Source organism: Talpa europaea, assembly GCF_964194135.1.
Source record: "Talpa europaea genome assembly, chromosome: 4".
Taxonomy (NCBI): domain Eukaryota; kingdom Metazoa; phylum Chordata; class Mammalia; order Eulipotyphla; family Talpidae; genus Talpa; species Talpa europaea.
In genome coordinates, this window is record NC_140070.1 from 1,569,125 (window position 1) to 1,708,362 (window position 139,238).

Consider the following 139,238-nt stretch of genomic DNA (forward strand, 5'->3'; position numbering starts at 1 on the left):
TGCGCGCGCAGCAAGAAAATACAAGCCAAACCGTCATGAACTTTCCCGATTTTCTCCTGTTTGGATCCGGCGCCTCCGGAACATTTTTTGCCGCAGAGACGTCCGCGTCCAGGTCCGTCCCCCCAAACCCCGCGGCACCCGCGGCGACGCGGCGCCCCCCGGGGGGGTCGGGCCCCGGAGCCGGCGCCCTGGACCCGGCCCGACCCGCAGCCGCGGGGGACGTCGGCTGCGGGCGCCGCAGGCTCCGGGCCCTGCCCCCCGCCCCCCGGGGACCCCCGCCCCCCGGGGCGCCCCCCTCCCCCGCCCGCACGCGGAGCTGCAGCCAGCGCCGGCCCCACGGGGGACCGGGCCTCGGGACCCGCTAGCGGCGGACTCGGGGGGGGGGGGGGGGGGCGGGGGCGGGCGGGGGCGGCCCGGCCCCCTGCAGCCCGCGAGCTCCGGGCAGCGCGCGGAGGGGTCCGGGAGGCGAGTGTCGACGCCATCGCCGCATCGCTTTACTCTCGGGCCGAGCGGGGGCCGCGGGCCGTGGGTCTACACCGCGGGCCGTGGGTCTACACCGCGGGCCGTGCTCTCCCGCCGCGCCTCGCGCTTCCTTGGCTCCCGCGTGTGCTTCCAGGCGCAGGGCACGCGCGCCCGTGCGCAGGCGTGTGCACGCGTCTCGGGCGCGCCGGCAGCGTGTGCGCGTGCACAGTCGCGCGTGTCTGCGGCAGCCCACGGGACACGCGCCGGGGCGCGGCCGTGCACGGTTGCTCACCCGTGCACGCGCGTGCACAAAGGGGAGCCCGCGCGCACAGAGGCTGCGGGTCGACACGTGTCTTGTGAGGCGCTTCCCACGACGCCCCGGCTGTCGCTGTCGCGCGCGCAGGGCCGTCGGGGAGCGTCGAGGGCGGCAGAGCCGGAGGCGCGGGGCGGGCGCGGCTCCCTCCTGCCCGCTGTCCCCGCGGCGGGCGCGCGGCGGAGCAGCGCCACCTGGTGGCCGCGCCGGGACGGCGGGCGCGCGGCGGAGCAGCGCCACCTGGCGGCCGCCCCGGGACGGCGGGCGCGCGGCGGAGCAGCGCCACCTGGTGGCCGCGCCGGGACGGCGGGCGCGCGGCGGAGCAGCGCCACCTGGCGGCCGCCCCGGGACGGCGGGCGCGCGGCGGAGCAGCGCCACCTGGTGGCCGCTCCGGGACGGCGGGCGCGCGGCGGAGCAGCGCCACCTGGCGGCCGCGCCGGGACTGCGCGCGGAGCATCCTGCAGGAGGGTGTTTCCCCGCCGCAGGGCCCCGCGGCCATCACGGGAGTGCGCGCTACGGAGCTGTCCCGAAGAGCGGCTGCACCTGTCGGTATCTCCTAATGTCCATGACGACTTTTCAAATCTTTCTTCAAATGATTGGACTGTGCTGGCAAAACCAGACAGGTTTTACCTGCAAGTGCACACGCCTTAGTGCGGAGGGGCTGCTGCTTTTATAGAGCGGTGCTGCAGCCTAACTCTTCTCCATGGTCTCCCATCCGTATTCATTAAATCAATCCCAAGTTATTGATGCTATTACCGCTTAGTGAATGTTTGCAAATTCTCTGGGTCTGCTCTGAGGAGACTCTTACATAATCCTATACTGAGACAGAGGCCTCTGGCAGCACAGTAAGTGACTTTCCGGGGCGTTTGCAAGCTCCTCTTTGGGTGCCGAGGCCTGGCTGTGGGCTGCCATACTTGCCGGGGATGCTGGCTGTGTTTGCTTGTCAGTTTCCTGGAGGTGATGAGCCACGAGCTTTACTCTTTGTTATTTCCCCGTGTTGTTGGCTGAGGCCAGCAGCTACAGTGTCATGGCATCACCAGGTACTGCTTACCCAAGGTCCACTGGTTGCCCACCCCATGTCCGGAGCATGAGGGTGCCATGGACGAGCCGATAGGGGCTGCCCCCAGCTCACTCACTGCAGCGGGCTCCAGTTATCCTGCCCTCTGGGCTCATTGGCTCCAGGTCTAGAGGTCACCAGACTGAGGGCAGGGTGAAGAAAAATCATTCAAGGGCCTCCCTGGGGGGCACAGGGGTTAAGTCAGTGCTGTCAGCTATTGCCAGCCACTGCGGCCTAAGTTCAATCCCCAGCCAGGGAGCTACCCACATGGCACAGCAGACCTCTCCTGTCTCTCCACTTCTCCCCTCAGCAGTGTGTTTCAGTGGATCCACCTGTTCAGCTTCTCACTCTGTCTCTGGTGAATCCTCTCACACAAACACCCCCACACTTCTAGCTTACTCCCCAGTTCTTGTATGCATAAATAAATAAATCTTTAAAAAAAAAAACTGGACTCCAAGGCAAGGGTGAGTGTCCACCCTTCACTCTCATGCAGGTGCAACGCCTATGGAGCTGTTTTAACTGTTTCCTGTTGATTAAGACCCCAGACCTGGTGAAAATACACGCTAGTATAAAGGTGTTTTTTTTTTCTCATAGAGATGAGAATGAATAATTTCTGTCACGTGGCGTTGATCGCCCCCAAGGCCAGGCTGTGGCCCTGCAGGACCAGTGCTCCTGCCCAGCAGCCCTCCACGCAGTGGCCTGTAAACACGCAACCCACCCCCCATGGCCTCTGGACTTGATTGGTCTTATCTTACTGATTTTCTTATGAATCAATAACTTAAATAAACTGTCCAGCGTGTATTCAAGGTTTATAGCCACACTCACCTTTTGAAAACTGCCCCAGCACTTTGGGCTCCCCCTGCTGCTCTCGGCCCTGGCCTGATACTGCAGGGGACACGTGACACCACTAGGTACCTGGCGCACGCCAAGGGAGCGCCCGTGCCCGCCCGCCCATCAGCACAGGTGCTGAGTGTGTGTCAGGACTTCACACCACTGTGGGGGCTTGCTCCGGGAGCCAGGGTTCCAAAGTCTACTTTATGTCTATTCTTTCCCTGTTTCTACTGTCACCAGTGATCACAAATGTAGTGGTTTTGAAAAACCCAGATGTATTCTCTCACCGCTCCGGGGCAGACATCTGAAATCAAGGCATCGGGAAGACGGGTTCCCTTTGGAGGCCCAGGTGAGAAGCTGCCCCTGCCTTGTCCAGCTCCTGTCTGCACCCCTCAGCTCACCATCCCTTCACTCCGGCCTCTGCCCCACCCCACATCTGCAGCTCTGATGGGGACCATCCTGCCCCCTCTTATAAGGGTCCCTGTGATCACCCCGGCCCCACCTGGGTGACTGTCTCAGCATCCTTAGCTTAACTGCGCCCGCAAGGCCCTTCAGTCAGGTAAGGTAGCGCGTTCCCAAGTTCCAGTCGTGAGAAAGTGGGTCTCTTTGGGAGCAACCACCATTCTACCTGTCGCAGTTCCTCTCCAAATATACTAAAAGATTCATGCAGGCAAAGTTCAGGGGAGACTAAGAGTGAGGTGCCCTGCCTATTGCCAGGCCTACCGTCCTTGAAAATTGCAAAACGGCCTCGTTCACAACGCGCTGGATGACTTAGCAAGAGGTGTTCAGTGGCGAACACTGGCCTGGCCCCTTGGCAACACCACACATTTCTCCATACAACCCACATAACAGCTTGCAGGAAGACAGGATAAGATTAAGGCCCGGAGGCCCTGGAGGCCAGGAGACATTGCGATGATATTCTCAAAGTCCCAAAGGAAAAGATTGACAACCACACTGTGCTTTAAAAACAGAGGGGAATTAGCAACACATTTGCTGGGAGCTGAAGGCTGATTTCACACGGAATACAGTACGTGCAAACTTGGGGGAGAAACTTCGCAAAACACAAGTCTGCTCTAATATGGACTGAACCTACCCGCTGTTTTGATAGCAGACAAAGACATCGCCGTGCTCGCTTCAGGGCTGTTCTTAGGAAAAGCATGATTTGCACATCAGTTATCTCAAGTCATAGGGGAAGAAACTGAAAAGTTCACGTACCAAGGACTTGCATAAAAGTTCCAGGCAGGGGAGAGAATCACGCCAACACGCAGCTGCCTCGAGTCAGAAGCAGAATGTGTTGTTGTGTTTCGCTGCTATGGTTCCGTCCAAGGGCCTTTTGTGAACTTTAAATACGGATACAACTCTGGGCGTCCCTCACGAGTCACACAGGAGTGTGGACTGGTCTCTATTTCCGCATAAAGCACTCACACCTTGTCCCTGCCCCAGGTGGCTTTTCTGTCACGTTCTACCTGACAGGCAGGCAATGGAGTTGACAGCAACTTGACTTGATTATCGTGTAGCTGAGAAGCTTTTTTAAAACGCCCGCCTCCAACCTCTTGGCTTAGTCAGGAACATTCTCACCGGGCAGGCACTTGAGGGGCAGACGCTGAGCTCGCGTCTCTCAGTGGTCCCCACGGAAGGAGCATCTTGGGCCACCTCTGAGGCTGCCGGGATCTCCAGCTCCCCACGGCCCAGACGGCGGAACCTTGTTGGGGCGCAGAGGTGAGGAGCCAGCTGAGACCTTGCACAGTAAGTGGGGCGCCGATGGCTGAAGCTACATCCCGAGCCAGTGCTCTGCCCACCTCCTGAGCCCCTCGGGGGTGACGCGGCTGCAAGGCGGTGAGTGGGGGAGAAAAGAAGAAAGTGGGAATGTGGTGCTGGTGTCCGTGCATTGGAATGTCTGCATGTGTACAGGGCAAATGAAATTGTCAGGCTTTTCCGCCCTCCCGCCATTAGCATTGATGATGGATCCCCGCAGTCCCACGTGCATGCCTGATGGTGGGCACCTGGAGTAGAGTATGGGCATGCATAGGTGGGTGCACCTGGCCTGAGAGACTAGGTTTATAAGAGACGCCAGCAGAGTAGCAGAAAGAAGAACCACGGAAGCAGTGGTAGAAGCAGCGGGAGTAGCAGGAAACGCTGCAGAGCCCAGAAAGCGTGAGGGAGGACCAGGGACACTGGCAGCCAGGAGGGGCACCCTGGAGGGAGAAAGGGCTTGGCCAGATGCCTGAGCTGGGAGGAGCAGGGAGAAGCTTCTTGTGTGCCTGACCCTCCGCCACCTTCTCCCTGGGGTTCCGAAGAGTTGGCAGCAAAGACAGGTTGCATTTGGGTCCCGAGTGTATTTTTCTTGCTGCATATCGTAGGGTGTAAGGGCAGGAGGGCACGGAGCAGGTGCTCTGACCCAAGCAGATGGGCAAAGGAGAGTCCTGGAGCCCTCGGTGGCTTTTGCAGGTGTAGGATAAGGAAAAATGTCAGGCTTTTCTGCCCTCCCGCCATCAGGATAGATGATGGATCCCTGAGGTCCTGAATGCATGCCTGATGGCGGCACCTGGAGTAGGGTGCGGGCAGATGTAGATGGGATTCACCTGGGCTAAGACTGGGCTTTTAAGGGTGGTGTCACGGGGACGCCAGCAGCAGCAGAAGCCAAAAGAGAAGCTGAGAGAGAAGCCCAGAAGCAGCAGAACGAACGCCAGAGAGCCCAGATAGAGTGAAGACTTGCTGGGGGCTGGGAGGCCTGCCTGCCTCCCAGCCCCCCAGCCAGCACCCCTTCCTGCCATATGCCTGGTGAACCCTAATAAAAACCTGCAAAACCACTGAGGACTCTGGCTCCTCCTTTACCCGGTGTGCATGGGATCAGGAAACCTGCACTGTGGTCAGTCCTGCCCTTACAGCAGGTTTTATTGGATTTACCAGGTACATGGCAGGTAGGGGTGCTGGGGGACTGGCAGGCCTCCCAGCCCCCAGCAAGGCTTCACTCTTTCTGGGCTCTCCGGCCTTCTCTGGTGGTCACTGCTTCTCTTTCGCTCTGCTCATGGTTCTCCTGGCATCCCCATGACACCACCCTTATAAGCCCAGCCTTAGCCCAGGTGCACCCACTTACGCATGCCACACCCCACTCCAGGTGCCGCCATCAGGCGTGCGTTCAGGACCACAGGGATCCATCACCAATCCCAATGGCAGGAGGGCAGAAAAGCCTGAAAATCACTTATCCTGCATAGGGCTTAGCCTGGGTCCTACGTGACTCCTCCATCCGTGTCTTTCCACCCGTCCTTTCTGATGGAACGAAATACCTGGATGTGGCTCTGAGCAAAAGCGAAACTCCTGGATAGTTACAGGCTGGACCATCACCACCTCCTTAGTTACTTGCTGTCTCTGAACAATTAGCAGTTAATATAACTTATTCTGTGACCAGTGCATACGGGGTACTCGGGGTCCAGGCCTCCCCCTATTGGAAATAGACTGAAGCAAAACAGAGAGGAAGGTGCAGAGCTTTCCTCTCTTCCTCCGGCCCCTCCCAGTCTCATCTCCACGCCCTGGGGAGCACCTGTCACACCTGTGCTGCCAGCTTATAGGTTACGGCGTCACCCAGAGGGTCCCCCGGGTGGCGCTCAAGGGTTAATGGCATGTACCCCCATCGCAGCATCACAAAGAGCAGTTCCCCGCCCCAGAAGTCCTCTGTGCTCTGTGGATTCAAGACCCTGCTCCCCCCACAACTCCCACCAGCCTCAGGACGTTAGAAAAAGACAAGTCTCTGCATACAGCCAAGGACAAGACGGCTAGCATGCAAAAAAAAGAAAAAAACAAAAACACGTCAACAAAAGCACGGAGCGCTTGCAGTAGCAGGAACAATTTTCACTGGCTCCAGACGCAGGAGGCGGCAGAGCAGGGCCCCGGCTGGGACTCGCATCTTCCTGGGGGAACAGAGACCACGGGCTCCGTGTTTCTTAGCACGTCGGAAAAGTGACCCGTCAAGGTGAAAATTTCCCTCGGAAGGTAGCCTTCCTCTGGCCAGCCTCATATTGGAACTCACTGGAATAAGAACAGACATGTAATGCAGTAACGTCCCAGGGAGAATATGACTTTGCAGGGAGCTATCAAGCTTCCCTCTCCAGAGCTGCGGGGCAGCACCAAAATACCAACGGAGCGAAGTCGTGAAACAAGGTCGTGCGAGGCCCCTGCAGGAGATGGATCCTCACTAAAATGGTTCGTGTTTGCTGTTTCACCACTTCAGGTCCTTCGGTTTCCCGGCTTTTTCCCCCGTTCCAGGGACTCTCATCTCAGCTTGTGTGTTCCTGTGTTCCCGGCGCTTCGTGTCTTTCATGTTTGTCCACCCTAGCATGCTATTCTAGATCACCGAAGAATCCTCATTAGGAAGCACATAAGAAAACCTTTCTTCCAAAAAATGTAAGTTTTGCTATGACCAGCCATCGTCACTTCCAATATTGGCAACTGGAGAGCTCTGTTTCCAGAAGCAACGCTTCCTGTTTGATTTGATACTCGCTAGTCCGCGTCGCCTCCACGGCCTTTTATTCTGTCTTGTATTTTGGTTTCGTAGAAACACCACCAGGCCACGTGTAAGCCCGTGATCTGCACCCGCCTTTGAAATCCATGAGCTCCAGGGGAACCCAGCTCCACTTCTGCCCTAAAAGTTTGCACCGGGCTCTTGAGGATGGAAGTTTCCAGAGGGAACGTCAGACTCGGGCCCTGGGGTTTTCCTTCTGAAGCCCGGGCCTTTGATCTGACCTGCTTGCGGGGCGTCTCCAGACGCTGGCTCCTGGCGGAGCTCTGGCAGCTTCTCTGGAGTGGCGGCCAAGCCACCCGCCGAGCCCAGCGCGCCCCACAAAGTTGATATTTGCAGCTTCTCCTTGGCCCTGCCTGTGTATTAAAGGGCTTTCTAGTCTGTTTCCCTTTCTTGCGAGTAAGTCCTGCTAGAGAGACACGCCTTTCATGTTTGCCCCTTCTGTGGAGAGGGAAAATGAAGCCGACACCCGCTTCTGGATACGGCACCCCCGCCTCTCCCGGGCACGCCAGGCCTCCCAGAGCCCGCCCGGAATTGCCAGTGCGGGAGAGAAAGGCGGCTGGGGCCACGGCCACGTCCCTGGGAGCTCATGAATTTCCACAGACTTTGCTCTCAGTCATGAAATGTCAGTCTTAAGGCAGGTTCTCCTGATAAGGAGCTACTGAGGCAGGTGAGCAGAGGCTCCTTCCCCCTTATCTAAAGACTAACCTGCTCCTGCCCCCGGGGACGTGCTGGGGAAACTCCTATCTTGAGAATTGTTAAATGAAAAGAAAATTACTTTTTAAAAAGCGAGCAAGCCGTGATCAACAGCAACAGGCCGGCGTTTTAGGATGATGCCAACTTACCGGGCCCCGCGACTTGGAGGCCTTCGCTGTAATCCCCTCGTCTGTGCAGCAGACATGTGGGGTCAAGCGGGGTATTTTCTGGTGTCGGGATGCGTCTTCTTCAATGTGCTGTGGCTCGAGTGAGCATTTTTATTTTGGCGAGAGCTCTGTACTCACCCTCAGAGCCGCACTGAATCAAACCCCTTATGCCAGAGACGGCTGTGGACACAGTGAACATCGCTCATTTCCTGGTTTCTATGAGGAATAGTTTCTCCTCACGTAGGATTTTACCTCGGCGCTTCCCTGGATGCCAACCGCCCTCCACGAAGATGGCTGGAAAGTGCAGGAGGAACTGCTTTTCCATGTAGGGAGGGACGTGCTAGCAGTTCCGCTGATCTCTGGCCTCCTTCACGCGCGCTGAGTTGTCCACCTGGCTGCGCTGCCCTGGGGAGCTCGAGGCCACGGCTGCCCAGCGCCAGGCCGCCTCGAGGTGAGAGACGGGACCCGGGCGAAGAGCAGTCCAGCCCTCGCAGCTACTTTCCTGCCATCTTTTTTTTTTTTTTTTTTAACGTTTCTATTTGGAAAGAATTTCAGGCATATAGAAAAATACAAAAATAGTACCCAGAATTCCCACCGGTTGTTTACCCAGATTCCCCAGATGTTAATATTTACCACATTGGTTTTAATCATTTTCCCTCTTGACATATTTCAGTGTATTTGTGTGTGCATTACCCTTTTTCCCGGAAATATTTGAGGAAGTTGTGAACATGAATTTACAAAAAAGGATTTTCCTAAAGTAAGACATTTTCCTAAACACAGCACAATGATCACACCCAGGGACTGAACACTTACATGATACTCGTAGCTAATCTAGGGCCCTTTTCCAAATTGCACCCGTTGTCCCCCCAATATTCTTCAAAAAAAAAATTTAAGAATTTTTCTGGTTTGTGATTCAATTCAGAACCACACACTGCATAGCTGAAAGGTCAGCTCCATCCCATCCGCCCCCCCCCTTGTAGATGTGCAGAGTCCACACAACCCCAATCAAAACCCCATCTGCTTCATCTTATTTTTTGGTAGAAAATGGCAGGCTGAGTTTAAGGTGCGTATGGAAATAAGAAGGATCAAGAATATATACACCCTTGAAAAAGTACCATCGTAAAACCCACACTACCTGATTTACAACTTATTTATATCGCTATAGTCAGGGAATCAGCTTGGTGTTGGCATAAAAACAGGCAAATTGCTCAATGACACAGAGTCGGAAGCCCCAAAACTAAACCCACACGTAAGGAACAGCTGATTGACCAAGGAGCAGAGGCCGTGGGTGCAGGGGGGGAGTTTTCAATAAACCGTGCTTTGGTCCCTGTCTTGTACCTTACACAAAAATTAACTCGAAATAGTTCCTAAATCTGAATGTAGAACCTAAACCTGTAATATCCCTGCAAGAAGTCATGGGAGACAACATTTGTGACCATGAAGCTCAAGAACCTCAAATAATGAACCCTATGCACCACCTTGATCAAAGGCGATCCCCTTGAGTCCTTCTTCCTCGCCAGTGAATTCTGCACCTCCTTGAGCTGCGTCTCTCAGGGAGCAAAACCCTCCCTGGCCACCCTCAGCTCGCCGCCCAGGCAAGCGCTGCCCTCTTGAGTGTCGAGCTTCCGAGCTTCCCAGGCAGTCATTTGTGGTAGTGCCGCACGTACTGACCCGAGGCGAGCCCACCGCGCGGGCTGGGCCGCACATACCCAAGGGGGTTCTTCAGGGCGCGCAGGGGCCACTAAGCACAGCTGAGGGGTTGGGGTTGGGGTTAGGCCGAAGGGCTGTTGCAGCAGCTGCTGCTGGTGCGCGCACCCGCCTCTGGGTTCAGCGGAAACACCTAAGCCCCTGGGTTCCCGCTCCAGTGCTGGCTCGTGACCAGGGGGCACCCGGAGACCAGAGCCCAAGGGGGCGGCGCCCTCTGGAGCAGGGCCCGCCATCCCCACCGGCCACAGAGGATGGGACGTTTAGTGGGAGGCGCCCCGCCAGTTGGTGGCCTTGGGGGGGGGGGCAGCTCCCAGGAAAGTTTCCCAGCGAAACACCCAAATGACCCGACCCCTTGTGGGGAGTGTCTACTCCGCGGGGTGCACCCACAGGGGGCTGCTGGCGCCTGAGCACTTGCCACACGTCTAAGGCAACGGCCGTGGGCGTCAGGCACCCCCTAAGTCCCCCGCCGGCTCCCTCCAAGCCACAGGCCTCCCCGCGCTCAGCCCCGCCCCGAGTCCCAGCTCGAGGAGGCTGCGTGTAAGGGGGGCAGGAACGCGGTACCCCAACACACGCTGGCCGCCCAGGGAGGAGGGCAGGATCGGCGGGTGCCGGCGCTGCCGCGGGGCTGCGGGGAGGGCGGGCAGCAAACACGCGGAAGCTGATAACGCGGCCCCCGCGGGGCCTGGGGGAAGGGAGGCCCCCGCCCCCCCGCCCCCCTCCTCCCGGTGCCGACAATGAAGTCCCCCAAATAGCAGGATCCTGTGAGACTCAGGCGGCAGGTGCTCTCGGAGTTTTCACGAGAACGCGCACCTCAGGGGAGGCCACTTGGCAGGTGACTCCCCTCTGCGGACAGACCGAACCCCGGAAGGCCGGGGGGGGGGGGGGGGTGGGGGGGGACCCCGCCCCGACCGGCCCGGCCGGAGCCCGCGGGGTCAGGGGCTCGTGGGCCCAGGGCGCTCGCGCGACAGACACGCGTCCCCCGCCAGGTCCGCTCGGCGCCCCAGGTGTCCGCCGGCCTCGGGGGCGGGCCCGGCTCGGGGGGGCCGCGCGGGCGGGAGGGCCGGGGGACGGCGCTTGCGCTCCCCGGAGACAACCCCCGACCCGCGAGCCGCTCTTCAGCTCCGGAGCCGCGCCCCCGATTCCGGACGTCGCGCGGGGGCTCAGCAGAGCGCCGGCCCCGCCCCCGCCCCCCAGGACCGGCGGGGCCTGGCCCCGCGGGACCCCCGAGAGCCGGGGGCGGGGCCGGGGCGAGCCGGGGGCGGGGCCGGGGCGAGCCGGGGGCGGGGCCGGGGCGGGGCTCGGGTGGCGGGAGGTTTGAAGCCGGAGGCGGAGCGGCCGGGCCGCGGGGCTGCCTGGGCCGCCGGCTCGCCGCTCCGGCCTGTGCGATCCGCTCCGGGATTTCCGGCCTGCACGGCCTTCCGGGCACTCGCTGCAGGGGCATTGGTGGGATGTGAGCCTGGGGTCAGGGGGACCCGCCCCGCGGGCCCCGAAACCGCGTGTCCCCCCAGAGGGACCTTAGGTCAGAGGCCTCCCTGGGGATAGGAGGTCTGGGGTGTCGCCACAGGTTGGAGGTCTGGGGCTCCCCGAGGTATCTGATGTCTGGGATCCCGGTGGGTCTGAGCGCCGGGGTCCCTCCCATGTGAACTCCGGGGTCCCCCATGTGAGCGCCGGGCTCCCCGGGGGGTCGGGATCCGGAGGCGACGTGGTCGTGCGTGCCAGGTGAAGGGCGCGGCGCGGCGAAGACAGGGAGAGCCAGGCTGCAGTCCTCAAAGGGAGGGAGAGTTCACGGCCCCGGGCGGACCTCGCGCCCAGGGGGGCCGCGCGCTGTCGGGGTGTCGGGGGAAGCGGGGTTCACAGGGCGAGGAGGGCTCAGGTGGGTAGTTGGGCTCGCAGGGCGGGAAAAGTTCGTAGGGCAGGTAGAGGTTCTTTGTCTGAGACGAGACTCGTGGGGGGAGGGGGAGGCTCACTGTCTGAGTCCCCCGGCAGGTGTCCGCACTCCTGCCCCCCAGGTGGGCTTCCGGGTTGGCTCCTGCTTTCCGGCCCCCCGCATGGACCTTTCACCAGGGTCTCCGAGCGCACTCACCCGGGGAGTCGCGCGCTCGCAGGTGCGTGCGGGTGCGTGCGGGTGCGTGCGGGTGCGTGCAGGTGCGTGCAGGTGCGTGCAGGTGAGGCGCGGCAGGCGAGAGCGCGGTGGGCGGGGATTTGACCGGCGCCGGCCTGGTTCCCCGCGTTCCGCGGGGGCGGGGTCAAGGCGGGTTTCTTCCCCCGGGCTGCCTGGAAAACCCGGACCGGGCCACGCCGGGTGGGAGCGGCGCTTCCGTGTGCGCATGCCCAGTGCGCTCCAGCGCGGCCCCGGGACTGGGCGCCTCATGGCGGCCCCGGCAGCTCCCGGGGCCCCGGTCCTGCCGGGTGAGGAGCCGGTGCCCTCCGCTGGGGGGGGGGGGGGCGGGCGCGGGGACCTCGAGCCGGGCTCCTGGGGCGCTGGAAGTCGGGGCGACGCCGCGCCCGCGCCCGGGGCGCTCCGCGGGGTGACGGCGGGAAACCGAGGCGGGGCTGTGGGGTGGCCCCGAGGACCCCGGGCGAGGTCGGCCCCCGGGCCGGGCCAGGGCGGGGGCCGGGCGGGCGGCGTGGACACCGAGGCGGGGAAGGGCCGCGGCTCCGCCACTGCCCTCAGGTGCGCCCCCGCGCGCCCCCCAACCCTCCGGGCCCCCGCGGGGCCGCCCCCCCCCACCCCCGCTTTGCCCCAGAGATGCTCGGGGCGAGCCCCTCGGGGGTCACCCGCAGACCCCGCTGGCCCCGCGGCGCCCGCGAGCCGGGGATGACTGGGGGGGCTTTCACTTTTTCAAGTGGGGGGCGGACGGGGGCCGGGAGAGCCCGGGGCACAGCGGCGCCCTCCTGGCCGGGCTGGGGCCGGGCAGCCTGGCGGTCGCGGCCAGTGTGGGCTCCTCGCGGGCGCCTCGGGGGGCTGGGGGGGGGGCCCGGAGCAGCGGGTCCCGGAGATCTTGGGGGCCCCGTCGCGCCGCCGCCGCCCGCGAGGCCTCTAGTAGAAGGATCCCCACACTTGGGGAGCCAACCCCGCAGGAGGACACCTGCCCTCCTGCGCGGGCGCGGCCCCCTCATGCCAGCCCTGCCCGCAGGTGTGGTGGCCTACGTGGAGGTGTGGTCGGCCACCGGCGCGGAGAACTACTCCAAGACGTTTGCAGACCAGCTCGTGGACATGGGGGCGAAGGTAAGGGGGCGCGCCAGGCCGCCGTGGGGGGCGAGGGCACTGTCGGGGCGCCCCCGGGGTGAGGCAGAGGGCAGGTGGCAGGGCCGGAAGACCCAGGTGTGGCGCCCTCGGTGAGTCGCCATCAGGGAACAGTGGGTCTTCGGTGGTGGGCGAGGAGCGCCCCGTGGCAAGACAGGATCTGCCCGCGGCTTCTTGGCTTCTCTCCGGCGTGTTAGCCCCAGCGAGGACAGGTTTTTACGAGGAAGGTGGCGCGTTTGGGTGTATAAAAAATGCCCGAGACGTGCGGGGTACGTATTCGGAAGCAGAGGTGGTCAGTCTGGAGACAGTGTCCTGCGAGGCCCGGGTGCCCACGGGTGTGGACCGTGACCCGGGGGGTTGGAAAGAAACAGGTTCAGGGAAGGTGAAGGCAGCGGGCCAGGGCCGGACAGAGGCCAGGACAACAAGCCAGAGGGCGGGTGGGCGTTTAAAACCCCGCAGGGGGCCTCCCCGTGAGGTGACCCAGCGGGGTGAGCGCAGCGCTGTGACGCCGCCCGCACCTCTGCGGTACAGGGTCGAACCCGGCCAGCCTGGGAGAAACCCGCATGGCCCGGCAGACCGCTCCTGTCGCGCCCGCTGCTCCCCTCAGCAGTGGATTTCGTCAGTCTGCCTGTTCTGCTCCCCGCTCTGTCTCTGGTGAATCCTCTGGTGAGAGGATCTCTGGCCTGTACCCCAATTCTTGTATAAAAATAAATCTTTAAAAACTAAAAATAAAAAATGGCTATTGTAGATATTGTGGCACAAGTACATTATCTCCTGAAGATAGCAGATGAATGTTAATTTTTACCTTCCAAAGGCACCACGTAAGTATTTTCATTTTAATTATGGGCGCGTCCTCTTCGCGGTTTGCCCGCGAGTTCTGTCGTGTGTGTCTTTGGCGGGGAAAGCTTTGCTTGAAGTCTCAGTCACGGGGCTCCCTCCCCTGTCCCTGTCCCTTTGCGGGCCCCCGCCAGGGCAGTGAGCACAGAGAGAATGTGTGTGATGCGTTTTGTAGTTTCTTTTTCTTCGTGGTGAGGGACTGTTGGTTTACAAAGTGGTAGGATTCAGGGGTGCAGGCCCTTGAAGGGTGTCCCTGACCGCCGGAGCACTGAGTGATGGGGGAGGGGTTGGGCACTTTCATTTTGAATGGACAGTCCCCTTTTTCACCAGCCGTGCCTGCGAAACTGTGCAGCTAGTAATAATTTACTTTTCTTCCTCTGCATTTTGTCTACAGGTTTCAAAAACTCTGAACAAACACGTCACTCACGTTGTGTTCAAGGACGGGTACCCCAGCACCTGGGAGCGGGCGCGGAGGACGGGCGCGAAGCTGGTCTCGGTGCTCTGGGTCGAGAAGTAAGTCCCCCCGCTGTCCAGTGCTGCTGAAGCGTCGGAGGCCTGCCTGGCTCAGGGGCGGGGGTTTGTGCACCCCCTCTGCGCTGCTCTCCCAGGGCGGGGCCTGGCACACGCTCAGGCCCCTCTCTGCAGCGGGAATGGGTCAGAACATCATTCTCACCCACCCACAGGGCAGTGACCACACTGCGGCCTGCCGAGGGGTTGCTGGGGCTGTGCTGGGGAGGCCTAGCGAGGAGGGTGCTGCGCTTCCGTCCCGGCTGCCACAGCAAGTAACCAGGGCCGGGACGGGGGCGCGTGGCAGGGGAGGGGTGATGCAGGCTGGGAGTTTGCTGAGATGGGAAGGGTTCAGAAGGACCAGATTTGGGGACAAAGCCCTGCGGGGGGGGGGTCATCTCTTGGACGCGCTGAGTCTGGGGCGTGCTTTTGGCACACGGGTGAGAGGTCAAGCTGTGGGGTCTGTGCGTGTGGGGTTCGGGAGAGCTGGGCTGTGAGGCGCAGTCGGCAGGTGATTGTCAGCCCCGCTCTGGAGTGATGAGAGGGTAGTGTGGGATGGGGGCGGCGAGAGGCGGCCTCCAGGGGCGGGTGGGAGCTTTCAGGCGGGCGGGGCCCCTCCAGCAGTCGGTGGCGGAAAGGCAGGTGGGGGACATGAGCCCTGGACGCAGGGTCTGGAAGAGCGGTCAGGTGGACGAGTGGACGCTGCTAAGTCTGGTGGTAGCTGTAGAGGCCTTTGGTCCAGGTGAGAAATTTCCTTCCACCCCTAGTTTGTTTGTTTGTTGTCTTTTGTCGGTGGTTAATTGGTTTTATCACCAAATGGTGCTGGATTCGGCGGAGGCTGCTTCTGCGTCTGTCGAGATGCTCGTGTGGCCTTGTCTTTCATTCTCCTAGCGGGGTGGTCAGGCCCACATCCTGTGGCGAGCAGCCTCGAGCTCGGTGGGGCCGTGCGCTGCTGCTGCTTCACCCCGGCTGGCTCCTGTGGCGTCCGTGTGCTCGTGAGGCGCGTTGGTCTGCAGTTTGGTTGTGATGACTTTCTCTCATTTTGATACCAAGGCAGTGCCGGCATCACAGAGTAAGTTAGGTGTGTGCGTCTGTGTTCTGAGGTTTGTAAGAAATGGTGTTAATTCCTCTTTTAGCATTTGGTGGAACTAACTAGTGAAGTCACGTCAGACTATCTTTGTGGAAAGATTTTTTTGATCAATGATCTTGTTATAGGTCTGTCACAGATTTTTTATTTTCTTCAGTAAATTTAAGTGGTTTGTGCCTTTCTAGAAGTATCTGTCCCATTTCATCTGGGTTATCAATTTGTTGACATAACTTTATCCGTAGTAATTCATTACCCTGTTTATTTCCATACACCACCGCAGTCATTCCTGATTTTAATAATTTTTTTTTTTTTTTTTTGGTCTGGATCAGTCTAGCTAAAGGCTTATCAATTTCATTGATCTTTTGAAAGAACCAATTTTTGGTTTCATTGGCTTTTCTTTCCTATTTATTTGCATTTTAATCTTCATTGTTTTCTTCCTTTGCTTACTTTGGGTTCAGTTTGCTCTTTAATTCTTCAGGTAGATAAGATTATTGATTTGAAGTCTTTATTAAAAACCCAAATCCACAAATTTTGGGATTAACTGGTTCGTGAGCTGGGTGGCATCCGTTGTAGTCAAGGGCTTAGCCAAAGTGGAGTATATTTTTAGACAAAAAGTGTGGGGCAGGGTTATTGATAAAAGAAAAGGTGGTTTCAGGTCAAGCTACCTTCTGCTGGTCAGGAGACCCCGGACTGATTGGTCTCGGGGCACTTTGGAGAGGCTGACCCTGTGCTAGGTGTCCAGTCTGGTGGAGCCCCAGCGTGAAGAGCTCCTTCTTGGGCCTCTTTTTGTAAGAGAGGACATCAGTATTAATGATGCATGAACCTTACATTATCCAGACCTCAGTGCCCACTGCTAATGCTTCACTGGACACAGCCCCACACACACGCTCGACCAGCACACGCCTCATACACACGCCTGCACCAGCACACACCGTATGCACACGCCTGTGTACACACCACGCCCGCACCAGCACATGCCCATGCACACACTTAGCCGCATACCCTGCCCCCCCACAGGCCCGCACCAGCACACGCCTGCGCCCACACACACGCCCGCACCAGCACACGCCTGCACACACGCTCCCGCCAAGCCTGACGCTGCTGCGTGGTCCATGTCCGTCTGTCCAGCCCGTCTGTCTCCCTTCTTTCACCTCCTGGGCTCTGGCCTGGCCGCGCTCGGCTGGCTGGTGTTCTGGGGCCAAGCCTCCAGCCCTCTGCCCCACCTGACCCCGCCCGCCTCCTGCCCGGCCCTTCACTCCGTGGCCAGCACATGCAGGGGTCACTGCCAGGCGGGCTCTCTGCCCTTAGGGACGTCTCTCGGCCCCAGGTCCTTTTGTGCCGTGCGAACTCGATTCATTTGTTCCACTCACCTGTCCACCCGTCCATCCGCCCCGCTGCCTGCCTTCCCACTCGAGCATTCGCGGCTCTCCCGCTACCACTCCCACGTTTGACTGGTTTTATGTTGTGTTTCCACTCTGGGGCTAACATGTCCCTGCCTCTCAGTGGGTGCCCATAATGTCTGTCCTGACAGCCCTGCCCCGGGAGGTTTCGCAGAAGCCTGGAGAGCCAGCCTAGAGAAGGCAGAGGAGACTCCCGCAGCGGCTGGCGCTCCCAGCAGAGGTGGGAGGGGCGTGGAGGGGAGGCTGCTGACGAACGGCCCTGCTAGGCCTGGGGATGTGTGGGCAGCAGTGGGCAGCTGTGGGCGCCTGAGTGCCCGCGGGGCCTGGGCGGGCCCTGGGGGAGTCTCGCTCTAGCCTGCTCCCGGGAGCCCGGCTGCTCGCGCTCATCTGCTGGGCTGTCCCCTTCTCTGTCCCGCCCCCCCAACTCAGCCCCTGCTTCTCAAGGAGCCCACGCCACTTCCAGTGTTGGTGACTCTGACCAAAGGTGGCCTCCGGAGGTCCTGTTCCGGTGACCTGAAGCACATCTGTAGCACACGGCCTTGCTCGTAGTTGCTGGTTGTAACGCAGCGAGGTTTTAATTACACACAGGCAGTCAGGCTGTTTTAGTTTTTTTAGTTTTCCCTTTGCTGTTTTGAAAACATCAGCCTTCTTTTGCGTTCAGTGTGTTTCTGTTTAAACGTGTGTGTATTCTCAAAGTGAAAAGCCCGGCCCTGACCCACCTCCAGCTTGTCTTCCACCACCCCCACCCCCCCCACCCCCGAGCTGGGGGACCTACCACTGAGCGTTTGGAGCGTGGATCTTCACCTTTTCCCTACGCGTGTGGAAGTGTGGAAGTGTGGGCCCCGCTCTGTCAGGACTGAGGCCCGTGTCCCCTCCTCCCTAGGGAGCCTGCTGGGGGCCTTCAGGACGGGGTCCAGGACATGGCCCCGAGCAGGCTCCAGTGGTGCCTGAGCTGTGTTTCTTCGCAGGCTTCCTCTGGACAGCGCCCCTGGGCGGCCCCTGCACCCCGAGGGAAGTGGGCCTCGCCCCTGGGCTCTGCCTTTCAGCCTGGCTGGAAACACTTTCCTTTCCCGCCACTAGGTGGGGCGATGATGCCGCAGGTCACATTTCTGGAGAAGCGGCTGCAGCCGGCCTCCCTGGCCGCCTGTAGATCCCTGAGCCCCTGGCCCCATGGCCCCGGGAGGTGGCTGCATTGGGGGTTGCGGCAGGAGGGTTCCCGGGTCCCCCCTGCAGACCCAGGCCGCACCCTGGCAGGTCAGGCCCTGGGGGTGGGTGGCAGCTGCCCTCTCAGCCCTGCAGAGCAGCTGCCCCACGCCTGCCCCCGGGCACAGAGGTGCCTCCGAGGCTTGTGGCGTGGAGGTGAGCGCTTGGCCGGCACCTGCTCTGCTGGCGGGGACAGCGATGAGGACCCAGGGTGCAGGTGCCACTCGCTACCCTGCAGGGCCCTGCGTGCCGGGCTCCTCCCCGCCCGGCTGGCTGCTGGGGCCAGGGGTTGACAGAGAGGAGGGGTGGGTGGGGAGAGGGCGGGCCTGGGGCGACTGTGAGGGAGAGGGGCAGGGGCCCCGGGTTACCTGGGGACGGACAGAAGCACACAAGGAGGTTCGCATTCAGTTCGATTGGGAGGGAAGATGGCTCTCCAGCCTCCATTGCCCCCGGGCCGTCCTAGCTCCAGTTTATTTGCTTTAACGAGTTTACCCCTAACGGTGCACGTGACCCCTTTGTGCCCCGACTCTGACACTGGCAAGTTGCAGGTTGTCACGGAAACGTTATTTCCCGCCAGCTGAGCGTGCTCCTGCCACCACATAGAGCGACTTGGGACAGGCGACATCACGCAGACTTGGGATTTAGACGTAAACCACTTGTTGAAGAGGCTCGTCTGTTCAGAGGCCTGTGTGGGTTCCGGCACATGTGCAGACTGAATGTGTGTCTTTTACACACACACACACACACACACACACACATGCTCACCATCCCCTCCCCCATGCAGGTGCCGCACTGAGGGTGCCCACGTGGACGAGGCGCTGTTCCCCGCCGCCGACACCAGCAAGCACCTGCCTGGCCTGGTCAGGAGGAAGGTGAGTGCCTTTGGGCGCGGACGGCACGAGGTGAGCCTGAGCCTTTCAAACGCTCGGAAAGGAAACTCCTAGAAAGACGCTCAGGAGCTATCTCGGTTTTGCTGCCGGCCATGTCAAGGTCCTCGCCTGATGCCTTTGAGCTTGCCGGAGCCCGGCCAGCATCCAGGCTCCCTGTGACCGCACAGCCCACAGCTGTGGCCGTAGGAAAGGCCTCTGTTCTGTTAGCCGGGAGATTGCAAAAGTCAGGGTGAAGAGAAAGAGCCAAGTGTGGGAGTCACCTGCCCAGACACCAAGGCCCTTCCCTGGAGGGCCAGGCCTACCCACACCCCTCAGGCCAGGACTCTAGGGGGCGCCTTTCCTTCTGCTGGCCCTCGGCCTTGTTCCCACTGTGGCCCCAGACGGAGCCCCCACTGGTGAGGAACAGGTAGGTGTGCTTGGGGCGCCCGCACAGCGGCTCTGTCCCAGCATGGTGCTGCCTGTGGACCCCCGCCCCAGGCACTGCCCACACGGCTGTCTGTGGGTGCTGTCGTGCCCCGGGAGCGTCCCGAGTCAGCCGCGTGCTGACAGGGCCTCCTGTGGGAAGTCAGGCTCTGGCACCTAGGAACATCCTGCTGATAAGGAGTGAGGGAGAAGCACATTGGATCGGAGCCCCGCTTAGGCCTGCTACATACGGGCTCTCTGAGACAGAGAAGAGGTCGGGGTTGAACGTAGTAGGGTTGGCAGCTTCCCCCCAAAACCTGGAGAGGCCCAGACAGAAGACACCCCTCTCGCCCCTGTGAAGCGCCCAGGCTGGCAGCTGGCGGCGGCTCAGTGTGCAGGTGGCTGGAGGGGCGGCCACAGGTGTGCACCAGAGGCCTGTTTCCCTCCCGACCGGGGCCCGCGCTAGTTTGAAGTTCCCCTATTTTGTGTTGTTGCAGTTTTTGGTCTTTAGCTGGCTGCATGGACTGACTGGCTTAAGGCAAGGCGAAATACCCTGGTGGTTATAAAAACTGCGTTTGTGTCTTATTACACAGCGTGAGTTGGGGGCACAGGGAGGGAACGTAAGAGCAGCTGGACGCTGGGGTGAGAGACGTGTTGCTCACAGACCTGCGTGGGGTCTGAGAACACTGGGATCCCGAAAGGCCTCAGGAAATGTGGGGACCTGGGGCCTTTTCTTCAGTGTTTATTCTGCCCGTGTATTTTCACAACTGCACGAGGAGAAATGACCCCCACCAGGTACACGCGGGCCGGCAGCCCCTGTGCGAGCAGCAGGGTATCCGGGCGCAGCTGTCAGACCTGAGGGAGGGCCCTTCCAGGCGGGCCTGCTCACTCTCTCCGTCCTTCCCGCACAGCGGAAATGCATGCAGCCCAAAGACTTTATCCCGAAAACTCCCGAAAATGACAAAAGACTGCAAAAGAAATTTGAGAAGATGGCTAAAGAGCTGCGGAGACAGAAAACGAGTCTAGGTAAGCTAAACGCCCGCGGCCCTGCTCGCCTCTGGATGTCCTGCTGACCCCTGGGGACCTGGGCAGGCCCGCTGCGCCCCAGCCTCCAGCCTCCCTCGTGTGGTGTAGCTTTTCTCCCAGGAATGGTGTGGAAAGAGGGGGTTTGCTGATCAGCGCTGTTGGCATAGAGCCCTGTTTCTTCCTCACGTTCTCGGTGACAGTGCCTTTGTGCCAGACACTGTCTTGTTCGGGTGCCCACAGCAGGCAAACGGTAGGGGACATAGATGTGTGTATTTTTATTGGTTTGGGGAGATGCCCCAGAACACGGGGACCTGGGGCCTTCGGTTCTCAGTGTTTCCAGTGGGTGTGAGCCGGCCCACCCTCCTCCCACGCGCACCCTCTGGTCTGTGAGCTGCTCCCACCACGTGGCGCCTCCTGACACCTTCTGCCCGACACGGAGCCCACCAGGACCCTGCCCCGCCCTCATCACTGCCCTGTGCGCTCTGCTGCAACCAGCATCGGCCTGAGGGGACCCCGCTGCACCCCTTGGTGACCCCACAACCACGGTCCCACATCTTCCCAGCTATGCGGGGAATGTGCACCCAGGGTGGAAGGACAGCCCCGCCCCCGGCACAGGCAGGCTGGAACCCATGTCCAGGCTGACCTGGCCCCCAGCCTGAGCCACACAGCCAGACCACACGCTTCATCCTTCCTGGACGGCTCTTCCTGCGCCGGTGACGGAGCGTTTGAGCAGGTCTGGCGGGATCAGACCGGAGGCTTTCTTTCTATGCCGACTTTGTTAGTAGAAACTGCCTTTTAAAAACTAGTTGTTAAAGATTCAGCTGAAGGGCGTCTCCGTGTTGTGAGCAGTGCCGCATGAGAGTATCACCCTACCCGTGGCCAAGGAGCGTAGCCCAAGTGGTCCCTGATCTGCGCTGGGCTGGGGCAGGGCCCTGAGGGTCTCATGCACAGGCACAAGGTCTGGGCTCCAGGACGGCGCACCGCGTGTGCCACACAGGACTCAGTCCACAGTCCTCCTCCACCCCCACCCCGAGTTCAGGTGCGTCTGCTAGGGCAGAGCAGGGTTAGAAGTTTCTGGAACCCTCATAACCCCCCAGCAGAGACAAACCCCTCCCCACCCCCCAGGCACTCTCAGTACGTTCAAACAAGCTTTCATGACACGGAGCCTCCACGAGGAAATAAAGATCCACGTGAAGGGCAGAACCCCAGCAGGAGGTTGAACGAGGAGAGGCCGTTAGAGAAAAGTGACTAAAATATACAGGGACCCGAGGGACAGGAGTAAATTAGCGGAGCCGGGCGGCTCCTCTCCCTCTGCAGGATTGGACTCCTTGCTGCCTGGCCCACCTCCAGCAGAGGAGGGAAGCCAGGGAGCAGGGCGGCCTGTGCTGGACCCTCCAGGGGGTGCCAGCTCCTGCTCTGCCTCCACCTGCTGGCACGTTTGTGACCCAGGCAAGGGTCACTTGACCTGTGTGTCTCGGTCTCGTCCTCCAATGGAGATGCTGAGCCCTTGGGTGCGGAGGGCTTGGGTGGGGGCTGGCTGAATGGGCAGATGTGTGTTCAGTGCCGTGTCTGCGGTGGCCGTCCCCAGCTGGCTGTGCCGGGTTGCTGCGGGGAGGGCCGTGCCGGGCCACGGCGGGGGAGGGGGCTCTCACGGGATCATGTGGGAGTAGACGGGCATTTGGGGGGCTTCAACTCAACTATTTCCTTTCAGATGAGGTTCTTTTATTTGAATCTAATGGCTCCTTGATGTACAGCCCCTCGGGGGCTGCGGGCGGCGGCCACCACCTTGTGATGGAGAAGCGGCTGCAGGAGATGAAGGACAGGCGGGAAAACCTCTCCCCTACCTGTAAGTGCTCCCGGCCAGGGGCAGGAGGCGCTGGGAGGCCTCATCGGCGCCTGGAGACGCGGCCCGCCGCCTGTTCCTGCACAGGCTGCTTCACGGCGGGCGTGGTGTCCTCGCCAGAAACCTCAGCTTCATTAGGGGTTCACAGCCTGTCTTGGTGTGTGGTGTTCTCCCATCTTGAGATTTTAAAATTGCTGAAGTAACCACATTCCCTGGTAATCGGCCTTGATTGTCTGTTTCTTGACAACTCAGTCAGGGTTCACTGCTGCCTCTCCTTGTCCAGCTCTTGCCCTGTCCTGTCCGCACCGTCCTCTCAGGCCCTGGGTCCTGCCGGGTCAGCTGCGGGGCCATCTCTTGTCCCTCTGGCTGCATTTGTTTGCGCACCGTCCGCTCTTGCTGTGTCCAGCTAAAGGCTCGTGGACGTGGTTTGTTTTTTCAAAGAACCTGGTCTTAACTAGTTGATGTTTTTTTCCTTCATCTTTTCTATTGTCTCTTTAGTCTCATTTCACTTATTTCTGTCTGATCTTTATCGCTTCTGGCCTTCTATTATCGTTGGGTAACGTTTGTTCTTTTTATAGCTCCTCGAGGTGCAAAGTTAAGTTCTTTGAGATTTTTCTTGTTTGTGAGGGAGGCTTATCGCGGGGGCCGCATCCTCCTGGAAGCACGGACTCCCCAGCATCGTGGCTTTTCGCAAGCTGCCTTTTCTTTGTTGTGTCTCAGGGTCTTTTTGTTTTTTCTCTTGATTTCTCCTTCCACCTCAGGCGTGTTCAGCACAGTCACGTGGGTGCCGGTGGACAGCTTGCTTTATACTTCACTCCAGGCCGGTGTTCTGCCAGTTACCTGCACCGGCACAGCGTCAGATCCAGCAATGGCAAATTATGCCTCTTGGTTTATTCTCTTGGTTTATTCTCATTTTGTAATTGTTTGCTTACGTTTTCTCAGGAGACAGCCCTTTTAAATCTCCTTAAAAAACACCTGTGCATGTGAGACCTGCTCTTCTTTCTTGTGTGTCGCGTGCTCTGCCTTGAAGGTAGCGCTCAGGGCCTCGTGGCCTGTGCCATCCCCGATGTCCCAGGAGTTTTCTGAGGAACCCCTAGGGTTTCGCTGCTTCGGCACACTGACACAGGCCCGAGAGGCCTTGGCCGAGGGCTGGCCTGGGCCTGGCGCTGTCTCCAGGCGTGCAGGCCTCGACCCGCTCTGCACTAGCAGCTGCTCATGCGCACACCTTCACCTGTGCCGGCAGCCTTCTGCAGCCCCCTGCAGAGCCTCTCCGGCTCCGGCTGCCCACACTCGGGAGCCTCCCCGAAGGAAAAGCACAGCCCAGACAGCGGCTGCTCGTGCCCTTCCCAGCTCCCGCACAGGCAACGCCAGTCGCCCAGGCCCCTCGACTGGGGTCTTGATGCCTCATGACAGACACTGTGTCAAGATTCTCCTCGCTGGGAGAGGCGTGAGCCCCACTCAGGGTCTGTGCTGGTGCTTGCATTAGCTCTGGGGTGGGACGCACGGGGACACATTGGCGTGTGTGGCTTGTGAGCGGACGGCTCGTCTGGGCAGGAACAGCAGGGCGGCGTAGCTGATGACAGGTGTCCATTCTGTCCTCAGCTTCCCAAGTGACCGAGATGTCCCGTGACGGCCAGGCCAGCTCTCCGTGCGGAGCATCTGTGAACACCTCACACGATGATTTGTGTTCAGGTAAAATGACTTTTCCGTAATATATTTAAGCTTCAAGAATATTATGATTTTCTTATTTGGAGCTTCTCATGAGAACAGCTAGTTAAAAACTGGAATTCTTAATTAAAGCTTGAAATTAGGTGTTGTAATTTAAAAAATGGGTGTTGTAATAAAATGAAAGCTTGAGAAACTGCGTGAGTTAAGCCTCCTCCTTGGTTCCTGTGGGTTTTCTCCCAGGGCTTTGCTTTCTTGGCACAGAATCCATCACTTGTTTTCTTTAAATCCTCGTTCCCTTCTGCGTGCTAATTGACACGCGTCTCCGAGCGCGCACAGTGAGAGGAGCAAGGAAGAGCGGCGCACGCGGCGCACCCTGAGCTGTGGGAGCCGCGGCCGTGCGCGCCGGTTACCTAATGAGTACGGTGAGTGGGCAAGCGTTAAATCCGAGTTCAGTGTGTGTCTCCCGAGGTGGGAGCCGTTATTCCAGCCCCGGTGTGTGGGCCGAGCCCCCTCTGGTCAGGGCCCCCCTCCTGACTTGCTCCTCAACGCTGCCTCGTGTCGGCATGACGGCCACGGCGGTGACGTGTCTCGGGTGACATAGGGAGCCTGGACTGAGCCTCCTTTTCACACATTGTGGGTTCTTGTCATCTTTCTGGTGTGCATCGAAAGGATTTACTCACTCACCTAAATCTCCATTCTGAGTGACGGCTGATGCACTTATTTCCTGCGTGACGGACGGGGGACTCGCCCGGCGCCACCTCACGGGTGAGCTCCGCCTGTGGGCTCCAGACACAGTGTCGGGGAACCCCACTCCGGCCCAGTGACTCGGGTGCTGGAGTCGGCCCGGTCCCTCTGCTGAGAGAGCCAGCTGGTGCCAGGTCACTGCTGGAGGGGGGTGCGCCTGGACCTTGGGTCCACCTTCAGAATTTGCTCTTAATGACACATGCCCTTCTTGCCAGCTCTCTGCAGTGTCTCAGCTTGTTTAGCTGCTGACCTGTGTCCTGTGTGTCCATAGAGACGCCAGCTGCCCGGTGGTGCGGTCCCCTCCGGGCAGAGTTCTGAGTGCTTAGCCACAAACTCCTGTCACCCCGGAGCTGTGTGAGGCCCGCACCGTCCACTCGGCCAAGCCCGCCCCACCGGGCACCAGTGCCGGGGCCTCCACTGCACAGGGTCCTGTGTCCGGCCGCGAGAGGCGCGGTGGGAACAGCTGTGTGACCACAGTCACCACTGAGTGGAGCTTTCAGGGCCCAGCGGTGGGCTCCGCAGGGGCCGGGCCAGGCCGGGAGGAAAGAGGCTGCAGCTTCGCTGCCTCTCCAGAGCCACACCCAGTGGGGCCCAGGGCAGTGAGTGTAGGTAAGGGTGAGGCCTCCAGTGGGGGCTCTGGGGCGCCCCCACCCCCAGCCTGAGAGCAGCTGCCGGCGCCTTTCCCAACGTGGGGTCCCGAGCGCAAGGCCGCGAGCATCTCCTCGGCGTGTGCCATGCGGACCCCATCCCGGCCAGCCCCGGAGCGCGGCCGGGCGCCCCTCGAAGCGAGGGGGTGCGCACCCCGAGCTGTGCCGCGGGTGTGACTTGCTGGGCACGGAGTCGCCGTGTGACAACCGTCTGCTCAGGGATCCCTTATTCATCTTTTCCAGATGACTCCTTCACCGGGGACCTGCACGCGTCTTTTGAGGAGCTTTGTGGAACCTCGCGAGGAGGCCGGGAAGGGGAGCCCCGGGGAGCAGCCAGGGCCACGGGCCGGGCCGCGAGTGCGCCGGGCGCCCCCGGGGTCCCCACCCTGGTGTCCCCGCGCCCCCACCGGCCGCCCGCGCCGCGGGGGTCCCCACGTGACCAAGGCCGGGCGCGAGGACGCCGGCGGGGCGGCCCCAGCACCCCGTGCCGCCCCCGGGCCCGGCGGCCCCCCGAGGAGTCGCGGCTGCTCCCCGCGGACAGCGGCGCGGACGCGGCCTTCGACGACTACTTCTCGCCCGCCAACCTGCGCGAGCGCCGCGCCGCGCCCCCGCCGCCCCCCGCGCCCCCCGCGCCCGGGCTCTCCCCGCTTGAGCGCGCGCTGGTGCTGGGGCGCAGCGACCTCTCGCGCATCGGCAGGGCCCGCGCGGGGAGCCCCTTGCCCCCCGGCCCCGCAGAAGCCACCGGCCCGGCGCCGCCGCCGCCCCGGGAGGGCCCCGCCCCGCAGGGGAGCCCCGAGGACGCGGGAGCAGCCATCGCCCCGCGGGGAGCCCCGCCCGCCCAGGAGCCGCAGGAGCAGCCGGAGAGCCCGCCCGGAGGCGCCCCTGGAAGTACGTGAACCCCTTTCCGAGGACCCGGTGAGAGGAGGGTCGGCGCGTCCGCCCTGCCCGCCTGGCCGGCCCTTCGTGATCACCTGCCTCCCGCCTCCAACCGCGGGGCGCCCGGTGTCCCCCGGGGCGGGGTGCGGGAGACCGGCCGGCCCGGGGGGCGCGGGGGGCGGGGGGCGCCTCTCCAGCCGGGGCTGCTGCGCCGCCGGGGCCCCGTCCGGGGGGCTGGCCAGGGGGGGCTCACGCCCCAGGGCGCCCGGGGGCACACGGGGAAATGGTTCTGGGTATTTATTCATGAAGCCGCGTTGGACAATTTCAGTTACAAAATAAACCCTTTTTTAGAAGCGGCCTTGTCAGGGGAGACGCGCGTGATGCCGGCCTCGCGGCCCCTGCCCGGTGCCCTGAGCCTGCCCGGGCCCAGCGCTGACCCCCGGCCGGAGCCGGAGCCGCGCCGTGGCCGGTGGCCGGTGGCCCGGCCAGGGCCGCCGCAGGGGTGGGCCTGGGCTGCCCGCGAACCGCTGGGCTCAGCGCCCGCGGTGGAGACACTGAATTTTAACCAGCTTTACCTGAAGAGCAGGTTCAATTCCCGCATGATCAGGTTTTCCTTTTCCATTCCAAACGGGTGAAACGCGGCTTCGTTGTCTGACTTGTCCTTCGGTGTGAGCCCCCAGAAACTGTCTCACAGGGAGAATTGCGTGTGTTTTAAATTACTTTTCACATCTTCGCTCTCAGAAATTTGTAAAATTCAACAAGAGACTGTATTGCACGTTCCAGCTGGCGTATATATGTTTCAAAAATATTTATTTTAAAATCATATTGACTTTAAAGTTAATATAAAACAGTAGATGGATGAAGTTGTTTTGGAAATTTATAGCCTGCTTTTTCAAGCTTACTTTCTCACTCTCCTCAGATTCTGGGTCACGCACACATGGCTCCGGTTTGAGCAGCGGGTGTAGGCCGGGCTGCCCGGTCACCTGGCGTCTGGGGCTGGAGGTGTGCGGCCTTCCCACAGGCGTCATGGTCTCGGGGGTGGGCACCCTGTCCGACCGGCGCTGTCCGGATGCAGGGGTGCCTTCCAGACCCGGGTCACCCTGTGCCATTCCAGAGGGCGTTTAGAAAGTGCGGAGACGTGTTGTTAGTGAAGTGACATGCTGTCCCGCCTGCAACCAGCCTTCTTATATAAATCCCAGACCTGTGTTTTAACTGTTGTAATTATCAGCTTGCAAGCTGAAGGGGCACCCCAGGAACCCCCAAACATGCACGCTCTAAATAGGTGCTTGCATTTTTGTCATCCTCCCCATGGGTCTCACCCACATCTCATTCAAGTGTCTCCACGTCCCCCAGTCCCTGGTCCAGCCCAAGGCCCAGAAGGACGTGTCTCCGCGCTCCGCGTGCCTCCTCCTGGTCCTCTGGCTGGGGTCCTTCTTACCTTCCTCTGGGGCGTGAGCCCCACCTTTCACTGGGTGGGCCAGGGAACATGGAACCTCCCCTTTTTTTGACTGACACTGCTAAAATTGATGCCCTTTCATTTTCCCCCATATCTACCTGGACAGTCTTTTCCAGGCTCCACTGTGTTCAGGAGAAACAATAATCAATCACCGGGCATTGTTCATGGAGGTCCAGGGTGGCAAAGTCTTCCAGGGGAGGCACTAGCCAAACAAATAGCAAACAGACTACTAGAAAATCCCGGCAAGAAACATCTTATAACTGGCTCAGCATGTTTAAAATCAGTTTCTCTCCACCTTAATTCCAATCCTATCTAGTGAGCAGAATACGTTTGCAAACTAAATCTATTTCCAATCAACTTCACCAATTTTTTTATAAACTCACAGGGTAAAATAACCAAGCAACAATCCATGGTAGTTGGCTTTGTTGGAATACCCCGTATGGGACTACAGGACGCTCTCAGCAGCCAGTCTGTGCAGGCTTCGGGGTCAAGGCCACAGTCTTACCAGACTCCACAGCTGGGGTTTCCGCTTCTCAAGGTCCCCAGGGCTTTCTCTCTGGGGCATCCTCACCCTGCCAGTGGAGGCGAGTGCCCCACCTTCATTGGAGGGTCTGTGGAACCTATAGCAAAGCAGCAGGTTCTCCTCTTGGCTCAGTTTGCATTCAGCTTCTGGAAGAATTTCCATCAAAGCCATATAATAAAACATTCCCGGTTCTTTTGTGTAAAGAGATAAAATTCTCTATTGATATTATGCAAAAATAGACCCATTGCTATGCATAATAAAAATTAATGCCACTTTTTCATATCATGTTGTTGTCAGGGAGAGAGAAAATGCAAACGCAAGTTCTGTTTACAGAAATGAATCATTGCCGCACACCCTGGACAGCCAAAATAAAATTTTCTTTGAGTCTAAACAAAATACAAAAAATCTGTATCAAAAATCATGTTGGTCTCCAACAATACGTTCAGTCCTTTGTAGGAAATTCTCTCAGAAGTTCCATCAATTGGAATGAGCTGAGGTCTCTCCTTTTTATTTCTTCAGAAACAGTTTTTGAAGATGTCCAAGCATCGAAATAACCAACAATATTGCAGGACAACAGTCAGAGTTGACAGTTTGCATGGCAGGCATTAAAGGTTTATATACCCATTTTAGACCACCAGTATTAGTATTAGTAGACTGCTGGTATTTATTATATATCCAAGTTAAACATTTTTCCCAAGAGGCAATGCTTCCCTTCCAGTTTCAGTTTACTAGGTAAAACCCAAATAGGCAAAATTCTCTTCATGTCTTTCCTTTGAGCAAAGGGAGAAACTTGATGGAGTATCTCAGGAGCTCTACCGAGGTTCCACAAAATTTGCTCAAATCAAATGAAAAACAACCAAATTTTCCTTTCAGTTTAGATTTCTGGGAAGTTTTGCTGTAAATATTACCCCAAAAAGTACATATAACTGCATACATGTTTCAAAGCAACCCATTGAATTTCAAATTAGTTCCCCTTAACCAAAAATTATCCCAGATTATACTTCCTGGAAATACTTACACCGGTTCCCATTACATTTTTGCTCAGAATTTTTATGGGTACCATGTATACCAATTTTATGTCCTCTAGAGGCCAATACAATTAAATACGAGAGGGAGGACACATTATATGACACGGCTCCTTTTTCATTAGCCCGCTGGGAACACCTTATACAACTGTGATTTTATTCATGGCTCAGGAAAAAAATCAAGATTACGTTCTTTCCATGGAATAAAATCAAACTAAAAACTGGAGTGTTGCCGGCAGAAAGTTGTCCTCTTACGTGCCTAAGACTTTGGAAACAGGAAGGGAAAGTTCAGCCAGAGCAATCACAGATGAGGCCGGTGGCCGTTTATCACGTCAGGGCTTTCCGTGTTCAAGCCTTCGCTTTAGAAGTCAGTCCTGAGGTATCCTGTACAGAGCTGAAAGAGCAAAATAAAATTAATTCAAAAGGAGTCATCTCCTCTGTTAACCCCCAAAGCATGCAGTCCTGGGGTTTCCTTTAACGAAGCTGAAACAGCAAAATCAGAATCAAAGTATAAATCAAGTCCCCCAAACTAGAGAGGGACACTGTGGGTATCAAAACCTGGTAGTTACCCACGCAGAACCACCACAAGGCTGCCCACCAACCGGGAGGTTCTGCGCGGCCTTCTCTGGCACCCAGAGGGCTTTTAATCAAGCGAGTGCTTTCTAAAACACTAGGGTGCTTCCTCAGTAGGAAGAAGAGTCTTAAAATCTTGTCTTTCACCAGCATTCAAACAAATCCAAGAATGCATATGGCAAATATGCCCCAAAACAGTGTAGACACAAAATTCTCAGTAGCAAACCCCTTCAAATTTAATCCAGATAGAAGCAGTCTAATAATTCTTATCAGAAACCCACGTATCTCCAAGAATCCTTTAAGGCTACCAGAAATTAAAGTCTTTCACCTTAGCCCCCACGCATAAATTTGCTAATCCAAGCCATCCTTGCTCCAAGGTAAGCTTGCAGAATCCCCTGAGGCCCATATCGGGAATAGTCACGGTCAAAAGCCCAGAGTCACTACAGAACCCCACGCTACCTTCGGAATCGCTTGTTAAACCTCTAAGCCAGCGGAATCCCGAACAAAAGGTCATAGTCACAGAACTGAACTTGTGCTAACAGAGGATGCTATCTAACAAACAAAAGCATAACCTTAATAGGAGACCAACGCTAAAGGAAAAAATCATCAAAAAAACTTGTGAGCTTCAAGGCAGTGGCCGTGCGGACCCAAGCCCCATCTTGGAAGCAGGCCTTAGAGGCAGGCGCCGTATGTGGTCTGGCCACGTGGTTTCAACTAACTGCCATCTTTAGAGCAAAACTGCTGCCTGCCGCACAGACCAGTTTCCACAAAATTGGTCTGAAGTCATGACTAGAAGCAGACTGCACAGATTCACGGTTCCCACCAGGCCCAGGCCGGTTTCTCTAGTCAAGGGCAGGAACAAATCTTCACATATCTGAACAAACGCTGGGAAAACAAAGACCACGTTTGCGCTTACAGCAGCCGGGGCCACGGACGAGCCGCCTTTCCCCACGGGGCTGAGGAGGTCATGGCCTACGCCCCTTCATGGTTGCAGACTGCGGTCACCCCAGGACCCCAAATAGCACATGCTCTAAATAGGTTCTGCCATCCGCCCCTCGAGACTGAGCTCTTAGTACACAAGACCCGCAGTCGGGAGAGGAGCAGCGGGCAGCCGAGTGAGGAGAAGGCTGCGGCTTCCCAGTGAAACACCCAGTCACCCGTCCCTCGTGGGTCAACCACCAGACTGGGGCGGCCCGAAGCAGGGCCACTGGGGCCTAAAAGCTGCCACACGTCTAAGGCGCCTCCTGGGGGGATTCGCAGGAAGGGGCAGAGGGGCCAGGCGAGTCTGGGAGGAAAGAAGCAAAATCAAAACAAAGGCTGCCCTGGTCAGCCTCCCCACGGGTCTCACCTCGTCTCTTCCAAGTGTCTCCTTCCCGCCCCCGAGTCCTGGGCGCAGGCCCGAGGCTGAGAAGCCAGCGCAGCTTCTTTGCCTGTCTCTGTCTCCTCTTTGTGTTTCCTTTTAGCTTCCTCTGGGCCCTCAGCCCCACCCTTCGCTGGTGGGCAGCGGCTCCGGTGGCGCTGTCTCGGGGGGCTGGCTCTCCCCTGGGAACCCGCCACCAGCCAGGCAGAGCCCGCGGCTGGGGCTCCCGGGCCGGACGCAGCCTGTGCCCCGCTGCATGCCCGGCTGCAGCCTCGGTCGAGATAAACGTCCCGGCTGCTGGTCTCCGTTCACGTCCCCGTGCCGTGCTCCCGCCGCGCAGGCCGCTGTGCCATGACGGCCCGGAGCGGCTCGGGCGCTTAGATGACATGCGTCCGCAGAGCAGCACCAGCAGCAGCTCTGGAAATCGTTGTCCAGTAATGTTTTCTTCAAAACTCTAGTCCTCTGTCTGTGCGCAAGTGCACAGGCACGTCACGGAAGTCACCCCGAGAGAAGCTGCCCGCGCTCAGCTACGGTGCAGGGGGACAGCGTGGGCGGCACAGCGGGGAGTGGGCCAGGGGCCCCCGGGAGGCAGTAGAGGTGGGCGAGCCTCTTGGAGGCCCCACACGTCACTGCGGGTTACCTGGGTCTCCACACAGGGCGTGTTCCTCCTGGGCTTTGCGGGGAGGCGCTGGTCCAAGGGGAGGCTTGTGGGGGCTGTTATCTACCATGAAGCTTTGCCCTGAAGCAGGTTCCTAGAGAAACTCAGGCCCCGGAGCCCAGATCGCTCCTTCGTCTGCTATGGAGCTTGTCCCCTGCCCTGGCCTCTGGTTCTGGTCACTGCGCGCCTGGGCACTGCCATTGGAACAGTGCGGGGCAGGGAATTGGTGCCAGGCGGGGCTGTCCACCCTCGTCATGCAAGCTGCTGCCGCCCTGGAAGGGGGCACTGCTTGGGGTGTCGAGGGAGGAAGGAAAGCGGCACAGAGACAGGGCAGGAGCATATGCGATTCGCCTGGAGGCGCGGTGCACAGGGGTTCTGGTGCGGCTCGCTGCTGGCCTCCAGCCCTGGGGTCTGACTGCTCTGCTCTCCCCTTGGTCTCAGGTGCTCCGGGCCGACCCAGGAGCCAGGACGCGCCGGGCAGCTGGCGGGAAGGTGCGCAGGACGGCGTCTGGCCTCTCGAGGAGCCGCGGGGCATAGGGCGAGGCCCCAAGGTGGGTATGTCAGCGCTGGGCCGTGGGAGCGGCCCGCTGCGCGCCTTTTCTTTAATGTGGCTGAATGTGGGGAGAGTCTAGTGATGGGCACGCTCGGCTGCGCTCCGGACGGGGCCGCCTCCCACTCTAAGCGCCATCTGGAGGGCACCAGCAGCCCCTCCCCGGGCACGGGGCACAGCCCTGATTTGTTTCCTGACCCCTGAGCCCACCCCAGGGCATCTTCCAGGTGGTCACCCCTGTTGTCCGCTCGGTAAATATTGTGGAGGGACCTTGAAAACACCACACACACACACCCGCGCGCACACACACCCCCCACACACACATCCCTGTCTCAGCACAGATGGAGGCTGAGCTCCCCGCTGCGGACGTGGGGACTTCAGACATGTGACCTTAACACCCCCGGCCTTTACCTGGCGTGCGGGGTCTGCAGAAGGGCTGGGCTCAGACAGGCAGCCGGGGGCTGGGGACTGGCCATTCTCCAAGCAGCCCCCTCCGGGCAGGTGGGGGAGGACAGCGCCTCTCTGTCCCAGCCCCGCTCCCACGCAGACACCTCGGCCCCATGAGGCAGGCTGGGCGGCCACGCCGTGGTGTTGACACCACGGGAAGCGGCCAAAGAGGGAAGCAGAAGACACGCCAGCGGGTCACGCCTGCCTCCCCCTGCCTTTGCTGATGGCTGGGAGCATAGTCGTTCTGTTATAGGACAGGGAGAGGGGCAGCCCAAGCCCCGCAAACCTGCCTATTCTACATGGGTTCTGCCATCCGCCGCATCAACACAAAACATAGGAGACTTTAATGGGAAGGAACTTTAATACAATTTGGAAACAATACAGGTAAGGCAAAGAGTCTAGTTTCTAAATGAAGCACCCAAAGTGACCCGTCCCCTCGTGGGTAAAACTCCATCCAAATTGGATTGGCCCAGAGCAAGGCCCCAAGGCCTGCCACAAGTCTAAAGCATCTTCCAGTGGGGACCCACAGCAAAGGGTCAGAAACAACCAGACAAGCCCGGAAGGAAAAGAGCAAAATCAACATCAAGATAAAAGCTGCCATGGTCACCTCCCCACGGGTCTCACCCACATCTGTGTCACCCAGTCCACGACCAAAAGACAAGCGCAGTTTCTTTACGTGTCTCTAGGCTCCATGCACCTCCTCCAGGTCTCCTTCTGGCTCCATCCTGCTTCCTTCCTCCGTCTCTTCTGCTGCTTCTCCTCTTCCTGCTCAGCTCCACCCTCCCTTGGGTGGGGCAGGGAACCTCCCCCTTTCCTGGGGACCACCCTGTTGCAATCCCCCCTTTTAATTTTTATTCCACCATATCTATGGTGGCACAGATCTCATGGTGTAATCTTAGGAGACAGTCTTTTTTCAGGGTTACAATGTGTGTAAGAGAAGCAACAATTAGTCAGCAGCATTGTCCATGAATGTCCAGTATGAGTTTCATTACTTAAAAATAGTCCATTATCCAAGCCAAAAGAAAAAATTTGGAGCATTGGCTAAAACAAGATAGCAAATATATCAAAATCACAGGGAAAGAATGTTAAAATGGTTCAACTTATGCAAAAATGAATTCTCTCAACCTTGATCCCAAACTTTAACAGCATAGCAAAAGTTTGCAAACTAAATCTACTTTTAAACCATTTTTCCTATTTTTGCATAAAATCACAGGGCAGAAATAACTAACAGCAATTTTTAGCTGGCTTTGTTGAAATACTCCATACAGGATCAGAGTGAACCGGTGGCATCCAGTCGATGTAGGCTTCAGGTATAAAGTTGGTCTCATCAGACTCCACCTGGGCTTTCCTCTTCTCGAGGGTACCAGGGCATTTTCGTTGGCCGGGTTGTCCAGTCCTGCCAATGGAGGCAAGCTTCCTCACCTTCTTTGGAGGTCTCTGGAACCCTACAAACAAGGCAAACAGGTTCTCCTCTTCTTGGTTCAGCTCTTTTTCAACTTTTTGGAAGAACTCCACACAAAGCCACACAATCAAACTCACGTCCAATTTTTTGTTAAAACAGACAAAATCCCTATGTAAGTTATGCAAAAACAGACTCTAAGATAAGTAGCAAAATTACCACCACTATTTGTATGCCGTGTTGGTATCAAGGGGAGAGAAAATGTGACAAGTTAGCTTTGCTGGAAAAAAAATTGCAACCTTGCTGCAGATCCTGGTTACTCAAAACAAAACAAAACAAAACTTTGTGGATTCAAGACAAAATGCATAAAAAATCACCAGTATTATGTCAAAGAACACTTAGTAAATGTCAGGTGTATTTCCAGGTCTATTCAGTCCTTTGTAGGAAAGTTTTTACTCTCAACAGTTCCATCAATAGGAATCTGTTGAGACCTTTTCTCCCTATATTTCCAGAAACAATTTCTGTAGCTATGAAACAATTAAATTATACAATATTACAAGGTGACAATCACCAATGGCAATTTACATACATAACAGATACCGAGAGGTTTTTTTTTATACACATTTTAGAAAACCACTGTTAACATTTTGTACATACCCAAGTTTTACCATTTTCCCAAGTGACAATGCTTCCCTTTCAGTTTTACTTCATTAGGTAAAAGCCAAATAGAACAAATTCATCTAATGCCTTCCCAGGAGGAAAGGGAGAAACTTTGTGGAGTGTCCCAGGAGCTCTGCTGATGTTCCACAAAATTTCCTTGCATCAGTCAAATGACAGGCTACCAAATTTGTACTTGAATTTAGATTTCTGGGAAGCTTTGCCATAAATATCAGAAAATTAACAGAAACAACAATATTCAGTCTCTATGAAGGCACCGGCTTAGTTCAGTAGCACAATGTTGACAATCAAACCATAACTTTTTGTTTTTCTCATAACTGGAGACTCTTTTTTTGTTCAACGTCTATGGGCACCACGTATACCAATTTTTCAACCTCTCTAGGCCAAGACAGACACAAGGACATACAGACATACAACATATAGACAAAGACAGTTTTTTTAGTTATGCCACGTAGAATATGTTATGTAACTGCAGTTTTACTCCATAGGCTCAGAAAAAAAATGTCAAAGTCCAAAAAAAATGTGGAGTGTTGCTGGCAGAAAAATTTCCAGTTGTCATCCTACAAACCTAAGACTTTGGAAATAGGAAGGAAAAGTTTTATCAATCACAAGAGTTACATGACCTTGTTTATCACCTTAGGGTTTTCAGTGTTGAAGACTTTTTATTAGAAGTCAATCCTGGGGTATTCTGTACAGCAACTGAAAGAATAAAAGTAACAGTTAACTTTTAAGCAAAAGGAATCATCTCTTGTTAGCCACCAAGCAGGCACAGGTTTCCTGGAATAGAACCTGAAAAAGCAAAATCAAATTATCAGTAATTAACTTTCAATTAAAAGGAGTCATCTCCTTACTTCTGTTAGCCACTCTGGGACAGAAGCTGAAAGAGCAGATTCAACATCTAAGCACAGATTACACCTCCCGCACACTGTAACAGGGTGGTCCCCAGGAAAGGGGGAGGTTCCCTGCCCCACCCAAGGGAGGGTGGAGCTGAGCAGGAAGAGAAGAAGCTGCAGAAGAGACTGAGGAGGGAAGCAGGATGGAGCCAGGAGACCTGGAGGAGGCGCATGGAGCCTAGAGACACGTGAAGAAACTGCGCTTGTCTTTTGGTCGTGGACTGGGTGACACAGATGTGGGTGAGACCCGTGGGGGAGGTGACCATGGCAGCTTTTATCTGGATGTTGATTTTGCTCTTTTCCTTCCGGGCTTGTCTGGTTATTTCTGACCCTTTGCTGTGGGTCCCCACTGGAAGATGCTTTAGACTTGTGGCAGGCCTTGGGGCCTTGCTCTGGGCCAATCCCATATGGATGGACTTTTACCCACGTGGGGACGGGTAACTTTGGGTGTTTCATTTAGAAACTAGACTGTTTGCCTTTCCTGTATTGTTTCCTAGTTTTATTAAAGTTCCTTCCCATTAAAGTCTCCTATGTTTTGTGTGGATGCGGCGGATGGCAGAACCCATTTAGAATAGGCAGGTTTGCGGGGTTTTGGGCTGCCCCTCTCCCTGTCCTATAACAACACTAGGGAGGGACAACAACAACACAGGTATGAAAACCTGGTACAGTTACATGATGCACCCTAAAGAGTGCTTTCCATAACAGACCTTCCTTAGTAGGAAGCAGAAACTTAGAATCTTGTCTTACACTAGCAAGTGAACAAATCCAGGATTCAAAATGGCAAACATGCCCAAAACAAATTGTGTAGACAAAATTCACAGTAGCAAATCCTTTCAGACTCAAACAAAATCTTGTTAATTTTTCTGATCCGGACTTTGCAAAAATTCAAGTTATCTCCATCAAGGATACCAGCGATTACCAGTTACTGCTTAAGGCTACTCTTTCCTTAACACCCAGGCATACATTTGCTAATTTAAACACCACTGCTCCACAATTGGCTGGCAAAATCCATCAGGCAGAGGTCAGGAAGTAGCCAAAGACAAAGCAACATACCACAGAAGAACCATTATTGCCTTTAGAAATGCTAATGAGACAGCAGAGATTACAAAAAGAAAGAAAAAAAAGTTCCAAAGTCCTAGCAACAAGAACCTCTGAATTTTACAAGAACCCACCAAGTGGCCTCAGACGCCATCTTTGATTGGCCACATGGTCCAATGTACTGCCTAATCTTTTGAGTAAAACTGGCTCAGAACAATTTCCACAAATTAAAATCTCTTAGCAAGTCACTACAAACAAATTACACACAAACACACAGAATCTTCACAAAACCCAAGCCAGTTTTTCAACAGCAAATCGACATATGAAACAAACACACTGGAGAAACCAAAAATCACATTTGCGCTTATGGTAGCCCGATTTCCCCATGGGGCTGACTAACCACGGATGGCTCTGTCCTAAATCTTCGTGGTCGACAAATCCGTTATAGGACAGGAAGAGCGGTAGCCCAAGCCCCGCAAACCTGCCTATTCTAAATGGGTTGTGCCAGTTCGACACTTACCTGGGGAACTTCTCAAATGTGTTTGGCTGTTGTGAGGCTTCTAGTGGCGGCCGTGGTGAGGCAGTTCTGCTGATGAGCTTTGACAAGCGTTTCCCCCTGCCCTTCGACCATGGTTTGTCCCCTCTGGAGAAGTGTCTCAAGACCTTCTGTCCATTTCTAAATGGGTTACGGGAGGTTTTGGCGAGGCGTGACATCTTTGTGGCCTGGGTGCTCACCCCTGGCCCGCCGTGCGAGGTGCAGTGGCCTCTTGCCGTTGTCCACTGTGCTCTGTGGTGGCGATGTTTTCCTCCACTCTGCAGAAGCCTTTTCATCCCATGTCGCCCGGTTGCTTTTGCTTTCTTTTTAAACATGCAGGCGCCCTGTCCTGAGAACCTCTAGAGTCAGCCTCTCCTGGGCCGTGTAAGGCTGTGTAAGGCCCAGGCAGCCGGCTGACAGCAGAGGGAGGCGCCTCTGGGCCATCCTCGCGCCTGTCCTGGCGACCAAGAGCGGGTCGAGCCCGAAGGCACGGCGGCACCTGTCTCCCGAGACTCGGGCACCCTCCCGAGGCTCAACCCCGGTGCCCGCCTGGTGCTCTCAGACACTCCTGACATTGTTGTAATGGGAAACAGGGTTTGGAAACCACTTTTGTGCCTTAGGGAGTGCCTTTTTGAGTGTAGTTTGCCCAAACTACCCAGAGAGAACTTTTATTTCTAAACACATGCGCCTGGTGTAAACCAGTTCCATCGTTTCAATGCTCTTAAAACAGAAAAAAGCTTAAAACCCTGACTTTGTGCTTAGGTGTTGTTCCCGGACGTGCGCCTGTAGGTGGCGCTGTGGAGAGAGGGACGGCCTCCGCGGGCCGCCCACGGCTTGGCAGGAATGGCAGAACTTTCTTAAAAATGCAATTTCAGATCTCAGAGATACAGCTTCCCAGCAGATCCCGTCTCCCGTGGGGGCTGTGGAGAGGCGTTTCCTTCGCTGAGGCCTTCTGTTGGAAAGCTCAGCGAGAGCTCTCTCTGGCCTCCTCCCCCGGGTGTTAAAGTCGGCCGTGCAGTAACCGGGATGCCCCGTTGGTGACCGAGTGGTGGCAGCTGCGGGGACCAGGGGCTCTGGCCTCAGGCCAGTGTGTCTGGCGGAAGCATCTTATCTCGTGGGCTGTTTTCACTTGCAAGTTGCAATAGCAGTGACTCCCGAGGGACAGGTGATGTTTATTTGTCTCCTGAAATTCAGCAGCAGCGTGGTCAGCACTGGGGGCAGCTGCTTCCTGGAGGACATGCCATGGGAGTTTATGTGGCCCGCCCTGCGCTCGGCCACCCCCAGAGAGTGGGCCTGCACCCGAGGGTGCCGTGAGGGCGCCGTGCTCGACAGTTGGCTGAGGGAGGCACAGGCGCCCGCCATGTCTCTCCCGCACGGGGCTGCAGGAGCCCTGGGCTCGGACTCACTCCTGGCAGAGCGTCCAGTGTGTCTCCGCGGCCCGGCCCGGCCCCTGCTCCCAGCTCCACTGCTCATGTTATTTTTACTTGTATGTATGAGAAAAATTGTTCACATAAAACCACTAAAAAAGGATGTTCACCTTCCCTTTACTGGCTCTCTGTGCTGGAGACACAGTGACTGGCACTGCCCATGTCCAGGGCAGTCTCTGGCACAGGCCCCCGGAGGGACCTCCCGCCTGCGGGGCGTGGGCACCGGCCACTCCCTGCTCAGCCCAGGGCCGCACTGACCCTGTCTCTTCTCGTGTGGTGTTTGGTTTGGGACATGACTCACTTCTGCCCCTATGATGTGGAGGGAAGTGTTCCTGGGAGGTGTCTGGAAAAGTATTCTCTCCTCCAGATCTCCCTGGGAGGAAAGGCTCCCCCGCTCCTCAGGGCTTTGTCAGGCTGGACACATCTTCTGGAGCCGCCACCACACGGGGGAGGCCGGAGGGGCAGGAGGAGGGGCAGGGCCGCAGCATTAGGGCTTCTTCCCCCAGAGGTGCGGGTCAGGGCGGGTCCCTCCTCCTGTGTCCCTGAGACCCGCACAGGTGCTGAGAGGCCCCGAGGTGCCTCCTCCCCACGCCGTCGAGGGTCAGGTGAGCCTCACGCCTTGGGGAGCCTCACAGGACACAGCTGTCCTGCCCCCCCCCCCCTCGCCAGCTCTTTCTTTGTTTTAAAGTTACTGCTTTCCACATAATATTGAGGAGTATAAATTACTGGTTGCCAGTCCAGGGTGATTTAGTAGACTTTAAAAAAAAAATAAAAGCATGATTTAGAAGGAAGGGATTAACTAGAAGAGTGACGGCTTGAATCACAAGGCCGCGTTCCGGACTGTCAGAAAATGACAGGGCACTTCAGCCGGCTTCTGGCATGAGCCTCGCTGGCTTTGGGTGTGAGTTACGATTCGGTTCCCATGTGATGGCGAGTCTGCGAGGCCGGGAGCGGTGGCAGTGCGCCCCTGGGGCGCGGCCGTCTGGCTTCACTGTCCGTTCAGGTTCTTTGTCATTTCTTAAGTGGATTCTGTGCCTTTTTGTTGAGTTGTGAATTCCGTACGTATTTGGATAGTAAGCCTTACCAGGTAGAGGGAGGCAGATACTTCTCCCTGTTCTGGAGGCAGAACAGGGAGAACACTCTTACAGTGTTCTTTGATGACTGAAAGGTTTTAACTCCTACCCCGCCCCGCTTTAAAAATAATTTCACCAAACCTTTGTTGTTCAACACGATGGGGAAGCCTTGGCTACATAGAGCCGTGGCCAGGACAGCTCTGTGCAGGCAGAGCGGCATCCCCGAGGGGTGCAGGCCACAGGCAGTCAGGGCAGAAAGTGGGACAGGTGGGGCGGGCAGGTCTTTGTGTCCATAATAAGACCCACGAGGCCACCCGGCGGGCAGGCGGGTGACACGTGAGCTGCTGTGCACCCGCCAGCCCCACCTGCGGCACTCCTGTGGGCTGAGCAAGCTCTCGGCGACGGGAAACCCTTCGGGGTGGTGAGCCAGAAACACCGTGGGCTGTGACGGGCTCTTCCATCTGATGACCTCCCTCAGCATCACCTCTTGCGGTTCCGAGAAGGATTCTGCGAGCGCCCGTTACTCTTCTGTGAAGCGGTTACGGGCGCGTCTGTTTAAGGTCAGGGACCAGCTAGGGCGTGTCCTCACGAAGCCTTCGGGCTTGAGTTTTGTCAAGTCCAGCTTACGTTTTCTAGTCTGTGCTCCTGGTGCCAAAGCAGCCCCTGCCAAACCAAGTGTCCCGAAGCTGCCCCCTGCGTTTCTTCTAGGAGGTGTTTATAGCTGTGGCTTTTAAATTGAGGCCTTTGATCTGTTGTGGAGTCAACTTCCGATTGTGTGGCCTAGGAGCAAAGGTCAGCTCCTCCCGCGGTGGACGCATTTCAACCTTTTGTTGAAGAGGCTGTTCTTCATCCTCCCGGAGTCTCCGCCCACTTGCCAGACCCCCGGCCCCCAGCGTGAGGGCTCTCGGCCCCCGGCGCCTGTCTTACTGCCAGGCCCCTAGCGTCGTAATCACTGGAGCTTTGAGGGAAGAGCGAGGTCGGAGGAGGCAAGAGCTCCAACTTCACCGTTGTTTTAAAGATGGTTTTGACTTTTGGGGGTCCCTGGGATTCCATATGAATTTTGGGGTGGATTTTCCCATTTATTCAAAACAACTGCCGTTGGGACTGGAGGGGGGGGCCTTGACTGCTGGTTTGGGGAGGCCTGTTAATGCCCACAGGACACCGTCCCGCTCACGCTGCTCTTCAGCTCTCGGCGGTGTTTCTGGACCTTCAGTGCAGCAGCCTCGTCTCCACGAGTGACTGTTCCCAAGGACCCTGCCCTTCCAGATGCTGTCATAGATGGGGCTGTTTCTTACTGTCCTTTTCTGGCTGTTCAGCACTAATGCACAGAAATGCTGTTGCTCTCTGTGTGTGCATTTGCAGGATTTGGAATTCACGCTTTAGTTCTCATGTTCTCTTTGGGTTTCTGCATGTAACATCGTCCAGGGGACGTCGCCCTTTCTGTTTGGGTGTTTTCTGTTTCTTTGAGACGCTTCAAATCTGAGCTCCACTCCCAGTGGAGTGGCAAGAGGCAGCAGGGCATTTGCATCTGGATGTGAGGGGGTGGGCCTGTGCTCAAGCATGACCTCGGGGTTGTCAGTGTGTGGCCAATGACAAAGTCACAGGCTGTGCAGGAGACGGTAGAGTTAGTGAGGAAGAGGAGCCCACACTGCAGCGCTCAAGAATCTCCTCTCCCGTCATCCCTCATCCACGGTCCTAGAGGTGGGGCCTTCCCACAGGTGGAGCCCTGTGGGCTGCTTGCGCTGGCCCCCAGTAGAACTTCAGTGCCACAGAGTAGCCTCCTCTCAGCCGTCACTGGGCGACGTTGTGCAGCCAGTGGATTCCCCACTCCAGGGGCCATGAGGAGCAGGGCCCAGTGAGAGTGAGTCTGTCTCGGAGATTAGAGACTCCCACGTACAGGCCGTGTCCCCAGGCCTGGCCGGGGCACTGTGTCACCTTGCTCCATAAGTGTCTGAGGCAGATGAGCGCTAACAACAAATAGAACATTCTGAAAGGATGACCTCCTTCCTTAGGTCCTCCGTCCCTTGCCCAGGTTCCTCTCTTGAATATCTTCTTGACCCCTACCATCTCTTCTCCTTCCTCCACCTTCCCGCAGTGCCCTTCAGGTCCATGGGGGGCATCTGTGGGGCATCACTGACCCACAGGACCATCCAGGCCATGCAGGCCAGTGTGTGGTCACACCGGGCAGCAGTCAGTTCCACCCACAGCATATCACATGAGTACAGTCGTGTGTGAATAAAATGAGTCCACTTTCATTTTTTAAATAATTAGACACCCCCCCCCCCCCCCCCCCGCTCGCCTAGAGAGAAGACGGGCCTGATGAGGTACCACATTGCTCCGCAGTGGTTATTTCTGGCTGGTGGACTCGCAGGGGAGTGTAGATTGCTAATGATATATTTCCAAAGCCTGAACTTCTTGGCTGTCGGTGTGCTTTTCTTATGTAAGTAAAAAAGTATCTACAATTTTTTATTTAAAGAAGGAAAAACTTGACAGTTCTGATCGCCCGTGCCAGCACGTGACGGAGCAGCCCCGTGGCCTCCGCCTCCGTGGGGGACGAGGGCGCCCACCGCCGGGCTGTTGAGAGGGGACGTGGCTGCCTGAAGCCGTGGGGAGCAGGACTGCCCCCCCCCCCCGTAGAAACATGCCCCTCCCCGCCCTCTGCGGGCAGGACGGTGCTTGGAGGCCCCTCGCTGGCAGCGGAGAGACAGGGAGACCTTTATTTGCGGCTCCGCCTGCTAACTTGGGCTGATCGGGACCCGCTAGCGGAGTCTGAGTCTGTGGGGCGGCGCGTTTCCCGGGAATATAAAGTTTTTTCCTCCGTGATACATGCTGAAATGTTGATTTTTCGAGTGATGTGACTTTTCACAAACCGTATCAAAGTTTGTTTCTGTCTGAACAACTAACTTTTACCTTTTTAACTGTTGTTCCTTCTCTTTTCACTCTCCAGCCCACGAGAACCCTGGTCATGACCAGCATGCCGTCCGAGTAAGTGCTCGCCGACCCGCCTCGTGTTTCACTGGCTTCCAGAAGGCGCCAGGAGAGGGCGGGAGAAGCAGTGTCGGCACGTCAGGCCTTAGCCAGGTGACGGGTGGAGAAGGGAGAGCGGACGGGTCCCGGGTAGGCACGTCCAGCAGGAAGGAGGCTTAAGTGTAAAAGACACGGAAGGCGCTCGTGGGGTGACAGCCCGGACGAGCAGTGAGGTGGGCTGAAGATTCGAGAGCAGTTCCGATCGGCCTAAGAGTTGAGTCGATGGAATAAGAAGGGCCTTTCCCCCCATTTAGTTAGAAAACTGTGCCTGACACTTAGTAAAGGTCACGTTTTCGCCATGACACAGGCCGGTGGGGAGTCGGGTCGTCGCTCACACAGTTGAAGCAGTCAGTCTAAGGCGGGGCGGCTAGGGGATGACCACGGTGCTGGGGCTTGGCCCTGCCCTCCGTGCGGCTGCCCCGCCCAGCCCAGCCCTGCCCCAGCCACGGGCATGCCCCGCGTTTTCTCAGCCATTAAATTGACAGCTGGACGTGAGACTGCAGGTTCTCACCTCCCGCGTCAGCTGTCCTCGACAGCAGGGAAATGAAGACCCGACCGCCATAGCCGGGTCCGTGTGGGATTTTAACTCCCGGTTTTCGGCTGTTTTGTTTTTTTTTATTTAATCCGCCGTGTTCAACTTGCTGCTCCTGGGCAGGGCAGGTCTTCGCCTGTTGACTTCTCTCTCTTTCTCCACAGAAAGCAGAACGTCGTCATCCAGGTGGTGAACAGCCTGCAGGGCTTCGCGCTGGCCCGGGAAGTGTGTGACACCACCACCCACGTGCTGGCCGGGGCGCCCGGGCGCACCCTAAACGTGCTGCTGGGCATCGCCCGTGGCTGCTGGGTGCTCGCCTACGAGTGGGTAAGCCGCCCTGGCCGCGCCCTGCCCACACACCCTTGGGCCCTGAGCCTTCCCCTGCACGTCCCGCCCCTGTGCAGGGCCCTGATCCCTGGGGGGGAGCTGGAAGCAGGGACAGGAGGAGCCCCCAGATACAGGCCTCTCAGCCTGCAGCAGGGCGGGTTAGAGCCGGCCCGGAAAGAGAACACAGAGCGGGTGTCCCTGCCCAGGAACACGTCCTCCACGGTTGACCAAGAAAGTTGGGGCCTGTGTTAGTGATGGGTTAAAAAGCCAACAGAATTCAGTGGTTGTTCTCTCAGAGGGCTTTACTTAGGGTGACACACGTCCCGGAGCCCCTGGGTGTCTGCATCTCTGTCTGTCCTTCTTTCTGTGTGTCGAGACTCTTGCAAAGATCGGTGTTTTCATAATTCATAAAAATCGAAAGTGTCTGTTGCACTTTCTCTTTTTACTTCTCTCGCAACCTGTGGCCACTTCCCGAGGGGACTGTCCCCTGTTACTCTCACTGTTTGCTCCAGCTGAGGGTCCTCTTCCGAGGGTGTGTGCGTGCTGCGTGCAGGCGGTGCTAAGTGTCAGCAGGAGGCCAGACATGCAGGCGGCTGCGGGTGTGCTTCGAAGGCGGCCGTTGCCGAACCTTCTATCCCTGCAGCTCCTGCGGAGGGGGCTGAGCGCTGGTGCTGGGGGGGCGGGGGGGGCGGTGGATCTCCCCAGGAACTGCTCTCTCCCGGGGGGCCTCTGGCCCGCCTGCTTGTTTACTCGTCCTCTTGGGCATCCCTGCCGGGTGTCCGTCACCTCAGCCTCCCTGGCGGCAGCTCTGTCCCCCATCTGGAGGAGCTGCTGTGAGCAGCTGCGGTCGGACCCCAGACTGGCCTGGTGCCCTGGCCCTGCCCCTGGGCAGGGTCCAGAAACGCACCACACGAGCATGGCCATGGCTTGTCAGAGCGATGGAGGCAGCCAGAGGAGAAGGAACGACCTTCCAGAAGGGAGGGCAGGGGCCGGGCGTGCCAGGTCTAGTCCGCCGCAGGTTGTGTGAGAGCTGAGCTCACACGGGTCCGGCCCCCAGCAGACCCGTGGAGAGTGAGAGCTTCATTAGCAGCCTCGCAGCGAAGTAACAGCTTACTCGCCCCCCCCCCACCCCCCAGCCTGGGAGAGTCAGTCCCCACCTACTGTCCCCATTTGATATGCAAAGGACATGCTAAGCCTGACTTAGAGACTCTCTCTCGGGTTCAGTGGTCTCGGGCAGTGGTCTCGCTGCCTGGCCGGCCCGAGCTGCCCAGCACAGGCCATCCTTGCCCCGGGCCGCCTTGCTGGCAAAGGGTGGCGTGCACAGCCTGGCAGTGCGCCACGGAGGAGAGGCTGGAGGGAGGTGTGTGGGGTGGCTTGGAAAAGGGCGTCTGCGCCGTCCCGTAGGATGCCCTGTTTTATCTGGAGGTTCCCGTGTCATTCCTCGAGTTCACCTTCTCTGAAGCCAGCGGGCGCTGTCGGGCTTCAGGAACAGAGGCCCGGGGAGCAGTGTCTGAAAATGACCCCAGGCTCATCCCTCACCAGTGAGGCTTCCCCTTCCCACCCTGGGGCTCAGGACTGGCCGTGTTGGGGACGGTGGCTCCTCGGCCGTGCTCTCCTGCTGGCACCAGCAGTTACTGCATCTCGCACCCTCGAAGAAAGGTCTGGAAGCAAACTGCATCTTCTCCCTGCGTGTCTCAGTCTTGCGGAGACAGGAGATTGCCTCTCCCCGCCCAGGTGCCTGTCTCGGACCCCTGTAGGACTCGCTCTCGGCTGCGGCGAGCTTGGCAGAGCCCGGTGCCCCCACCCCATGAAGCCGCTCCGCCTGCTGTCGGCAGGGAAATACAACTTCAGATGCACCTGTCACTTCAGGTGTGACCCTCTGGGCTGCCCTTCCTTTCGGGCCAAGACCTGGAGGGCCCGAGCGTGCTCGAGAGGACCACACTGCCTCTGGAAAAGCGGAGGCTCCCTCTCTGGTCCTCCTGGCCTTGTCCTCAGCACAGTTTGGGGGATTCTTCATATATTCTCTTTGGCTCACAGGGTAGCTGTGCCTCCAAGACAAACATCGCTGGGAATGTTTGTGTTTGGGGCTGGGGTGGAAGTCTCCGGAACTTTCTGCTCCTCAGTGCCCCTGCAGCTCCCCAGAGTTGGGTGGTTGTTCTTGGCCGTGTTCATCACATCCAAAAATCGCAGTGATGTTCTGAGTTCAGCGGGAACTTCCACCCAACACCCTGGGTGTGCTGGTGCGTCTGCGTGTCACAGCGCCCTTGTGAGCGCCGCCGCCACCCAAGAGCCATTGCTGCTTCTCCCGCTTCATGCCTGACTCGTCTGCAGGTGCTCGGAACAGAAGACCCAGTCGGGGCCCCTTGTGTCCCGTTCGTGGGTGGCAGGAAGTGACACAACAGAAGAGGACCTGGCTTGACCGTGCCCCGGGAGCCCCGAGGGTCTTCGCCATGTCGTTCAGACGTGGCCGAGTGCGCGGCTGCCCCGGCCCCGGGGCCCGCTCCGTGGCGGCTGCTCCACTGCATGCCCCGACGGAGCACCGGTGAGGTCGCTGCGCCTGCCAGCCCCCCTGCGGAAGGCTCTGCCCACCGAGGCCCAGCTGAGCAGCCGGGCGCGGCCCAGCCTGCGTCAGTGTGGAGACCTGGCTCCGGCTGGCCCCGATGACGGCCTGATACCGGCCCTTGGGGAAAGAGCTGAAAATGAGGCCCTGGGCTCAGGAGCAGAGTCAGAGCCACACCAGGTTTCGGGCCGCGAGCTATTAACAGAAAAACAGAAAAACACTCACAGCGCCGCAGAGCTGGCTGGTTGTTGTTGGCCACGTTTGTCACATCCAAGAAATCGTGATGATGTTCTGAGTTCGGCGATGTCACCCGAAGAAACGGAGGCCTGAGGCCTGCAAGGCCGTTGTGCTGCCTGCAGCCAGCGGGGCTAGTATTGGGGTGAGCAGGTGGCTCCCCTTCAGGGGCAATGCTGCCCCACCCAAGTCCCCGCTGCTCGCAGAACCGCCATCCCTTGGCCCCCAGGCACATCCTGAGCCCCACGCTCGGTCCGCACCTGAACCTGCAGCCTGGCTTCCCGGCGAGCTCAGAGCGGGCCTCAGACAGTCCCCATGCCTCTGTCCCCTGGGACTTGGCTGCTGCGCATGCTGAGTGGACACTGCCCTGTGCAGGCACTGACACCCACTCAGTGTCCAGCTCACTGGACCACCCGCCCTTGCTGCATCCTCATCCTCTGGAGCGTCTGGATGGGGAGGGGCGCCTGCCTGGCGAGGCTGCCGCGGTCTTCACAAAGGTGCCCCTGGGGCCGAGGCTACACGCACCCTTCTTCACACAGCCGCGGTCAGTTTCTGTCGCAGTGCGGACTCTGCGCGGGAGCACAGGCTCCAGACTCCCCGGCGGTTCCAGGCAGCGCCCAGGCCCTCTCTCTGCTGCCGGGAGGGGACCCTGGCCTCGGACTACAGGTTGTCTGCTCTGGTCCTGCTCTGCCCTCCTGTGCCTTCTTGCGAGCCCCGGGCCGGGCTGCCCCACGGGCGCCATGTTTCCCAGGTCCACAACCTTTGGGTGGAGGACAGAGGTGGGAGAGCCCAGGGCTTCGCGGCTGCCCTCATGAACACCCGGACAAGTGTATGAGCGGGGCGGGGCAGCCCTCCAGGAAGGCCTTCCCCCACGGCCCCCGTCCAGCTGCCTGGGGCTGAGGCCGCGGCTCATGCTGCCAGGACCCAACTTGAGCGAGGCTGTCCCGATGGTAGGGAGGTAGGGGTTCCGGGCATCACCCGGGGACCCCGACCCCTCGGCTGGCACGGGCAGGGGGCTCTGCGCTCGCCGGCCTCAGGGCCCCCCGAGGACCTCTGCTCCCGGCTGGTCTTCCCTGGACGGGCATGCTGAGTGGACAGTGTGCAGTGCAGCCCCAGTGTGGCTGACCCCTGCCACCCACCAGGAGAGGCTCCCTGTCCCTGGGGTCCCTCCCCACAGGCAGATGCCCGCTGGCATCTCCAGAAAATTCACTCCACCCTGTCACCTCCCCTGACGCAGCAGGGACCTCCAGGGGTCTGTAGGGACCGAAGTCTCGCCTGACACTGCTGTGCTGAGCCCATGGCTGCCCCCTCCTGCGGGGTTCCTGCTGTCCTTCATGAGCAGTGCCTTCCCCCAAGACCCATCGCCACGCGCTCCCCAGGGGGCTTCATGTGGTCCTTGCCCGGGGGCGAGAAGTGGGCGCTGGCGTGGTTTGCCCGGGCGCACGGAGAGCTGCTGCTCAGGTCTTCAGCATCGTTGTTCTTCTGAAAGAAGCTCCTGGGCACAGCTGTGAAGGTTCTGCAGCACCTGTGGGTTCTGCAGACTCTGGATTCCCGCTGAATGTCATGGCTGTCATGGCTGCATCCCCTGGAGCCGGTGGGTGCTTCTGGCCTCCCCCGCCTGTCCTGCCCTCGGCTGCACCCCACTCACCTCTGAGAGAGCCCTGGGCGGGGGCGTCACCCCCATGCAATCTGCGCCGCTTCTTCACTGTGACTTTAGGTGGAAGTGGCGCTGCGACGTCACACAGGAATCCTGGAGGGTCTGCACATCCATGGCAGGTTCCCGCTGAACCCCCCACACTATGGTCCCCTCTTTACCGATCCCCCCACCCCTCCTGGCAGCCCCTAATTGGTCTGGTAGTGCAGAAGTTTATTTCTCCTGGCCTGGTAGGTCTGACATTCGATTTCTCCGCATGCCGCGTGTGAGTGACGCCAACCCCGTCCCCGTCCCCCTCACACGTCCCCTCAGCTCCGTCCACGCCGGTCAAAGGGCAGGATTCCCTCTGGCTGTACAGCCGGGCGTCTCGTTGTGCCTCTTCTTGATGCATCCATCAGTCGAGAGGCACCGGGTTATGTATAGTGGGGAGCGTGGGGTGCAGCGGGCCCAGACGCCTTCCTCTCTGGGTGTCTCCAGCATCTGTGCACGCAGGGCACGGAGAAACGTTTCCTTCCATTGTAAAGACTTCGGGTAGTAAGACATGGTGATGCCCCCGCACCCCCAGGCCGAGGGCCCAGAGAGCAAGACAGACAGTGCCCCCAGGACCCAGCAAGCCCTGGTGTAGGGTAAGGAAAAATGTCAGGCTTTTCTGCCCTCCCGCCATCAGGATAGATGGTGGATCCTCGCGGTCCTGAATGCATCCTGATGGCAGCACCTGGAGCGGGGTGTCGGCATGCGTAGATGGGATTCACCTGGCTAAGACTGGGCTTTTAAGGTCGGCATCACGGGGACGCCAGCAGAAGCCAAGAGAGAAGCTGAGAACGAAGGGAAGCCGAGAGAAGAAGAGACGCAGAGAGAACACCAGAGAGCCTTGGTAGAGTGAGGATTTGCTGGGGGCTGGGAGGATGGCCAGCCCCCCAGCCAGCCCCCCTGCCTGCCATATGCCTGGTGAACCCCAATAAAAGACCTGCAAAAGCCACTGAGGACTCTGACTCCTCCTTTACCCGGTCTGCTGGATCAGAAAACCTGCTCTGTGTCCATTCCTGCCGCTACACCTGGTCATCCCAGCCTTCAGGGGCGCCTGGGCTTGCAGGCCAGAGACCACCCCCTGCACTGTGGGGCCCAGGCCAGGCCGAGGCTCACGGCCTCCTTGCTTGATGAGTGAGCGAAGACGGTGACAAAACACACATCTCTGCTTTTCAGGGTCTCGGCATTTCCTCTCGCCTCTGCAGAGCCAGGAGTGTCAGGTTAGAGCCTTGTCCGTGATCATAAATTACAGGCGTCTCTGCGGAGTTCATGTGTTTCCCATTAAAATCGTTGAAAGAAGATGACCTGCTGGTGCTTTAAGAAAAATCACCTTTTCACTCCAACTCGTAGAACAGAAAACCGCGAGCGCGCTCGGCGGCCCTGATACCGGCTCTTGCCAGGACGGGCGCTGGGATGGCGGCTGTTTTCTTAGCGCAAAGTGATGTTCTGCTCTTCAGTTCCATTGGAATGTGTTATATTTATTTCTTTGTTTTCGTTTTGATAAGAAAAGTACGAGTCTGTTATTTATAAAGATGCTTGGCTCTTGCTTTTGGGCTCCGTGGGGACGCGGGGGGCAGCTCAGGCGTGGGACGGAGACGCGGAGCTGGCCAGACCGGCCCGTGCGTTTCTGGAGACGGGTGGCTGGGCAGGACGCAAGCAGCCGAGCTTTTCTGTAAGAAAATTCAAGCAAATATCAGTTCACAGCGCCTCTTCCTCCCCAGAATGGTATCTAGTGTCTGTCAGTTCATCTCTCTCCAAAACGGAGCCGCGTTCATGACCACTTACCGTCGCGCTCTGTCTCCTGCTCCGTCTCGGTGAGCGGGGTCAGCATGGCCTTTCCTGCCGGAGCAGCGCCTTTTCAACCTTAGCAATCCGGGCTCCACCCGAGATGCTCGTTAGGATGCAGGTTATGACTCAGCGGAGCTGGCTCCAGCCTCTTCTCTGCCGCCCTCCCCGCTGGAGCGGCCGGTCCTGGTCCTAGTCTCTCCGAGCAGGAGGCCGGCGGGTGGGCACCTCGGGCACAGTGCTGCTTCCCGGCCCGTGCCCAGGAGGGACCTGCGAGGCCGGGGTGACGCTCAGCACTGGCTGTGCCCTCGGCCCTGCTCGCCGCCGTCTTTGTGGAAACAGGCTCTAGCAGTTGCTCACAGTCATGGAGCTCAAAAGCGGGGAATTTGGGGTTCGGCTGCCTGATTGGCATCTACCTGTGGAGATGACCTGGCGTCGCCCGGATCTCCTTCTACTTAAGCGGACACCTTCATCGCCCGCTCTAGGTGTTTTTAAAAGTGTCGTGTGGTCTCTCTCAGCCTCAGTTTCCTCATCTGTGAGAGGATCCAAGGATGACCTAAAGCATTTAAACAAAGTGCCAGGGAACGCCGAGTAAATGCTAGCAACTTGCTAAGTGCCGGCAGCTGGCGCTCCAGGCCGCCGTCGCCGGCCGTCCCGCAGGGCATCTCCGGACTGAGCCGTGGAAGCTGCTGCCAAGAGGGCCCTGTGGCCGGGCCCTCGGGCGTGGGCCCCGGGACGCGGCTCTGGCGAGGATGGGGACCGGCACCCGCTCCGGGGCTCAGGCGTTCTCTTTCCAGAAAATTTTGTTTGTTTCTATGTTTTCATTTCTGTGGTGACTTAAATGTCTGGAAACCAGACCAGGTGCTGCTGTCACTTTTGATTTTTCCCTCTGCGACCTTTGCTGCTCTGGCTCTGGGGCTGCTCGTCTTTCCCTGCTCCCTCTGATGCTGCCGCGACATCTGGGTGTGTGTGAACACGCCGTGCTCTCTCTCACACACACTCACACACCCCCCCCCCCCCCGCTGGGTGTCACGTGGTGATTCCATTTCGTTGCTGGGACTTTTTCTTCGTTTTTCCTGAGCTGATTATTGGAAGTGACTTGGCGGCTGAGCTTTTTCTGTACTCGTCGCCAGTTCACACGGAGACCTCTGAAAGTGTCCAGTCCCTTCTCTCAAGTCTGTCTCTGCAACGGGTCATCTCCCAATCCGGTTATTTTCCTCGGAGTGCCCTGCCAGGCCCTGGGGGCTGGAGCCTCGACTCCCAGCGCTGCGCAGAGGCCCCACCCCCGCTCCCAGGGTCCCCTCTGTGTGGTTTGTGTGCGTGTTCATGCCAGCAGCTCTTGCTGTGGGTCACCAGCACCTCCATGACGCAGCCCTGGGAAGCCCAGCAGCCCTGTGAGCCCGGGGGCGGGTCTGACGGCGGTACAGGCATATGCTGTGGCTGGCCCGTTCTGTTCTGGGAGGGGCTCTGCCGTGGTGGGGGGGGGTCCGGCCTGGGGGGAAGACTGGGGGGCGGGGCTCAGGCGGTGGGGAGGACTCCATGCTGGGAAGGTGCTGGCTTAGCCTGTTAGCACCGACCTCTGCCCCGCAGCAGCACTTCTGGTTTTATTGCATTGGATCGTGGGCTGGGGTAGGAGACGCTCCTTTCACTCTGTTCTAATTCCCATTTTCAGAGGCATCTCCTGCCCTCACTTTCTGCCTTTCTGGGAATCTGTGCAGTGAACAGTTTGACTTTTCCTTCTCTGGACACGTCTGAACTTTCTCTGGCCTTCTAAGCAAGTTCCCATCGTCCAGCTGCTGAGTAGCTTCGAAAGCACCATGCGTTGTCCTTGAATCCATCGTCTGTGTCGCCCGTGAGGAGGGAAGATGAGCGTGTCGGCACCGGTGACTTCGCGTCTTCCTTATGTCCGATGCTGTTCTTCACACGCGTTTCCGCCCGCGCCGTCTCAGCCTCCTGGAGGGAGGGTTTGCTTCCTCCGAGGCCCCACAGCCACTGGGAGACGGCTGTGGTTTGCCCTCACCCCCTGCCCCAGAGGCCACCTCTGGGGCGGGGTTTGGTTCCCAGGGCCGGCTGTGAGCCCTTAACCGTGATAGGTTCGAGGAAGTGTCCGCAGGTGAGCAGCAGAGAGCAGAGCCAGTTGAATAAATAAATGCACCTGCTACAACAAGACCCAGGCCAGAAGAGAGAGCAGTCACCCATTCAACTCCGTGGCCTGTTCTTCACTTTATTGTCCATAATGCTCATCAAAACAAGACCGTGGTCTCGTGATGGGGAAGCCCTGGCAGTAGGAGGTGATGGGAAGGAAATGTTTGAAACTGGCAGTCCCTGGTGGCTGTGACTGCGGGCGCCGGCGTGGCTTAGACCTCCTCTCCCGGGACTCTGCTCTGCGTGGGACTCCGGGAAGAGGGGGCAGGCACTGGATGTAAGGGGTGAGGTCGCAGGTGAAGGATAGTGTCATCTAAATCCGCTTGATTTAGCTGTAAAATTGTGCTGGTGAGGAAAAATAGATGTTCGGGGAGTTTGGCCTTAGAGGTGGCTGCAGGATCTCAACCATTATTGAATGACAAGGGAAGACATTATTTTGATCATTTCAGAATGGGTGGGTCCAGTGGCCCAAGGATGATCATATTCATGGTAATGAAAGCTGGTTCGTGGCACATGGTCTCCTTCCCACGTCCGGCGGGGATTGTCACGTATGTGATGGAGAAGCTCGCCTGAAACTATCTGCTGCCCACAGGAGCAAGGTCACGTGCCAGGACGGTCGCTTTGGAATTTGGGTCATGGCTAACATCTCCTACTTCGTGTTTCTAATTAATAAACTCCCAGAGTATTTGCTGGGGATTGTCTGTCATGATTCCTTTTCTGGAGATGTGGATTTTAAAATGTTTAGAAATGGGTGGTGTTGACGGAGGCGTTGGCTCCGGGGATATTTTTGGGAACTCCAAGAGCAGGGGAAACAAGAGCAGGAGTAAACAAATGGGACCACATCAAACGAGGAAGCGTCTGCACAGCCAAAGAAACCATCCACCCAAGACACCCCGTGTGCGGGAGAAATAGTCGCCACCGTCTCTCCAGCCAGGGGCTGATTCCAGGATTCTCAGAGAACTCACGTAACTCATGAAAAGAAGGCGATTTAAATACGGGCAGAAGAGCTCAGACGCTCCTTCAAAGAAGAGGTGCAGGCGGCCAAAGGCACGTGACGAAATCTCACCATCGCTTACCGATACCGGGAAACGCAAGTCCCAGCGCGTGAGACGGCCTCACCGGGGAGGAGGCCGTGGCAGAGGGCCGGAGGCCACAGCGCTGGGGGGGTGTGGGAAGGAGCCGTGCGCGGTGGCGGTGCCGGCGGGCCCAGCCCCTGCTCAGCCAGGGTGGAGGCTTCTCCCCACGTTACGCGTGGGTCCGCCACGTGAGCCCGCAGCCCTGCCCGGGGGTCTGTCCGCGAAGGGACACCCGCCCTCCCGGGTTCATTGTCGCGCCGTTCACAACACCACGGACGGGAGCAGCCTGCGCGCCGGGGCTCGGGTGGCTGGGGCCGGGGATGCGGCCTGTGCACACCCGACGCTGCTCGGCTCCCGGAAAATGACAGGTGAAACCCGGCCGTTGGCAACAACGTCGTGGGGCTGGAGGAGATAATCCTAAGGCAGATAACCAGAGAGAGAAATGCCGGGTGATTTCTCTCATACAAGGAGGGCAGAGGAACAAAATAAAGGAGTAGGCTGAAGCAAACCAAGCAAACCCTTGAAATCTGCACGGCTGAGGCACCGGGTTGCCGGGGTGGGGGGCGGGGGGGTGGGCGGGTGGTAAAGGGACCCCCAGTGGGGGCCCTGGTGGCTGGTGCGGCGTGGGACATGCACCTGCAGGCTGTGAACCTGCACCTGAGTCATGTGAGGTGGTGTGAGCCATCGTTGCCTCCCTGAAAACAGCACAGTAGGGAAACGAGAGAAGCGGAACGGGTGGGTGTCGTGTGTGGGCTCCAGCTGACGGCCCAGGTTCCCGCCGTCAGGAGGCACCTTCCTGACCTGCTCTCGCGACCCCGCCCCGTGCCCCGGGGTCCCGAGGCGCAGACCCTGGCCCTGCTGCTCCCTGCGTGCGTCTGCCCCGTGGGCTGGGGGTTACTGGGCTTTCAGTTTGCTTTCATCTCGCGTCTCCTAAGGGGGTCGTGTCCACCGGCGCATCTTCCTGAGCATCTGCTGTGTCCCCGCAGGTGCTGTGGTCGCTGGAGCTGGGCCGCTGGATTCCCGAGGAGCCTTTCGAACTTGCCAGCCACTTCCCCGCAGCTCCTGTGAGTCTGGCCTTTGTTTTCTTTTCTTTTTTTTTTAAGTAGAAAATGCAGTTTGGCATTCTCAGGAAATCATTATTAGGACAGATAAAGAGGAATTATGTCTGTGGTAAACGCCGTCTTTGCGGAGCTGCGTGCTTGTCATCTGTTTACTTGTGAGGACAGAGGTGCGGCCGAGAATGTTCTAACAGTGGGAAGGGCGCCCGTCCCAAGACATTTAACTCCAGAAGTCCCGGGGTTGAGGAAAACACCAGTGAGAGGAGCCAGGATGCCTGAGAATGTGAAGCTGGGGTGGCGAACGGGGGTCCCGGGTGGGCCCGCAGGCATGGGGTGCTGGGCAGTGCCAGCCTCTCAGCGAGTGGCGGTCTGTGTGTTCTGTCGGGAGCGCGTGTGGGCCTCAGGCTTCAGCCACGCCTGACGGCCGCGTCTGTCCTGCTGTCAGCACCTGGCGGCTGCGGGGGGCCCACTGCGCCTCTGGTGGGCCTCACTGCCTGCAGCCTCCATCCCTTTCTCAGGAAATGTTCTATTCCCCATAGCTTTGTAGATGTTTTTCTAAAGGAGAGAAAACTTGCTCTCAGGGGGACCCTGCGAGGCGCCGTGTCTGGGTGACGTGTGACGGGAAGGCCCTGCTACCGCCTGAGACTGGCCTGACGGTCACCCACTGGCCTTCAGGGGCTGTGACACCAGTGCTGTGGCCAGGCCTTCCCGCCCTGTGGTGCGGAGACCCGGACACAGCTGCGGGAGGACAAGGCCTCCTTCTTGGCCAGTGGCTTCTGCTCGGCTGGGTCTACAGCTGTGGGGCTGTGGAGGGCACAGATCCGCCTCTTCCCTAAGGGCCTGGGACACAAGCTGGGAGATAGATGAGGGTGTAGGAGCCAGGGGAGTAGGGGAGATGGTGTGAGACGAGGATGACCGCGGGCCCGCCGGCACAGGTCGGGCTCACAGCCCCGAGCAGCTACCCGAACAGCAAGGGCAGAGACGTGGCCCCTGACACAGGGCCTGGGTGCCCAGGTGTGCAGGTATACAGGCACAGGTGTGCAGTGTTCGTGGTGCCAGCATGCTGCAGGACCCCCCCTCCCCCAAGGAGCTCAGGGCTCAGATTCTAAGGCCTTGTAGCCCTGAACTCCAGCCCACACTCGCTCACTGTAAACATTTAATGTGGGGTTTGCACTGGGTCTGCTGGTGGACGTGCCAATCAGGGCCTACACCACAGGCCGCCGCCTGCAGGCCGGGCACAGCGAGCAGAGCCTGTGAGTGCCGTCATCGAAGGGTCTTCCCGACTGCACGCCGGTTACGCCTTCTCTAAATGCCTCTCTCAAGACTGGGAAAAAAAACCCGGGTTAGAATCATGAGGAGAAGATACTAAGTCTCTTTGTCATGAAATTAAATGTATATTTTTTATCATTAAAAGTAGAACTTTTCCTTGTCATAAGGCACAGTTGGTGGCTTTGCAAACACATTGCAACATTGCAAATATCATCGTAGGAGTTACATGCAGCATCTCACCTAATAAGTTATCTTTAATTACTAAAAATACCTTTATATTTAACAGTCAGACAGAAAAAAAATAGTACAATCTCCCTAGAGACGGAAAGAGCCCTCGCTTCTATTCATGATTCCAGAGACCCTGGAGGATTTCATGGCCTAAACTTGAATTATATATTTGAGCATTAACTTAAAACTAAGCTGTCACCATCTGCAAATATGCTGTTTTCACAAAAAGTCGGCAGCACCTAAGAGGAGCAGAAACACGTTCGCTGTGCTTTTCCTTCTCCAAACAGGGAACCGCTGCGAGTCTTTTGCTCAGAATCCTGACCGCAGGGCGGGCCTCTGTGGCGGGGAGCGTGTTCCTCCCTCGGCCGTGACAGGGCGCATGGGCCTTCGGCGCCCTGCAGGCGGTGCCAGAGGCCTGGGCGAGACGCCGGCCTGCGTGCCCAGGTGTGCGTTCCAGTTGTGCGCGCTGTGGCTGGCTGTGGCGCCCGTCTGCGCTGCCCACCTGCTGCGTCTTCCACACCCTGCCGCGCCCCGGGGCCCCGCCAGGCGCAGCTGCTCCAGCTTGTGCGTTGGGGCGGAGGGGGCAGGGGTCCTGGGCACGGGGCCCGCTGTCCACGGGGTGAGGGGCAGCGCGGCCTCCGTCTGAGGAACGGCGCGTCCAGGGCGCTCAGAAGTCGGCGGGCCGGATCATCATGGCGGTGGCTTTGAGCGAGTAGCCGGACCCCTTCCAGTAGTACCACTTGATGCCGTTGAACTTGTTGGTGTTCTGCCGCTGCGGGTAGTACATGCCGTTCAGGTTGGACGGGCCGCAGGCATCAAACCACCAGCCTGTGAAAGCAAGACAGGCGTTAGGAGCGGGCAGCCGAGCCCAGACACGGCGGCCCCCTCGGCTGGCCCTGCCCACCCCGACCGCAGCGTGCTCTGGGCACAGTGACCGGGCCTCGCCACCGTGCCGTGCCTGCCGCTCACCTGCCCTCCACCGCCCCCGCTGGGCCTGAGGCTCCCAGCCCCGAGGCAGCGAGCACCCGTGGTGGAAAGGGCGGCTGCGTCCCGGCCACACCGGGACTGGGTTCTCCCTGGCTGTGCCTGTCCACTCCCAAACCCTCTTTGGTCTGGAATGCAGCCCTCCGAAGTGCTGGAGACTAAAGGCAAGTGTACAGTGAGCAGCTCTCGCCGAGCTGAGCCGGGACGGGCGCTGGGCGTCTGGGGCGCGGGCCGCCAGCACAGCTCACACTGGGGCACGCGTCAGCTGCGTGAGTGGCCTCGGGTCACCTCGGGGGCAGTCTGGGCCTGCTCCCCAGCGTTCGTCCAGTCTGAGGTCCCTAATGGCGATGGAGGTAATGAGGGGGATCCAGTGGACAGGACACTCGGGGACTGTCAGAGCCCGCCAGCGTCCCAGGGCCTCCAGGCCCCCAGACTGTCACTCTGGAGCCCTTGGTCCAAGTCGAGGCCGGAAGGGAGCGTCCACACAGCCAGCCCGCTGACTGCGCGCCCCACCGTGGGGTCTGCTCCACATTCCCTCCCGCCCTCAGCCCGAGCCTCAGATGGAGCGTGTCTCTCTGGCCATACGTGCCTTCCGCTCCGTGAGTGGCGGGCGGCCAGCCGCCCTCCCCAGCCGGCCTGGGTCCTCGTGGGAATGGAGACAGGGAAAGGGGTCCCTTGTGGCGCCCCCACCTGCCCTCCCCACTTCCATTGTCTTTCAAGGGAATCGTACAGAAGGAAGAGAGGACAGGCAGCTTTTCCAACAGGGACGTACACTTTCCGCTGTGGACATAATCGATTTGAGACAGCCGCGTGCCAGGTAGTCTAAAGCGGCGCGGGCCTGGCTCTCTCCGTGGCGCCCAGCTCCGCGTCACAGGCATGGGAGTCACTGAATTTCAGGTTGTCGTAAATAAAGCCCCCGGGCCGTCAGCTGTTCCTGACGCCTGTGCGGGCTCAGCCGCTTCGGCCCCTCCTGGTCTGAGCAGCGCCGTCCACCGCTCACCCCGGTTTCCCGGTGGGCGGGAGCCGGGCCTGGGCCCCTCGGCCTCCGCGCCCGGCCCTGCTGCTCCCACGCCCGCCCCCAGCCGCGCGGTCGGCAGCTGCTGACGCTGCTGAGTTCCGCCTTCCCTGTTTCTCAGGCGCTAAATTGACAGCATTTGTCAGGCTTTGTCTGGCCTGGGTCGTCACTGACTGGTGCGTGTTACGCGCCTGTAAACTTTTAAGAATCAGAGGAACGAGTTTAACAACCGTTAAACTACAACCGCTTGCTGCCATCCTGGAGTTTCGGGGAGAACAGTTGCTTACGGGCCTCCGTTTCCGGTGCCTTCTTTTTTTTTTTTTTTAGCTCTCTGACACGGGAGGTAGAAACAAGTGAGCAGAAAGGTCCTCTTTAAAGTAGACAATCATTCATCCCTTTTTGAGGCATGAAAACAGCAGGTTGGTTAATCAGTTTCTTTGGGTTTGTCAGTGTTTTGCTACATATTAGTCAAGTCCTCAAAAAAATTGCCAGAAAGTCCTGGTGTGAACAATAAATTATTCACTGGGCGCATTTCTAGAGTCATGAATCTGTTTCAGTTATTTTGACTTTTTAACCATTTCAATAAGGAAAAATGCAGTGAAACCGTCTCTCCTACCTCCGATCCCTAGCGAGCCCAGGCCCAGCACCCCTTGAAGGCTCCCAGGCCTCTGCTTGCTGGGGTGGGGCGGAGAGACACAGGGCTGGCCTGCGGCCTGGCCTTCTCCATGCCTGCTCCTGAGCAGGGAACTCTGTCCCCAACCTATGCAGCGCCTGTCGCTCTGGGAAAACCGCCCTGGCTGGCCCGGGGGCCGCGCACCCACCTCCGGTGAGCATCTGGGAGCACTTGCAGATGCACTTGTCGTTGTCCGCGTCCTTGGTGCTGAAGCCGCTCCCCGGCTGGCTGATGCTGCTTATCTTGCCCGCCGTCCCTGTGAGGCCTTTCAGGTAAATCCTGTAAGAGAGCAAAGAAGAACAGAAGAGCGTGACTGCTTGGGCTGGTGGTTACCTGGTGGAATCTCTCCTCTCGAGGAATTCCATTCTGCAGGCCACGTTCTGGCCAGGGTGACGCACGCGCGCACACGCTGGGGAAATGCTGCCCTGGTGTAAACAGGAACCAACTTATCATCAAATCCTCAGGCGAAGAGGAATGTTTTCATGAAACCTTCGACGCGTATCACTTGCACAAGCATCAGCAGGGGCTTCAGGGCCCTGGAGTTTATGTTCCTGCTGCTTTCAGATAAACAGAAGGGGGCTACGGCTGAGGGGGTCCTCTCCCCAGGCCTCCAGCCTCCGTCCATCTGAAGTAAGAGCCCCTGGGGACTGGACAGCTTCAAACGTCGTCATTCTGGGTGGGCGGTGGGGGTGGGGCAGGCAGCAGGCAGCACGGGGTGGCCCTTGCAGTTGGGGGAGGGAGCCACAGAGCTGCGGGGAAGAAACCCCGGCCACTCGCCCTCGCTCCTGCAGGGGGCGTCAGCCTGCGGAGCCACGGACAGGCCGTGAGAGCCTGCTGGCGCCGTGCTGCAGTGTTCCCGGCGACCCGGCTGCGCCCAGGTGTGTGCCCCCACGAGGGTAGACGTGGCACAGGCCGCCCCAGGCCAGGTGACCGAGCACACAGCGGCCTCTCCAGAGGGGTCTGGCCGTGCAGAATTGGGGGGGGACACAATGCCCGTCCCCAGACCCACGAAAGGGAAACCCACAGGCCCGAGGGAGAGCTGTCCCTGAAGCTCCCGGGCCTGTATGACGCCCACTCACCTTGCTCGCCACCCCCCAGCAGGACTGTCGCCCCCAGAATCCTCGCTGGGACCCGAGGAGAGAGCAGGGGCACAGGGGCTCTCTCGGCTGCCTGCTCCGAGGCCCCACAGCCGCCCACGCGCCACGGAGCAGTAGCGGGAGCACGGCAGGTGCGGCCGTGGGTGGTCCATGCTGCTTCACTCAGGCCCCTCCGCTGCCCTTTGGGTCCTCCTGCCCCCGGTGCCCGCCCTACCGCACATGTGCTGTGAGAAGGCGGCGCTCCCTGAGGCGTCACCCTGTCATTTTGTGTCAACGACATGGATTTCAAAGCTTTATTTTAATATACTGGCCCTAGTAATGCCCTTGTGAGGCCTGGCTGGGTGTCAGGGTTGACCTGTGCTTGAGAGCTGGCCGCCGGGAGCCCGGCCTCTGACCCCTGCTGCAGGGCCAGCACGTCCCAGGACCTCAGAACACGGCCCTTCCCTCCCAGCCCTTCCCATGGACCACGGGGGGCTGGGGGCAGCCGCCTCCCCACTGTATGCCTCAAACGATGTCAGTTCTGGGGGACTCACTAGCCCTCCCTATAGGGAGCACCCCGGGTCCACTGCTGCTCTGCAGTCGCCGCTCACAGAGGCTGCGTGGCCTTGGCTGCTGCTGCGGTGCGGCCTCTTGGTTATTAAGAATAGCCCGTTCATGAAAAGGCTGGACGTTGGGTCAGTGCTTTTATGTACCTAGAAAAGGCCCCGGTCTTCTGCTTCAGGTCTGTGGAGTAAATTAAGCTGAGCTTTAAACTAGTGTGTGTTTCCTTAAATGGCATATCTGAAAATTGATTGCATTTTAAAGGAGCTATCTGTTAAGAACCATCTCAGTTTAAAATACTTCTATAATGTCAGCACACAAGGGCAATGACCCGTTTTGTAAAATCTTCCTGTATAAACAATCTAATCCTTAATTTTTGTCCTTTTTTTTAATTTTCCTAATTCCTCTCTTGTGGACTCCTAACTGTTGCCAGTTGCAAAAATATTTAGCTTGGAGGTAAAGCAGTGACTAAGCACCGGTGTCTAGAAAGCACCAGGGAGGGCTCCAGGCTCCCGGGGGGCCGCCGAGCCGAGCCGAGGCCCCCTGCGTGCGCCTCCCTCCCCCACCGCTCTCGACCACCAGAGCCCACGGGCCCTGCTGCCTGGCTTTTAAAATTCACGCCTCTGCTGGCTGAAGGCTGTTTCCAGAATGTGCTTCTGGATTGAGATCCACATTTACGACATGGAAGCACTGCTTGGGGGCCCCGCTTGCAGCCTGCTCCCCGCACTGTCCCCGCAGAAGCAGCTTCAGGGCCGGGGCGGGTCAGAGCTGGCGGGTTGGTGTCTGGAGGGGCGGCAGGCCCGCCCGAGCGTGGCCGTGGCTGTGAGTCCCATGAATGTTGCTTGTTCCTGGCTGACTCAGAGAAGCTGCTGCTGGTGTGTCTGTGCACCTGACCCCCGACAGCGCCTCGGCCCCACCACCCGCACCCTCTCCAGCCACATCTTGGCGTAGGTGCCCTCCGTGGGGGTCCTGGTGCGGGTCTGCCTGTGCTCCGGTGGGACGCCCTGCCCAGACTTTCGTCGCCACGTGGGTGGGGCCACCAGTAACCTGGGGGACTGTGCTGCAGCACCAGGCAGGCAGGAGACCGGCTCTCCCCCACCCTACGCCACTCCCCGCCACCTGCCCTCATCCCGACTTCAGGGCACGCCAGGAGCTAAATGTGCTGGAAGCACAAGGAAGTGGGCCTGGCAAAGGCCCCAGAGGAGACCCCATGGCCACAGGGGCAGTCAGCCCCACCTGCTGCCACAGGGGCCCGCAGCAGCCCAGGTCCCATAGGCAGGCACCATGCCCTGGGCACGGAGGACGCGTGGCCGGCACAGCACCACAGCCCAGTGCCTGGTCTCCTGGTGTGGCTGTCGCCCAAGGGGACGCGCCCCGCCCAGCGATGGAGACAGCACCGGGAGGCCGAGGCCGGCCCCGGTCCCCATGCGCATCAGGCTGCTCAGAGCCGCCAGCCGCGCCGTCCGCACCTCCTGGCCACCCTCCCCCGCACCCCCGCGCCACCAGCCGTCCCCGCGGCTCGGCACCTGGCGTCGGCCTACCTGTAGTTGAGCTCCTCTCCGGCCAGGGAGAAGTGCTCGTACAGCCCGTACGCCTCGCCCCCCTCCCAGTCCTTCAGCTGGATCCTGAGCACGTAGCGCTGCCGGCTGGTCACCTGCGACACGAACTCGTTGCCCAGCCAGTGCTCGCCCGCCGGGTTCCCGAAGCCCTGGAACCAAGTGCGGCGGTCAGTGACCTCGGTCGCCTTATTTTCATTATATTTGCAACCACTAGTCCGATTTGGCAAGAACAACAGCAGAAATTCCTTCCTGTACTGGGAAGTTTGGGGGCCTCTCATACAAGAAAGTGGATTTTTAATAGGTCAGTTTGGGAAAACTCAGCTTTTGCTGGAAGAAAATCAGTGTTGGACCCATCGGCACACGGTGGGAACAGGAGCTGGACGGAGGGCTGAGGCGCAGCTGGCTCAGGGCCGGTCCGCCCTGCCATCCTGGGGACCCGCCCCGCGGGCCCTGCCCCGCCCCACCCAGGCCACCCTGAACGCGGAGGCCGGAACGCCCGTGTGAAGGAGGCTTTGGTTCCAAAAACTGTGAAGAACTGATTAGCTCTGGGATCGCGGGGAAGGTTAGTTTTCACGAAGAATCGGCTCTTCAGATGATGAGATCATTCCTACCGCTTTATACTCTTTCCAAGTCCTCTGGAAGTCCACGCTGCCGTCCTCCCGCCGCTGGATGACCGTCCAGCCGCCACCGCCCGTCTCCATGTCGCAGAAGGCCTGCAAGGGACACGCACGGTCACCACGCCAGAACAGGGCGCGGGGCTGGCCTGCCGTGGAGGGAGCCCAAGACGCCAGGTTCTAGCAAAGTCTTTAGGGGTCTTCCGGGAAACACATGGCTTCAAAAAAGTTGAAAACCAGGCATTTGACATGAGGATGGAAAATCGACAGTAGTAAAATACAGTGATCGGATGAAGCGGGGCTGTCCCGCACGCTGCTGCCCGGGTTGCACCCCCACCGGCAGCTGGCCCAGGACCGCTGTCCTCAGAGATTCGTGGGCCCAGCTCACGGGGACCCGGAAGCTCCCCCACCCATGGGCACCATGGACTTGAGGCCACAGCCGTGGAGGCCCCGAGCCCTACAGGGTGTCCACGCTGTCCTGTTGCACGTGAGGCTGCCAGGCACCCCCGGTGACCGAGACAGGTTCCTGGTGGCAGTGCCACAGTGAGGGGGCCCTGGACCCCTCATGTCCCCATGAGCTGCCTGACCATCGCCGGGCCCAGCTGCCTGCTCACAGGTGCGGCTCAGCCCCCCCTCCCCTGGCCTGGCCCTCCTCTGCCGGACGCTGTTTCTGCTTTGAGACCAGTTTAGTGGGTTTAAGCTCAGCTCAGAGCACAGAATTCTCTCTTGGGCTAAGAGCATGCATGTTCAGTTTCCACTCAGCTGGAGTTTTATTATGAAATTAGAAACTCCTGAAAAGAAGATTACATAAATAGTTTTAAATAATGAGATTATAGTAGAACGAAAGCATTTTCCAGAAAGTAAATTCCCCTACAGCATACAAGGTAGGAAATGCTCGAGTGAAGGCTCAGGTCCACTTAGAAATGCCCTTCCTGGGTTGTTTCCCGTGGCCATTTGGGGACGAATGGAGAGGACCGCGGCAGGGCGAGTTTAAACGTGAACCATCCTGCGCTGGCCGCCACACAGCGCTGGGGGACCACAAAGGTCACAGCGAAGCTGGCCTGGGCCTGGCGTCTCCTTGGCAACAGCCCCCTGCAGACCCCTGCATCCTGGGCGGGCCTCGCCAGCCACCCTGTCTCCCCGACGGCGGCCCCTTGGGCCACGTTCTCCCCCTAGTGAGGCCCAGGTTTGGCAGTAAATTCTCCATTAAAGGAAACACAGTTGTTAATAAAAAAGCGATGTCCCCCTTTCAGTGAATCCAACGCACAACCCTGACCCACCAAGTTAAGCCCTTTTCTCTGCGTTGATGTGACTGTGTCTTTGTGTCGCGATGTGCTCCCGGCTGCACTGCCTCCTGCGCCAGCCCCCACCCCCAGCCGCTCCGCCTGACACTGCGGCTGCTGGAGGCCACCCCAGGGAGCCGGGTGCTCGCCTTCGGCAGGGAGGGCGGCACTCAGCTGGGTCTCTGCCGTGCCTGACTGTCATTTTTCTTTCCTCTACCCTGCACTGCCAGAAACAGAAACTCAATCCTCTTGTCAAAGGGCCAGAAGCCCCGGCAGCTCCAAGTTGAAGTCAGGTCAGTGACCCGCCCTGCTCATCCCGGCCCCCAGGCGTGCCCTTCGGCACCGCTGGTCCGAGGGGGCACTCACGAGCAAGTTCTGTGTCCTGGATGGCGGGCAGTGGGGGGAGGCGATCCCGCCCCCGGGATCTCTCCTGGGTCCAAGAACAGCAGGTTCTCGGATGCTCGAAGCCCTCGCACAGATGCTAACACTGATACCGGACCCCGAGCCCGTCTCACGTGGGACCCAGAGTCAGGTCTCCGTGCTCTCTGCTCCTCCAGGGACAGCGATCGGGGTGTCGGCCCATTTTCTCACTGACCCTTGGCCCGAATTAAAAACAAACAGAAAGAGCAGAGCTGGTAAAAGCCGAGCTGTGATGGCGAATTGGGCCTTGGGCTGCGCAGAGAGAGGTGGCATTGGAGGGCGCTCGCTGCTCCACCGGCAGTGACAGGCCTGTGTCGGCATCCGCCTTGTGCAGAAGCCCAGCAGAGTAGAGAAGTCAAGTCGGCCACGGGGCCGTCTCCGGGAAAGGTGAGCCCGGAGAGCGGCCGCATGTTGCTTTCCTGACCTCGCTGGAGCAGCACAGGCCGGTGCCCGTGCAGAGCAGCGGCTCGTCTTCGGGAGCGACCAGAGAGGAAACACCAGAGCCTGTGAGTGCTCTGTCACCACTGGGCCCCATCATGGGGCATCCCCGTTGGGCCATATCACCAGGGCGTCCCCACTGGGCCATAATCACGGGGCATCCCCACGCCCTGTCATGGGGTGCCCCGCTGGCAGGCTCTGCTTGTCCCTGAGGCCCTGACTGCTCTGTTCACAGGGAGGAGCCTGGAGCACTAGGCCCCTCCTGAGTCTGTGCTTTGGTCGAGAGTGGGGTGGGGGGAGACCTGGCATGTGACCTGGGCTCCGCAGCCCCCACCCTGAGTGGCGCCAGCCCCTTACCTTTACCTCCTCGGTGGAGTTAGGGAACGTGAGCGTGTAGGTGCCGCTGGCCGTGCGGCCGGCCCGGAAGACCTCGGCGCAGTCCCTGAACGTGCTGGGCTCCTCCCCGGCCGCCGGGGCACTCCTCGCTGCTGCAGACAGGCGGGCGTGGGGTGAGCGAGAACACGGGGCTACGTTATACTGACACAGACACGTTTCGCACGTTGTTTTCACTACATTTGATTTTTTATAAGTTACGAAGGAGATGCTACTTTCCTCGGATTCGGCCACCGAGTTCCCCTCTTGGCCCATTCCATGTTAATCCCCAGTTACCAGCCCTTCCTAATCCCCTGTGGTAAACTGTTTCCACCTCTTCCATCTTGAGCACAATCAGCGGTCTTTTCACAGAGCTTTGAAGAACGTCCTGAAAACACCGTATCAGCTGAACAGCCCGCACCTGCCCTGCGCCCCAAGGGCCCTTGTGCCTTTCTCCTTTTTTTCTGTGTGTCTGAGGGCGAGAGCTAATCTCCTGCAGACGTTTGGGTGAGGACACTTAGTATTCTTTGGATCTGTCGCCACTGCCCCAAAGTAGTGAGTGTTAAAGCAAAGCTGGGCTCTGGCCGGCATGTCCCTGGCTGTGTCCCTTGGGCGTCAGGGCTCCGGGGCCCAGATTCTCCCGCATCTTTGTTGCGCTCTCAGCACGTGGCCTTCCCACGCCTAATTTCACTGCATTTAAAGCCGTGCACATGTGTGTGTGTGTGCATGCACGTTTGTGCATGTCCCTGAGCTGTCCCTTTAGCTCTCGTTCTACACAGCACCAGAGCACGGGTCTAGGACCTTGATGATGGGGCTGGGGCCCGGGCTCCATCCTGCTGGCACGCTGGACGCGCAGCCTGCTCTGCCCCAGGACCCAAGCTGTGGGCCCCGCCCAGCTCTATGGGGCTCACACCTCACTCTCTGGTCCCAGCAGATGCCACCTGCTGACTGGCTTTTCCTTTTCTGCAAGTGTGAAAAGCAGGTGACTCCTATGTCATCTGGGTGAACGTATTCGAGGGCCAATGCAAACTGGCCGCCCTGTGAAGCCGGCCTGGCCCCTCGCTTTTCAGCTCCTTGGTCCAGTGGAAACCGCCCGATTCTGTAAGAATCGGGACCCCTGGTGTGAGATGCGGCTGCGTCCAGAGGAGCCAGCAGGCGCCATGGCCTGGACCGCGGGGAGAGCGGCACTCGACTTGGTGAAGGAAAATGGTAAATGAAAACACCTCCGGGTCGGCTGTCACTCGCCCACCAGTGACCACCCGCCCCCGCCACACCTCAGAGAAGGCTCACAACAGCAAGGAAGGGGGTGCACCTGGGGCGAGGCGCTGCCGCCACCTCTCCGCATGTGCCCAGCACCCTGGAGGCTAACCTGCCCTTCCCACTGGGCCGAGGCAGCGCGTGAGCGGCCAGCCGCACACCGCCGCCAGTGGGAGCAGACCCCAGCCACGCCTCGGACCCGGACTCCAAAGGCAGTTTGGGGTGTTTTGCCTCAAAATGATTAATCAGCACAACCATGGCCGGCCCACCCCTGCTCCCCTTTGCTGAGACCTGGCAGGTTTGCTCGTGGGATGTGACACCTCCAGAGACGAGGTGTCTTCAGGACTGTGAGGGGCCCACTGGGAGGGCGCATGGCGGCACTCACAGTTGGGCGTGGACATCAGGGTCAGCAGGCTGCGCACCGTCTCCATCAGATCGTGCTGCTGCCGCTGCAGCGCGGAGTTGTTGGCCGTGGCGGTCACCAGCTGCCGCTCCAGCTCCTGGATGACAGAGCTCTGCTTGGACACGAGCACCTGCAGCTGGTCCTTCTCTTCCTTGATCGACTGCAGCTGGACGACGTGCTTGTCCTCCATGTCCAGCACCTTCTTCTCCAGGAAACTTGTAAAAGGAAGTGACCGGGCGTCAGGCGAGGCCTCCTGACGGGCTGGCCACACCTCACAAGCACCTTGTCCCCGTGCACGTCGTAACCCCAAGCACCGAGGCCAGAAGCTGGCCTGACCCTGACTGCGGGCAGGAGCGCAGTGGGCCCTTTCTGCTGAGGAATGGGGAGGCACTTAGCGGCGAGGGGAGCTGTCGTCCTTCATGGCACACGCAGGGGCCGCCTCGAGGCAGGAGCCAGCGTGCCGGGGGAGCAGACGGTGGCTGAGGGCCCTGGAGGAGCCCGGAGCAGCCGCCCAGGTGGGCGTCTGTGGCGCTGGTTTCCCCGGGTTCTCTAACTTAAGTCTTGATATTAGACTTGTTTTCACGTTCCCACGTTTTAAATGGGGTCTCTCACAGCATACACGCTCTACACACAGGTCGTCTTGCTTTGGGAACGCCCTATTCCCCAGAGGCAGAACCCGGCAAAGTCTCTGTTGGAATGCCTGCAGGGTCGCTTCCTCGCCACGCCGCCCAGGCGCGGTGCCTGGACTCCGTGAGCGCCTCCCGGGGCCGGGGGAAGGCAGGTTGGCGGCCGTGGCAGAGGGAGGCAGGCTCCCGGACGGCTCGGAAGCCCAGGTTCCCATTACGCCCCCCTGGGCCAGGCCTGGGCAGCTAGAAAGCGTGCGGCTAAACGTCTTCCCCGCTTTCATTACCTGTTCTTATCCTGTAGCTTGTTTATTTCACTGGTCTGGTCCAGAATCTGCTTTTCCAGTTTGTTTGTAGACAGGGAATGTTCCAGAAGCTGCAGTTCAAGTCTTGTTGTCTGATTTAATACCTGAACATAACAAAATAAAATTCCTGTTTATCATCTTTTTTAATTAGTTAGAACTCTCTTTCAATTAAATTATCCAACACGTAAGACAGCATGGCTAAACCCCAATTGATAAAGTATCTTATTTCGGCTTCTCTGTTTTCATTTTCAGAAAAGGCCTCATGTCCTGGGTCACATCAAGGTGTGTTCAGTGTTTTCCACACCATTTCTTTATTTTGAAAAGTGCTTAACACTTCTGGACAAATGGTCTTCTTTTGACACTGTGGGAGTGTAAACTGGTCGTTTTTACTGCATCAGGCATTGCTGATAAATCAGGAGATTTCCCCCCGGCCGAGACACAATGCCGCCCCTCTGGGCCGTGAACTCAGCTCATCTGGGGCATCCCCGGCTCCTCTCCACTGTTCAGCCTCTTCCCCCTTTCCAGCTTCCTTTTTCTTCCTTTGAAATCGGCAGCAGCCAGCCAGAAACAATAGCAGACCGCTCCGCAGCGGGCAGGGCTGCCAGGGCCCGCTGGCCCCACGCGTGGCGTCCTGTCCCAGCGTCCTGGCCTGCGGACACATTCCTCGCTGCTGGCCTCCTCTCGCCGGAAATGTCATTACTCACATCCTCTGTGCCGCGGCCGTTCAGGACGTGATGTCATGTGTAAGTTGCAATTCTTGTCCCGAAAGTGGGTCCTTGAGAGAAGCATTGTTTGCTGGGTGCTGTGTCATTTCATTCAGCCGGACCTGGCCCACCTGCAGGCTGGGGCGGGCTGGCCGTAGCTGCAAGCCAGGGCGGGCTGGCCCCAGTGCAGGCCGGGGCAGGCTGGCCATAGCTGTAGGCCGGGGAGGGCTGGCCGCAATGCAGGCGTGCTCGCCCCAGGAGCTGTGGGCATGAGTGGGCGCAGTGGCCAGCATAGTGCTGGGGTTGCAGGATGGACACCGGAGTACAGATGCACCCTACTCTTCTCTGCAGTGAGACGTGAGGACAGCGCTGGGCTTGCCGAAAGGAACTGGCGAGTGCGGGCTTCCCTGAACTCATGGGGAGGACGGGGTGGGGTCCCGCCTCCACTCTCAGGGGCCAGTGGCCGGTCCTCAGCTCCCCACCCTGGCGGGGTCCTGCCTCTCGTCAGGCTGCGTCAACAGGCCACTGCCCAGCCTGGACTGGGAGCCAGCGGGCATCTGTGCCCTCCCACTGGCTGCAGCCCTCGTTGGCTGCAGCCTTCCTCGCCAGTCATTCCCGACCTCGTGACGCCTCGTTTCGCGATGGCCTTATTTTCAGTCCAGTGTCCCCGTAAGAGTCTGCGGGGGGCTCGCACCGCGGCTCTGCCTCACCCTTCACCGCGTTCTCTGAAGTGAGAAGAAAGGCTGGTTTCCGGGATGCTCCCGCATGGGCGCGCCTGCCCACGGTGTCCAGGTCAAAATACGGAGCACGCGAGTCGGGCATCCTGGGTCTGCCGCGCGGCCGCCCCCAGCGCACGACGCTCACTCCAGCCTCGCTGGACGCAGATGCGTCTTCTTCCCTGGCTGCAGGTGCGTCCTGGGCGCAGTCTCTGCGCCTGGTGTGCGAGCTGCTCGCGCTTTCCCGAAACTGCTGTAATGTTGGCGGGGCAGCCCTGTCCTCACGTGCAAGTCTTCCTCCCACGCCCTGCCCCGCCCCCCTGCCCCGCCCCACGGCCCTTAGGGAGACCACGGAGGCCTCGCAACGGTCGGGCCTTGGTGTCCCACGTCCTCTCCTGGCTGATGGCTGCGCCTCGGGGTCCTTGCGGGAGAAGGACGAGGAGGGACATGCCAGGGGCCATCACCATGGCGCCCGCTTGTGTCTTGAGCGTTACCTGCAGCTCAGAGTGGGAGATGCTGACCTCATTGGCCCAGAAAGGAGCCAGGACTCGGAGCAGCCGGAGCAGCGCACAGGGACCTGCTCTCACCGTGCTCGGCCCCGACCCCCCACCCCCCGCACCCCTTTCCTCTCTGGACGGTGGCTGAGTTGCCGATGTCACCGGGCATGGCCCTGCGGGGACTTGGCTCCAGTGTCTTGCTGTTGGTCTTTTGATCCTTGCGTCTTCCGTGTTCTCCCCACTCCTATGAATCTGTCGCCTACAGGACCGTAAAGCTAACGGGGATGGCGGGGTCAGCCGTTGACCGCGGCCCCGGGGGGCAGGGCCTCATCTAGTAAAGTGGGGATCGCGCCCGGGACGGGACGGGTCTGGGCCTGTGCTGCGCCGGCTGCTTCTCCCCCTTCCACCGGCCTCTCCGTCTGTGAGCTCACACCGCAGACTGTCAGCAGTTCTGTGAGGTTCAGGTTTTATCTTAATCCGAGAGTTAGATTTAAGAACGAGGTTTCCAGCGCTCTGCTCGCTGTTTTCATCTCTCAAGTGCACAGCAAGTCCCGGACTTGGAACCAAATGCACATCTCGGGTCCACGGGACGTTCACCTGTGCTGGTTCACCTGTGCTGGTCAGGTGTGGGGAGGGAGGGTGGGCTGCGTGGGGTAGACGTACGTCAGCCTCGGTGTTACAAGTGAAAGCACACTAGCTGGTGTGAGAGCCCCACCCAGCCACGCATTCTTTACTAGTTCACACCCCGCCCTTTGGTCTGGGCCCCCAGCTGTCAGTAGCCTCCTCCCCCCGCTGACTGCGCACTGCAGCTCGGGCTGCGCCACATCTCCCTGACCTGGGCCTCCACGTCTGTCAGCTTCCGCGTCTGCTCCGCCGTCTGGTTCAGCAGGTTGGTCCCTATCTCGATCATGGCCGCCGTCTGGTTCTGGACCACGTTCTGTTGGATCTCCACCATCTCCTTCTTCATGTTGTCCTGGATATAATTCTCAAGCTAGAAAAGAAGTGTCAGAAAGACAGACTTTACTCAAGCGACCAGAAACTGCCCTCCCCCGGTGGGCAGCGCAGCCCGGGAAGGACCGCAGCACGCCGCTGCGCCCCGAGCTCCAGGCAGTCACTACGCGGGAAATAAATCCTGAGGGGCATCCCCACCTCTCCTGCCATCCAGACTTGTGGTTTCTGGAAATGCAGACCTGGGAAGACTGCAGTGGAGTGAGAGTGGCACATGCACACACCTGCAGGCCCACACACATCTACACAGGGGCACACACATGCACACCTGCCCTCCATTTACACGCCCGCATGTGCACACAGACGCATGTGTGCACTCTGCTTGCCCACACACATGTGCAGTGAAATTACATCAGGTACAAGTGCAGGACGGGCAGGGGGGGTCAGCTCCAGCATGGCCAGCGGCTCCTCCTGGACCTGGCTGCCCGGGTCACTCGGCTCCGGGACTCCAGCACCTCTGGTATATGATGGGGTCTAGCTGGGGGCAGAGTGGTTCAAGGGTGAGCCCAGCTGTGCTTGTAGGTCGGGGAAGGGGTGACTGCGGCCCACGGGCCATCTCCCTGCTTCCCTGTGCCAGGCCCGGCTCTCCGCCGCTGGCCCCGCTCTAAGCTCAGCAGGACAGAAGCCCCGTTTATGTTCTTCCCCGTAGTTGTGTCTCACATGCTTTTATTAAGCTGAATAACTGAAAGCTGCTCATGAGCTGCCTAGTGCCCTTCGTAAAGACGAGGGAGTCTCTGCAGAGAAGCCGTTCAGAGCCATCAAATCTCATGTCTCTGAAAAAGTCAGTGAAAGAGTCGGGAGTGAGCCCGCGGCAGGGAAGCCTGGGTTTCCCGCCGGCTCGAGGCCTTCCTCGTCCGGCGGCGAGTGTTTTCTCCCCGGGGTATGAGGCCTTCATCCTCACTCCTGCTTCCGGGCTCACGGGCCTGACCCGCCCCCGCTGCAGGTGCCCCTGGCGCGCAGGCTGCCGGCCTCCAAGGAAAGACTCACTCCGGCTTCTCCCCGCGCTTCTGGCTGGTTGGGCGGCGGGAAGGCCGTCCGCGGGAGACCTGACTGCCCGGCCTTGAAGCCGCGACCTCCCGTAGGAATCAGAACAGACCCGGTCACGGTGAAACCCCCGTTCCTCTCCTGCTGCCTGAGGAAGTCGGAGCAGGCCACGCGCCGGCCCGGTAGCCCGCGGCGCTCTCCAGGGGCAGGGCGCTCTCAAGCCCGGCTTCCCCGTCCCTCCCGCCCCGTTTACACAGTGGCAGTGACGGTTATTTAAATGTGCAGTTTAGAAGAATCCATAGGTGGCCCCTTGCGATTGGTCCCTGCTCCGCTCTCCTGCCCCGGCCCCGGGGAGTGATGGAATTTTGAGGTCAAAGTAAAGCTCCGCAAGTCATCCAGCCAGCGGTCCCCGGGCCGACTCCAGCAGGACGTCGAGGGAGCCTGGCCCGGGGTCGGGCCGCCGCCAGCCGAGGGCCCCGGCTCCTGTGCGTGCTCCGAGGTGACAACTCACAGGCTCCTGTAAAGAGAAAGCCTGCCTCTTCTTACTGATTTCAGTATTTCAGCGCTAAATGAAAACGAGTCTATCTTTTGTCACTCACCGCGCAGCCGGGGCGGGGACTCGGCCTCCTACCCGGGCCCCCCACCCCTGGAGCCCCAGGCCCCTGAGGTCAGGCCACAAGCGGCGTGAGAGCGCGGTCGGCAGCTGAGCTTTCCCTCAAGTTCCAGCTGAAAATTACACTTTACGACATAAAAACCCTCGTTTTTACAAACAAAATTTCTTAACTTTGTCATTTTTTTTTCTGAACTTGAAAATGGAAAGGAAAACACATTTTAAGTCTGCCTTAAAGATCCGTTTTTCCAGATCACAGTGGATGGTGTGTGTGTGTTTTTGTGTGTGGTGTGAATGTGTGTGGTGTGTGTGGTGAGTGGTGTGTAGTGAGTGTGTGTGGCAGGTGTGTGGCGTGGAGTGTGTGTGGTGTGGAGTATGTGTGGGGTGTGGAGTGTATGTGGCAGGTGTGTGGCGAGTGTGTGTGGCGGTGTGTGGTGTGGAGTGTGTGTGGGGTGTGGAGTGTATGTGGCAGGTGTGTGGCGAGTGTGTGTGGCGGTGTGTGGTGTGGAGTGTGTGTGGGGTGTGGAGTGTATGTGGCAGGTGTGTGGCGAGTGTGTGTGGCGGTGTGTGGTGTGGAGTGTGTGGTGTGCATGGCAGGCACCGCGCTGCCCCCTGCACTGTGGGGAGGATGGGTGGACACGCTTGCACTCCCGCCCTGACTGGACTTTGTGCACTCGGGCAGCAGCTGGGGCGGGAGTCAGAGGCCCTGATTTAAGGATCTCCCCGCAGCTCAAGTCCACGCTTTGCTGGGCCACTTGGGGGAAGGCCGAGGCCGCCTCTCCTTCCCTCTGCTCGTCGGGGGACCCCAGGCTCCCTCTCTTGTGAGGGTGTAAGCTGCGTGCCCCTGTTTTCATACTTCTCCGCCCGATCCCACTCACGCTTGCTCCGATCCCACGTCCTCCCGCGCTGTGGGAGCGACGGTCACGAAAGCAGAAATGATTGTGCGGGTAGGAGGCTTCGCACATTAATCTCTAAAGCCCTATTTTTAAGTTGATTTATGCTTAGCCGGCCAGCAGCAGGACCTCGTGAGTGACAGACCCCACAGCGGGAGGGGGCCGAGCCTCAGCGCTGGCCACGCAGCCGGACACTCAGCGGGACTCAGGGAAGCAGCTTTTTCACCTAGCTGTGATCTTCCCTTTAGCTCTTGCTCTAAGACGCGACCAGAAGTGCAGGAAGCTCGCGCCGAGGAGCATGCTTTCCCGGCCAACGTTCTGCAGATCGGGGGGGGGGGGGCACACAGCAGTGCCCTAAGGTGTCCCCTTCTGTCCAGGGCTCACTGTGCCCAGAACTGCCGTCGACCCCCCTCAGCAGGCCCTCGGGAGAGCCACAGTCTGACTCCACTGGCGTGGCCTCCACTGGGAACTGAAAACAGTGGTTATGACTTTGCACAAACGACTGTGCTTTAATTACGTCTTCCCGGGCGTCCTAACCCCAAATAAGAGAGGCCCTCGCTGCAAAATGCACGTTGTACCAAACCTCCCTTTGCAGACACAGTGCTGGGGCCGGGGTTGTCTCTGACTCACTTTAGAACAAAGTTAGTTCCTTCCTTTGCCTCAGGGGCGGCCCCTCTTGGCCGGCGTCTCTCTCCCTGCAGTGCTTGAGCCAGGTACGGCGCGGGCGGCCCTGGCCCTGGCCCCGGCCCCGCTGCAGGCGGAAGCTCACGCACCTCGTGTGTCTTTTAAGGCTCACTGTCATTTTTGCATAAAATGACGCTCTCAGAAGGCCCCGTTTAAATAAAGACGTGCCACGCAGCGTCAGCAAGTCGCGCCCCCGGCCTGGGGATTGCCGCCTGTGCTGTGTGTGAGCCCCCGGATCTGGGGACTTGAGGTACGTTTCAGGCCCTTTTAGGCCCAGTGACATGATGCCAAGCTGGAGCCGCTGAATATCCCCTGGCGCCCACACTTCCCGACTTGCTCCCACACAACAGAACCTCGGTTGGACTCAGCCGCGGCTGGCCGGGCTCCCGCACAACTGGGCAGCTGTGACATGCACGCCGCGCGGTCGAGCCAGGCCACCCAGCACCAGGCCCGCGAGAGCCGGGGTGGGCAGCTTCCCCAGGACCCCCGCGCCCTCCCACTGCAGGCTTTGTCCCGTCTCAGTGTAGTTACACGGGTAAATTCACGCTTCGCCAACTCGCGGGGCCGTCCGCTGGACGCTAGTCCCCTCCGTGCGCGTCCCGTGTGCCGCCTCGGCAGAGGGCTGTTTAGAAGGAAAGGATGCTGACAAAACGCTTGGTGACTCGTGCTGTGACTCGCGACCTCTGTCACGGCGAGTGACTTTGTTTACCTCTGTCTCCGCCTCGTCTGCTTTGCCTAAGCATCGCCCCAAGAGAGGGGCTTTGGGAGGGGGGTTAAACCCGTCCGGCCGCGGCCGCGCGGCGAGGGTTAAGCGTGTCCCGTTAGGTGAATTAGCAACTGCGCGTTCCGAAGCGCGATTCTTTCCGGATCAAGCATAAGAGGCATTTGCTCTTGGAAGGACCGAGAAAGAATCCATGCAGTTCCCATTAATCTAAAAATAAATAAGAAATAAATAAACGTCTGAGTCACGGGTTGCCTGTCGTTGGAGTCAGTGGCTTCGCGCGAAGGAAGAGAAGGCCGTGGCCGCCCTGCCCGCGGGGTGGACGCGGGCCCCGTCGAGGGAAGTGGAGGAAGTGGATTAGTCTCGAGCTCAGTCACGTCGTGGTGTCTCTGAGCCCAGCAGCGCCCGCTTTGCAGCGACGGTGCGAGCCCCAGGGACGTCGCTTTGCTGATTGGGGGGAGGAGGTGACACCTGCGGCTCTCGGGCCTCGGCTTCTGGGACGCGTGGGACCCCCGCGGCGCGTCAGCCACCAGCTCAGCCTGTGGCCCCGGTGTCTCGTTGGCGAGGCGGTGTCTCGGCGCCCCCGATGCGGCTCTACTGTGGAAAGCGAACGGGACACAGCGGCGTTTCCCGAGCTGCACGCTCAGCCCACGGGTGCCCGCAGCTCCGGGAGCTGCAGGCGGGAGCTGGCGCACAAGGGGCTGGCCGCGCTCACTGTCGCCCCGGGGGGAGTCAGCAGCTCCGCGCTGCGGGCCCGCCGCGTGCCCGGTGGGTGTGAGGCCCGGGCAGGGACCGTGGGGAACTCGCAGGGCCTCGCGGGGGGGTGGCAGAGTCCAGGCTGATCGCGTTTGAGGAGAGCAGCGGAGCCTCGCCTCGCTGGGGGCGGCATCCCTGCCGCGAGGGTCAGGCGAGGACGTGCGAGGACGCCGCGGAGAGCTGCGGGGGTCGGCTGTCCCCTCAGCCCAGGCCGCGTCCCGCCCGGCCCGGAGTTTGTCCGGGAAGTGAGGCCTCCGATTTGAGGTGTTCGCTGGGAAGGCCGCTGAGGAGGGAGAACGAGTGGACTGCGTGAGGTGGTCGTGAAGCCGAGCGCCTGGGCGTGTCTCGGCCTCTGAAGTCCGGGAAAGCGGCAGCCGGGCCTCGTGTGGCCGCGTCTCCCCGGGGCCGCACCCGACGCCCCGGGGCTCGCGCTGTGCTGGGCGCGGCGCTGTCGGGCGAGCTCGGCGTGGGCCACGGCCACAGAGCACGCGGCCCGCGCGAGGGCACAGCTTGCACGCTTGCCACCCTGGCCGGGAGCTGAGCTGGCGGCCGGCCGAGCAGAAAGTCCAGTTTGCTTGGACACCAAAGCGGCTGCCAAGCCTCTCTCCAGGGCACTCGCCGGCGCTCGTGGGGCGAGCACAAGGGCCGGACTCGCCCCCCGCCACCGCCTCGGGCTCTGGAGGGCTCCCCGACCCCGCCGCCGGCGCGTCCACCCCGGGCAGCGGGTGGCAGCCCCTGCCCTCCCCCTCCACGCGGCACTGCCTTTCTCTCCTCCTGCTCGGGTTCGCGCACAGCCTGGGGACCCGCCCGGCCACCCCTGGGCCGCGGCAGCCGCTGCACCCTCGGAGGGTCAGACGGTCGCACCAGCAGCGCCCCCGACAGCGCAGGTGCAGCCCTGCGGCTCCAGAGCCGGGACTGTCCCGCTGCGGGGGACGCGAGGAGTGGACAGGAGCACGGCGGGGAGGGGCGCCGGAAGTAGGAGGGAGGGGGGACAGGAAGCAGGGGGAGGGGAATCAGGAAGTGGGGCAGGGGAATCAGGAAGTAGGGGAGGGGAATGGGGGGGCAGGGGAATCAGGAAATAGGGGAGGGGAATCAGGAGGGGGGCAGGGGAATCAGGAAGTAGGGGGAGGGGAACAGGAAGTCGAGGGAGGGGAATCAGGAAGTGGGGGGGCAGGGAATAGGAAGTGGGGTGAGGGGAACAGGAAGTAGAGGGAGGGGAATCAGGAAGGGGGAGGCCAGGTAATCAGGAAGTGGGGGAGAGGAATCAGGTGGTGGGGGAGGGGAATCAGGAAGTAGGGGAGGGAATCAGGAAGTGGGGGAAGGGAAGAGGAAGTAGAGGGAGGGGATTCAGGAAGCCAAGGGGGGAATCAGGAAGTGGGAGTGAGGGGAGGGGGATCAAGAAGCAGAGGGAGGGGGAACAGGAAGTGGGGTGAGGGCTAAAGGGGAAACAGGAAGTGGAACGTGGGGTTGGGGGAAACAGGAAGTGCGGTGAGAGGCGGGGTGCCGGGAAGCGGGGGCGAGGGGCGAGGGCAGCGGGAGGAGGGGGAGCCGTGGTTTCCCTATTGTTAGGATCTGTTTGTTCCGATCAGAGCATGAGTCACCCGACGCCCACTTTAAACCCAAACCACTGGTCACGCCGCGGCGGGCCCTGCCTCCCGAGCCTGTGGCTCCGCGGTGGCCGCGCATTCCTGACGGCGCCCCGGGCTGTGGAAACCTGGATTCTGGTTTCGGCGGTCGCCCGCGGACGGAGCAAGCTGCGCGCTGAGCCCCTGGCGGGACCTACCCTGGAGTTTTGGCAGCTCTTGGGGCTCAGGCGATGAGTGTTTGGGCCGCTGGAATCTTGGCCTCTCTGAGGAGAACGCTGGCTCCAGGAGGCTGGAGACAATGGAGGTCTTTGTGCAGACGCCTGTCCTGCTCCCAACCCTGAGCGCCTGCCCCTGGAGCATGGCTGCTGCGGGGACGCCCCTGCTGACCTGGGCAGCTTCCTGGAAACGGCACCACGGCATGGGACGGAGCCCCTCCAGCTTCCCCGGTGCCCAAGCCCGGCCAGCCTCGGCCACAGCCCCGTCGCCACGCATCTCGGTGTCCCACATCTGCTCGGGAAGATGAGCCCAGGGGGCTGAAGTGAGCCTGCGGGGCTCCAGCGTCCACGGGTCAAGGCTGGGGTGGCGCTTCCCGGAGCCTGGCCTGGCCTGGCAGGCCGAGGCACGTGGGAGCCAGCTCTGTGGTGCAGGACGCCGGGTGTGCAGCCAGGAGGGCGCAGGTGGGCCCTATCCAGTGCAGCGGGTCGTGCCCCCAGAGACTCAGGCAGTGCTGGGAGCAGCCCAGCCCTGCTCAGGACAGCAGCCGAAGGCAGGGCCCACGCGCTGCTCAGGCCACATAAGACGCACGGCCTGGCGGGACTCAGCTTGGTGACAAAGGGCAGAAGGGGGCATGAGGGAAGGGGGCATGAGGCGTCAACATTCCACCGGGTGCGGGGTAAAACAGCCTGCCTAGAGGCCGCCCCACCATCCTCACACACTGACCCGTGGGCTCTTATTACCCGGGGAAATCCGCTACTGTGAGCTGCAGAACAGGGACCTGGCGGTGGCTTCGCCAAGCCCAAGCCTCTCCCGAAAGTCGGCCCTAAGTGGCGGACTGAGGTTAAAACGGCCGTCTCCACGCCCCGCACACCTGCCCCTCCAGGACACCCTCCAGGGGACAGCGGCAGGCCCCGATCCTAGCCCTGCTCCGTCCCCACCTCAGGCCGCTGCCTGAGATGCCAGGGGAGGGTCCTTTCTCCGAGACCAGCCGTCGGGACAAGCGCGGGACAAGTGGCTCCGCTGCAGGCATGGGCCGAGCCCTGCTTGGAAACGGCTGGGCTGGGGGGTTCTGACATGCCTATTTCCCAAGCCCGCCGAGATGCCCGCCTGGGCTCTGAACCACTCACCATGGGATGGACAGAGAAGGGTCCCTTGATGGGGGAGAATGGCTTAGTCATCAGGTACTTTCTCCCCGCGCCCCTGCTCTCACCTAGGGGCCACATATTTGGATAGCAGTGCTCTCCGGGGGTGGAGAAGGGGGCGGGACGGGGCAGCGCCCTTGCCACGGCACCAGTCAGTGCTGCAGGCCCTGGGGCAGGCTGGTCAAGCAACAGCAAACAGGTTAGAGGGGGGCACGCTGGGACGACGGAAAAGCACGTGTGGGTTTACGTGTTCGCTGTGACCCGGAAGGGAACCCCCTCTGATAAAAATGGACGATTAATTACTCCTCCCAAATGGCCGGTTGCAGGGATGGTCTTGCCTATCTCGACTCCGTGACTTGGGACATAATCTCCTACCTTCTCTGCCTTAGCGGGTCCACCGTTACAGTAAGTTAAGGCCAAGGCGCGCTAGGAATTCCTGTCATTAAAGTTGATTAAGTTAATGCTGGATAAGGCTTTTTTTTTTTTTTTTTTTTGGAATTTTAGAATCCGTTGCTTAGTTGTTAAAAATTACAAGGAATTTCAGACCCATATGCCAAATGTGAAGCATAGATAATTAGCTTGTGGTTGGTGTTTGTTTTTTGTTACTGAGCAAAATAGAACGATGTCTGCTCCAGCGGCCTTTTTGCACCAGAATTTCCCATTAAGACGACCAGCCCGCTTGGAGCTCGGGCTACATCTGTATGTAATAGTTTTTCAAGATTCCAGAGACTAGATAATAGTTAACAAAACTCAAAGGAAAACTTCAATTATCTCCAGACCAGTGTTTACAGCTACCCAGCAGATACTGAGAATTAATATCATCTGTCGATTCCACAAATGTCATGGCAGAGAAAGTGCTCTCGGGAGCCCGGCGGAAGCGTGTGTCCCCCCCCCCCGTCCCCCCCCTTCCCCCCCCCCCGCCCCGCCCCACGCTGTCTTCTCTGCCAGGAGGAGCAGGTTGACCAGTTAACCCCCGAGTCCCTGCTCAGCGGGTCGTCGGGGCCGCCTTTTCAATCCATTTCCTTCCTTCCTTCTGCTGGAAAAGCAGGGGATCCGTGAGTAGACTTGCTCTAACTTATGAAAACTGAAGTGAGGAAAAATAAGTCGGACAGGACGCCTGACCACTGCTGCTGGGCCCCTGGGAGCTCGCGGCGGGCCGAGGGCGCCTGGGGGCCCTCGCTGCTCCGGGCTCCGCGTTTCCGCTGTGGGCCGGGCAAGGCCGGGGCCTGGGACAGCCGCCGCTCCCGGCCCCGCAGAGGGAGGTGCGCGTGGCGGCTCTGATGCAGGGCGGGGTCCGCGTGCCCGGGACGGGCGGGCTGTCCTCGTGGGAGAGGCAGCGCGGTCTCCGGAGGGCGTTCCTGGGGTGACTGTGAGCACCGTGCTGTCGTCGGCCTGCGGGGTGAGCGCCCGCCCGCCCGCCCGGGCCTCTGCCTTCCCCTCACGGCACTGCCCAGTCCCCGCGCCCGTAGCACTGGGGTCAGCCCAGCGCTCACGGGCGGGTGGCTCCCCGGGTGGGAGAAGCCGACGTGGCGCCTCAGCCGAGGACGTGGCATCCTGGAAGAGGCGCTGCAGGGACGGAGGGTCCAGCGGTCAGCGGGGCGGGAGGGGCGGCCAGGCTCGACGCCGCTCTGTGAGGCCCTGTGGCGGCGGCCCACGTCACTGGGTGTTGTCCACACCCGCGGAGGCCCGAGAGCCGCCGGATGCGGATAACAGGCCGGGGCGGCCACGCTGTGGGGGTCGGCCGGCGTCACCTCCGCGGGCACCTGCGTCGCCGTGTCCAGGCTCCTCTTCGGGGCCAGGACATCTTTCCCCCCAGGGGCGCCACCGCCTTCCCTTTGCTCTCTCGCTGCCGCCATTCCGGGGCGCCTCTTCCATGTCTTTGCCTCTTCCCTATGGGCAGTGGCCTCGGGGCCCAGGATGCCCCTGGGGGGCAGGAAAGGGCCCAGCCAGCCCCCATTCACCTGTCTTGGCACAGAGAGGCCGGATGTCCTGACACGGTCAGTCTCCGTGAGGACCGCGGCCTCCTCTCCGTGGGCTCGGGAAATTAGCAGCGTCTGGCGAGGGCCCGCAGCGGAAGCCCCCGGAGCGTTGTGTTAATTAGGCTCCAGCAGCTCCACCGCCCCCCAAACTTGCTGGAGCCCCCCAGTGAGAGGCTCTGAGGCTCCTGTGTGAGCAGGTGCAGCATCTGCCCTCGGTGGGGGCGGGGGGCGGGATATCTCCCCCCAGAGAAAGGACCGGGGCTACCAATGCTCTCGACGCACGCAGCGGAGCAGTCTCGTAGACCAGGTCGCGGCGGGGGACGTGTGTCCCCGAGCCCTCTGCGTCTTGGTACCCCTTCCTCTAAAAGCCCCCACTTCCCATGGAGAAGTGCTCAGCCACACCCCATAGGCGCCCTCTGCTTCGTGCTGGGCTGGCACACGGCTGGCCCCTCAAGACGCCGGACGTGGGCACTTGCATGAGTGCTGAGTGGGCAGGTGGACCCCGAGGCCCTGAGGACAGTCGGCAGACGGGACAGGCTGCTGTGGCCCCGGCCGGCCCACGAGTCCCAGCAGAACTGCAGACGGTGGTGGGGCTGGCAGCCAGGGTGACGGTGGTGCCGGGTTTCAGTCTCTATGGGTCAGCTGGCACATGGCAGCGTCAGGATAAGAAAGGAGACTTCGCGGGCCATGCTATTAAGATGAACTTAAAGACCCCGGCCCCCAACGTGGGGCAGCGCCCCTTCCTCGAGCAGAGCCGGGCGCAGAGCGGCCGTGCTGGGCAGAGCTGAGGAGGTTCTCACTCTGTGGCATCGTCCACGAGGATCTGCTCTGCGGGCAGCAGCCGGGAGGGTGAGGGCTGAGTGTCTCCTACTGTGCCCACCCACAGGCATCCTGGCCCCCCACTTGCAGGGTGCAGGCCAGGAATACCTGGCATTCTTGATGCCCCGGGACAGAGAAGGGCACACGGTTCTCCACTGCGGCCAGTCTGATTTGCCTAGACCCCAGGACGTCCACTCCCACCCTGGGGAAGGACGCTCTGTCTTTGTAACCCCAGTTCCGAGCGCGCCCGTCCTCTGCCCATGCCCCACGCTCCCCGGAGGCCTCTGGTCTCTATGCCCTCGCTCTGCCCACCTCTTCCCTCACAGCAGCTCTGGCTCTGTCCCCTGGCGAGGGGAACAGGCCCTGCCTGTGTGTTGGTGACCGGGCCCTCCTTGGCCATCACATGCCCACCCACTGCCTCGCTGCGGCACTTGGGGTGCCAGGATGCATCTTGGGACAGGACTCGGGTGCTGGGAATCGCCGTCTTCCTGACTTGAGCACGAGCGCCAGCCCCCACGGGCCCCCCGCTTTCATGAGGGGGAGCTCCAGAGGGCACAGAGTGTCCGTGTCGGAATGGTCGGCTGGCCAGCATCTGCTGCCAGCTCGCCCCGTCGGCTCTCTATCCCGTTGCCCCACGTCGTGTGATTGGTCAGGAGAAGCCACGGCTCAGGAAGGGGCACTTGATCTTGCTTTTACAGAAGAGCTTCCCCTTGTGGTGACCGCCGCCCCCCACCCCGCCCCTGCTCTCCCTCTGCGTTCTCTCTCCTTGTGGCCACTCCCAGATGATGGAGGGGGCATCCCATAGCCTGGCCCCCAGCGCACCCCCGGGCCATTTTCTTTGCACCCCTTGTTTTACTCAAGCACCACGAACACCCTGGGCACAATCAGGCTGCTGTGAGTGTGTTTTTGCACAAACAGCAACCTGAGTGCTGGACCTGGAACCCCTGCTCTGGGCCGGGGCCCGGGTGACCACTGTGTTCACCCGAGAGCCCTGCGTGCCGTGGGCCCAGGCGGCCTCCGCTCTGGGCCACCCCGGGGCTGAGCGCCTGCCGGGGCGCTGGGGAGCATCCAGGAGTGGGTGCTGTCACGCCGCGATGCCACCACACCTGCCCCCCACCGGGACGGGAGCCGGCCGCAGGGTGGGTGCCCGCTCACATCAGAGGGCCTCCCACCTGTCTCAGGAGAAACCCCAGTGGGCTCCTGCAGGCCAGAGAAGGGCGAGCGTGTCTTCACCCCTGACGAAGGCGTGTCCCCGAGAAGCCGTTGGAGGCATGGGGGCGTAGGTGTGCACGGCGAGTGCCTGTTCCGCTGTGACAGTCTGACTGCTGCGGCGGTGTGACCACCGGGCACGGAGGCCGCCCTGCGGCGGGCAGGAGCGGACTCAGTCGGTCTCCACACTCACCGGTCCCTCACAGACGTCTGCACGCCCGCGGGAAGCCCGCACGGCCGCCGGCCCCGGCTCACTCTGTGCCCGGAACAAAGAGCCATGGACACCACCCCTGGGCCAGCCATGCTGCCCCTTCTCCCGCCCGCCCCCCCAGCTCTCTGCTTCTCTCTCTCTCTCTCTCTCTCTCTCTCTCTCACACACACACACACACACACACACACACACATTTTCCCTAATCACAGTCTCTTTATTGCAACCTCATCTCGTGTCCTCTGTGAGCTGGGACCAGCTCCGGCCTCGCACGGAGCCGCTGCTCCCGGTATGGGGGGACGGCCCCCAGAGCTGCCCTGGGGCGGGCGCCCTCCCACTTGCCCTGCTCATGGCCGGGCCCCGCTTTACGTTATTGCACAGAAGTCACTTCGCACTGTTTCTCTTCTGTTTTTAAACTTCCCCAGAGGGGTGGCGTTGATTGGAGCTGTAGTTTCTCGATTATAAATACGTGAAATTTCGGTTATTGTAGGGATTAAAGTGAACCCTGTGAACCAGCCTGCTCTCTGATCCCCATGTATAAGGCCGTGATCGCCATCAAGTCCCGTGTCTCGTCACTGGTTTGCGAGGAAACTTTTGCATTACAACCTGTCCAAACCGTAAAGACCCGCGTTGGTTAAAGTCAGCGGATGGCCGTGCCAGGCCGCACCAAGCCTACGCGGGAAGCAAGCACAAGTCCGCTTCCCAGGCCCAGGCCCTGCAGGCAAGGAGTCGTGCCCCCTCGCATGGTGCCCCCACAGCCGGGACCCCAACGTCAGACGACCCCCTCAGAGACCCGGGGCTGCTTGGCTGTGCAAAGCCAGTGGGACGTTAGTCTGACTTTAGGTGCTGGTGAGGGTGGCGCCGCGTGCGCTGTTAATTCGCACACCATACAGTGAAGACGATACCGCCCTTGCGCCTTCCGGGTTTACATACGCCGCACCCCCTGCTCGATCTCTCACCATCCCTCACCATCCCTGCGTCCCTCCTGCCATTGCCGTGATGCTAACACATAGTCAAGTCACAGCAGCAGCCGCTTTCCTGCCATGTTAAGTAAAGGGCCCCGTCAGTTTATCCCAATGCACCAAACTTGCTTCCAGGGCCACACACAGTCCTGCTCACGGCTCAGGAAGCAACAGATGCGGCTCCCGCCAGCCCAGGAGCACCCTCAGCCGTGGGCTTCTCTGCGGTGCCCAGCCAGGCTTGGGGCGTTGTTTGCGGGGAGGGGCATCCAGCTAACCAGGGTCACACAGCCTGACCCCCACCTTCCCCACTCTCTCCCCCTCTCTCTTACACACACACACACACACACACACACACAGAGTCCCTGCAGGGTGGGGAGGGGCAGGCACTCAGTCTGATCCTCTCCCTGCCAGTTTTTCCACGGACAGTTATGTTTTAGGAGCAAAACCGCGCTGTCCCTGCACCCCGGCTGATGAGCGCGGCGAAGGCGATGTTATTCTTTCTCCTAAAGGACGAGGCCGGCCGGCCCGGCGCAGCTCCCGGCCTGTGCTGCTGTCTTTTTTTTTTTTTTTTTTTTAAGTACAATGACAGAGGAAATGTTTACATCAATTTAATAGGCATGAGCCTTATTTTTCAAAACATGCTGTTTTAAAGCACAATCGAGTTTGCAGTTGTTTATAAGCTGCAGGTACTCGCCGGTGTGAAACGGCTGTTTATTTCCTTTCCCTGTTTCCTGTGGGCAGGGGGAGGCACGCTCCGTCCCTGCTCAGTGCACCCCGCTTGCCGGGTCGCTGCTGCTTTCCGTGAAGCACGGCCGCCGGGGGCCGGAGGCCGGGCTGGCTGTGGGCCGCGGCAGACGGGGCAACCGTGCGTGCCCAGGGGCCAGTTCCGGTGCCTGCGGGCATTTGGGGCCTGGATGCGCCTTCTCCTGGCTGAACCCTCCCGGTCGGCCCCTCAACCCCTGCACTCCCCGGCGGCCGCCCGGCACTGCCTCTGCTTCTGCCGGCAGCTCCCTGGTCCCACCGCCTCCCCCCTCAGGAGCCGGAGTGCTTCTGCCTGCCCTGGTCTTAGCTGGCGGCCTGGTCTGACTTTCCTTGACAGGTTTTCTTAAAAGCTTTAAGGTCTGTGAATGTCTCTTCCTCCCCCACTCGCCTCTCTTTTTTAATGTTGCTCGGGGAGAGAAAGGGAAAAACAGAAACATAAAAAAATAAACAGCCCCAAAGAAAAGGAAGTGTGTGAAGCAGCGTGGCCAGAGCTGGCTCTTCTCCCCGGACCCTCCCCCGCGCGCCCCCCAGGCGGACCCAGGACCGTGTCCATCAGCGCAGAGGCATTGTTTCCCCCTCGATCCAGCGGGACAGTGTTTGTTATCACAAGTGACAAAACAGACGGGAGGTGACATTTCCCCCTGAAACGCTTTCCTATTTGCGTTTTTGCATCATCCCAGACTGACCCCAGAGCCCGCGCCCAGCCAGGGATGGGACGAGCCTCCGTGTCCTCAGCGAACTGGCCAGGGGAGGACTTGAGACTCCCTTGTGCTGCTGCTCAAGTATTTGCTAATCGAAACTGGAAATGGAAAAGTTGGGGTCACCCCGTGTAGAACCCCTGTCCTTTGCCTTCTTTAAGCAGTTTCAGAGAGCAGAGGAGGGGCTGGCCAAGGAGGTGAGCTGTGGGGTGCCGTGCGCCCCCACTCTGCACAGACACAGCTGGCGGTGCAGCGGCGCAGCCGGCGCGGGGAGACTTTCCTTCACGCTTCCCGCCTCCCGAGGGGCCCGCGCTGCTGGGGGACGGTGTGCTGGCGCGTCGGTCCCCGGGGTGGCTGTCGCCCGGCCACCCACGGGGCGGGCCGCGCAGAGGCCGGGATAGGACGCCTGCCCCCGCACGCCGGGAGGGCTGCCACTTCTCCCCGGCGTGGCCCGCGCGGCTGTGCCCGCAGTCAGCCGGCGGGCCCGGGAAAGGGGGTCTCGTTCTGGGGCGTGGCCCCCGCCCCGTGTGAGGGCGCCCACTCATTCGGCTGAGAGCAAGCGGGTCGTCCTCGCCCTCCCGCGGGTGGAGACCCTACCCTGGGGCTGAGATAGGGCGCCCCGCAGAGTGTGGTGCCCAGCGAAGACCTGGGGCCCCTTCCGGAGGGACGGAGGCACACGGGGCACCTCTGTGAGTCCCCACGTGGCTTACGCTGCCCGTCCTCCCCCTGGGCAGCGGTGCACCCCGAGTCACCAGCACAGCTGCCAGCGGCTGATGGCGCGTGCGGCCGGCGTGGCCGCCCGAGGGGAGCGCAGCCCGTGTGCAGAGGGACTCGGGCTCTCGGGTTGGGACACAGCTCCCGGCCGGCATGTGTAGGACAAGCTGCGCTTCCGACACCTCCTCTCGACTACACTCTAAGATCTCTGCAAACAGCTCCCGGAGCCCCGGCCGTCCCGCCGTGCCCCTCCCGCTGGCCCCTGGCAGCCCCCGCCCCAGGGAGCCGGGCGGCTGGAAACTCACCCGTTCCCAGATGACAAGCCGGTCGAGGTAAAGCCCTGAGATTCTGAGAAACCTAAGTTCTGCTTTATTGAATTTCCTCTCCTTCACCGAGAGCCTCGATCTATTTTGGTAAATAAATTCAGGAAATTGGTAAAGCACTTTCCTCCTTCCGCCCCGTATCAGTAATTAACATGATTGTCACGTTTTTCCTGGCTCCGGGCTGTATCCCCCTCGGCTTCCCTGTGCGCCGGCCCCGGTTTACAGGCTCCCCAGACGTCCCGGTGGCGGTGGCGGGGCTGAGCCTGGCTGAGCCGAAGCCACTTAAACAAAACAGCCTGGGGCTTTGCCGAGCAGCTTCCCCTGCCGGAGCAGGGCGGGCTGGCGAGCTTGTCACTGAGAGCGCCTTTCAGGCATCCTTCACTTCTCCCCAGAACACTTTACACCCAGGCGGAATCAAAGACGTGCCAGCTCCCCCGGGGAGAGGGCTCTGCCACTCTCCTGCAGCCCCCAGGTTTGGGGGCCCTGCAGCCCCGAGTGTCCCCCTACCTTCAGCAGCCACTGCGTGTTGTTCTCCATGATGCTCTCCAGCGCCTGCAGCCGCTGCACGGAGTCGTCGTAGTCCAGCGGGGCGTCCCTCTGCACGGCGTTGGACACGTAGGCGCTGGCCGGGGGGCGGCAGTTGTCGGCCTCGGGCAGCAGGAAGGTGTAGCTGCAGGAGCCGTGCTGGACCTGATACTGCCTCCGCCCCGCGCCCTCGCTGCCTTTCCGAAAGTTGCTGTAGGCGGCAGCGGCAGCCAGATCACAGCCCACAATCAAGAGAACAAGCTGCCACATTCTGCTGTCTTGCGGGAACTCACCACCCACTCAGCAGACTTCAGCACGGGGGCCCGCCAGGAGCCCTACGCCGCCTGCGGCAAGGCAGGGCCACGCCGCCCGGGCTGAAGGTCCATCAGCAGAGCCTCTGCTCTCCGCTGGCCCGGGCCCCGCGCCCGTGCCGACTCCTCCGGGCCCGCGGTAAGGCGGCGGGGCTGCGGGGCGGGCAGCCCTGCTGGCTGGAGAGGGCTGTGCTCCTCACGGATCAGCCCTGGCTGCTTTGTTCCTCCTCCCCCAGAGTCTGCGGCGTGAGGATCCGAATCAATCACTTTCCTTTCCTTATATGATAAGTTGATAAGAGCGGCCAGGCATGTGCAGCTGCTGCTCCGCCCTCGGGCTCCGTTATCTTCCTGGAGGGGGTCACCAGCCCGCGCGGAACGGCCCCAGCTGCATGTGCTGTCCAACCAGGGCGAGCGCGGCGGGGGCCGGGCGGCCAGCGGGCAGGACCCCCCGGGTCCCGGGCACCACCCTAATTGAGTATTTCCTACGGAGCCGTGGGTCTCCTTTGTCTGACACTGATTGCACCAGGCGACGCTGGTAAAATATCTGGGGTAAATAGCTTCAGCTCTACAGTACAATGACAGTTCCTGTTTTTCCCTTTAGGAATAAAAATACTGCAAATATGTTAGGACTTTGGTTTATTTTTGTTATTGCAAACAGAGAGGAAGAAGTCTCGCTCTTGTAAACTCTGCCTTTTTCACAGGAAAAATAGTCTTGTTGGTATTGCTTGATTTTTGAGCTACTGGCCAAGTAGAAAACATTTCATTTTAAAAGCTCTTTAATTGGGCGACCTTGCTTTGTGAAATCATGCGAGGATGACCAGTTTCTGAGCTTTGACATTCGGTCTCTTAAAGGAAATGCCCAGGTCAGTATTCCAGGAGCGCGTCAGATTCACTGGGCTCCCCGTCCATTCAGTTCCGCAGACACTCAATTTATACAGAGAGAGGTAGAGAGGGGCATGTTCAGATTTCCCCGCTGCTAGGTCAGGACCGGCCCCAGGCTGCAGGGGTCACCAGGGCCAGCAAGACCAGTCTGCTCGAGAGGGGGCCGGGCTCCTCACCTCCCGTGTTGACGCAGCGCTGCCGTCCTGCTCCTGAGACCCGGGGCTGCCTGCGCTCCCGAGGGCTCTGGCTCACTTCTCGGGGCTGAGTCCCACCGGTCACGTCCTTTGACAGCTAAATCCTCAGAGACTGGCAGCAGCCGGCCGGCCAGCCAGAGGACACCTGGGGGCACTGGAGACCGGCCGTGGTCTGTGACAGCTCAGCGCTCGAGACGGGTCCCCCAGGGGTGGCCCAGCGGGGGCTCCTGGACCCTCGAAAGCCAGGTTCAGTCGAGGCCATGCAAGATCTGCTCCCGGGGGATGGAGGATTCAGATTTTAGCTAGTGAGCACCTGAGGATCTAAGGGGTTTGTAGAGTGAATTGTTTTCCCGGAATGTGTTTTCAAGCAACCTAATTAGACGGTTAAAAACATCCCTTCTGCTCCTGGCGGCCTCTCATCCTCCCCCAGAGCAGGGCTTCTCAACCTGGGGTCCCCGGGCCGAGGTCACGGTACTGCAACAGGGAAAGATGCCCCTGCATCTTCCAGCCAGCCTGTCCTCTGACTGTGGGGGCTCGCGGGCAGCGGCTGGCCGCCTCTGTGGCTTGCTCTGCCACGGGAGTGCAGGCGTTTCTGTTGTTGCTTCCAAGCGCCAGTTCTAGAAAACCAGGCTCCTGCGCTGGGGGGGTGGAGGGTGGCGGTGGTTCCACCGAGACTCTGGAATGTGGTTTCCACTCTAGAAACGGAGGGAAGGAAGCCTGCTGGGGTGAAGGGAGAGGGAAGCTGTCGCTGGCGACGGTGGGGCAGAGCCCCCCCAACCTCAGTTTCCCCGCCTGCAAAATGAGACGCTTGTTTCTCCAAGGGGTTCTTGGGTTAAACTGACACACAACAGCTAATGTGACTGAGGAACGTCCTTTTCCTCCCCCTGTAGACACCCTCCATCACGTCAGCCCCTGGCACAGGTGCAGCTTCCTGGGGTGCACGGTTCTCTGATGGGCAGAAGCACAGGGTGCAGAGCTTGGATGTCTCAGTGTGTTCGCCATTTGCAAGAGCATTTCACAAAGTGTCAGTGTCGCATTGTGACTTCAAGGCGCCTTCGTCCGCCTTCCAGGCAAACGTGTTTAGAGAGAGGCCGCGGAGGGAGGTGACGGGTCTGCTCAGACTAGAGTCCCAGAGAGCCACAGAACCCACAGAAAGCAGTGGGGTGGGAGCGTACGGCCCTGGGACGGACGCCGGCCTTCCTGTGCCCTTGGGGTGTCATGCCAGGCAGCTGTGCGGGCCTGTAAGTCGAAGTCGCTGCCAGGGCCAGGGTGGGGCCAGGCTCAGCTGGTATTTCTGGTGTTTTCTGGGGCTCTGGCCGCCAGCGTGGTGGCGGCTGCAGACAACCCACAGGGACCGGGCGGGCTGAGAGCCAGCATGGCCCTATTCGTGGGCTCAGAAGTGGGAATTTCTGGTCATTTTCACATGTCATGAAGTTCTCGTCTCTGGATTTTTCTCAACCACTCAGGCCACAGAGAAGCAGCCCCAGCCTCTGGCTGTTCAGAGTTAGCGGGTCAGCCGGCCCTGCAGGGCTGTGGCTGCCAAGGCCAGGTGGAGCCCAGGGGGCCACTCTGAAGACGGCCAGCAAGCGTCCACAGGCCGTCACAGCCTCAGGCCGCCTCATCCTGGAGACGAGAAGCCAGGGCCTCGGCAGTGTCCCAGAAAGGGCATCCGGGGGGTCCAAACCAGGCCCCGAAGCCACTGGGAAGGACCAGGTGAGGGGCAGTCGCCTGCCTGGCCACAGCCACCCAGAACGCGGCCGCCCCACCTGGTACCCAGAAGGCAGATTTGGAAGACAGGGCTCGCGGACTGCAGTGTCCAGCGGCCTCAGCCACGTGTCTTCCTGCTACAGGACAGCAGGCGCCAAAAGGCAGGGGCCGCAGGTCTACTGTGGCTTCAGGAGAGGCCACCGGAGTCCCCGGGAGTAGGCCACCTGGGGAGACCGGCCGGGGCTGTGCCTTCGGCTAGTGGAGACTGACCGATGACCCTCCTGCCTGACTACAGCATGGGAGGCTGCAGGACGCCCCCACCGGCCATGACCTTCTCGCAGCCCGGACCCTCCCCGGCTCTCCGCGGGGCCTGTCTGTGTCCCCAGGACTCTGTCTCTGCGGGGCTTTCTGGGTCCTGCAGGGCTTTCTGAGGGCATACAAAGCCCAAAATGAGAAATACCCCAGCAGCCCCCCAGCAGCGGCCACCTGCCCAGCCTATGATTTTTCTAGCTGTCCCCCCAACAGTGTGCAGGGGCGATTTATCTTCTTCATGTTGTTCGCCTTCTCCTCCACACCGGTTGTCAGCCGCAGAGCTGTGGCGTCCCCCACTCCCCGCGAGGTCTTCAGGCTCTCAGTCCCTGTGCTTTGCTAGAACAGGGGTGCTCCTGTTGATGGGACCAGAAAGACTGGACCAGCTACACCCGAAAGAGAACTTCAGCCCGGCCCCTGTGCCTCAGCTCACCAGGTGGAGCCAGAGCTCTCTCGCTGTAGGGCCCAGGGCCCCCTGCTGGGCAGGTGTCTGCTGGGCCTGTAGGAGGGCCAGTCTGCAGCGAGGTCCAGCAGGCCTTCGGAGGTGCCAGCACCTTCTCAGAGGCTCTCGACGTCGCATTGGACCAGCGTCTCGGGAAGCCAGCGGCCAGGAAAGGACGCAACTCCCCATCAGCACCTAGCGGACGGCCCCAGGGCCCCGGCTGTGTCCAGCTCGCTCAGCACCCAACCGGCAGTCGTGTGGGAGAGACCCAGGATGGAGGTGGAGGGAGGGGACATCGATCCCCAGCAGCGTCCCTGGCAGAGATCTGCTTTGAAAAGCCGAACCCATCAGAATCTTGGAAAGTGCCAGACACACACACACGCACACACACACACACACGCCCATGTGACCTCGGGTGGGCTGTGTCCCCACGTGGATACGGAAAGCGCGACTCAGGGAGACAGCAGGACCTCCGTCACCCGCCACTCTGCGCCTCCTCTACCTCATGGCCACTTGGCGAAGGGTTTGACAGGAGCACGTCCATGGCGAAGCTCCGCCTCCCTAGGCGAGGCTGGGGCCTCCCAGGCCTCTGGGGGCACCCTGAGCCTGGTAACCTCCTGGCCTCGGCCCCCAGGAGCTGGGCCCCCAGGGACTGTCTGCCGCCTGCGCTGTCATCTCTGCCCCTGCAGGCCCCCGCAGGTGGCTAGTGCGGAGCAGGTGCCCTGGAGAAGGCGGAGCTTGCAGGGGCCTAGTGCCCTGTCCTCGCAGCCTGCTCACCCTCGGCCTGGTGCACAGCAGCAGCCGCTGTATCTGGAAATTGAGTGTCTGCTTAGGATGGCCTGCGCCCCGCAGAACCCACCTTTCAAAAGGTGGGGGGGGGGGTGTTTTGCTACAACGTGCGCACCAGAGGAGGGGAGAGCCGGTTCCCAGATGTGTTTTCAGGCCGTTTCCTGAGAAAGAGCCATTTCCCCGGATGACCAGCGGGATTTTCCTTCTGGGAACAGAGTGCAGCGCACAGGGCAGCCCGCGGCACCCCCTTATCTGGTCCGGGGCCGCGCCCCTGCTGTTGGATGGCGAGGCCAACAGGCTGTTGTTAGCGGGTCAGTGTCGAGAGGCACATTTTCCCGTGACTTCTTGGGTGTCTGCCATTCCCACTTGGGTCAGTTCAAACAGCACCAGGTTCTCACACATCTGACTTACCTGAGACTCACTGAGAAACACCCCCCAGAGACCCACAGCGAGGACAGGCCTTTGAAGAGACGTGAGCGCCCCAGTGAACGCCCCAATCTCATGGAGGCGGCCTAGAGGCCGCTGGCATCTGCTCAGGAGCCACATTTCTTAACACCCCTTTGTATACGATACAGGCCCTTAAAGACCACGAAAAGAAAACACTTTTTATTTACGAGAAACCTAGGAAATTAACTTGAAAGAGTATTTTTTTTAAAGATTTCATCATGAATTCCCTGAAGTTTGAGAAATATTTTAGTTTATGTACAGTAATTCCCCTGTTACATTAAGTTATCTCAAATGCTGTTTGATTTTTAAATATTTTCGTTCCCTAATATTTTGATGGAATATTTTATCTTCCCATCAAAATAAAACGCCAGAAAGGTCAAGATACAAGTCACAGCTTTAAAAGGGCAGCGGACAAAATCCTGAAACAGCAGCGGCGGCGGGGGTGGGGTGCAGGGGCTGACAGCCCCGGGTCCTGTTCCCTCCAGTGTCTCTGGGGGGCCTGCGGGGCGCCCCACCCAGGCTGGCTGAGGCAGTGAGAGGCCCACTGGCCAGCGCTCACCTGCCCCCAGCTCACTTCCATGAAGCCAGGGGGGAGTCAGATTCGGGGCTCCCGGCAGGCGTGGCCAGTACCTTGTCAGAACCGTCCCCTAAGACGCGGTTTAACTTCCTCCGGGGATGAGTTTTCTCTGCAAGTGGCTTCATGCCATTGAGATCAACCTCGGTTTAATCTAACTTTATGAATTTTTTATCTTCATCATGGAGAAACCTTTTAAAACCAGAGATTAAAATGTCATGTGTGCTATTTACATTAAGATGTATTCTCTCTCATGGCTGTAGGTTCACATAAATAAAACTGCCGCTGTCAGGAGCGCAGAGAGGCGGTGACCCCGGTGACCCCGGCACCCCCGCCCCGGCATTCCCATCTCTCAGGCTGACTGGAGAGAGGGAAAATCTTCCTGTGGGAAATTAGGCTTGATGATGGAGCTGAATGCATAAAAAGCAGTTTTTTAAGAATTATATATAGTTTTGAAGAATGACATTGGAGTTATAATGAATAGTTATGCATAAAAGGAAGTGGTGTTTGCATCTGAGGGTATAAGAAGACCCCGGGCCTGCCCGTCCCCCCGGGATCTAAGTATAGAGGCTCCCTCCCTAATAATCTAAGAGTCACCCTGCCACTTTGTCCTTCAACCCTGTTCTTCACTGCTGCTCAGTTAATGAGCCACTTCCCCAAAACATTCCATTTCAAGGAAGGGCCCAAATGCAGAGAAGGGGGAGCCAAGGAATGCCAGGGAGCACTGGGAGGAAGCGGCTGCGTCCAGGGCCCGGCGGCCCCGCGGCAGCACCGGGCTCTTGGCTTCCGTCTCGCCAACAAACCTGAAACACCCTGGCATTTTTTGAAAGCCCTGAAACTGTTCTAGAGGAATATTTACAGGAAAAAATAAATTATTTACTTCCCCCCGAATCCTGATGCATAATTCAGTGACCTTTGTTACCTATAGGCAAAAAGCCTTGCTTGGCTGGAATAAAAACTCCAACAGAACCTGCAGGAGGTGGTGCCTGGGGCTGCCAAGGGCGCCCTCGCCTGCGCCCTCTGCTGGTCTCGCAGCTCACCTGCTGGGTGCACCCCGCGCCTTCCCGGAGTCCTGGGTAGAAATGATTCAAAACTAGGGTGGAAGTCCGCAGCTGGAGGGCCCCACCCCGAGTGCGCTCATCAAGCCTTTGATGCGAAGGGCCCCGCACCACAGCAGAGGACACGCCCGGCCACCCGCTCACGCCCCCGGCACAATGTGCTCGCGCCCGGCTTAGCGCACACAGCAGAGGCGGCTCGCCGGCCTCTCGCCTCAGGTGACGGGGAGGGCAGAGGTTGCTGGGATCTGAGTGTTTCACTTATCCAGACAAGGACCCCCACGTCGGGGAGCGAGAGACCAGAAGCCAAGAAACTGCGTTCCAGGCAGAGGAAATTACGGGGCTGTAGATGCCGGAGGGCCCTGCGCCAGGCCCTCTCCCCGCCTCCGGGGCACTGCAGGGTCCTGTGGGGCTCACTTTCACTAGCGCCCTCTGCCCCAGGCCTGTGAGGTGCGGGAGCTTCCAGGTGTGCAGGCGAGGCCGCTCGGGCAGAGCCATTCTAGACGCGGCAGCCTGCGCCGCCGGGAACATGCGCTTGAGTGAATGTCAAGGTCGGCGCCGCGGCCCCCATCAGCCCTGCGCCTGGCCGGGGCCCAGCGGTGGGGCCCCCTGCGTGTGGCAGCAGGCACAGGGGGCGGCTGAGAATCCTCTCATTCAAATCACTCCCTTTCCTCAGACAGACAGGAAAGACCCTCTGCTGTGCGGGAAACGCAAATCCAAGGTTCTCAGCCATGGTCTAGAAAGCACTCGGGGAGATTCTTGCTAACTTCACCCCAGAAATAAGTGATGAGGGCCCAGGACGCACGTCTCCACCTGCCTCCAGAATGGCTCAGGAAGGGGCCGGCCGCCGAGCCTGGGGGTCACAGGGACCCGGCCCCGCCTGGATCCCCCCCGTGAGTCAGCGCGGTGCCTGCGCTTCGGGGCGAGGGGTCTCGCTCCGTGTTGGGGAGACCCTGGTGGGCAGGCCGGGCCCTCTCCCCGCAGTGCGGAGCTCACCCGGCGCGGGGCCGTGATCGCGCAGAGGAGACGGCGCCGGAGGCTCGGCGAGGGACACGGGCGGCATTCTTTCCAAACTCCTGTTTCTAGGAAAACACTCGGCCAGAACCTGCAGCTGCTGGCTCCCGGCATCGGGGCACGACATTTCAGTTGGCAGGGGGAGGTGGGAGGACAGCGCCCGGCCGGAGCCCCCGCCTGGGCCGTGAGGGCGGGCGCGAGGCCTGCCTGCCCCGGGGCAAGGCCCAGGCTGCCCCTCCAGGCCGGCTCCTCCGGAGACCTGCTGAGGCGCCGGTGACTCAGTGGAAGACCGTCCTTGGTTCTCGGTAGACCTCACTAACCCCCGCGGCCAGCTCTCCTGCTTCCTCTGCGCCTCTGCGGACGCGCCGTGCTTGGGGACGCGCTGGAGTCAGCGCGGTCGGGATGGGTGTTTCCTCCAGCGCCCCGGACGCTGCCTCCCCCCAGCCCGCGGCCTCTGTCCCCGCCCCACCCGCCACCCACGGGCGCGGGAGGACTCGGGACTTGAGCCGCCGCGCCTCTCCTCCATCGGCTCACGTGCTGAGTGGCACCCCGAGGTGCTGCCAGGGGCCCCTGCCGGTGTGGCCAGAGCTGAGCGGCCCTCGCCTGGCGGGAGGGGTTCTCGGGCCATCTGTGCCCGCGGGGGCCGGGGGCCTTTGGGGACGTTCCTGTTGTTGGGGGGGTGATGAACCCCGACCTCCGTGGTTGAGGGTCGGCCATGTGGTCTGCATAGTATCTTAGCTGAGAAAATAAGAAAACGGGGTGGTGTTAGGAACAGGGAGGCGATGAGCCCACAGCCCCACAGCCGCTGCGGCCTCGCCCAGGGCCACGCCGCAGGGGAGCTGGGTGCTGGGTGACGTGGAAATGGCGGCCATCGAAAGGATGTCGGCTGCCTGGGAACTTACGGCAGTGATGGCGACGCTGCATAGCGGGCATCCCACCACCGCCGCGGAGCTGGCCTGGAGGCCTCCCTCCCCGGCAGCAGGGGACCCCCGGGGGCAGGCAGCCCCGCCCCCCGCACCACTCCCCCAGCACCGCCCCTCGGCCGGAGGTCAGCTCCTCTCGGGCGGTTCCACAGGCCCAGTCCGGATGGTTTTTCTTAAATAACCGGTGTGTGTCGAAGCCGTTGGCCGAAGCCGTTGGCCGTCCGGGTCCCGGGGCCTGGACAGTGAGGTGCTGCATCCCAGAGTCCACGAGCAGCAGGCGGCCCTGTGCCCCCAAGACTCGGGTGGGGTGTCGGTGCTCGGCATTGGGGACAACCCGAGTCCTCCTCCCCTGGGCCCGGGGCTCGCTGGACAGGAAGTTGAAGTAGGATGAGCGGAGGCGGGTCAGGGTAAGGAGCGTGGGGCCAGCCTGGGAGAGGGCCCGAGACCTGGGCAGGCGCTGGTGCCATGTCCGCTGTGTGGAGACCCAGGCCCGGTGCAGGGCAGACAAGGGTTAGTGTCTGATGTGCAGCCTTGGCCCTGAGCATCCCCTGTGCGGGGGCGGGGGTGGGGGGGTGGCCTCTCATCTCTTGTTGCTGTCATGTGTGTGCGTGTGTGTCTGTGCGGGAGTGTCTGTGTGTGTGCGCTGATGTGGCAGACCCTAGGGGCTCACCCGCCGCCCTGCCCCCCGCTCCAGGGCCTGGCCCCAGGCCCTACCCCTCCACCCCTGCTCGCTGCTGCTTCCTACCCTGCCCCAGCCCCGAGGGCATGTCCCGGGTCCTCTTCCCAAGGCCCGTGGTCCTGGGGCTCCCCTCTGAGGGTTGCCCTTGCCCTGGACGCCCCCCGCCCCAGGCACTGTGGACCCACAGGGTGTGGTCTGCAGGGAGCAGCTCCTCCGGCCCCCTACCCCCCAGCCCCCGCCTGACTGTCGGCCCCGTGACTTACTAAACGTGCCCCCAGGAGGAAGGATTGGGACAAACTGTCTTGGCCAGTGTCCTGTCCAGGCCACCCGCTGCCCGCAGCCCCCTGGCGCCTCCGCGCAGCCTCCCCAGATGGCCTGCACACCTCCCAGCCACAGCCGCGCTGACACCTGCCCGCCCAGGCTCCACGCATGCAGGAGGCGCAGACGTCACCCGTGCTCTGGCCGAGACAGCAGCTGAGTGTGAGGACAGTCCTGGGTGCAGGACGCCGCGGGCGCCGGGTCGGGCACAGGTGGCTGCAGGGAGTGGGACTCCAGGTTTAATCTGTTGGCCATCTCGCCCGGGCCACTGAGGCCAGGGGCTTGTCTCCTGGCAGCCCCGCGCTGGGCGGTGGGTCCCGGCCCTCAGGGAAAGGCCCTCGGGGCTCCCTGGCCCTAACCTACTCGTCCGAGCGGGCAGCAGAAAGAGCCCCCAGAGGGAAGGCAAATCCCGGGAGATGAAGGGAATGGTGGTCGTCGAAGATGAAGGTGTGCTTTTGCTTTTACTGAGAAGTTTTTCTTAAACAACCGGTGTGTGTCGAAGCCGCTGCCGTCCGGGTCCCCGGGCAGTGGATCCGTGGGGCTTTCCAGGACGCCTTCCTCCTGCTGGGTGGCAGGTCTGTGCTGCTGCGATGGCCACCAGGGAGCCAGGCACCCGCAGCGCGGGCCTCGGGGGTGTCTCACCCTGGAAGGGATCCTCTCCCCTTCCCTCCCACAGAGCAGCGATGCCGGGTTGACGGGAATCGCGCCGCGGCATCGGCGGGGACGGCGCTGGTGCGGGAGGACTATTTATTTATGTGCGACGCTTCCTCTCTTTCCTCACATTTTATGACTGAGGATATTGACATGAAAACAGGATCTCGGTGTCCAGTGAGTTCATCCACTGCTGATTTCCCACCAGAAATTCCAGGCTTTGTGACATCAGGCGCCTGCTCGGGTGTCAGCTGAAGAGCAGGCATCTGGAAATGACGAAACCTCGACAACAAAGTCTGTTTTCAGGAAGACGAGTCAGCGAGGCAGGGCACCCAAAGGAAACTCCCCGGGCACTCACTCCCTGGGCTCCCGGGGCACCCGGCACAGGCCTGCGGGCAGAGCGGCCGAGCCCCCGCCCAGGGACTCCGCCCGGCCCCGCCCTCGCCCAGCCGTCTGAGTCCTGTGCGACGCCCCAGCCACGCCGCAGGCCGGGGAGAGCACCCGAAGGTGCTGCTGCTCCTCCAGCACCCGTGGGCACGTAGGCAGCCGGTGGCTCGTGGCTGTGCTCGCGGCCGTGAAAATCGTCGTAAGGGAGGGCTGCGGTAGTCGCAGCTTTTACTGTAAAATACCCAGGAATGATCCTCCGCTGGGGGCGTTCCCGAACGACCTTGCTTGAAAACTTTTCTCCACTGGGAGTTTCCGTAACAAGAGGCGGTGGTGGGGGCGGGGCGGGGTGGGGTGGTGAGGACCAAGCTTTGGGGCTGGAAGCACAGCTGGGAGCGGGAGCTGGGACTTACTCTGAGGGGGGTCCCAGCAGCGGACGCGTGCGCCGGTGTCCCTGGACGGGAGGAAGCTCAGGCTGGCAGGTTGTGCACAGACAGGGCGAAGCCAGCGAGGGGCTCCGAGCGGGGGGCCCTGTGCGTGTCTGGGGGGACGAGGTGTTGGCGGGCGTCCTGCACAAGGCGTGAGCGGGGCTGGGGTGGGCGGCCCCCCAGGGCCTCGGCCCCGGCCAGGCTGCGGGTTCCCAGGTTCACGCTGCCGGCGGTTCCATCTGTTGTGGCTTTCGGTCAGTCCTTGTGGGCTTGTTGGACGCCAGGCGTCCGGGTCAGCATCCGAGTAAGGCCTCGTCTGAAATGCCCACACGGTCCAATCGCATCAGGCTCCCAAGGGTACGAGTCCATGCGTCCTCCGCAAGCCGCCTGTGCGTCCTGCCAGCGGTCAGTCCTAGGGGGACACACAAGCCGCGGGCAGCAGCCAGAGTCCGCAGAGCTCGCCCCCACGTGGCCGTGCTCCCTGCCCGGCAGTCAGCAGGGACCTGCGTCACGGCGAGGCCTCCGTCCCGGCCCGCAGGGCTCCTCAGCCCCCCACCCCGCAACCACGGCCGACGGCAGCCCCACTCTGTGTGCCTGAGCCTGCCCGGCCGCGGGCACCGTGGTGCTGGCCGGGCTGCATCCTGTTGAACTCGGCTGTGTGGATGGAGGTCCGAGCCCATGGGGTGTTTGCTGGTGACAATGGAATGCTGCCTGGCAAGCCTGCTGACGGTGACCCTCCACCTGGCCCGGAGGTAGGTCGTGTCCAGACCATGGAACTCCCCGCAGAGGCCACCCAGGCGAGGCACAACATGGAGGACCCAGGCTTGGTGGACCCAAGAAACTGTGCTGGGCCTCCACCCCAGGGGGCTCCCCCGGGCCTGCATGGGTGGGCATTAGGACCCCACCACAGCAGGTGTGGGGGTGGCCAGCTCAGCACAGTGCCGGGTCCCACGAGTTGCCCTCAGGCAGCAGCGAGCCAGGGTGCCAGGAGCTTCCTGCAGCCTCTGCCTGCCAGTGAGAGGCGCTCAGGAGGCCTGGAGAGCTCGAGGGTGACACCTAGGCTGGCACCCAGGGATCCCGCTTCTGCGTGGGGTGGGGTCGGAGGAGGGCCGCGTGGCCTGACCCCAAATCCCTCATGTCGACCGGGCTAACCCACCTGCGAACGCAGGGTGCGTGCCCTGACGCGGTCAGCAGCAGCCGGCTGTCCCAGGCTCTACCTCTGATCTCCCCAACAGGTGACCTGCTGAGGCCTGTGGGGTCAGGCGAGTCCAGGCAGGCGTCGGGACTTGCTGGGACAGGGATCTGGCTCTTCTCCACCCTGGTTTCCCTGCCTGTCCGCTGGGTTGATGACAGCCCACCTTGCTGCTGGCCGGCAGCGTCCGGGGGGAGTTGGAGCCTGCGGGGCCCCCACCTCTGCCCAGTCCCCGTGAGCACCAGCTCGCCGCCGTCCCTCCGCAGGCAGTGCGCACGCAGGCCCGCCGGAGGGAAAGGAGCTGCGGCCCGCGGTGGGATTGCGTACAGCCACTGAGAATCACATTTTCTGGTTAAAAATAACAGTGAAGTCCTTTCCAGAGGCGTAGCTCAGAGAGCGCCTGGGCCCATCGCAGTGGCAGGCCCAGGGCTGCCCCCTCCGTGAGCCTCCGGGGCCAGACCCGGCCTCTCACCCGGCGCAGCCACCGCCCTGCTCAGTCACAGGACCCCACCTCCACGCGGGGCGAGCTCATGGCTCCCCCTGGGGCAGAGGCTGGTTCAGTCCCCGTCAGACGAGGCTCAGACTCCGGCTCTGGCCTCCCCCAGCCACGGCCTCCAGGCTGCAGCCCGGATGCTCCTTCACTTTCCAGCGTCTGCCTTTTCTCGGCTTCCCGGGCCGGCGCCTTGGGGCCTGCAGCCTGGGTGACGCCTGGACTCAGAAACCTGGACCGCTCTGGGACAGGACTGCCTGCCCCAGGGAAGGGTCAGCAGTTCGTCCAGCTAAATGTCGGCCCACGCTGGAGGCGGGTGGGCTTGGCACCCCTGGGTGGAGCCAGCGGGTCCAGGGTGGCCGAGGGCCTGTGTCACATCACTGCCCGTAGGCCGGTGCCGTCACCCCCATGAGTGCTGAGCGGCGTGTGGCTGTCAGGCTCAAGCAGCGAGGTGCTGGACCCAGGGAGGCTCCGTGGGGTGCCCCAGGGGATACACGGGAGAGGCCTCACAACCAGCCCACGTGTAAGATGGACATCATGTGCCAGGGCCCAGCGCAGGGGATTCCAGACATGTGACAAGCAGCCGGGAAGGGGCGCACGGCCGGGGCAGGGCGGGGCAGGGCAGGGCAGGGCAGGGTGGCGGCGTGGGCGCCGTTCTGTGGCCTGTGGCCCGGATTTTCTGTCTCTGGCAGCACACCCTTCCCGGCAGGGCCCCGTTCCCAGCCCACACCTCCACCTGCTACTCGGGAGCCCACAGCCCCACCCTAGGGGGCACTCTGCCGCCCCGCTGGCCTCTGGGCACGTGAGCGCCTCGGAGCCAGGCCCCCGCTCTGGCCGTCCCTGCCCGGCGGACCTACGGTGAAATGAGGATGTGCACCAGGCACATCCTCAGGGGTACCTGCTGGGAGGTACAGGGGTGTCTGCTGGGAGACTCGGCGTGCACCCCACAACGATGGGGTGCCATGCTGGACCGGGGTCTGGAGAGTGCCCATCCCGTCCAGGAAGCCGCTTGGGAGCGAGCCTTCCGGCGTCCCAGTCAGGCAGGACTCACAAGGGTGTGGGGGTCAAGCGGTAGGAAGAACCAAAGACCCCAAAACCGTGACGGGGCTTGGCTCCTATCCTTTGCCACCAGAGAGGGCAGCGGCTAGGCTCCTGATTCAGATGCCCACGGCCAGTGGTAACCCCAAGCCTGTGTCTGGGGCAGGTCGGCAGGGAAAGCAGCAGTCGGTGAGAACAGGCTCGCCCACTGGGCGAGAGCGCTTCACCCCGGGCCCGTACGCCGCAGGCAGGGTCCTTGGTCCCTTTTCACCAGGTGGCCCTGCCTCCCTCTGCAAGGGCTCCGGGCGTGCAGACCCGGGCTGGCCTCCTGGGGCTCTCTGCGCGCACCCACCAGCCCCCTCCGGCCTGCCGTCACGGGACAAGCCCGCAAAAGGATGATGCAGGCGGCAGCCCGATCTCTGGAGCGTGGCCCTCAGCTGAGGCTCCGGGAGGGCCTGGCTGGAAGGCCTGTGGCAGACTGTGCTCTAGCTCGCGCCCCCTCCCTAGGGCCAGGACAGAGGCCCGGACCCCCACCTCCTGCAGAAGCTCGTGCCTGCTCAGACGGCACCCCCGAGGGGCTCTGGAGGTGTCCGGCCGATGGAGCATCTGAGAGCTCCTGGGAAGGGGGACGGGTCCCTTCAGCCCCGCCGGGTCGCCCAGAGGAAGGGCTCCTGTGATCTCGGCTCTGGAAGCCTTGATGTTGTTCCGTGGTCACCTGAAAGGAATGCCTTCCTCCTGGGCCGGAAGGATATTTTTAAGAGAATGTGAAGCTTGTGACAGGAATTATCGGTGCCTTTGGAATGGCGGGAGCGCGGTCACTCCCCGGCCGGCCGGCGTGACGCCAGGCCCACGCCACGAGCGCTCCGTGCCGCTCTGACCACGATGAGTGATGCTTGTTTTCCTCCCACTTTAATTAGAATGTTTCTACATTTGCCAAAGAAAATGTTGGAAGGGAGACAAAAACCTGAAATTATAGGAACAGGGCTTGATGTAATAGCTTATTTGTAAAGGAAACACAGCTTGTTTGGTATTTTATTGGAACGGGAAGTGCAGCCCCTCGCGCCGCTCGGCGGGTCCTCAGGTGCTCCTGAGTCATGCGTGCTGGAAGTGAGCCCCGGTAGTTTTCCCCTCCATTGGCTTTTTATCTTCACTGGGGCTTTTTGGTGTTTTGTTTTGTTTTGTTAAGCAGCGGCCGGCGGCGGGGGGCAGCCTCGGGGGGACTGCGCGGAGGGCGGGCGTTTTTCAGACCCGTCAGCTCTCGTCAGTCTCGAGGTTAACGGCAGAACGCAGGGGCTGTAACATACGTGTGCGCGAGTGTGATTACCTGTGTGCAAAACCAGGGACCCGGCGTCCACGCCGCTGGCCTAGGGCTGGCGCTATTGGCAGAGCAGCCATAATCGGGGTCGGGCTTGGGGTCCCTGACGGTGAGGAGCCGGGAGGTGCCTGTTCCACCCCCAGGCGCGTGGTGAGCAGAGCAGACCCCGGAGGCAATGACGGCTCCGTCTGAGATTAAAACTCAGGGCGCGACTTGCTGGGCTGTGTAGACGCAGACATCTTGGTTTGAATTTCCCTCGTTTTCTGAAAGGCCAGGCCAGGATTCTGCCTTCAATGTGCAGGAACAGCAGCCTCCCTGGGGCCCCAGGGCCCCTGCATGTGGACGGCTCAGGGGCTGCTGCCCCCGAGCCTCATGGGGGCAGGAGGCGGCAGCACGAGAGGCCGTGAAGGCCCTGACCTCCCTGACTTCCGCGGGCCCCTCCCCAGCCTCATCAGGACCTGCTGCCCAGAGACGCGGCTGCAAGAAGCCGAAGCCGCTTCCCAGTGGCTCTGGAAAGGGCCACCCGGTGCCGGGGGAGTGGACACCCCACTGGAGCAGCTACGCCTCTTTCTCCTCTTTTAATTATGTTTATTTAAATTAGAAAAGCATTCACAACCACGCTGAGAGGATCCAGACATCCCCACGTGCCCCCCCCACTCCATGTCCAGCCCAGGTAGACGCTGGTCAGCACCGAAGCGCGGACGCCATCACCACCCAGAGCCAGGTTCTCACAGAGCCCCCTGGGCAGGGTCCTTTCTGTGGGCAGCGGCCTGGACCCATCACCACAGTGTCACACGCTGCAGCGCCCCAAAAGCCTCTGTGCCCCTGGCCCTGCACCCGCCCCCCTCGCCCCCGGCCTGGCCACCACCGTCGTCATCGTAGTCTCCAGGAGTCAGAGCCAGAGCCATTCCCCGGGCAGCCCTTCCGGGGCGTCCCCCGTTGCATGACGGTCCTGGCTGGACGACCCGTCATCCGTCCACTCGCTGGGCTCCAGCTCCTCCCTTGGCCGGGCAGTTAGGCATGAGGTCGCCCCGACGTGCGTGTAGCTTCTGCGCGGACCCGTCCTCAACGCCCCGACAGCAGCCGCTGCGCGTGCCGGTCCCTGGGAGCGGGCTCAGTCCTGTGAGGCGCCCGCCGTCTTCCAGGCGTGCACCTGCCCAGCACCACGCCTCTTGCCCACGTCCTCGCAAGCCCCGGGGTCACCGTCCTGTGGGGGGTCAGGTCACCCTGGGCTTCCCTGGCCTGCAGGGCGCACCGTCCTCACCGTCCCCAGCTGCCCTTTGTGCCCTCTCTGCTGAGGGCCCCTGCGGCCCCCACCCTCGGCTCAGGCGGCCGGAGTCTGCGCCGCGGCGCGCTCTGACCGTCCCCGTGTGGACATGAGCTCAGGACGGGGCTCCTCACGTCTCCGCCGTCCTGCCGACCCCAGGCCCTCATGGGGCGCAGCCACAGCTGGCGGCTCTGCTGAAAGGCTCCCTCGAGCTGGCTGTTGTCATTGCCTAAACAGTATGAGGCAAAATAGCATCCCAGCAAAATGAAAGGCGCCGGGTGACCGTCTGCGCGGCGGGGCTGCTGTCTTTCCCTCTGTGGGCAGACACATGACAAGTGTCTAGAAGGCGGCCAGCTCTACCGGCCCCTGGACAGCCACAGACACCTCAGGGGGTGCCCACGAGGCTCTCCACACTCGTGGGCTGGGCCCGCAGCCTAGCACAGCACCACCGGCAGGGAGCTCAGGTGGACGCGGTGAGAGACCGTGGTCAGGGGGACGCCTGGGCCCGGGGGAGGGGCCGGGCCCTCCTGCTCTGTGCAGGGCGGGTCAAAGGGCACCCGCCTGGCAGCCCCAAGTGAGTCCCTCCCCGTCCCCTGCAGGGGTTCCAGGCCCATCGGCCGCGGCCCCAGAAGGTCCTTCATTCCACTCCTGCTGTCACCGCCGCAGTCACCTTCGTAAACACGTCTTTGCAGACAGTCTCGCCACGTCACACTCTGCTTTTACGTTTCCAGGTGCTTCCCTCCGCCTGCAGGTCAAATTCAGGCTCTTTAGCAAGTTTCAGCAAACTCAGCCTGATGCCAGCTGGCCCCTCTGGCTGCTCCTGAAACCGTGGTCTTCGACCCGCCCTCCCCGATGCCCGGCCCTGCCGCCCCATGCCTACCCCACGCACGTCCTCTTCCTGGTTGTTTCGAGACAGGCTTTCCTGGGGAGCATTTCCCAGACCTTCCAAGAAGAATGAATCCTGGCTCACAATGCCTCACAGCCCAGCCCCAGGCCCCGGGCAGGTGCCAGAGTGAAGGGGCGTGTTACGCGGCACACCTGGTGTGTGTGCGGCACGCCTGATGTTGCATGTCCCTTCCCCTGGGGCCTCTGCTAGGTGTTGTGCTGCTCGAAGGCAGGGCCATGCTATGTCCCCCTTCTGTGGTGTCCCCTGCATGCCTGCATGGTGTGTGGAAGACGCCCCCGCCACCCCGCATGAGAAGCCAACAGCGGGAGGCGGTGCGGCCCAGGCCTGGCGTGGAGGCCATGCCATGGCTCAGCAGACAGGGGAGAAGGCTCAGCGGGGAAGCGGGAGGCGTGGAAGGTGGCTGGTCAGGGCCACCTCACTGCAGCCTGATGGAATGGAGGTGGATCTGTCAGGAGGGTTTGGAGCAAGAGAGTGAAGTGAAGTCAGTGAAGTAGACCCAGGAGTCCTGCCTGGAGGAGGAGGCACCCGAAACCCTGAGCCAGAGCAGAAATGGGAGGAGGACCAGGCTGAGCTGCCGGAAAGTCTGGCGGGGCAGAGAGGGCAGAGTGGGGGCCTGCAGAGATGGGCTGAGGGAAGGAGCAGGAGCAGACAGGCCTGGCTGAGAGTGGGCAGCTTCCTCCTGGTCACTTCCTCCCCTGAATAGGCTCAAATTCCTGGCCCTTTGTTGTGGGCTGGAGGCTCCCTGCTTGTTTACAGCTCCAGGTATGTGTAGACAGATCTTATCTCTTTCCTCTTACTCACCTCTTGGCCCAGCTCTGCATAGTTTATTCTTTTAAACCCTGTTCCGGGCTCTTGCTCTGAAGGGTATTTGTTTTGTGTTTTCAGATTTTATTCCATTTTGATTACTTTAAGAGATGCAGTAAACTAAATTGATCTTGGCAAGGCTGGTGTTGAAACAGAAAAGGAAAACTGTCTCTACTCTGCCCCGGGGGCCCAGTGAGGCAGGTCCAGCCACTTCCAGGCTCCCAGGCTGGCCCAGAATCATGGACATGTCCTATGTGCCTGTTCCATGTAAAAGCACGTGTGTGGTGAATGTCATGGCCCAAGACAGCCGTCCCTGAGCTCCCTGCCTCCTCGTCAGCACCTCCCCAAACTTTAGTCTGCAGCCCACACTGCCTCAGTTTCCCTGGGAATAAAACTGCCCCCAATTTTAAAATGAAGATGAACAATCAGAGACTGGAGGGTCCTGTGACTGGCTCCCATCGGGTCTGGGGTAGGAGCCGGTGTGGCCGTGACCTCGTGCTGCGGGGCCTCCCTCTGAGGCCCTCCTGTTTGCAGCCTCCTCACCCTCCTGGCTAGTCCTGCCCACCCCCACCCCACCCCCATGTCTGCTCTCCGCCATGCTCTTCACACCCTCCCTTTGTCAAAAAGCCTTTTCTGGAAGAAAAGATGGGTGGAGATCTTCATGACCCTTGGGTGGAAGTTTCTTAAGACTAAAACCCAAGCAAAAGGCAAATGGATAAGTTGGACTTCAGGAAAATGGAGAGACTGTAGAGAAAGCAAAAGGGCAAGCCAGGGACTGGGAGAAAGCATTGGTGGCCCATGCCTTAGAAGAGGGCCTCTACTCAGGACATGCAAAGGCTTCTCAGAACACAGTCCGAGTTCTTTAAAAAGAGCCTGGCCCCAGGACAGACTCACCACGGAAGTTACGTGAGCAACAAAGGAGCACGGGAAAGAGGGTGGGCCTCCCCAGGAGCACCCCTCTCAGGGGACGAAGGCCAGGCCAGCAGCGGGCACAGCCGAGAGTTCATGCCAAGGGCCAGCAGGTGCAGCCAGGCTGGATTCCAGCTTGGGGGGACGGGGGACGGCAGCTGCCCCTGAAGTTTACTGTGTCCTGATGAAAGGACCCAGCGGCCCCACCAGTAGGGAAGGGGCTGTCTGTTTGCACACGGACTCGGAGGTCCCAAGCAGCCTATTCCGGCTGCCGGGCAGCTGGAAGAACATTGGTGCCGTCAGCAGGGAGCAGGTGACCGTGGGGTCTGTCCAGGAGAGCTTGGTCACCGGGACACTGAAGTGGGGCTCGCCACACACCAGGGCAACTGGCCCAGAAGCCAGCGAGCCTGGGCAGGCCAGAGGGACGGTAGGCTTTGGGGGTGACAGGAGCGCAGGCCGCGTCAGGCAGCAAGGAGGAGTCCGCCTGAGAAGTGCTTGGATGGGTGTCTCGGAGCCAGTGTCACTCCCCAGACAGCCCTTCGCTGGGTCCTGGCACAGCAGTCCAGGCGGGCTTCCCGGAGGAGATCCTGGGTCGCTGACTTCCTGCTGCCAGCGACCCGCACTGGGTGCTGTGCTATGAGTTGCTGTGGGGGCCGCGGGGGACCTCCAGCCAACCCCCGTCCAGCCCTCGTCCTGGTGCGAGCGTGCCAGGGCACGGAGTCCCCAACGGCATGACCTTTATTTTATTTTATTTTTTTTAAAGATTTTTTGTTGTTGTTGTTGTTTATACAAGCACTGGGTACAGTCAGAAGCGTGGGAGGGTGAGAGAATTCACCAGAGCCAGAGCGGGGAGCAGAGCAGGCAGAGTGACGAAGTACACTGCTGAGGGGAGCAGCGGGCAGCAGGTGAGGTCTGTTGCGCCATGTGGGATCCTCCTCCGGTGGCCGGGGAGCAGCCGGGGATCAAACTGGCGCTGCAGAGGCTGCGGGCAGCTTCATAACCCAGCGCTCAACCGCTGCGCCACCGGGGAGGCCCCGGCATGACCTTTCAACTGGGGCACTTTGTTGTCTGTGCGTCCGTCACACTCAGTCGATCTTGAAGGCTCAGTGCGAGCACAAAGGGGACACACAGCTGAAAAGGGGGCGGCCTGCGAGCAGAGATGGGGCCGCCAGCCGCTGTGCACCGCCGCTGCCTGGAGCTGACAGAGGACCCCACGGGAGGCGGGGACTGCCCCCATCAGCTGCCACCAGGAGCCCCGTGCTCCCGAGAACTGGAGCAGTGGCTCGTGTTGGGCATTTTTCCTCCAAATCTGGCACCCCAGTGGGCTCTCCCTGCCGAGAGCTGGTGAGCTGATGGCTGCCCTGTCCCGCCCCCGCCCTCGGGACTCCTCCAGGCTCTGTGGGAGGGGCCGCTTCCCTCAGAGGTGGCCCTGGCCTCCCACTGGCAGGTGGCCCTGGAGCCACACTGGGGCGCCCCAGAAGTCAGGGTGGCCATTCCTGCCCAGGGTCTCAGCAGCAGGTACAACTGTGACCATCGATGCAGCTCCAGGCCAGGACTGGGCTCCGCTGCCCCCTGAGCCCCTACACGCCGCATGGCGGCCAGACTGCTCCCCCCGCTCGGGCTCCGTGACTCGGCACCTGCTGTGCGTCCGGTCTCCACCAAGCCCACACGTGGCTCCAGGCCCGTGTTCTGCGCCGTCATCACCGCTTCACAGCACGGGTGATGTGAAGTCAGAGCGTGAGGATCACTGAGAGGCCTTTAGACACTGACACTGTCAGCTCCCACCTGGCCCGGGTCATGACGGCCGGCACTGACCAGACACCCTCCCTCACAGGAGACACGGAGACAGAAACAGACGGGCTGACTCGGGAGCAGAGGACCCAGCCTGGGCCTTCCTCCAGGGCTGACAGCCTCGGGCTCCATTTTCAAGCATGGGGAATTAAAGAAGTTGTTTTGATTCCACTCCTAGGTATTTACCCAAAGGACACAGAAACATCCATTCCAAAGAGCACCTGCACCCCTATGTTTATAGCAGCACTGTTTACAATAGCTAAGCTTTGGAAACAACCCAAATGCCCAAAAATAGATGACTGGATCAAGAAGATGTGGTACATATATACCATGGAATATTACTCAGCATTCAAAAAAGATAAACACATGCAATTTGCAGCAACATGGATGGCGCTGGAAGGGATCATGCTCAGCGAAATAAGCCAAAAAGAAAAAGAAAAATACCGGATGGTCTCACTCATAGCAGGAATCTAGAAAACTTAAATAAGGGACCAGGAAAATGAATAACTATAAGAAAGTGAAAATCAAAATCAACAAAATACTATGAACCAGAGACACTTTTTGGGGGGTGGGAGGCAGGAGGGGAGGAATTGGGGTCAAAATAAGGGGGTTGTAATTGTATGGGGAATATAAAAATAAAATTTAAATTAAAAAAATAAAGTTGTTTTGGTAAAAATCTTTTTAAATGTTCATTTGATTTTTTTTAAATAACTCCAGATTGGAAAGTTTTGTTTTAATTGTAAAAATATGTAAATAAGTTTTGAAACATTTGTTCAGTTCACTCCCTGCTTCAGGCAGCCAAAGCATTGCAGGACGCCGAGCCGCTTCCCTCTTGCTTTGAAGACTACCCCGATGGCAGAAACAAGGGAAAGAAAATTCTCGAATCTTTTTTTTTTTTTTAAAGATTTATTTATTTGTTTACACAAGCACTGGGCACAGTCAGAAGCGCGGGAGGGTGAGAGAATCCACCAGAGCCAGAGCGGGGAGCAGAGCAGGCAGAAGGACCGAAGGACACTGCTGAGGGGAGCAGCGGGCGGCAGGAGAGGTCTGCGCGCCATGTGGGACCCTCGCTGGCAGCCGGGGATCGAACCGGCACTGCAGAGGCTGTGGCAGCTTCGCAGCCCAGCGCTCAACCGCTGCGCCACCGGGGGAGGCCCAAATTCTCAAATCTTGACACAATAAAGCCGCCAAAGGGCCATGACCACCAAGAGGACTTCAGACACTGGATGTAGAATAAAGTCTCTAAAACATGCAACAACCTTCAAAAGGGAGGAAAAACCCTTTGAAGAAATCGCTCATGGTTTATCCTGACACACACCTGCGCACTCAGCGTAGTGGCGGAGAAAATGGCCTAAAAGCAAAATTCAGAATCAGTCGTTTCATCTGTCTTGATCCCAAGTTTGGCCTTGAACAGAATCTTCACGGGGAGGCGGGCTGGCGGCGCTGCCCTCCCTCTCTGGTTGTCAGATGGCCCTCGCTGGAAGCCCTTCCGAGCTGTCCACCCAGGGTGGGACAGGACAGAGGAAATGCCGCTTCCTCCCCCACGCCGAGCGGAGGAATGGAGGTATCCGGAGGGAGGAAGATGCATGTGAGAAAATGTGGAGACAAAACAAACAGGATCAGCCGCTGTGGGGGCCCACAGGCCGCCTGTACAGCTGGGCCCTGCCAGGACGCCCTCGGGGACAGCAGCCAACACCACAGGAGCTGGGGCCGGGCTTGGGGAGGAAGGCCAGCAGGTAGGCACTGGGCGGGTCGGCCCCGGGAGCAGGGGCCAGGGCCAAGAGTGCTCCCCTGGGCCTGACCCCCGCCCACCCGGCCCACCTGCTGTGGCTGCCGCAGGTGGCGCGAGGAGAGAGCTGAGCTGTGGCCAGTGCCAGCCAGAGCTGCGTCTCTTGCATCTGGGGCGTGCCGGCTAGGGGGGTCTCCTTCCGTGACCAGCCCCCTCATCCACAGGCCTCTTCAGAGCGAGACATTTTTTTCCCCAGCAGCCGTCTGAGGAAGGTGAGAGTCCGTGTGCAAAGGGCCGGCTCCGGCTCTCCTTGCAGGCTTGGGCCCCCAGCGCCTGGCAGGCCTGTCCCTGTGACGCCTCTGCCCGCCGAGCGTCTGGGGTCTGACTCCGTGACTCTGTCACCACAATCATCTGGGAGCTTTTCTGACTCCTGCCATGCCGGCCACACCCCCTGTCACCACATCAGAATGTCAGGGCGGGAGCCCTGTCTGGCCTGAGAGCCGGTGCGGCTGGCCTTTCTCAGCCCGCGGGGGGCCGAGAGTGCAGGACCCCCGCCCACGCGGCCCCAGGTGTTCTCAGCGAGTTGGGGGGGCGGCACCCACCATCACCCGCGGCCGGCTCGGCTGCCCACCAGGTAATTTTCAGAGGCTCAAATAGACCGTTTCTGTGACCAGGAGGCTCTACCATGTGGCTTCACCTTGGCTTTCTCGAGTGAGTCCCGCAGCTCGAGGCTCCAGGGGGTCCGGGGTGCCAGGCAGGGCCCCCAGGGCCGCCCACCCGGAGGAGGCTGCAGCCAACCTGCAGCCGCAGAGCCAGAGCCGCACCCGCACCCACACCCACCGTCACCCCGCGAGGAGACATGGGCCCAGATTTATGGCTTTTTAAAGTTATTTGTGGATTCTCAGGGCGGCTGTGTTCCCGTCCCTCTGCGCCTCTAAACCCCAGCAGTGTTTTCAGAGCCCGGGGTGCTGACCGGCCCGGCCAGCGCTGCCCCTGGGAATCAGACCTCGCCCAGACGCTGGTCTGCAGGAAGACGGGGCTCAGCCCCAAGCTTCTAGGTGCTGCGGTAAACCGGGAAGGGAGGGACGTAGGGGCGCAGAGCCCTCATGCTGGCAGCCCGTCCTCTCACTCCCTGGGGTCCAGGGGTGCTGCCCGCACAGGCACCGGCTGAGGCCCCCAGTTAGTGCACCTTCTGCTCTGCCCTTCACGGGGCACATTTAGCATCTTTATTGAGAGCAGGAACATGTGTGGGTGAGCACCCCGGGGTGGCTGCCGGCACCCAGGCTATCAGCTCCTCTGTGGTGCCGAGAAGGGAGCACTAATGTGTGGCCGGGCGGGGTTGAAGACGGGGCATCTTCCACGACGCCACAGGGCAGGTCCACGGGACCGAGAGGGGGGGGAGCACGTGGGGACAGCCCCTGGGCTGCGGGGCCGCCCCAGGATTCTGAAGGCGGGTCCCGGGCCTATTAAGAACAGAGCGGGCAGAGCTGACTGAGCGTCCCGGCGGCCGTCCTCCCCCGGGAGACACCTGGGCAGGTGATTGCAACCTGCGTGCAGTGGGAGCAGCGGCTGTCTCCACTATAAAGGCGGCTCCAGAGCCCCATAAGCCCCCCAGAAGGCTGCCAAGCGCCTGGGGCCGCCTGGGGACCAGAGCGGACTTGGCTTGAGACGTGTGGGCGTGGGGCTGGCTCCTGTGCAGAAGCAAAGTGGCGGCGGCTGTGGGTGACGCCTCCCGGCCTGTGCTGGGCGCAGCGGGACCCACGCCGGCGTGGAGGGAGGGCTGAGGCCGCCCCCGTGGGGGTAGAGGGAGAGGAAGTGAGCCCGTGCGGGTCCCGGCCCGCGGGCAGAGCCACTTCCGCAGGAGCCCTGGCAGAAGCCCCGGCGAGGGGAGCCGCCGGACCTGCTCCTGGGACGGGGCTCCGGCTCGGGCCTGGGACGCTGGGTGGAGGGAGGCTGCCTCTGGCCCGGCCGCCGGCGCCACGGCCTGGTCCTCTGCCCTCGCGGCCCGTCAGCAGCGAGGAGTCAAACGAGAACCCCCTTTAGCGACAGGCGTGTCCTGCCGTGCAAACTCCGGCATGGGCCTCATTTCCCTGATTTCCCCTCCGCGCCCCCTCGTGTGGATCGGGCTGGAGAAATTCTTGTAACTTTTTTCTCCTCAGTGAGCCCTTCCTCTTCCTTCTTGAGTACACATCCCCCAGGTGGAGGGTCCCGGCCGGGAGTCTCAGTCGCTGGGCCTCCCGAGCCTCCTGCCGCCCTTCTCGCCTGCGGCGTCCCGACGGCGCTGTCCGCGGCCCTCCCGACCGGCCCTCGCGGCTGCTCCCTCTCCTCTCGGAGTCCTCAGTACCCTGGCCCTGTCGTGCTCTCCGCGCGCCCTGGGACGCGTCTCGGTGCTGCTGTGCCTGAGCTCTGGGCGCCTGAGCGCAGGGTGTGGTTTGCTGCCCGGGGGTTCATGTGTGGCCGGGGGCGGCTGGAAGCCCCGGGGTCGGCTCCGCTTACTCCGTCTCAGCAGCGGCCAGCGGGTCCTGGGCGAGGCTCACTGAGTCAGCGCCGCGTCTCTGCAGAAGGCACACGTGCGGGGGCGACCCCGGGGGAGGCCGTCTCAGCCCAACCTCAGCCCCCAGGTAATGGCCCCAGCTCACGTGCAGGGTCCACACTGAGAGCCCCGGCAGAGACCCCACCCCGGCTGGGCACAGGGACCTGTGCTTGCACGCGCGTGTGTGTGTGTGTGTGTGATTATCATTTGATATCACCACTCCCAGAAACAGGGCGCTGTTCTGAACAGCACCCAGCATTCACCCTGACTACCGGTGCTTCCCGTCTAGTGTAGACGCAACTGAAGCACGAACAGTCCGTAAATGAGACTCAATCCCCCTTTGCGGCCTGATTTCTTACACTGCTGTCCAGGCTCCGGGGGACGCGTGTTTCGCGGGATGACTGTCGCGCTGACAAGCACGCCTTCAGGTTTCCTGACTGCAGTTTCGTTGCCTTTCTCGCGACTCTGCCCGTTGTGAGGACTTCGGACAAGGCGGCAGCCTGACCCTGGCTGGAGATGCGTCCTTCTAGAGGGGGCCCCCCTCCTCCAGGGAGAAGCGAGCCCTCTACGAGCTCGGGGCTGTGTGTAATCTACACGGGGGTTCTTTGGAGTCTTGGGAGCCGTTGTGCATCTGCCTGCGCTTAAGAGCTCATCTTACACCTGCGTGAGTCGTGAATTTTTAAAGATGAACTTTCTTAACTGTTTCAGCTAGAAGCTTCTGCACCCATGTGGATTCCCTGGCCACCGCGGAGGCCCTCTCTGGGGAAGGAGCGGACATTGCGCCCTCACTGGAGCCTCTCCCCTGCCCGCCTGCCCTCCTGCCCGGGTGCTCCCTGTGGTCAGCAGCACTGGGGTGGGGGGAGAGGCGGAGACCGAGTCAAGACCACCCTCAGGGCGTTGCGGTCCCGGGCAGGCAGGGCAGCAGGGGCTCCCGGCGGCTCAGCTGCCAAGAAGGTGGCGCGTTTGGAGCTCCCCAGCCAGAGTGGAGGTGGCCACTGCAGCTTCCCCGGAGCCTCTGTTTACCTTTCATGCCACCTGCAGCCTCTAAGTGTCAACTCAGGTTTAAAACATGCCAGTGGGGCCAGTGGCTCTGCCCGGAGGCGCAACTGCTTCAGGGCGGCGGGGTGGGGGGTGGGGGCCGGGGACTCTGGTCTCCTGCCTCTGGTGTGAGGCCCCAGCCGCCCGCCCCTGGAAGGGGATCCAGTCCCTCCTGGAGTGAGCTGGACGGAAGCTCAGTAATAAGCCGAATCCCAGTCCCATTAGATTTATATAAAACAATTCACAACGTAGACGAAGTTGCCAAGCGTTTTGTTTCTAAGGCAACGACCTCCTTACATTCAGGCCTTTATGGGCACTGGGGAATATACTTCCAGAACACATTCCCATATTAATTTTTAATTTCAAGAAACCTAAGACTCGGCTAAGCTTTCCCAGGCACGACTGCCCGAGCGGCGGCGGGGCCCGCGCCTGGCCGCTGTGACGCTGCGTGGGCCTCGACGTCCTCGCCCTCCGCCGTCTGTGTTTCAAACTGAGCAAATAAAGTCAAGGGAGCGTTTGATTCTGTTGACTTTCCTCTTATGAGCTTTGAACGCAGGGCGGGGCCTGTGCCCCAGGACCATGCACATGCGGGGTGGTCAGCGTCCGCTGCTGGGGGGGCGGGCGTCAAGGTCGCCGCCAAGGGCAGCGCGTTCTAGACGCTGGAGCCGCCTGCCTGTGGCCTTTCCCGCTGCATTAAAAACAGGCTTTTCTGCTCAATCCGCTACCGAGAAATAGCCCGGATCCCCTTTGCATTTTAAGAAAAACTGTATCCTAAGCCCCCGAGTGTATGTGGGACGGGGCGGGCCTGCGCAGGACTCAGAAAACCATTCAGCCACCTCGTGGGGGCCGGGGCTGCCCTGGCCGGGTGAGGGCCGCGCACTTGGGTCTCAGGAACAAAATCTCAACGAGAAAGTAAGGATTAAGGTTTTATTTTTCGTGACGGGCGAGGGATGATCCCAGGTTTGGGGTCGAGCGCTGAGCCTGCCGGCACCGCCTCCAGATCTTGGCCCGGCCCCTCCCAAGCTAATCGCGGGACCCCCGCTCCCGGGGCAGGGCCAGGCGAGACTCAGGGCGCTGCTCAGAGAGGGTCAGAGCACTTTGTCTTAGAATCTGTAAATTTGTAATAATTCAAAGGACTAAACCTTTTTTTTTTTTTTATTGTTTAGGCCTGTGAATGTGTTTTCTTGGGTTTTGTTCATTGGCTGCTTCGGAAAATGTCAAGTCAACATCAGATCTGGGGCCTCAGAATGCCAGGTTCCTCCAAGAGCGAGACTGTCACGCACGCACGCACGCACCCACGCACACATGCTCCTCTGGCTTTTCCCAGGAAGGAGGCGGCTGCGCGCAGCCCCGCTGACCTCCCTCTGTCTCTGCCCACAGGTCTGCCGTCAGGAGCGCCTTCTCTCCGCGGGGCCGTACCGGGGAACCCTGTTTGCTGACCAGCCGTCCATGTTCATCGCCCCAGCCAGCACCCCCCCCAGGAGCAAGCTGCGGCAGCTGGTGCGCCTGTGCGGGGGCCGGGTGGTGTCCTCGCCTTGCCAGGCGGGCATCCTCATCGGGCCCTGCCGGGGACAGAGGACGGCGACTGCCCAGCACCTGTCGGAGATGTGGATCCTAGGTAGGAGGCGGGCGGGCGGGGGCTGCGGGCGTCCCTGCCACGCGTCCTCCGTGCACCTGACACGCGTTTGGTCTCCTTCCCCCGAGCGCTCCCGGCCCAGACATCCCACTCTCACTGTGGCTGGGCAGCGGGCAGCTACACGAGCAGAGGAAAGCCACTCAGCATCCCCCAAGGGCGTGGACGCCCCAGCCCTAGGGCAGGGGCACGGGCCGGTCACCCCAGCCCAACTCCTGCTCCCCAGTCCTGCCAGCCGGCCCAAGCGCCTCTCACGAAGTGAGTCCAGGGCAGAAGGGGGCTTGGGCGTCACAGGTGGCGCTTGGGAAGGCCGGGCAGGGCACCAGTTTCTGGGGGGCGGCAAGCAGCATGAGTTGAATGGAGGCAGCCTGCCAGGGACACATTGGGCAGTCACCCCCCTTGGGGCCACTTTGGGGGAGCAGCATGAAGTTGCCGAGATATGAACTTGGGGCTCCACTTCAGGGTGTGCTGTACCTCTCCCTCCCTTGGGTTGGTGGACAGCGGCCTGCTTCAGCTACTGCTACTGTGACACCCCTGCTGGGCGGCCTCGGCTGCCGGCCCTTATTTCTCACGGTTCTGGAGGCTGCAGCTGGGAGGCTGCACTCCTGGGCCTGCCGGTGACCGTCTCCTCCCATGTCCTCCCTGCCCTCATGCTGTGTCCTGGTCCCCTTGTCTCACAAGGACATGCCCCATGGTGTCAGGACCCACCCAGTGACCCATCCACAGGAACCTCAGGCCCATGTGCAATCGCATTCTGAGGCCCTGGGTGGGGCTTGGGGGTGCAGGCGGCCCCTGATAATGAACCCCTGCAGTTTCAGCGCCTTTGGCCGCGATCCTCACCGGCTCCTTGAGATTGGAGACGAGTATTTGCTCTCCCCCCACCGCCTCTGTCTCCGCCCCCGCCTCTGGCCCTGCTCACCCCTGCTCCACTTCGGCCCAGCAGATAAGCAAAGCCGCTCTGTCCAAGTTACGCTCACGCGTGGCTGCGCGAGTCTTATGAGTGATTGGTGGTCAGCCTTTAATATACTTTTTAAGTACAGCAAGGAAAAGTAATTATTTTGCTATCTGGTGCACAATAACTTATGTTTGCCTGGAAAATAATTTCAAAAGAAAAAAAGGGAAAGAAACCGATTTTAACTGCAGCCAAGAGGCCTCTGTGCTCTCCGGCATGCCACGAGCGCAGCCTGCAGAACACCCCGTGCTCGAAGCAGGGTCCTGCTTGTTCTTTAGAAAAGTGTGGATGGAAATGACGGGCCCAGGGACCAGGGTTGTTGTTTGGAAAAAGGCCGGTCCAGCCGGGGCTGTGCCCGTGTCCACAGAACCAGTCCTGCCAGCCCGTGGGCCGTGTCCGGGCCTGGTCCGGCGGCGTCTGCCCAGGGCCCCCTTCCTGTCTCGGGCGGCGCTGCCCCCCCCGCCCCGGTGGCCTGGGGACCCCTACCTGCCCGACCCCGTTTCCGCCCACGGCCTCTCGCAGTCGGTTTGCCGCGGGCCGCGGACCCGTCCGTCCTTCCCCGCCCGTACCCCACGTCCTGTTCCTGGTCTGTCACTGGTCAGCCGACCGTGTGCCCTTGGCAGCATCCGGGAATTGTGTGCTCCGGAATCCTCGGCCCTCAGGCGGTGAGTCCTCGCCTGACGACTGCCCTGACACCGCGCTGGGCCGTCTGAGCGGGCGCTTTTCAAACGCCGACCGGGCTGGCGTCCTCCGCCGAGCTGGGTGCCGGGGTGGCTCTGTCCCTGCACATGTGCGCGGCCACCCCGCCACCCTCCCGGCCCGGCGCTGCCTCCAGCTCATCCTCGGGCCAGCGCGCCACCCCAGCCCCCCACCCCAGCACAAGCGTGTCCCAAGAGCAGTTTATCCTCAAAATGCTGTGAAATTAACATTAGGGATAAAACCGCTTTTTAGTGAGCCCCGCGAAAGCACCAGCTTTATAGTTTTGTGACACCCCAATGTTTCAGTTGAGTTTGTTCCAACGCGCCTGCCGCGGAGGCCCAGGTCTCAGGGCCCGGGGCGGGTCGTGTTGTTCAGACAACAGTCCTGGCCCCGCCGCCGCCACCGGTGCAGGTTGGGACACCTCCCGGCGCCGCCCGGGCCGGCTCCCCCGCGCTCACTGCTGCTTCCACGGGCTCTTGTTTCTGCAGAAGCGTCGCTCGTGGGGATGGGCAAGCAGGAGGCTTTCACGACAGAGAGGTGGCCCTTCCTGGCAGAGGCAGTGGGCAGCACCCGCAGGAAAGGTCCCCAGGGCTCTGCCACCCACTTGTGATCCGAGGTCAGCCCGTCCCCACCGTCGGCACAGGAGACAGCGACCCGCCCGGACAGCGACCTCTTACCCGGTGGTTGAGTTCATCAGTTTCCTCTGACCTCTAGCTCTGCCTCGGGGGTGCCCTGGGGCCCCCCCAGGCTGCTGGGTTTCACTCCAGCTCCCCTGAGCCTCGGGAGGCCTCGCCAGCCAGGTGCTGCCCAGGCCGGGGCTGTTGGCCTTGGTGGTGACTCCGCGTCCACTCCCCAGAGTCGGCTTTCCCTGAAACAGCAGCAGACGGAGGCCAAGATTCTTGATGAATCACTCAACCTAAAGGAGAAAGGGGGGTTTTCAAAAGAAACATTGTGGCGTCAGAACGTGTGTGAAAATAACAGGAAAACAAAAACCAAATTCCAGGAAGCCGAGCGTTACCTTTACCTGGTGCCGGCCCCACGTATTGTGTTTGAAAGCAGTTTCCAGGAATCGCCCCCCTTGAGCTAGCGCCCCCACACTGCTCCCGGAGGCGCAGGCAACCCCGGGCCTGGCCGGCGCGGGCGCCTGATGCCGGGGCGGGCCGTGTTATCCCGTGGTCCCCTGCGGCGCGGCCCTTCCCACGGCGCCCGGCCTCTGGTTGTCCCAGCCACGTCCAAGCGATAAGACACGTGTGGACGCTGTTGTGGGAACGCAATGTAATCACCCAGCAGCGCTGCCAAGAGAGACGCTTGAGCCGTCACCTTGCGACTCGGAAAGCCCTGACGTAGCAGAACAGAGGCTGCTGCCAGCGCAGGCAGCACAGACCCGATGGCTGACCGGGGCCAACGCCTGGGCGGCCTGTTACCATGCAGGGCTGGAACGTGGCGCTTGGGGAAGCAAGGCCAGAGGCGGCCTCGGTCCCGGCAGAGCGCCTGCGTCATGGAGGGATCTTCAGGGCCTTCCGGCCAGTTTCACCGTGGGTAGGTGGGATCCCGCCCTGAGGCCGCGTGCTGAGGGCGGCGGAGGCGGAGCTGGGCGGGCAGGCCCTGGGTCCTCTCCTGACCCACCAGCGCTGTGACCGGGAGGTGGCAGGAGGCTGTGCTGAGAATGGCCTGTTTCCCTGCCGGGCAGGAGCAAGTGATGTGTGGGATCGTGATGTGTAGGATCGTGTCTTTTCAGCATCTGCTGGAGCATGTGCAGCCGCGGCGCTCTGTTCTGTTTTCAATCAGCGGCTAACTGCTAGGACGGCGTGTCAGCACGGGCATGGAAAGGGATCTGCCTCGATGGCATCACGGGCGTCATCCTTGTGATGTGCTGACCCCTGTGAAGTTGATGTCCTTGGAGCCGGGTCGCTGGGTGGGGCTGTGGGGGTGGAGGCTCATGCAGCACGGAGGAGGCGGCCGGGAATAGAAGACTCTGCTGCACACCTGGGCAGGGGCTGCAGCCGGCGAGCTGTGCCCACACCAGCCCCAAGGGGGGCCCAGCGCTGGGGCCGAGCTCTGCAGGTGACGCTGAGCCAGGTGGGTGCCATGCAGGGCAGAACAGAGGCCTCCTCCTGGCTCGCTGCAGTACCCTAGGCTCTCTGGGGCTTTAGGGGACGCTCGGTGCCTCGAGCTACGACTGAGGAGTGTTCTGGGGTCTGGAGTATGTGCAACGCCAGTTCTTTGTCAGCGTTGCCCATGGAGCAGTTAAGTGTGTCACCCCAGAACCGAGGCTCCCGCTGTGGACCTGCTGTCCCTGGGGCTCCTGCCCCCGACACCGTCCACGGCACCTGCATCCAGGTCTTGCTCAGAAGGGCTTCCCTGCACCTACACATCCCACGGGGTCTTTTCCTCTGCGCTGGTGACATGCCCAGAGTCGTCCAGTGTCTGCTGCCTGAGTCCATCTGATTGTGTGAGGGGCAGATCATATCATTTATGCAGTAACTCATCTCTTCTCCAGCAATTTTCTCTTGCTGCCTTGAGTCAGTTCTTGAGTTCCCCTGCACACATGGTGGGTTCTGGACTCTGTTCTCTGCCATCCGTTTACCTTTCTGTTCTGTGTCGTCTACCTCCTGTTTGCTGCTGTAGTTCTGCAGTATGTTCTGGGGTCTCCTCGGCCACATTTTCTTCATTATTCCCTTTTTTCAAAATTGTCTTCCCATGCTTTTTTCCTCGCAGGCACAAGACTTCAAAATAAGCATGTATGTCTTTAAAAATAAATTTTAGGATTATGCTGAATTGGGGGATTATATTGAATTTTCGGATTAATTAGGGAATTAATTAATTTGGATTAATTGGGGGGTCAATTAATTTTCGGATTAATTAATTAATTAGGGCAGACCAGCACCCTTTGTCGATCTTTCCTGACTTACAGAAATGACATCCTGCAAAAACCCCAGTGTGAAACTTGAATCCACAGAGCTCTTGCAGCCAGGAAGAATGAAACATGGCCCACCTTCTTTATACCCAGAGTGGGGAACATCTTTCCTACCTATGGTCCAAAATCCAAAATAAAGAAGAAATTGATAGAATACGTAAACTAAAAGTCAAAACTTTTGCAAGCAAATGCTTGCATAACAGGATCAGCAGTGTGTGGCAAGGAAACCCTTCAAGGGCTGATGTCACATGGAGCTCGACACGCCTGCCCGCTGCGGAGAGCATGCCAGGGTGTGCACGGTGCGGCCGTGCTGCTGCCGTCCCATCACGGATATACCCTGAACCACAGCGTCCCCAGCACGCGCCCTTGCTCCTCCCTCCTCAAGGTCAGCGGCCAGGTCAGCCCTCAGGCCTCCCTGGAGGAAGAGTGTGCAGCGGGGAGAGCTGCAAGCCCCGGAGCCACCATGCGCCCTCCCACCAGCACCACCGCGGCTCCTTACAGTCCTCTGGGTGCATCAGCCCACTGGCCAGGTCCCAGGGCCAGAGGGCAAGCATCCCTGCCCTCCCTGGCCCCTGGCCTCGGGGAGACCAGCCTGCAGTCATGCCAGCAGCCAGGGCCCTGGCTGGCTGGTCGCCTGCAGCAGCTCCTGAGCCAGGCTCTGTCAGCTGCTGGTCATGTTCCTAAAATGGGCTTCAAACTGACAGGACTTTAGTGCCCAAAAGCCCAGCTTCTCTCCTGCCACCGAAAGAGGAAGACCAGGGTGTCCCACGCGTGTTTCCCGAGTGACCCTGTATAAGATACTCTGCTGGGTTAGTGAGGCCCTGGGAGGCTGTGGCCACACAGGCCTGGTCATGCGTCCACCCACATGCTGCTCACACCAGGGGGCCTGTCCAGGACAACCCCAAGGCCTAGGGGTCACATGCCGGCTAGCTACACAGCGGGGGTGCGAATGCCCCAGCCCGGAGGACGTGTGCTGGGGCCGTGCTGGCACCTGGGGAGGCAGCTCCGGGTGCAGAGTCTGAGCTGTGACTCTGTGCTTCACAGAAGATGACGATTTCCCTGTGCGACTAGCCAGACGCTCAGACACTAACCAGCTTCTCGATCTTTTTCTAGATTCCATCACTCAGCACAGAGTCTGCGCCACTGAGGACTACCTCTTGCTGCAGTGACCGACAGATGCAGATGGCACAGCTGGGGCACTGGCACCCCCAGGGCCTCGTTACTGCTGTGTGCACGGCGGCCCCTCTGTGCGTGTGACCACCGCTAGCGGCTCTGAGGCGCGCCACCCCCCTGTTGCACCTGTTCCTTCGAGAGTCCACCTCTGTGCCTTGGTGACCCCCACCCTGGGGAGCCACGATTTGCTGCTGAGGACTCTCCAGCCCAGCGCGCAACTCATGACATCCTGCTGCTGAGAACACCTGCCTTTCCCGGTCAGACTCTGACCCTTGCCTGACCATTGCATGGCTCTCCAGGCACACGCGTCAGCTCTTGAGGTTGCTTTCCACGGACCAGAAATTCTTCTCAAAGCAGTGGTGAGGACAGTGTGGGGAGCACAGTGGCTTCCCCCAGGTCAGCTTCTGCAGGGAACGGCCCAGCCTCCCCTGGCCACCTTCATGCCACTCGCCGTCCCCCGGGGAACCTGCAGTGGGGCCGCTGCTGCCCCGGAGGGCACGGCTCGGTCCCGACACAGCTGGAGGGGACACCATGCCTGCCGGGGACTTGGCTCGCCTGTCTCCCACCTCCTGTGAACTTAAAGCCCATCCGCAGATGCGACGGGCCAGCCGCTGGGACACGCAAACCTTCAAGAACGGAGGCAGCGCAGCACCTGGAAACAGTAGACTCTCTCGGTCTTGGGAGAACGTGCAGCCCGAGGACCCCTCCTGACCCTGCTCACCCTCATGTCCCGGCAGCAGCTGGACCTCAGCACCAGCGGGCCTGGAGCCGTCCCCGCCCCATGACGAGCCGGCCTCGCTGTTTCCACAGGCGTCCGGCCCGGGGCCCTTGACGCCCACGGCTCTGGCCAAGCTCGGGCAGCACCAGATCCCCCTGGGCTGAGCTGACTCGTGCTGAGGACAAGCCCCGCAGAGCTGCCCCCACCCAGGCCGCTGTCCCGGGCCTGACCCAGACAGCAGAGATTCCTCCCCAGACCCTTCAGGAGGCCTCCCGCTTTCGCAGGGCCTGGCCGACGCGCACTCTCTGCGTGGTCTTCGTTCGGTCCTCCCGCCACTCGGTGACCACAGCTTTCGCTCCCTCACGCAAAGCTTGGGGCTCGAGTCTCAGAATGCTGAACTCTTTTTAAGTTTGAAACCTCAGTGCTCTTACCTTTTCTGTTCAACACTGAATTAGAGATTCTGCCCAGAGGAAAAGGCAAGAGCAGGAAATGAAAGGCACAGCCTGGAAACAGAGAAGTGACTCCTCTCAGGCCATGACACAGGCCGCGTACGATTACCGGGAACGAAATAAAAGAAGCATTACGCAAAGCTAGCCGCCCTGCACTTGTATTCTCAATAAACAATTCAGATCTGGAATTAAGAATACAATTCCTTTTGCACCACCACTGAAATGCGCACAGGAATAGAGTTGACAGAAGGGTGAGACCTGCACGCCGAGGCCCACAGCGCCTCGCTGGGAGACGGGAGGGCAGAGGAAGAGGGGAAACAGCCGGGTTCGTGGGCCAGAAGACCCAGTGAGCCGGCCGTGCTCAGATTGGCTCGACAGAGTCATCAAACCCCGTGTGACTTTTTCTGTAGCATTGAGAAGCTGAAGGTAAAATTTATATGAAAATGCAGAGAACGCCTCGTAGACAAAGCTGCCTGTCAGAAGGCGCACGGCCGGGAGACCCGCGCCGCCAGAGTGCAGGGCTGAGTCCAAAGCCACAGCAGCACAGTGCGCAGGCCTGGGGCGGGGTGCAGATGCGGAGACAGAGCGCAGACTTAGGTGTGAACCCCTCACTCCACAAGGCGCCCACCCCATCTGGGCCTCAGGACAGTCCCGCAGACAAGTGGTCCTCCCCACAGGGTGGGGGCCGCCACACCCTGGGCTGCCCAGTCACTGCAGGGCCTCCTGTTTGAGGCTGATAACGGCAGGTGAGAGCAGGAACAGGTTCGTGCCTGGCTGCTTATGCTAAAGCTGTGAGTGGTTTGCTACACAACAGCACTCGGCCAGCGCTGACCCAGCCTGCACTCGGCGGGCCATGCCGCAGCCCCCATGGCCTTTCCCTCCGCTCCTTTGAGGGAATCCTGTCGAGGAGACTAGTTGTCAGGAGATGCAAAGAAAACAGGTAAGGGAAAAGTTTTTGACTTCTGTTAGGTACAGACCTAATACCCTAAACTCTTCTGCTACAACTACCTAGAAATAGCGAAGGGGCTCAAACTTGCTTTTTTTTCCTGTTTCAAATCTTGTTTTTATAACTTTTTATTTTTTAATTCTTTTTTATTGTGGTAACATTGGTTAACGTCATTGCTTGTGTTTTAGAGGTACAGGGTCTCCCCCTTCAGTTGCTGCCTAACTTGCAATGAAGGAGGGGAAGGTCCTGGGGAGGGAGGAGTCAGGACCCCATGGTGCTCCCGAGACAGGAGGGGCCTGGGACCAGGCTGGAGGTGAGGGCAGGCCTGCGTGACGTATGTGGTGTGGTCTGGGCCCTCCCAGTCAACCCGGCACTCGGTACAGGAGCAGGCGAGAGGGAAGAGCTGTCAGGTGGACACAAAATCAGAGTGTCTGGCTCCAGGTTCTCATCAGGGAGGAAAAGGGTGACACTTTCAGGGCCTCCCTGGTGATGCAGAGGTTAAGTCTCAATACTGTGAAGCTCTCTGCAGCACGAGTCCATCCCCAGCCAGGGAGCTACCCACAGGGCGCAGCAGACCTCTCCTGTCTCCCCACTGCTCCCCTCAGCAGTGTGTTTCAGTAGATCCACCTGTTCTGCCCCCCACTCTGTCTCTGGTGAACCCTCTCACCACCCCCCCCCCCACCTCTGGCCTGCACCCCGGCTCTTGCGTGCATAAATAAATAAAATAAATCGTTTTTTTTTAAAAAAAGTGACGCTTTCACAAAGACCGCGTGAGAACTAAAATCAGTCAGGCAATCAACAGCATAAAGAAGCCCAAAACCCTCATTCTGAGTCTGAAAATATTCTTATAAATAATTACACATCAAAAGAAACCATATTGAAATTGAAAGAATATTTAGATCTGAAGAAAAAACTGCTAGGCTATAATAAATATAGAACCCTAATTTCTTGTATTTATATTAGTAAAAAAAAAAAAAAAGGCAAAAAATTAGCTAAATATCCAGTGAAAGGGGTTGGGAAACGAACTATGTACTTAATCAAATAAGGTGAGAGGAGGGAAATAGTGGAGTTGATATGGAAGAAATTAAAAAGATGAAAGAACCTTTAGACAAAAGATGACTCGTAATACAATACGCAGATTTCTGAAAACATAATCATGGGGGGAGACAGACACAAAAGCAATGGCAGGTATGAAAAGGGAACACCACACGCGTGTATATGCACAGGTCAGGGCTTTCGATTTTTGAAGTATTTTAAAACTTACATGAAATTAACAATTGACAAAAACAAAAGAAAATATAAAAGTTGATGTAGGGTTATATTAGAAATGAACAGACAATTCAGCAAAATCAGGTTCCATCAGAAATCAGAATAAAAGCACAGTGACAGTGGAGAATAGGAAATCAGGTGAACGCGAAGTGGGAGGTGAAAGGTAAAAACAAACTCTGAAAGCAGTTTGTCAAAGCCTGTGGAATCTTCAGAACACGCGTATATTCCAGCCCAGTAATTAATCTTAAGAAAATGTTTTAGAAGAAGGAAAAAGACATGTAGGCAAAGATGCTCCCTGCAGCACTGTTTATACTGAGAAGAAACTGGGAACCATCAGCTGTCAGGAATGTGGAAATTACTTAGTAAGCTACTATATATCAGCCGATGAAATGTCAAGCAGCTGTTACAAATGGTAATTACGAAGACGATACAATATAGGAAATGCTTATGATATGAAGTAAAACAAATACGAAAGTGCACTCAGGCTGCGATCAGAACCCGGCAGGAGTCTGTCCAGTCCGGCTAGGAAGGTACCAAGGGACTGGAGAGGTGTGGCGGGACCGAAATGCTTCATTTGATTTGTGTTGGAGTTTCGATGTTCGGAGACGTTGCTAAGAATTATCAAGGTGTCAGGCGCCGTATCCTCAAAACCAGCGGTGCCCGAGCTGTGCCCCCGCAGTTCTGTGCTCCGATCTGGCATCTCCTCTTTCTTACATGCACACTTCAGCACCCCAAGCCTGAATTTCCTCATCTGGAAATTAACACCTCCTGAGCCCGTGAGGGTTCGAGTTTCCCTGGGATGAATCTCTTCCTTTGCCAGCAGAGAGCCCCAGGTCTTGCGTCCCCACCGCTCGTCGCTGGCGCTCACAGGCTGCTGTTCTGTACTCGGCTCAACTCTTCTCTCCCACCTTCTCGCCTCTGCCCATTTAGTCCGGAGGTGAGAATGGGCCCAACCAGGTGTCAGTGGGCTGGGGCCTTCCCAGAGGCTCCGGGGGCCAAGACCTCTTGCTTTTCTGGGTGGGGGGGGGGTCTGCACCCCTTGGCTGCTGGCCGCTTCCCCAGTCACATCACCGGGGGGGGCTCTGCCTCGTGGCTCTGGTGCCGACTGCCCTCGCCCATCCAGGGCCCTGTGATGTGTCACATCTACCTCCCGGGCCCAGCCAGCGGCAGCCTTCTCTGTGCGCCTCCGGCCCTGCTGCCCTGCCAGATGGCCCACATGTGCAGCCACAGGTGACAAGCACAGCCCCAGGGCAGGCCCGGAGGAGGCAGCCTTGAGACGTGGGTCTGGAGACAGGGAGAGGGTGGCTCGAGGGGGCTGAGGCTGCCCCACACCCTGCAGACCTGCAGACCACACCGGGGGGGGGGACCCCGATGCAGTCCACGTGGGCACAGCTCCCCGCTCCTCCCCGGGCGCTGGAGCAGCTGCCCGACTCAGCTGACCGCCAACAAGGCCGAAACGTAAGTATTCTAGGGTGCTCTCTGGCCGTCATTAAAATTTCATGTTCCCTGATCTCAATTTTGCTTCATCTTGCACTTTATTGAAAACTATAAGCTGTACTTTCTGGGCCAGAAAAGCAGCATCTATGTTCCTCTCCCAGTATTTGAACTGGTAATTGAGACCGGGATCGAAACGCCTGAGCTGCGGCTGCAAGGCCACTCTGGGCGCCTGGCACGGGAGAGCTTCTGTGGGGGAGCCCGCTGCGGCGCGGGCGCTGCCCAGACCTGGAGCCCCCGGCACCCCGCCCCTGGGAGGCTGGGACACTGGCCCCTGCCCTCCCTTTTATTAATCTGGTTTCAATTTGTGACGTGTCTGGACTCACAGCTTATCTGGAGAAACAGGGAGTTTTCCAGCTGGACTGTTCCAGGGAGAAGATGTACTGAGGAAGGTAATTTCATCCCTGCCGCCGGCCAGCAAGGGAAACCTCAGCCGAAGCCGAGGAGAAGGGTCCACGGACCCGGCCAGGGGAGCGCCCCGCCGCACGTCTGCCCGTCTGCCCACAGCACGAGGCAGGCAGGAGGCGCGTCTGCGGCGGCCCTGGGAGCTGGCAGCCCGCACGGCCCCGGAGCGTGGGAGGAGAGCCCGCCAGGCCCGGAGCGCGGCGTGATGGCCGGAGAGGCCGGCCAGCGCCTGCGGCGGTCCCTGAGCGATGGGAACTGGTCGAGGAGGGAGAAAGACGCTCTGTCCCGAGTGTGTGAGCTGCTGGCCAGGAGGGCCGCGAAGCAGTGACTCGTGACTCCTCAAGTTTTCTTCCCAAAACAGAACTGGGGACCCGTGGCCAGGGGAGGCCAGAGGCACAGCAGGAGGTGGAAGGCTGGAGCAGGCCCCGCCCGGGCAGAGGGGATGGGAGGCTGTCACCTCATCTCGGTGGCCGCAGAGCCAGAAGAGACTGCACAGGCCGCCCTCCAGGGCAGCCGCGCGGAGGAATTCAGTTATTTTGAGCTCTCTGGCCTCTTGCTTTTCTTGTGCCTTTCCCACCCCACCCCCTCTCATGATTTAGGGTTCAGGGGCCACCTTATAATACCCTTTGACTCCAAGTTGCACCCTAGCACATAACAGCTATGCCCCGGGGCGAGGGCTCACTTCCTACACCGAGGAACAAAGAGACGGGGTGGAAAGGTCCCCGCGAGCCCTGCTCTTGGCCAGGCAGAGGCGGCTTGCACCGGGGGCCGAGGAGGGCTGGAGCCATGGGAACCTTCCCCAGCTGCTGTGTGCGGCTGGGCTCGCGGGCAGCGGAGCCACCCATGGCCACCCCCGCCCGCCCACCTTCCCCTGCGTGGAGCGTCACGCCCTGCCCGTCCCTCCACGCCCACCCTCCACACACGTCCTGGGCCGTCGGGCCACGAGCACCAGCGGCCTGCGGGGTGGGGGTGCGCCGGCCGCGCCTCCAGCCCCGCACCAACTGCAGGGGCCAGAATGACCAAGGCCGATGCCTCCGCCGGCTGCCTGGGGGAGCCTGGGACACCCTGGACAGAGACCCTGAGAAAGGGGGGAGGCTTGGGAGATGCCAGAAGACACCGACTCCCAGTTAGGCCTTAACACAGCCCCAGCGGGCAGGGCAGGGCCAGCTGTGGAGGGCAGGACATGGAGGGGCTGGAGGGACCCTGAGGGGCCTGCATTAGGTGAGCCAGACAGGAGCACAGCAGGCAGGAAATGTGGGGGTGCCGGGCACAGGCCGGTGGGGACGGAGAGGAGGAGATGGACTCAAGTGAGTCCGCAGCGCTGCAGGACGGACGGGGCGCGAGGCCGAGCCGCTTTGCTCAGCCCAGAGATGCTCCCGGGAGCCCCATCTTTCATCTGAAACCACCGCCACCAGCTAAGGGGGAGCGGCCAAGTGCCCCGGCGTGGGGAGCACTCGGTCCCCTGGACGTGGACCAGCCACGGCGGGGAGGGAGCCAGTGATTAAATGCAAAATTGCGTTTGTGTTTGTGACTTTTCGGCATGGGATGCAGCTGAGCAGCAGTGGGCATTCGGGCCGGGGTGTTACCCGAGTGACGGGGAGGGACAGGAGTTGGAAACACCCCGATGAGTAGGGTTGAGAAGAACTAAACAGAACTCGGAGGAAGACGTAACGTGTGAATGTCTCTGAGCCTCCACAGAAATACAGGTGCCCTCGCGACGAAAGCCAGAGCCTCACGCGGCAGGTGCCCCGGGAGGGCGGGGTGGCCCTGGCCGGGCTGTGGTGTGCGCGGGACCCCCAGCAGCTGACACTGGTGACCGGGGGACCCACACGGGTTCTGCCGCCCACGCCCTGTGAGGCTCTGGGGCCCGGAGCAGCCCACGCCTGGGAACTGAACGCTGACCCGCCGGCGCCTGCAGCCTCAGCTCCCCCACGGGGTCACGCAAACCTGTTCAGACAGACACGGGGGAATCAGAGGAAGAGGATGAAGATCAGAGGCCAGAGGCAGGAGAGGGCCTGGTTGGGATGGGAAATGGTTGCAGCTTTGGGGACCAGATGGCCCCTCTGCCCCTCTCAGCCTGCAGTAACAGGGTGAGCGGCCCAGACACCCCACATGGATGGGGGTGGCCATGCTCCACGGACCTTTATCTGCAGACACTGAAATGGGCATCTCAGATAATCCCACGGATTGTTTTATGGCTGTTGTTGCAACCTTTTAAAAGTGGAGAGACTGTTCATAACCGAGAGGACATACAAAATGGGGCGGGTCACGTCTTGTTTCCTAAGCCCCAGTATCGGGGGGCTGGAGGAGCAGAGCCCAACACGCAGAGAGCCACTCGGTGCTGCCAAGGGGGTGCAGAGTTAGAGAAGCTGCACTAAGCGACACTTTTCCCACAAGCTCAGGCTAACTCCACTTTAAAAAGCAACAGAATTTACCAAGGTCAAATGCTACGTAAATTTACTATGAGAAAAAAGAACAGGAGAATAATACTGTACATACAGCAAAATTATGAACAAGGCATGGCCACAACATAGATGAAAGACGTTCTCACAAAAAGCTAAATGACTATAATTATACAGGACATGAAAGAACACATTTCAAAATTAAAAAAAACTCAGCAATGAAGCAACAGAATTAAGAATTTGCAATACAAGAAATGGTCCTTTCAGATTTCAGATAACAAGATTAATCTCGAAGGAACACAATAAGAAATAAACGAGAGAATAAAGAAGAAAGTTTTCAGAATCAAAAAGAAATAATGGAAGATGGAGAAAGTGACAAATATTAAAGAGATTGGACGTAGGAGCTTCTGAAGAAGAAACCAAATGAAACACTAAATATAAAAACTACAAGTTCAAAGACCTTTCTTGAATTCAAAAAAAAGTTTATATAAAACAATTTTTAGGGTCTCCCCGGTGGCACAGCGGGTTGAGCGCAGCGCTATGAAGCTGTCCGCAGCCTCTGCAATGCGGGTTCAATTCCTGGCCAGTCAGGGAGAAACCCACATGGCGCGCAGACCTCTCCTGCCGCCCGCTGCTCCCCTCAGCAGTGTACTTCAGTCCTTCTGCCTGTTCTGTTCCCCGCTCTGTCTTTGGTGAATCCTCTCACACTCCCATGCCTTTGGCCTGTACCCCAGCTATTGTATAAATAAAAAATAAATCTTTAAAAAAAACATTTTTTATATATTATATATATAATATTATATATATATATATATGTTGAAGAAGTCAACATACCTGAAATACCAACCTGAAATACCTGAAATACCATACCTGAAATACCAACCCAGAATGGTAAATTACTAATTTTTTTTAAAGAAGGAAAAATTTCTTGGACATCCCAAAAAAAGAACATGTGACTATAATGGAAAAAAAATAGATTATCAGCAAATTTTTGGACAGCAATGCTATATGAAAAGAAAAGGGAGCAACAATTTTAAGATACTCCAGGGGGAAACATGTAAGACTTATAGCTAGAAAAATTGACTTCTAGTATGAAAGGCATGAACGATGATCGACAGACAGAACTCAGAACATTAGATTTCCATGAGCCTTTCCTGAGGTGTCTACTGGAGATCAAGGTTCAGACACTGACATGCTAATACTGGCGGTGTTTGGTTTGGTCACCCTCAGACCACTGTGTATGTATGGTGGCATAAAACCAAAGAATTTTTGTAGGGTATTCTATCATCTCCTGTGCCTTTGAGAACTAGCTTCTTAGATATAAAGAAGATACAGATGTAACTGAGAAGAGATTAAGCTGTGTAGATGCTAATTTGAATTGAACTTGAACGTATTCTACTTCTAATGTATTTGTTCCTTCCATCTACTAAATATCCCTTTGTGCCAAAACTGTGGTCTTGAAATGACCATTTCTCACTGAAAGAACGCAAGGCTTCTTGGAGAAATGGCTGATTTCATGTCTGCCAAAGTATGGGGAGTGTCCGGGCCCGTTTATCATCCCGAGTAGACAGGAGGCGTCAGAGGGCTGTACACCCGCTGGAAGAGGCGCCTGCTGGCCAGCGTGAAAACATCGAGCTTTAGTAACAGTGGGGTGGTTTAAAACCCCTCAGAGAGATTTAGATCGGTGAGTCTTTAAGACCACTGGAAATGGGGCCTCCCCGGTGGCGCAGCGGTTGAGCGCTGGGTTGCGAAGCTGCCCGCAGCCTCTGCAGCGCCGGTTCGATCCCCGGCTGCTCCCCGGCCACCGGAGGAGGGTCCCACATGGCGCGCAGACCTCTCCTGCCGCCCGCTGCTCCCCTCAGCAGTGTCCTTCGGTCCTTCTGCCTGCTCTGCTCCCCGCTCTGGCTCTGGTGGATTCTCTCACCCTCCCGCGCTTCTGACTGTACCCAGTGCATGTACAAACAAACAAACAAATAAATAAATAAAAATACATGCCTCTTTAAAAAAATAAATAAAAATAAATAAATAAATAAAAAGACCACTGGAAATGAGAGGAATGAGAAGGAAACAATTCATCACCCCGAAAGGTGGTGAACAAGGGAAGCACCCCGCAAATACCCGGCCCCTTCTTAAAAATGGTTCCGCTTGGTAGTCAAAGAGGTAAGGGAAGTGTATTTATCTGCAGGCATTCCAGCTACCGAATGAAAAAGAAATGACAGACGTAGCAGATTGCCCTGGGAACCATGCAAGAGTGGAAACAGACACCAAGTGTCAGTGGTTGGTCAGACCAGAGAACAGACACAGCCAGGCGTGGGCACAGCAAAGGGACTTACTTAGGTCAAAGAGGAACGTGAAGATTTTTAAAGACTTAAAAGTTAGATTAAAAAGTTCAAGTGGGCAAGAAGAAGGAAAAAAAATCAGTAGAGTGCAGTTTACAAATTAGACACAGCTCAAGAGAGAACTCATAAGCTGGAAAATGGAGTCAAAGAAATTGCTCAGAATGTATCACAAGGACAACCAGGAAAGGCATGTGCAGAAAATTAGAAAGTCCAATTTGAGTTCATTTTGAGCTTTGGAATGAAATAAAATCTTGGGAGGACAGAGGTAGCTAAAGAATATTTAACAAACTAGGGGCCTCCCCAGTGGCGCAGCAGTTGAGCGCTGGGTTGCGAAGCTGCCCGCGGCCTCTGCAGCGCAGGTTCGATCCCCAGCTGCTCCCCGGCCACCAGAGGAGGGTCCCGCATGGTGCGCAGACCTCTCCTGCCGCCCGCTTCGGTCCTTCTGCCTGCTCTGCTCCCCGCTCTGGCCCTGGTGAATTCTCTCACCCTCCCGCACTTCTGACTGTACCCAGTGCTTATATAAACAAAACAAACAAATAAATAAATAAAACATGCCTCTATTAAAAAAAAAATGATAAAAAAAAGAAAATATATCCAATATTAAAAAAAAAAGAATATTTAACAAACTATTTAAAAATAATAACCAAGACTCTTCCAAACGAGGCATTATAATACACAAAGCCAAAACTCCGTGCACAGCTACCTCCGTCGGGCGGCCGCCACCACAAAGACATCGCAGAAGCAACTAGCTGGAGTCGCTGCAGAAGAACATCGATCGGCCCGACGGCAGGAGGAAGTAGAAAGCCTTCCGTGCGCAAGAAAACAGCCACAGTCAGGCAGCGCTTAAAGGTGTTTTGGTCGACGACGGACACCACACGGGTGTGCTGGAGGCTCCCCTACCCGGGTGCGTGTCCTCCGTAACCTTCACACAAGGCTGGAGCCGACCACACACGCATTTCTCAGATCACAACCCTGCTGTGAAGCAGCACACGCCCATAACCACAGCCCTGAGCAGGGCGTGGGGACAGCTGCACTGCCATCCAGGGAGCATCGACGCGCCCCTCGGCACACGGGGGTGGAGGCTGGATGGTGAGGGAGGCCGGTACCCACAGGCGCCGTGGGGCCCCGGGAAGTGGTCGGGCAGTTTCAGGCAGAACTGTGGGATCCGGATTCTGCTCGGCGACAGTCGCTCTGAGGGGCCGGTGGCTTGCTGGGAGCAAGACAGGACGCCAAAGGCGGACGGGTCACTGCAGGAGCCGGGGAAGAACCTGGGGGTGGCATGGAGAGTGGGGCCCGCAGGGCTGGAGGTCAGCTGGAGACCGTGGGGCACTGAGCCACAGAGGGACCTTCCGCTTCCGTGAAGTAGGGGGTGGAGGCACTACGGGGCCTGGAAGACGGGAGATGGGGCCAAGGCAGTCCCAGCAGCCGTTTCTGCGACATCGCTGGGTTCCCGGTCTCCCGGTTTCTGCAGGAAGCAGCTCCCACCCCAGGGACCCACTGGATACCCCCACAAGGCTCCTGGCTGGGAAGGGGTGTGGCTGGCCCACAGGCTGTGGCTGGAGTCATGGGGTGATGTCGCTGGGCCGGGGATGGGGGGTTGGCGAGGACGTGGCGCCCTCACGCCCAGGACCTCGGAGACGATGAGGCCGACCTGCCGTCCAGACCACAGGAAGCTCGAGAGAGGTCGGGTGGGGGCTGGAGTCACTGCAAGGGTTGCTGGCACAAATGGGGTGACACATCACCCCAGGTTCCCTCTGGCGAAGGCTGCGCGTGTGGTTTCCAAGGAAACCTCAAGTCAAGAGCACAGGAGGCTGTCCAGGAGAGGCCGGTGGCCAGTCCAGCCCCGCCGGCCACAGGAAGCCAGCGCTTCTGGGGGTGAGGCAGGAACCGGCTGAGAGCACACGCGTCAGAGGTGGCCCCGGGGCTGGGGACACGGGGCAGCCACAGCAGCCGAGCTTGGGGCGGCCAAGACCCAGGCCGGGGTGGACAGGCGCACTGGGCAGCCGAGGCACTGGCCAGGCAGGGCAGCCGGGGCTGCTCCCGGGCCACAGGACAGGAGGCAGAGGTGGCGCGGGGCGTGGGCACAGGCGCTCCCCACGCGTGTTCCCCCATCTTGTCTGATTCACTCCTAGCGCCTGGGTCCGTCACGCTGGTTCCCGGCCTCGGAGGGGCGGGCATGGTGAGCATGTGCACAGCAGGTCGAGCCACAGCAGCGCCATGTTTCGTGTCTCTCCCCGTTGCTAACCATCCCCGCGGCCTTCCCAGCGGAGATGACGTGATGGCTGGGCATGGTTGCCCCTTTGGTTGGAAGCTTCTCTCTTTTTCACACAGAGGACACGGGATGGTGATGGGGCGGGGACAGGGCGGTGACGGGGCAGCGGCGGGACAGTGACGGGACAGTGACAGGACAGTGACCGGACAGTGACGGGACAGTGACGGGACAGTGACGGGACAGTGATGGGACAGTGACCGGACAGTGACGGGACAGTGACGGGACAGTGACGGGACAGTGATGGGACAGTGACCGGACAGTGACGGGACAGTGACGGGACAGTGATGGGACAGTGACCGGACAGTGACGAGACAGTGACGGGACAGTGACGGGACAGTGCTTCTCGCGCAGACTCACACGCCTCCGACTCTACTTTGTTTTAATCCGTTTTAAAGGCTGAGAATCCGGCTTCACACTGTGCACATATTGTCAAATTTCTGGGTACCCCCACCCTTGTAGCGGGGAAGGAGCAAAGCCACCCACAGAGCCTTGCTGGGCGAGCAGCCCGTCCTGCCGCCCGTCAGGAGTCGCGGCCTGGGGGAAAGCCCGCCGTCTCCCCCAGGACCCCAAAAGTAGAGGGCCCCGCACGCCCGGCCACGTCTCTGCGGGTGCCGCAGGGAGCAGTGGGGTCTGCAGGCCAGGACGACTTGGAGCCAGAGCCTCCTGCCGAGGGTAATCACGGCCCGGACGCCGCGGCCCCCGTCCCAGCCTCCCGCGCCACATGCCAACGCGTGTTCCCTGGAACAGCTCAGGAGCGAAACCAGTGGCTGCTCCCCATGCTGGGGCCCTCGCCAGTGATCAGCTCTGGCCGTCAGGGACGCAGCTCGCCCCTAGCGCTTTCATGGGGCATCACGGCCAAGGGAGCCTCCTCCCAGGACCCGCGGCCCGCCTTCCTCTCCGGCCCGGCCATCGCCCAGCCCGCGGGGGCCGCCGCAGCCATCGTGGCTGCTCCAGCTTCTCCTTGTGTTTCCAGAAAGACACATTAAACGAGTGCGTTCAGGTCCTGAAGGGTTGACAGATGAGGGACTCCCGGCTGCCCCCACACCGTCCTGTGTCACGTGGTAGAGGCCAGAGGAGGCCGTGGAGTGTCCAGCGCAGTCTCCAGAGGTTGGTTTTCCGGAGGAAGGTCTGCGGAGTGACGCTTGGTTATTTACCTGCCTTCTGTGTGTCCCGACTCGTCAGCCGGCGTGGGGGTGCCCCCTTCCCCCGCCTGGCCCACACACGGCCCCCAAGCCTGTCTCCTCCCCTCCTGCCACCCCGTCACTGCTGCCATCCAGCCCACACACTGCCCAGAATCCAGCCTGGATGCCCACAGATATCTCTGAAAATGTGAGGCCAAGTAAGAAAGAACCACTTGATCAGGAAAAACACAGCTCTCTTAGCTTTAAACAAACATTTTCCTCTTACCCAGGATGTATTTATTGCCATTTCAGAATGAGTCTTGTAAGTATCTGGTTAGCATAACCACCAGAAGACAGCTTATTAGTTGCAACTTCAGGATAAGAGCTTGTAGCATTTTCGAGATTTCTGGTTTCACCCTTTTAACCCAAAGCACAACTATAAATAGATGGCAAAGTCTGGGATTTCCACAGCTAAGTGCTGCTATAAATAGTTTAAAACATTTTCCCACTTCATGCTTTCGAAAAGAACATTCTCCACTTCCTTTCTTGGATAACCCCTGGGAATAAAGCGAAATCACATTCAGAATTTTATGGAAAGCGCTGAACGAAACCCTTGCTGAACTTAGCAACTCTAAACATCCCTCCCAGCCTGAAAAAACAGAAACGAAAATAATATCATAAATTTAAGTAGATGTTTCTGAAAAACGCATTTTTAAATTAAGCCTCTAATAATTTCATCCATTTTCTCATTACTAGGAATTTGCTCTTAAAAGCAAAATTAGCCAAAACCTGGGTCACGCACTTAACAGGGCCTGTTTAACTGAAGTGACGTTTTATTCTAACCGCCTTGAATCTCAGCTACATTGGCTCTGTAGCTGCAAAAAGGTCATAGCTCTGTTAGCTACAAAATGAAGCGAACACATTTCCTTTAAGTCTCTTGAACGCTGATACCCAGAGAGGCAGGTGGGGCTGACTCCAGCTGCCCGTCGCTCTCCTTGTCTTCTTTCTTGGAGAATATTCTCAGGACACCCCGTGACACACACAGGCTCCAGATGCTCCGAAAGGCCCTGCTTTCCTGCACAGCCGCCAGAGCCAGGCCGGGAAGCGCGGCGCTGCCTGCCTGGGACAGATGCTGCCTTCTAGCAACCTCTGCTGGCCGTTGCTCCTGGCCAGCCCGGGGCGGCCGGCCAGCCTTCGAGAGGGCAGGGAGTTAAGACAGAAGAGCAGTGAAACCAGCAAAGTCAGGAAAAACTTACACTCCTGTTCCAGCTTTTGGTTAAAATAGGGAGGGTGGGGTGGGGGGCGCATAAGAGGTTTTAAGTTCATGATTTATAAAAGTTTAGATATTTCACTTTTTAGCAATTTTTAGATGTATAGGAGAGTTTCCATACGCCCTTTCACACACACACACAACCTTGTTTTTCATTTTAACATCTTGCATCAGCCCTGCACATCTGTCACGGTGATGAGCCAGCGTTGCTACTAGAGCACCAGCCACGGTGCACGCTGCCGCGGGGTCGCTCTCTGGGCTGTAGCCCCGCGGGCTCTGACAGCTGTGCAGTGACATGCGCCCGTCACTGTCCTGTCCTCCTCTGTCCTCAAAGGTCTGTGCTCCACCTGCGCACCCCAGCCCCCAGCCGGGGCAGCCGCTGATCCTTTAACGGCCATTTCCAGACTGTCAGAGCGACCTTGGCCATGAGCACCCAAGACTCCATGCTTTTCCTGGCCGATGGCGCCTTTCTTCTTACAGCCAAGCAGCCGGCTCTGCGTGCCCAGGACTCGCTCACGCTTCACCTTCTGGGGGCACCTCGGCTGCCGCCAGGATCTGTCCACCAAAGAGGTGAGGTGCCCCGAGGTGCACACGCCGGGCTGTGTGTGACGCCAACTGCCCAGCCTCTGGGTGGTGAGGGGCACGGCTACGGGCACGCAGGAAGGGCACATCTGCTCTGGGGGGCACGGCCGCCCGGAGCTCCGGGAGAGGCCCTGCCCCGTCCTCGCCGGCCAGGTGTGCGGCCTCATGGGACAGTTTGTCCAGGCGCCTTTCCTGCCTTAATTTGCATGTCCTGGTGACGGAGGACGTGGTTCGGCTCACTTGCGCCTGCATTTCTTCGTGGTGAGCTGCCCCTGGGGCCTGCGGTTCAGCTTGAAACTGTTTTCACATTGTGAGGTTTAGGGGTTCCCTGCACATTTGGAATCCGGTCCTTCATCAGAAGTGCCTGTGCGGGCGCCTCCCCCGTTGGCAGCTCCGTCTCAGCGACGCTGTCTCTCGCCAGCAGAAGTGACTCGTGCGGCCTCAGCGCGAGTGTCCGGGGGCTCTTTGGTTCTAGCTGACCAGGCATCTCCAGACCTGCCGGTCTCCACCCTCGTTATCACCAAGGGTTTTGTGGTTCTGCATCTCACAGTTACGCTGTGATCCATTGAGATCCGTGATCTGTTGGGGTGAGTTTTGGTGAAGATGTAAAGTCTGTGTCTACGATCATTTTTTCCGCGTGGATGTCCCGCTGTTCCGCCCCATTTTATTTCTACTTTGTTGTGATGTCATTGACAATACATCGTGTCAGCCGCAGCAGGGGCTGCCGGGGGCTGGCGTGGAGGCACCTGCAGTGCTGCGTCCACGCAGTTGGCACCCCCGGCGAAGAGCGAATCTGTGCTCCGCCGTGTGGCCGTGCTCCTGCCCCAGGTCCGTGACTGTACTCGCGGGGTATGGTGCCGGCTCTCTGTTCTGCCCTCTGATCTGCTTGCCCGCCCGTGGGCCAGTCCCCCTGGCTGTGTTCTCCGCGGTCAGTCACTGCGCCTCACAGGAAGACCCGTGGCCAGGCAGCCTCAGCCCTCTGGCTTTCTTTGCCTCAATATTGCGTTGGCTATTCTGGGTCTTTCATTTCTTCACGTAAATTTTGGGATCAGTTTACTGATATCCACGAAATAATTTGGTAGGATTTTGATGGGGTGGGGTTGAATGTGTAGATCAGTTCAGAAGAACTGAACATCTTGATGATATGGACTCTTCCTGTCTGTGACCATGACTATTTCTCCTTGTGTTTGATTTTATTAAACAGAACTCTCGTTTTCCTCATATAGAATTTATGCATATTTTTTGTAGATCTTTATCGCAGTATTTTATTTGGGGAAGGTACCCCTATCAATTATGTTTTGCTTTTAATTTCAAATTCCACTTGTTCCTTGTTGGTATAGAGGAAAGAACTCACTTCTCTGTATTCGCTTGTATCATGCCCTCTTGCTGTCTTACATGTTAGTTCCAGGATTTTTTAATGGTTTCTTTCAGATTTTCTGCATAGATGGTGAGGTCACCTGTGGACAAAGACAGCTTCATACCTGCCTTCCCAGTCAGAATATTTGTTTCCTTTTCTTGACTTATTGCATTAGCAACGATTTCCAGCACATTTTTGAAGGGGAGTGATTCCTTGCCTTGTTCCTTTCTTCATGGGAAAGTTTTGAGTGTCTCACCAATACCCATGATCTTAGCTATAGGACTTTTTTTTTCTTTATCAAATTGAGGTAACCCCCTCTGGTCCTAGTTCACTGGGAGTTTGTATTCTGAGCAGATTTTGGATTATGTCAAATGCTTTTTCTGAATCTAATGAAATGGTCCCGTGACTTTCCAAGCCTGTTGATATGACAGACAATGTTATTTTTGGATATTGAACCAGTCTAGCTGACCTGGGATAAATCCTGCTTGGTCGTGGTGTATACTTCTAGTTTTGTGTTTGATTTGGTATTGTTTTGAAGAGTTTTATCTGTGTGTTCATGAGAGAGATCAGTCTGCAGTTTGCCTTTCTTATCTTTCTTTGTCTGTTTGAGGTTGCAGAGTCTCATAGAATGACTTAGGGAGTTTTTCATCTACATCTGTCCTCTGCTATTTTAGAGAATTGGTATAATTTGGCAGAATTCACCACGTGTGCTTGGTATTTTCTGCCTTGATTACATATCTTTGATAGATATAAACCTATTCAGATGGTCCATTTGTCTATTTTTTTTTTAAGATTTATTTATTTATACAAGAACCAGGGTACAGGCCAGATGCACGGGAGGGTGAGAGGATTCACCAGAGACAGATCAGGGAGCAGAACAGGCAGACTGACGAAATACACTGCTGAGGGGAGCAGCGGGCGGGACAAGAGAGGTCTGCCGCGCCATGTGGGTTGCTCCAAGGCTGGCAGGTATCGAACCGGCACTGCAGAGGCTGCGGACAGCTTCACAGCGCGGCGCTCAACCGCAGACTCCTTCTTTAGAAGAATAGTCATCAGGTTTTAAGATTTCTGGACACAAAGTTGTTCACCGTATTACTTTATCCTTATAATTTCCTTGAGTTCCACCCCTTTCATTCTGAATAACCTTTACAAATAAAGAGCCAGTCCATTCAGTGCTCACACTTGCTTTTCACTGTGTTTCTTCTCTCTCAGGAGGCCTCCCTCCACCCTCTCCTTCCTCAGACATCTGAGCATCTCATGACTTTGGAGACATGACCATAGCGGGCTGTCATCTCAAGCCTTGCTGAGATGTGCATGGCTGTTGTTCTACAGTCTGTAAGGCCCCACCACTAAGGCCTTGGCTTTATAAAATCACATTCCTCCTGAGAGGAACTAAGCAAAATTTTGCAGACAAATCACCCCAAGGCCATACATTTGTTGAGCACTTACTGATAGAACCATGTGCAGGAAACGTAAGGGAAATGGCAGAGAACAGATGTCCCTGTCGTATGTCCCTGATTTTTAAAAAATCATATGCAGAAAATTTGCTCTTGAGAGTATAGTTCTATGAGTTTTGAAAACTGCATGGAGTTACCACGTAACTTCTACCACAGTCAAGATAAAGAAAGACACCCTCCCCTCCCAATGCCCTAGTCTTTGTAGCTCACCCTCAGCAGACCCTGACCTCGGGTAGTCCCTGGTCTCCTGCAGTCCCGGCGCCTCGTCTCGGCCCGGGCCCTGCAGCACCCGCCTTTCCAGTCTGGAGCCTCTTGTTCATCCGGTTCATCTGGGATCCTTCCAAGTCATGGTGTTATCAGTAATTCCTTCATTTTGTCCCTGAGTGGAATTCTGTTTTGCTGCCTGCACCTGCCACAGCCACAGCAGGTGAGACCCTCCAAGGTGAGCTGGCGGCATGGCCAGGCCTGGAGAGGAGAGAGGTTTCCACCCCCTGCATTCTTTAGCTCCTGGGGACCCTTTTCTTAGTTCCCTGTCCAGTTAAACAGCATCACGGTGAAGGGTTTGCTCCGTGGCTGGGTAGCAGGCTGCCCTCAGGGAGACCCCGGAACTAACGACAGTAAAACCCACCACACTCTCTGGCACCAGCAGTGTTTCCCGTTTGACTTGCGGTTCCCTATGTGCCTGCTGGTCTTTCCTCCAGAATCCAGGCGGCTGTTCTATGTGTTCTCTGCAGAGATGCCGGTTATGGTCAGTGGGGAGACGCTAGCAAATGTTTGTTGAGTTTAAAAAAAAATATAAAACCACGTCTGGGCCGTCCCTCCGGGGTTGTGGGCGCATGACAGTGGGGCTGGGCGGTCTGTACCTGGCCCAGTGGGCTACAGGGAGAGGTCAGGACACCGTGGGAATGATCCTGGGCAAAGAGCAAACAATATGGAAGTGATTGAGGAGAAAGTGAATTTAATGTAGGCTATGTGTAGAGAGTCTAAGTGTGGGAATGCTGTAAGAATAATATATTTTTGCTTAAGACGTGAGATTAATGGCAAAAAATTTTGGTCGATACACGAGAATTTTGAAAGATTTACATGGAAGGATTTTGCAGCTGGAATATTAAAAAATAAATAAAGTTCTTGGCAGAGAGAATAAATCTGAAAGTCATATACTATTCGGCAAACAATAGAAACTTGGCATGGACTTCCTGAAGAGAAAAAAAAATGATCATTTAAAAATCTAGGCTTGTAAGTTTTGCTAAGAAAAACAGCAATAGCGTGTGGTATAGAAAATAAAGGAAGCGAGGAAGCTAATTATCACCGCCAACAATACACAATTAAAGGCTTCAAAGCGGCAGGCGCGGAGCTGTCCTTCCTGGCCGCGCTTTGCGGTGTCAGCACCGTCCGGCTGAAGCCGTCAGAGGACCCCGAAGCTTGGGAGTCAAGTGGTCACAGGCCAAGGCCGGGGACACACGTCTAGGGCCAGCAGGCCAGAGGGGTCGCCGCTGTACGGGGTCACCGTTGCCGCCCTTGGCAGAGGACAAGGGGGTTCCCTGGGGCTTCTCCTGGGGGGCGCAGGCCCGAGCGGCGCCGTCGCCGGGAGCCCGTGCGGGGGTCTGTGCCCAGCCGTGGGGCGTGCTCTGCGCAGCAGCGCGGGGGCCAGGGCAGGGGCATTTCCAGAGCAGTCTTGCCC

The 139,238-nt window shown here is 59.5% G+C and overlaps 2 protein-coding genes across 5 annotated transcripts; one reads left to right on the top strand and one right to left on the bottom strand.

Moving 5' to 3' along the window:
- Window positions 1–12,118: 12,118 nt before the first annotated feature.
- MCPH1 (microcephalin 1) lies at window positions 12,119–116,473 on the top strand (the record flags this gene model as incomplete). Its single annotated transcript, XM_084232119.1, has 14 exons — window positions 12,119–12,158; window positions 12,887–12,978; window positions 14,228–14,346; window positions 18,815–18,902; window positions 20,234–20,348; window positions 22,060–22,194; window positions 25,494–26,138; window positions 32,163–32,272; window positions 42,709–42,746; window positions 43,485–43,647; window positions 54,115–54,192; window positions 113,483–113,720; window positions 115,055–115,212; window positions 116,243–116,473. 14 exons carry the CDS (start codon window positions 12,119–12,121, stop codon window positions 116,471–116,473), a joined length of 2,250 nt encoding a protein of 749 aa, XP_084088245.1.
- Window positions 56,351–86,314, bottom strand: ANGPT2 (angiopoietin 2; the record flags this gene model as incomplete). Of its 4 annotated transcripts, none has more annotated exons than XM_084231141.1 (9): window positions 85,965–86,314; window positions 70,019–70,174; window positions 67,249–67,370; window positions 66,321–66,553; window positions 64,664–64,791; window positions 62,163–62,264; window positions 61,534–61,700; window positions 58,504–58,634; window positions 56,351–56,511 (listed from the first exon to the last, which is right to left on the bottom strand). In XM_084231141.1, the coding sequence occupies exons 1-9, from the start codon at window positions 86,250–86,252 to the stop codon at window positions 56,351–56,353; spliced, it is 1,488 nt and encodes a 495-aa protein (XP_084087267.1). In that variant the 5' UTR covers window positions 86,253–86,314. The 4 variants fall into 4 exon arrangements, with proteins under 4 accessions (XP_084087267.1, XP_084087266.1, XP_084087269.1 ...); XM_084231140.1 differs by having other exon boundaries at window positions 64,664–64,794; XM_084231143.1 differs by lacking the exon at window positions 70,019–70,174.
- Window positions 116,474–139,238: the final 22,765 nt, after the last annotated feature.